Below are 144,179 nucleotides of genomic sequence, written 5' to 3' on the forward strand. Positions count from 1 at the left end.
ACAATCGCATAAGGCAATAGCGCATAAGGCAATAGCTATTAATGTAGTTTAGGTAAAAGTAAATTTGTTATTGATAGTTTTTGGGCTATATGTTTTGATAGTTCATGGTTTTCCCCATGATATTCTTCTAATGTAACATATTTAAAAGTGTGAAGATTTTAGTGTAATTTTTTTTGGGCCGGGAATATAGATCTATCTTTCCGAGTTGGTTTTCCTTCAATGATTTAAAAGGTAAAAACATTATGTCCAAGCTATTAATATTTATGTATTTATGATGTATCTATATATTTCTCTCACATTAATGTTTTATTAATAACAATTGGTATGAGAGTTGGCACACGATCCAAAAGAGGTGGAGTTTGAGAGAGGACACAATTGTGTGAATTGTAGTGTCAAAAGATTTAAGATTTGTGAGAAGCACAGTGAAATATGAGATATGCATGAAAGATCCCTTAGCTTGAGATATTTCTCATGTATCGAGTAATGTTGTATTTATTTAGATCCATTATTATTTTATTTTCTAACAACATATATTAGAGAATCCATGTGGAAAGAGATTGTAAAAAAAGGTTATGGAGGTGTTGATGAGTTGGTTGTTGTGAAGAGTACCATGTAATGAATGACTGTGTAGATATAATTGATTAGTAAAAGACATAGGATAGCAGACTATGAGGTAGGTGAAGCATGTGTTGGAGGTCACATGTGAATAGGACGAATCTCAAAGGATGCAACAATGGTGTGGATGACTGTGATCTTGTGGCACATTTTTCAAGTGGCAAAGTTAGATGATGCACTTGCCAAAATGTGTATAGATTACATCCAATGAATAATGTGTTGAATGTGCCAAGTTCAGGTAGGAGAAGGTAGTTGACAAGAGGAAGAAAATGTGACAAGGGAGAATGATCCCCATTAAATGGAATTGAGCTATGTTGATGAGAGATTATGTGGATTTGGTGACTTAAATAATGTTGGAAGGCTAGGTCAATGTATGGATCAACACAGACTAGAGATATAGTGAGAGAGGTTGCATACTTTCATGGATGAGAAAATATAGATGGATTCAATGGTGCTAAGACTTAGTGAAGGATCCAATGTGTTCTAGAGAGCCACAATCGTGTGTGAACACCCTAAAGGTGTTTGGTCCAAGTTGTAAATATTAAGCATAGGTAGGTTCTATTCCCCAAAGTTGTTGTAAGACCTAATGACCACACATACATTTAGTGCGACAGTACATGATATATTAAGTTGTTGAATGTACCACTTAAATAGGGACAAGGGTGGCTACTGTACTCATACACTAACTTGAGGTTAGTTTGTTTTAATACCTATTATTTAGGCATAAATCTAAAGTGCAGTCTTGCATGAATGATTAAGTTGTGGAGGACCACTTGAATAGGTATGACGGTGGTAGGTTTACTTGTATGGTAGCTTGAGCCAGGGGGGAAGTAATATGAAATATCAAAATGTGAGATGGTTGATGAACGATGTACAAGAAAACGTATCCTAGAAAATTGTCGAATACAATAATTTCTTGCCCATGTATTTCGATGGATGGTAACCTTTTATATGGACTTCAATAGTGAGAATGGGACTAGGTTAATCCCCCCAATTCAAGTTTGAGTTGGAGGTTATTAGTGTAGTTCATGTAAACTTGACTCAGTCATAGAGTCAATCTACCCTTAGCAATTTTTAGGCTTTAGGTTTTGATAACCCATAGTATTATTCTAATGTAGCCTATTTAAAAGCATGAAGGCTCCAGTGTAACTTTCCTTTGGGATAGGAATATAAATCTATCACTCTAAATTGGTTTTCCTGCAAGGATTTTCAAAATAAAAACCTTGCATTCATACTATTAATATTTGTGTATTTATGATGTATATGTTTATTTATCTCATATTATTTTTCTATGTCAAAAAAATCAACATTTTATGCAAAAGCTTCAAATGTATCAAAAGCACTAATTCAATCTTATGTAGAGCCACTTCTACATAAGATATTTTCCAACTTGAAAGTTGATTTGAGAATCTCTATGGATGGATATGATCCATGTCGAGCAACCCATATATTGGTTGAGTAAGTCTAATATTTTGCGGTGAAAGAGAACTTCCAAAAAATACAGCCCAGAAAATAAATTCCTCCTCATTACCCTTACATGCACCTTCTTAGCTAGAAGATCATTTCTCATTAACCTTACATGCACCTCCTTCCCATTGTCTAGAGAAAAGTGAAGTTTGTTACATCTAAGCTTGCTACCTATTTTGTCATGAAAACCAACCCTATGAAGAACTTAGCTTACCTTGTTATTAATTTATATGGATAGTTCATCCAGGTGGTATAAAAAGACTAAGAATTGTGAGGCAGAGGTCAAATGTATACACAACCCATCAAATTAAAAAAAAAAATCCGTGAGTAGATGGTCAAAAGATTTTAAATTACCTTGAGCTTATTTGTGAAAATATGTAGTGCTCCTCATAAATTACTCAATGTAATACACATTTACCATCATCTACTTTTATATTGATAAAAAATCAACATCCCAATTTTCAATGAAAGAAAGAAATTTCCTGTCAACTTTAAATGCTTCAGGAGGAAAAATTTGTAAAATTATGCAATGAGTTGAAAATTGCTTTAAGGCCATTTTCTTGGTTAGGGAGTCATCACTGTTCTTATTAATAAAAAGAATTTCAGTTGGAGGGTAAAATTCTATGTGTGAGAATCATTTCATGTGTTTTCTTTTGCTAGAAATTTCTAAGTTAAAATTCCAGTGCATTTCTTATTCAATAGATTCAGAAATTTTTTATATTTTATTTATTTATTTATTTATTTATTTATTATATATATTTATTTATTTATTTATTATTTTATTTATTTATTTATTTATTTTATTTATTTTATTTATTTTATTTTATTTATTTATTTATTTTATTTTATTTTTCTGGTTAGTAATCTAATAGGAATATTAGATTTGTAATTAGAAGTTTAACATGGTATCAACTTGTCCTGACGATGAGCCACACTGGTTGGTTCGAAACGCGTCGACAAATGTCTCTCTTTATGTGATTTACGCCGAAGTTCTACTTATAAATGGTATCAAATATTTAAACCTTGAAGAGGAAATCATAATTCTCACATGGTAGATCTAGAATTCCAACAATAAATTTTCTTTAGTAAAAGCTTGATTTGAAGATGGAAGCAACCAATGTGATTTTTGAAGACTTATTGGAAGGTGCGTCTAAATTCATTCCTTGAAAGGAGAGGGTTACATTACTCTAGAAGGGGAATGGATTATTGGATTTTTTAATACCAAAATAATCTAACTGAGTAATCTAGCAAACTTGGTTGCCTATTCACGTATGGATGTGAAAACCACGAGGATCATCTTATATGCAATGAAGGATCATTTCATTCCTCAACTATTTTGTTGGTTATGTTTTATACTCTTTAATGACTTATATGAACAATGCATAATGGGGGGTATGCAAGAAATTTTGGGCAGTTTTCTTGCATCCAATTTTGGTAATTTTTGACGTGGTTTTCACTTTTATTGGTTTTTGGATGCACGATTTTTTTTCCCATGGTTTTATAGATCTGATCAAAGGATCTACAATTGTATTATAATCCAAGGATAATGTATTAGGGGTTTATGAATGATACACCATATACATATTATGTTATAAATTTGTAAATATATATATTGAAAAAATATTGATGGTTTTCCTAGTTTTAGTTCCTAAGATAAAATATCTATGTTAATGTGTGTGTTTTCCATTCAATATTTTATATTTTATTAATATTATATTTGCAGGAATTATCTATGCATGGTTAAAGCCTACACATCAAAGAATACATCAATAAATTAAATGCATGTAGCTCTAACAAATCTTTTCTAGGACAGCAATAAAAATAGGGAGATGATGTTAAGGGACAAACTTAGAACCACAAAAATGACCAAATCAGATACAGTGACCATCTTTCTCACTAGGATCACATAGATACATGATTTATTGGTAGTAGTTAGGAAGAATGTGTTAGACAAAGAGATGGTGAGGATAACCTTGAATGGTTTCACTAAGCCCTTCTCCCCATTCATCAATGGAATTGTTGCATAAAAGACACTTCCCAATTTGACAAAATATGGGATGATTTCATTTAGGAGTACATTCAGGAGAATCTTTAACCAACCAACAGAAGGATGACAATGAAAAGTTGGCTCTTTCTAGTTAGGAATAGATAGGTAAAGGAAAGGGTTCAACTAAGAAGAATTCAAGTTAAGAAATGACTTCACGGTTTAGGAACAAGAAGGATTTGATTCACATCAAATGTTTTATGTGTTACAAGAGTGAGAATTGTGCTTGATCACAATGTCCTGAATGGAAGAAGAAGATGTCATAACAAGTAGCAACATTTGCAGATACTCAAGTTAAGGAGTTTGTTTTGAAGTTTGAGAAAGAGTTCTTATTGGTTTCTTATCTTTGTGGCATAGTTTCCACTTGTAATGTCCCTTTTCAATATAAGCCACTAAATTTTCTTTAAAAGATTTTAACAAACAATTTGCAAAGGAAACCATTGGGATATTCCGTCAAGTAGTTTGTATTCAATTAAACATTAAACCCTTATGCAACAAATAAACACATTAATTTCTCAGAATGGGTAGCTAAAATTCAACCAAATATTTTATTAATATTAAATCCCAACCAATCTTATTCCTGATGCAAAAAAAATGAAGTTGTGAAACTCCTACAATAATGGCATGCTTGATTTTATCATGTATCGAAGATTGATGTTGCCTCCAAAATGATAGGTCTTTAGCGTTAAGCCCAATTGAGAAGTTTGATTAAATCCTCCTCTCCTCCAATCTAAAGCCTGAGTGAAGGATTTGTATTATCCCTCCTTCCTCTTTCTCAAGTGGAGCACAAAAAAGAAATATGACATGATTCCTCCCTATTCCTCAACTATGGTGTATATTTTCAACACCGAATCCAATTCTGGTGGGATCAACTAAAGTGGATCTTGCACCACTGAAACTACCCTCACAACAGTGGTTTGCTATCCTTTCTTCAAGCTCCAAGAGATGTCAAACTAATTATCAAGAACAATATCCAATTCCACATGTTTAAGGGCAAGCCCTAGTCTTCCTTTTATTGAATACCATGGGTCATCCAAATAACATGTGTTGTGTTCTTTTTTTCTTCCCTTTTTTTAATAAAATGGCTCTATGAGGTTTTATTTCTTAACTAATAAAAAATTCACTTAACTATATTGTCCTTCTCGAAAAGGAACATTACACCACTAGTGTTTGGTTCATGGATAATAGATCTTCTTGTCACATGATAGGAACACATGAGTTGTTCATCGGTTTGTCATAGTGAAACTTTGATATGCATATAAAGCTTGGAAATAATTCCTTGTATGGTGTAGAGGGAGTTGGGAGTATCTTGTTTCAACAAGATTCAGGAGGTTCTATGGAGGTTAAGGATGTTTTATTTTTTCTAAGTCTTAAGAATAACTTACTCTCAATATCATCTATGGAGGACAAGGGATATGCCATCACTTTCCAAGATAGGAAAGTATGTCGAGTATTTTTTCTTAGTCGATAAAATAGGTTGAAGGATATCTTGGATTTAGTGCATATAGACATGTATTTTGATGGAAATAGCATCATTGGGAGGTGATATCTATTATGTAACATTCATTTATGATTTCTCTAGGAGGATGTGGATATTTTGTATTAGGATTAAGGATGAGATCTTTAGTCACTTCTAGGAGTTCAAGGCTCACATGGAAAATTAGACAAGAAATAAGATCATAATATTGAGGTCTAACAATGGAGGTGAGTACATCTCTTCAAAAAAATATACAAATACATAAGGATTAAAAGGAATTTGATGGTGTTTTACAACCCATAGTAAAATGGGTTTGCAAAAGTAAGAACCAATCCATAGTTGTAGCTACTAAGGAGATGATTCATGACTAGGATCTACCCATGTTCCTCTGGGTGGAGGCATGCAATATGGTAGTGTATGTGAAAAACATGAGTCCTCATAAGATCTTGGGAGACAAGATTCTAGAAAAAATTTTCTTTGGAGTGAAGATGAAGATTGGCCACTTTCATATTTTTTTTTGTCTTGTGTATGTCTAATTACCAATAGAAAAGAGGACAAAGTTGAATCCCTTAGGGGAGGACATATTTGTGGGATATAGTAAGACCTTAAAGGCATATAAGATATTCATTCTAGCACAGAGAAAGACCATAATGAATTGGGATGTCAATTTTGAGGAAGGATTCACATTTAAGAAGTCTCATGATTCCCTTCGAGAGATTAAAAATAAGGAGAAAGTGGTTCCAAAGATTAAGTAAAGTTTGTTGCCAACCACTTCAAGGACTTAGTCTTCACGTGAGGAGGAGAAGTTCGAGGCTCCTTCCAATTTTGTTAGGGAGAGGCCTTGATGGCTAGAACATACATTTAGAGATGCTAAGAAGCATGTGGAGGCTCCTAGAACTACATTCAGGGGGAGTAGGTCACTAAGGAAGTTTCATAGCTATATGGCTCTCATAAGTAGCATTATTAATTCTAAGCCTCCTTGTTTTGAGGAGAAATAGACAAACAAATTTGGAGGGATGTCATTGTTAGTGTCCAAGTGTGAAAAAATTATTCAATCCCTTTTCCTACATTAACTCATCAATCCAGTTGTGTACACTTTCCAAGGTAATGTGTAAGGTATATGCAAGAGAAAGGTTACAATCTTACATTGACCATGAGTTCGTGACTAAGAAATTAAAGCATCGTTGTAACAGTGATAGTAATTAATTTGCAGAACTAAAAAGACATTCACAAGAATCTATAGAAATTTGTAACAGCAATAAGAAAATAAACACAACAAATAAACAACATACATAAAAGGAAGACACACAGCACCTGATCTGAAGAGTGGGCCCATCTCTCTAATCAGGGTTGCGTTAGCTCACAATGAAAGATAGAAACTATACTTTATTGATCTGTAGAGGAGCTATTACAATACATATCTCTGCGAGGCTAACCTTTCACACAAGAATGAAACCTCTTTTATACAACACAAGGGTAATAACATCTTCCCCAAAACCTGGGAACTAAATGCCCAAAAATATACAACAGTTCAAAAGAGCACTAGTGCTGAGAGAGCGAGAAAAGAAATGATCCAAAATGGATTAAAACAGCTGCAAGTTGGTTATGTTGTTTCATCATTGTTGAACAACTACTATGAATTGCAGAACTGCTGCTACACGCTATGAGATCAACACTTGTTCCTTGGAGTCTGCAGACATAACAAGATTTAGGGGTTTGCATCATCAAAACCCTCGTGACTTTACTTCATTAATTAAATATTCCAAGAGACAGAGAAAGGGGGTTTACCTCATAGGTTTATCATAATAAATGTATTTTAATGAGTACAAAAAGGATAAAAGGATGGGTGGAAATGTAAGGAAAATTTAAGCAGATTTGGTACCCAACATCTCCCACCAACTAGCCTTTTGCATGCCCTCATGCAGCTCGCCGCCTCCACAGGTCGGGGTTAAATTGGTTGTGGTCCTCGTGGAGCTGGGCGAGATCATATTCCTTTGCCATATCTGTTCTTGGAACCTTGTACCCCTCTGAAAGAAGAACCTCCTTCCACCAATCGCCTAGTACATCATATGTTGGGGTATAGTGCTCTACTAGAAACCAAATGACAGGGAACCTGAACTGGATTCCCATCCACCGGACCCCGCATGTTTGGATGCATGTCACATATCTTGGCACCCTACTTAATGCCTATGGTGCTCCAAATGGTTCCTTGTTCTGGATGGATATAGGTGACATCATCCACCTTTTCTAGCAACTGTCGAGGGCCTCATCCTGAAACGTGACTATTTGTTTGACACAAATATCAATGCACCACCTTTGTGTCCTCAGCATACGTTCTCTGTTCCCCTCAATCTCTAAAAAGGTGTTGTGCTTATTGTACATAGTCATTGACCGCTCATGCTCTCCCCTCATCATAAGAGGCTTCGTGGTTTAATTTGACTCAAACATATTAGAAGCCTTCTGCCAGCTTATCTGATTGAGAGTGTAGGAGGTGAATGCGCTTAAATGTATGTCCCCCACATATGGGACCAGATTAAATTTTTTGTTAGCACGCTGGAGATATCCATGCAGATAAAACTTACACATCAAGTGCTGAGTTGTTAAATCATGGGCCCTTAATATTCGAAGGAGCTATACCACATCCTTCATATCATAGCTGATTTCCTTCCTAATGCTCTCCATACAAAAGAAAATAAATTGCTCATGCAAGAACAGAGCATAGATAGAAGCATGACAACGACATGCCATTACCTTTTGTGCCAGGCTGAACCTCTGTTCCTTGTCGGCCTTCAATTCCGTCACTTGTGCCTCCAATCGTTCCACCTTGAGTTGCTGCTTTGCACGCCTCAATCATAATATATCCACGTGCTCCACATATTTGAAGATAGCCTTCGATGCCTGTTCTTGGGCTCTCTTCACTTCATTCTGGGATCGGGTTGCGGTGGATTTCCAGGTTTGAATTTCAGCTGTCAAGGAGAACTCACAGCCCTCGAACAATTGCTCGATAGGGTCCATTTGAATGGAAACAGAAGTTGTCACCACATTGTCCACCTGTGTTTCTACTTCAAGCATCGTGGCTTTGGGCTTCTTAGCCCGCCTTCTATAATTCCTCACCTGTTTCTTTAGACAGTGCACCTGCTTTCTCAGCCTCCGAAACTTTGTTTTCAACCGCATCGTATCCTTGAATTGCAACTGGTATTTCTTTTTAATGGGTGGCCTCCATTGCTCACACAACTCTATCCACTCCTGCTTCACAACCTCCTCATCTGGCTATGCAGCTGGTTTAGTGGAAGGTGGATCAATCGGGGGAATATTTACTGGGCCTACTGTCGAGTTCTCCTCCCTTGATTCCTCCTTCTCGATTGTTTCTTGCTTGATAACAACCTCCAACGATCTTGCCAATAGTTCATTAGGTGGTGGATTACTCAAGGGAGTATCCACAAGTTCTTTTTTCAGCTCTGCAGCTGGTTCAGCGAAAGGTGGATCAATCAGGGGAATATTTATTGGGCCTACTGTCGAGTTCTCCTCCCTCGATTCCTCCTTCTCGATTGTTTCTTGCTTGAAAACCACCTCGACCGATCTTGTTGCTAGTTCATTAGGTGGTGGATTACTAGAGGGAGTATCCACAGGTTCGTTTGTCAGGACCATCCTGTTTGGTCCCTCTTCCTCGAGAGCAACTGCTTCCTTCTTGACGATTACCTTGACTAGTCCCAGAGTCGTTTCGGCTAGTGATAGACCAACTCAAGGAATATCCATTGGGATTTCAACTAGGATATCTCTTCCTGGTTCCCCTATTTCCGAAGCACCCGCTTCTTCTTCTCTTCCGGGTTTCGGGGCACCTGTTGCCTGAACAATGCCTACCTCACCCAATTGTTGTTCTTGTGACTCTGTGGTGTGTTCTTCCTCCCTCTGTCCTTAGGAATGATCTTGCTAGGAGACCACAACCAACAGACCGATGAAAACTGGACCCTTAATTTCCCCATCAAACGTTAGAATAGGGGGAACATCAATCTCCTCCTTTGTTCGTCAGGAAGAGTAGGATGTCCTCACTCCTCTCGGGATGGATGAACAAATATAAAATTGAAAAATATTTTTAGCTTGGTCTGTTCCAGCCCTCGCTATGACCTCGAGCTCCTTTCCTTCATCTTCAACAGCTCTGCTTTGAACCGAGACTTCCTCCCGCATGGTCTCCTCTCCCGCGGTTGACACTGGTTCTTATGGGACAGTGTCAACCCTATGATTTAATTCCTTTTCAATTTCTAGAGCTGGACGGGTTGGTGGTGGTTCTTGTGTGACACCATCGCCTGTATCCAACATTTCTTGAGCAGATGGTGTTGGCACTGTTTCCTCCAACATGACATTAATGAAAGTACAACCCTGTATCACTACGTCAACCCCATCCATTATGTCCATAGTTTCTTCTTTTTTCGGTCCCACGGTTTCTTTAGTCTTTGGCCTCTCTTACCCTAGTCCATCCTCCATTGGCTCCAAAATCGAGGCCGGTTCTTGTGGAACAGCCTCCACTGTGGCGCTAACGACTTCTTCCGCTCCAACTCTTTCCTCACTCGGTCTGTCCTCCTCTATCGGCCCCACGGTCGAGGCTGGTTCTTGTGGAACAACCTCGACCATAATGTTGACAATTTCTTCTATATGAACCCTTTCTCACTGGGCCACTTCTTCTTCCATCAATTCCACAGTCGAGGTTGGTTCTTGTGTAGTAGCCTCAACTGTTCTTTCTGCTTCAAGCTCCCTGTTTTGCTCCACTTCCTCGGTCTCCATTTCCATTTCCTCCAATTCTTCCTGGTCCACGTATTCATCTCCTGCTACATGTTCTTCCTCCATTGCTTCTAGCTCCTCTCCCCTAGCGGCTATAACAACTGCTATCTCTTCCTCTGTTGATTCCTAGAATGTTTCCCATGAGATTTGGAATAGGTTATTACATGCATAAACAACAGCCAAACCAGCTCATGGTTGGTGATAACTACTGCAACTTGTCGTGAGCGTTGAGAAAATTGTGCCATCAGCTGGAGGCTTTTTAACAGGAAGAAAGGCATGTTTAACGAGAAAACTTCCGACTGTGGAAACCGAAGGTGAGCCAACAATCTGAAGTGATATTTAAATATAGTGGTGTACCTCCCTTCACAAGTTATATATCTCATTAAAAAACTTGCTACGTCGCCCCATGGTTGTGGTAATGAATTACGTTCATATCCTCAGCCTTTTTGGACGACACTCTCACCAGCTTGCAAAAATGCTTCGGGGAACTCCGAGAGGTAGGTTCTTCATGAAAACCAGCTTTTTCCTTGCTTGGGTAGTCCACTGACCTCCACGATATCTTCCTCCGTGACAAGGACTTTTATCCCTCTAACCCAAGAACTCTCTTCACCTAAATTGAGTGCAAATTCTATTGCAACTCCTTCGTCAAATCCCTGCAACCTATTGATATAAATGTCCCAACCTGAATTTACAAAGATCTTCCATACTTCTCGATTGTTTCAGACCACTGTTGTATCTTCCGGCTCATGGCGCACAACCAACCCACCCATCATTGTAGAAATGGTAACAGCATAGTGGACACAGTTGGATGGTAGGGAGAGAGTAGCAACAATCCACACTAATAGTGGTGATGGTAGCATAATGGTGGCCACAAGGTAAAAGGGTAGTGAGAGTGACCAGTATCTCTCGGGAAACATAGCGAATGATGGCAAGTTATGGAAGTACCATGGAATCATTACAGCCATTGAATGCAATGCATTAGGAAAAGACCAATTAGGTATTGGTGTAAAAATTCAAATTCCAATGCATCATGGTCATTATTATGAAACCATGATATTTTTTATTACTGTTCTCATCGGATTTGGTAATGATGTATCATTAATACGGTTTAAGTACACTGTCGTTTATTTATGACGAGACCCCCCCCCAACTTAAATGTGATCGTCTGCAGCATGTACTTGACTCTTTAATGGAATATTTAAATTAAATCTGTAAGAGTCAACAAAGGCATACCTGGTGACCTACCTGGTGGTGGAGTAACAGCAAATTAACTGGCAGAGTAAAAGTAGTGGTGGAGTAACAATATCGGCGGAGTAACAACAACAACGGAGTAACAACATCGATGGAGTAACAACAATGGAAGAGTAACAGCACTGACGGAGTAACAACAATGGAAGAGTAACAACAATGGCAAAGTAACAACATCCAATAGTTAGAAAAATTTTCAGGAGTAACAGCAGTGGCGAAGTAACAGCACCGACGGAGTAACAACACAGACGAAGTAACAACATCAACTATTACTTGGAAATTTTTCTTTCATCTTCTCCTTGTCATATTTTGATTCTTATCCCTGCAAAAGACAAACGAGTAAGTAGTAACAACATATATCTATATCTATATCTATATATATATATATATTTTAATTTTTTTTAGGAAGCAGGGAGAGCCTCCCCTGCACCAACAACCATCAAACCAGATTTATCAGAGAGATGTTTGATGAAGGCATCCTTAGAAGTTGGACGGTGGTATAATTTCAAACAGTGTCCATTCACTAGGAAAGAAGTACGAGTTTCATCTATTGTAACCAATCTGACTATTCCATTGTCAAACACAGCGTCCACTTCATAGGGTCCCATCCAACAAGTGCGAAGCTTTCCTTTAAAATCCTTGAATCGGGAGTCATAGAGCAATGCCCAATCTCCTGTATGAAACACCTTGTTCTTGATAAATTTATCATGCCACTTCATTCTCTGTTGTTGAATAGCAGTAGTTTTCTGGACAGCCACTGAACGAATCTCATCTAACTCATTGAGTTGTTCCAGCCGGTGTTTCTGGGCCTCTGATAAGTCTAATCCCACTTCCAAAGCTGTTTTGAGCATGTTGATCTCAAATTCTACTGGAAACAAGGGGGATTTCCCATAGACTAACTCAAATGGTGAAAACCCGGTTGTATTCCGCCATGTTGTCCTATACGCCCAAAGAGATTCTGGAAGTTTCTGAGACCAATCCTGGCAATGACTTGCTACAGTTTTTGTCAAGATATTTTCCAATACCTTGTTTGTACTTTCTACTTGTCCATTTGCCTGGGGGTGGTAAGGAGTTGTCACTCTATGTTTAACCCCATATTTCTGCATAAGCCTTCCTATCATGTGGGATGTGAATTGTGCTCCCCCATCTGAAACAATCTCTCTTGGAGTACCATATCAGGCAAAAATCTCTTCAAAAAGAAAATCTGCAACCACCTGTTCTATTGCTTTTGCAACAGCTCTGGCTTCCACCCGCTTAGTCACATAAGCAATGCAGACCAGAATATGAACCTTTTGATGAGAAGGTGGGTTGAAAGGTCCAACGAAGTCAATTTCCTACTTCTCAAAAGGTTCAAGGACTATCTAGGGTTGTAGTGGCATCTCATCTGATATCCCAGGTTGTCCCATATGTTGAAAACTGTCACATCTTCGGACATAATCTTGGGGATCACGAAACATATAAGGCCAGTAGTATCCCATTTACAGCACCTTGTGGCCTCTTCTTTTATCTCCAAAATTTCCTCCACAAGGGCCATCATGGGCAACCTTCAGTATCTCATAGATGTCATCCTCCGATACATAGTGCCAAATCTGTTGATCGACCCCTATATGGAAGAGGTAGCTTGCCATCCATGAAAATTGGGTACTATGATGAATAATTTTTCGTTGATCCCTATATGACAAATGACAAGGTATTTTCCCTGTAGCAAGATAGTTAGCAATATCTACATACCACGGAGTGTTAGCAGAAATTGCAAAGAGATGCTCATCTGTAAAACTATCTTCAATGGGCGTACCTTCAACATTATTATCTAACCTAGACAGAAAATCAGCAACCACATTGTCCTTTCCTGGTTTATCTACTATGGTAATGTCAAATTCTTGAAGTAACAAAAGCCATCTTGTAATACGACCAGGAGTAATGGGTTTATTCATCAGATACCTGATTGTTGCGTGATCAGTATGCACGAAGGTGGGATACCCAATAATATAATGTTGGAACTTGTTGATGGCATAGATAACAACAAGGAATTATTTTTCAGTCACTGTGTAGTTTAACTCAATAGGAGCCAAGTTCTTACTAACATAGTAAATTGCATATGGTACCTTATCCACTTGGTGTCACAAAAGTGCCCCAACTGTTGTCTGAGAGGCATCAACATGAATATGGAATGGTAATGTCCAGTCTTGCCCTCGAAGGATTGAAGTGCTACAGACAAGTTCCTTGATCTTTACAAAGGTTGCATCACAGTCATCCGTCCACACAAAATCTGCATCTTTTGTCAGCAATTGAAAAAGTGGATGGGATATTTTAGCAAAGTTTTCTATAAAGTGCCTATAATAACCAACACAACAAATAAATATACGTACCTATGTGGGCGTTTTAGGTATTGGGAAGTGCAATATTACCTTTATCTTAGCTAGATCCATTCGAATTCCAGCAATGGAAAGTAAATGTCCCAAGACTATTCCTTCCTCCATCACCATGTGGCATTTTACTATGCTCAAAGAGACATGCGCTCGTTTGCATCTTTCAAGAACATTTTCCAGATTCTTCAACCCCTCCTCGAATGAATCCCCATGTGGAGTGAAATCATCCATATAAATCTCAACATTGTCATCTACCAGATTAGAGAAAATCCCTAAAATTTCCCTTTGGAATGTCGCAGACACATTACAGATACCGAATGGGAGGACCCAGTATACGAAAGTTCCCCAAGGGCATGTGAAAGTGGTTTTATCCTAATATTCAGGAGCTATCTGGATCTGGTTATATCCACTAAATCCATCTAGGAGGGAGAAGAAATTCTTCCCAGCCAAAGTATCCAAGACTTGGTCAATGAATGGTAATAAAAAATGGTCTTTCTACATTGCCTTATTTAGTTCTCTGTAATCCACGCATATCTTCCATTTACCGTTTTTCTTAGGGATAATCACCAATGGGGAGACCCATTGGCTAACCGAAATGGGGTAGATAAATCCCACATCTAGCAGCTTTTGAATTCCGTCCTTAACAATGTTTTTCAAAGCAGGGTTCATCCTTCTCTAGGGCTATCTCATAGGATGGCAATCCTCTTTCATGTATATATGATGGGTACATAGATTGGCAGGAATCCCTTTCATGTATGTGTAGTCCTAGGTGAAGGCTTCTTTGTGTTTTCGAAGAACATCCAAGAGCTGTTTTGTCTGGGATTCTAACAGATCTGGATTAATATTCAGGGTCTTCCCTAGCTCTATTTCCACAGAAATGTTGTCATGGGACGGAGTTGTAGGTATCTCATCGAACCCATCTGTTGTTCCAATATTTTCCTGCGTTTCACACCTCAAGACGGACTCTAGGATTTGCTGATTTGAATCTGAAACAGAACAGGGATCACTAATAAAAGTAGTAATTGTGTCATCTTATGTTTCTGTTTTCAACTGAAGGGCCTATCCAATAGTAAGGACTGGTCTTAATTCCTCATTTTCAGATTCAGATTCCTCCTTTGGTAAAGGTTTCTTATAGCCAACTGGTTTCACTGATGGGCTAGGTTCTGCAGGAGGGTATAACACCAGATTTTTAGTAACCTGCCCATTTGAGATAACCATATGCCCAGAACGACACCCAATGTAAGCGTCTGCGGTTGCCAGCCATGGTCTTCCCAGAATTAGGGGATGGCCACCAGCTGGGGACTGCATTTGTAGTACCAGGAAATCCACAGGGTAGTGCCATGAATCAACGGAGATTGTGATATCTTCTAACTTCCCTACTGGCTTAACTGTAGATCGATCTACCAGCTCTAACACAGTAGGTGTATGTTTCAGGTTTCGAAGACCCAATGCATGCATAGTCTCAGCAGTAATGACATTTATGGCAGCACCCAAATCTACCAGCACATTTGGAATTTCTACTCCATTAATTTGCATGGTTAAAATTGGATTCCAGAGATCCCCATATTTCACAGGCATGACCTTCCCCATCATAAAATCTAATAGCTTCCCATCACATGAATGGTGAGTGGGTCTTTTGATTTCTTTTTAGGCTTCTTAGCACAATATTCCCTGAGAGTTTTTGCATATATAGGTACGTCCCTCATAGCTTGTAACAAGGGGATCTTAACAAACAAATTTTGTAACTCCCCTAACAAGTCAAACTCAACTTGAGGGATCTACTTACTCAAAGCCAATCTTTCTGGATAGGGTGGTTCAACTTGGTGTTTTTGAGTAATTAGTGGCTGAGGAGGTGTCTGATTTTTACTAACTTGGTTCGATTCCTCTTCAACTGTTTCTGGTTCCTTTGCCTCGCTGTCAACTTGTTCAATGATAACAGGTGAGGGTTGAGCATCTACTATCTGCCCCGATCTCAAATTCATCTCATAAAGATCAGTGGTGGAGAAGCTATAAGAAGGTAGGTTGAGGGTGTCAACTTGTTGAGCCCCATTATTGTTAGGATTTGGATTGGGTTGGATCGGAAGTTGAGGACGAACAGGCTAATTACCAGGAGGCATATTAGAGGGAAACTGGAGTTGTTGTTGTGGCATTGACTAGGGAAACTGCCCAGGAGGAGAAGGTCCATGCCAGTTTGAAGCCCAGGAAGAACTCGAACTAGCTTGAGGAGCCCATTGCTGCCAGGGTGGAAGCTGGTATTGGGGCCACATAGGTGGATAAGGCATGGACTAAGGACCCATATTAAAATTACTAAAATACTGAGATGGATCCGGAAACATACCTTGATTTCCCATTGGTGGTCAAGGTTGCCATGGCTTTTTAGGTCCCATAAAGTATAGCTACTCCATTTCTTCGCCTGTCCCTTGAAAAACCGCTTTCAATCCTGGCAAGGAGGGGCATGAACTTGTTGCATGATTCAACTCACAGATTGCACATTCCTCTACAGAGTTCAATGGGCATTCCCTCTATGGATGCTTCTTCCTACACTTTGGGCAAAATATAGCCATAGTTCTTTCCAATTCCAGTTGTTTCTGTTTTACTTGTAGCATGTCCATTTGTGCAGATAGGGTACTCAGGATGTCAGTCCTCAAGTTATCCAGCAGATTTCCAATTTCTACTTTTGTGACACCTCCACCAGATACTTTCGTTGACCGAATCCCTTGTTTATTCCTTGCAACTCCCCTTGAGCACTGGATGCACAACTCACAGATGGTATCGAAGTTCTCTTTTGATATATCTCCCTTTCCTACTATGTTTAACAACTCCAAAGAGTCTTCTCGAAAGGCCCGGAGAAGGATAATTTTCATAATATCCTTATCTAGGTCGGAATGACCTGATCTCTGCAATGTGTATTTAAAATGTTCCACACAGTCTTTCATATTTTCATCCTCTTTCTATATAAACTTGAAAATTTCTTGCTTAATATCTTGTGATTTACAGTAGTCCTGATACTTCTCCAGGAAAGCAGTTTTCATCTCCTCCCATGTGGAAATAGTCTTTCCTCCAAGACCCATAAACCATCATAGGGTTGTTCCCTTTAGCGTAGCAGGGAAGATTTTCAATTTTTGAGCATCCATTATATAATCATATCCCTGAGACACAATATCAAATTCAAACAAGAATGTGTCGGGATCTTCTAAAGTAAGCCCTTGAAAGCTAGGTAGAGTTGTTAAAGGAGTGGGCTTTGTTGGTGCGCCAGTCCCAAGATCCCCAATTGGGAAGTCAATAGTGGAGGTTGTAGGTGCCATGAATATCCTCCAATAATCACTGGGGATTTCAGCAGGTTCTGCAGGAAATGATGGAAGGGATCTTATCACAGGGGTTTGAGTTGCTTTAACAACACTCCCTCTATCCCTTGGTGATAGAAGTGCCCCTACAACTTCTTCCTCTCTGTCACAGTGGCTTGACCCTTTAGACCCCTTCTCTGCAACTTCTTCTTCCCTACTGAAATGGGTTGGTCCCTCAGATGTTCTGCTTGCAACTTCTTATTCTTCTGTTACCAGCAACGGTACTCCTTCATCAGGTATACTGTTGCTTGTCCCTTCAGCTGTTGGAAGGGTCTATTGTATTGAATCAGTAGGGGGTGCTATGGATAGCACTAGCTGATCTACAGATTGTCCCTCAAATCTTGTTCGTGCACTTGGCCTCACAGTAGCACAAGAATATGCCTCTGATTTAGCTTTTGTGATGATTTGCTGCATATAAGTATTCCTTCCGAAATCCTGTCCTCCTTTCTTTGTGGCTCTTCCTCTGTCCCTTTTATTCAAATCTCTGTTCATGCAAATTGGTTTAGTGAGAATGTCGATATTTGGTCACAATGTTGAGGACCTGGAGCAGGGTGTCAAAAGACCATTCTCTCCCCAGGACGAGAGATCAATTATTTTTTTAACAACAAAAAGGAAAACAGCTAAAGAAAAAGGAACATAGGGTTCAGGGCTTGGAGCAGGGTGTCAAAGGACCCTTCCTTCCCCAGGACAAGAAACCAAATGAGAAAAGAAAAGAGTAAGCATACAAGAAAATCTAAAGCTCGGGACCTAGAGCAAGGCGTTAAAGGACCATTCCCTCCCCAAGATGAGAGATTAGGTTCTGATAATTCAGGATAATTCGAAACAACTAATTGAAACAAACCTCTTGACCCAAAAACAATAAAAGCAACAAAAATCAAAATACTACGCTCAGGACTTAGAGCAGGGTAGCACTTCCCTCCCTAAGATGAGAGATTGACCCTCTGGTCGATATAGATCGTGTCTTGCACCTTGTTAGCCTTCCCTGACAACGACGCCAAAATGTTGGTGTTCGAGTGTGAACAAATTATTCAATCCCTTTTCCTACATTAATTCATCAATCTGGGTGCGTACACTTTCCAAGGTAACACACAAGGTATATGCAGGAGCAAGGTTACAATCTTACATCGACGAAGGGTTTGTGACTAAGAAATTAAAGCATCGTTATAACAGTGATAGTAATTAATTTACAGAACTAAACAGACATTCACAGCAATCTATAGAAATTTGTAACAGCAATAAGAAAATGAACACAACAAATAAAAAACATACATAAAAGGAAGACACGCAGCACCTGATCAAAAGAGCAGACCCAGCTCTCTGATCAGGGTTGCGTTAGCTCACAACGAAAGATAGAACAGTAAAGGTACTATACTTTATTGATATGTAGAGGAGATATGACAATACATATCTTTTTTAGGCTAACCCTTCGCACAGGAATGAAACCTATTTTATACAACACAGGGGTAATAACATCTTCCCCAAAACCTGGCAACTAAATGCCCAAAAATATACAACAGTTCAGAACAACACTAGTGCCGAGAGAGCGAGAACATAAATGATCCAAAATGGATTAAAACAGCTGCGAGTTGGTTATATTGTTTCATCATTTCTGAACAACTGCTATGAATTGCGGAACTGCTGCTACACACTATGAGATCAACACATGTTCCTCAGAATTTGTGGACATAACAAGCTTTAGTGGTTCACATCGGCAAAACCCTCGTGACTTTACTTCATTAATTAAATATTCCAAGAGACAGAGAAAGGGGGCTTACCTCATAGGTTTATCATAATAAATGTATGTTAATGAGTGGAAAAAGGATAAAAGGATGGGTGGAAATGTAAGGAAAAGTTAAGCAGATTTGGTGCCCAACAGTCATGATGGAGGAGTATCAGTGCATTATGAAGAATTATGTGTGGGATATAGTTTTGAGACCAGATGGAAAGTCGGTTGTGATATCTAGGTGGATTTTCAAGATTAAGCATGTTGTGGATGAAAGCATAGAGAAATGAAAAGTGAGGTTTGTGGTGAGAGGTTTCTCCCAGAAAGAGGGAGTTAATATGAGGAGAATTTTTCTACAATCTCCAGGTATACTACCATTTGGTTTATCATATCTATTCCCTAAATCATGGGGTAGAAGATACATCAAATGCATGTGAAGATGGCACTTCTCAATGGAGTTATAGAATAAGAGGTGTACAATGAGTAGCGTCATATTTGAGATACATGATAGGGATTCTCATGTATGCAGGCATAGGAAGGCCTTGTACAGACTCAAGCAAGAACGGAGGGTATGGTACTCTAGATTTATGGGTACTTGATGAGCATGGGCTTAACCAAAAGTGTAGATCCCAACTTGTATTTGATACTTGTTGAGAGTGATCCACTTATCTTGGTATTGTATGTTGATGACCCATTTCTCATGGGCATAGAGAAGCTTATTGCTATGTGCAAACAAGATTTGGCTTTAGAGTTCAAGATGAAGGACATTAGCTTAATGGGTTACTTCTTGGGGTTGGATGTGTGGGAACAACTAGGAGAGATCTTCCTTGGACAAAGGAAGTATGTATTTGATATTTTGAGGATATTCAGGATGACGGATTGTAAGCCTATGACTACACATATGATCACCATTCAAAAAAATCTATATGCTTTGGATTTAGAGCTAGTGGATCCCATGTTGTATAAGTAGGTGCTAGGTTCCTTGATGTATCTAGTCAACTTGGCCAAATATCAACTTATTTGTAGACACTCTAAGCTAGTTCATGGTGGAATTAATATGGGTACATTGGATTGCGGTGAATCATATATTTGGATACTTGCATGGTATGATGGAGTGTGGGATGAGATAAGTTTGGAGTGATGGAGTGAAGTTGTAAGGGTATGCAGACTCACATTGAGCTAGGAGTGCAGTTGATAGGAAAAGCACCTCATGGTATTGCTTCGACTAGGGATCAATAGTGATTTCATGGTCCGATATGTTGCAAGCTTTTGCCGCACTTAGTTCAGTAAAGGAAAAGTATATGAGAGCTATTTTGGAGAGTTGTGAGGCTATTTGGCCTCATAAGTTACTTGTTGGGTGTTTGGTCAAGAGTTGGAGCTTACATTGATTTACTGTGATAATAAAAGTTGCATCCAACCTTTTGAGAATCTAGTATTTCATTATTGGCCTAAGCATATTGAGATCATGTCTCACTTCATTAGAGATAAGCTCCAAAGAGGAGCATAATACCTTCCTCGCTAAGGAGTGTCGAAGTTTATTAGTGGACAAGTGCTTCTATATGGGTTAGTTGTCAAACATGCAGGAGTCATCCCAAGTCTAGCTTAAGAAACTTTCTTAATTAGCCTCAAGTTTCTTTTTATAATTTTCCTAAGTCTAAATTAGAAAAAGTGCATTAATTAAATTCAATTAAGTAATTATGGAAATTGAGCTGGGAAAGTCTAAGGAAATGTAAGTTAATTACATTAGTGACTTAGACTTAATCTCAATTGTTGATATCAAGTGAAGTGAGATATATTCTCAATCATTAATCACTTTGATGATTATGGTTAAGGGTTTAGCTCAATAAAGAATTATAAAAGGAATTCTAAGGAGAGAAAAATACATAGATTTGAGAAAAATATTTTCTCAATGAGTGAGAGAGAACGATAAGTGAAAATGGAGTTTTTCCTAAGTATTCAAAATCAAACCAAGGGAAGAATTTGAAGCAGTATTCTAGTAAAGAGGAATTTTATGCTGGAGGAAATCAAAAGAGGCTTCGATGGTGGAGTTTCCAGCTAGCAAAAAGTCCTTGTTCTCAACAACCATATAGTCAAGCCAACCAAGCCCACTTATAGTCATATAACAAGATTTCTTAGCAGTTATAAAAGGAATTTCTAGGTTTTATCTTGTGTATTTGTAAATTTCTTAAGGGAATTTTTCCCAGTTAGGGAGCCCTTATTGTTATGATTTATAAAGTGAAGTTTAGTTGGACAGTAAATTTTTGTGTGTGAGAATTATTTCCTATGTTTGCTTCCACTAGAAATTTCTAAGTAAATATTCTAGTGTATTTCTTATTCAGTAGATTCATATTTAATTTTCTAGGTTAATAATCTACTAAGAATGTAAAATCATATATGAAATTAGAAGTTTAACATAAAACTATTTAAGACCAAGCATTATTGTAGTTTGTCCATACTTGGATTAATCATGCCAAAATGTGGTAAAAAAAAGCACCTCTAACCATTATAGATATGACAAGTTGCCATTCTAAGGAATTTAAGAGAGGTTATTAAAATCTTAAATGGAAAATTGTTCTCCATAATCTAATGCATGATGCAGAGAATCTCTGGCGTATCCCCCTATCTTGTTAATGCTTTAAAAGAGGGACATCAATGACAAGTGATTGTCATAATTGTTGAGGTGTCACATCTCTATCACCCCATCTAGGTGATAAGTTTAGAAGCTCATAAAAAAAAAAAGTTGATGGTAAGACAAAAATCTTTTATTTAAGATAAGATTGAATATTCAACCTTTAAAAGAAGTATTTTGTGCAAAGCCTTCCATGAGAAAGATCAAATCAAGGTTAACTTAATCATTAGGTGTATATCACAACTTTTGTAAACAAATTTCAATTAAAGCACTTTGTGTTCTCTAATTATTAGCATATAACTAACAATGTTTATATTTCCATATGTTTTCTATTAAACTCCAAAGACTAATATATTTAACTTATCAATTAGGTTTTCCAATGTACTTGTGAGATGTCATGCATTATAAATGTGTGCTACAATCACTTGTAGTATTTTGTCTAATATGCTTCTCCAAATAAGAAATTACATTACCACACTTCATAAATCCAAATTCCTATCATTCTTGGAAATGATCGATATATTTGAACACTTAATCATGCTAAGGGGAACCTTGTTGCCACCAAAAAAATATTCATGCATGAGTTAGATAATTTATTTTTCTATAGATCACAACTCCCATGGTTGGAAATATTGATAAAAACTAATCTACAAATAAAAAGTACCATTGAAAAAAATTAAAACACACTTGCAAGAACCGTAAATTAAGAAAAGGAAATCGTATAAAGGAAATCAAGATGCATAAATAAACACACAAAAAAAATGAAAGATTACCAAATTTTACAATGCTTTTCTCTAATGGAGTGAGCTTTGCCTTCTAGAAAAAGGGGATCAAATTGAAACTACACCAACAAAGCATATGACAACACCAAGAAACAATGAGAACTACAATTCATATTAGAGCAACATCTCATGAAATTTATATTCCATGCCATGATATCTTAAGCTGTGTGTTGCAAGGGCCCTCTCTTTGGAATAGAGATGCCACTCTCTTTTATACATGATCTTTTTGAAATAGAAATACCCTCCCATTGGAATGGAGATGCAACTCTTTTTTATACATCTCTTTTATACATGATTTTTCTTGAAATAGAAATAATTTTATCAACTTCAGGATATTATATTATTAAATGGTCACAACAAATATATTAATACAGATCCACTTGAAGATAGACTGTTTTCATATCATTACAATAATTCATAAATAATTTCAAAATATCTGTTTTCAAGCTTCTGTGATCCATAATGAATTAGGCAAAGTCTTTTGGTAGAAATCATATAAAAGAAAGTTTTGGTCCTTTCGAACCAACAAGTGTGGTTCATCTGGTCATGATGAACCACACTAATTGGTTCTAAAGGCTTTGGCCAAAAATTTCTTTGGCCAAAAATTTCTCTTATGTGATTTTTACCAAAAAAAACTTTACCTAATTTCAAAATATATTAATACAGATCCACTTGAAGATACACTGTTTTTATATCATTACAATAATTCATAAATAATTTCAAAATTTATGCTTTTTCAAACAAAAAAAACCAAATTGGAATACCACTAATTTTGAAATTTAAAATAAATCATATGAGTTATAATAACTTGTTCAAAATATATTCAAAATAGTTATTAATGATTTCTGTCTCCATAGATATGTGGGAGATATTTAAATCTATAACAAACAAACAAAAATTGCATGCAAGCACAAAAATTTTTGTCATTGGATAATTTAAACTGTAAAATATATGTTTTGTTAATGACAAAAGTTTTGAAACTTAAATATTTTCATATAAGTTACCCATGATAATCAAGGTGTTGGATGACAAACAACTACCATCCGTCTATACAGTATTATTTTTTAGAAAAAACCAGATAGATTATATTAAGAGAATATAATGAAACACATATACATAGTCAGATATTCATGCCTAGATGAACCTCAGCGTTCCTTAAAAGAAATAAGAAAGAGAGAAATGCAGATAATGGATGATGCATGCCAAACCGGCTGAAACAGATAATATGACATATGAAATAAAAAATGTCATCATCAAAACCTGTAGGAAAAAATCCCTACGAGACAGGAGTGATTGAACATTCAGTAATTTGCATCAGTATGGATGCAAGAGGGGCTCTGTGATCTTGAAAAATACAATCATGCCTCCATTTCCATAGTAGCCAGACAAGCGTTACAAACAAGGAGCGCAGAGGAATACTTTGCTCACTCTACCACCTGTAGCCCTCCTGTACAGAAGCAAAAACTCGGTAAGAGAAACAAAAAGATAAAAACAATTCATACCAGATTTGTAGAGTATTAAAAAATTTATAAAATCGCTTATTTTTATAATCCTGAATCTAAAATATCATAAAATTTCAACTCTTCCACGGAGTAAATTGAACATAGTCAACTGATAAAGTCGTATATGGCTTAACATTTTACGTAAAACCTTTCAAACATATAACTAAAGCTTAGTTTAATTTATAATTCTGAATCTAAAATATTATAAAATTTCAACTTTTACACGGAGTAATGGAACATAGTCAATTGAGGAAATCGTATAAGGTTTAACATTTTATGTAAAGGCTTTCAAATATATAAATGAAGTCTACTTCAGGAAAGAAAGGACCCCTTCATTGTTTTCTTCGATAATATTGTTTCATCCATCGATTCTATCTCGGTAAAATTCTCTGGGATATAAATCAAATCATGCAGATTTCCCATCGGATCAAATGCTATTTCCAAGAGCATTTATTGACGGGTTTCTCAGAATAATATTTGTGGATGCGGCGTTCATATCATTATAGACAATATTTTTTAATATCAAATTCATTGGAACGGTGGATTGGGCTCAAATATAAAAGCAGAGGTTATGGCACTTGCTAGTCTACTTTCCATTTGTCATTTTCTAAATATTCAATCTCTTCATATATATGGCGACTCCAAAGTCATTATTGAGCATGTCACTGGAAAACACCACATTAAAAATCAGTTCCTTGACAGCTGGATGAATAGAATCATGATTTTGTGGAAGGGCATGGAGGGCTACTTAATCCATCATATCTACAGATCTAATGTCCAGGCAGATATATTGTCCAAGAAGGGTCTACTTTCTCATCCGGTCCTCTGGAATATGAAGGTAATTTTTAATGCAGAAAGTTTTCACATTCAGGAATTCTGTCTTCCTGGTTCTTAGTTTATTTTCAGAAAGGACCCAGGTACGTTTTTCCTGTTTCTAAATTATGTTTATCTAAATATTTCTACATCATGAAGTCCTGCAGTTGGATAATTGATCTTATGATCATCTGCAATTTTGATGACATGGTACCATCTAACCTATCATCCTTATGTCGTAGATGTGTTTTCATGCTGTGTACAATTTTGTTGCCATTACTTGTCTATTTTGACACATTGGGATCATTTGGAACAGATCTGTCTGATGTCTATTCGCAGAATGATTGATTTCATTTCTCGGATATGATGTAATATTGACAGTTATATTCTTTATATAATACTATTATGCTTTTTTTTCCCTGAAAAAAAATTATAGATGAAATGGATTTTTTATGAGATTTATTTTTATTAATTTTGATCAAAATTTAATGATGATTTTTAAAAACTTGAGTTTAAATTATTTAAGTTGTATAATTTTAATGCTTCTTAAATTTTTCAAAAAGTTAAATCTATTTATGCATTCAAAAATATATTTTAAACAAAAAAAAATATTAAAATTATATTGCCAGATTTTAATAAATTCAGATGAAAAAAATAATTTCATCTGTAAATTAAACTAAACCCATAAAAAAACTAAATCAATCTCATATACAATCGCTTCCCCATAAGGAGTTTTCCAACTCGAAAGTTGATTATGTGGATGGATATATCGAGCAAACCCATATATATCGGTTGAGTAAGTCTAATTGTTTCGCTGAGAAAGAGCACTTTCAAGAAACGCAAACAAGAAAAACAGTTCTTCCTTGTTACCCGTACATGCACCTTCATAACGAGACCAGACCATGCATGAACCTCCTTCAGGTTGTCGAGAGGACGAGTCATGTTTGGTACCTCTGAGCCAGCTGCCTATTCTGCCATGAAACATTTGCCCCATAAATATCCTCTGTATAAAATCCAAGATGCTGAGAACTTAAGCTATAGGTTAAAAGCTGAGAATCTAACTTACCTTGTTATTACTTTCGATGGAGAGTTCATTCAGGTGGTATAAAACGACTAAGAATTACTCAAACCGTCAGTTTTTTATTTTATTTTGCTCTTTTTACAGCGAGGATGTGCTCGAAAGCTTTTGAATTACCTCGAACTCATTTGTGAAAATATTTAGTGCCCCTCATGAATTACTGACTGTAATGTACAGTTGCAATCATCTACTTTTATATTGACCAGCGATGGGTAGTGCAATTTTATATGAACGAAAGAAATTTCGTGTCAACTCTAAATACAGATAAATTGGAAAGATTTTCAACTTGTTCGGCCCTCTGCATTGTTTCACTATTAAATTTTCAAGAACAGGGGTATTTTGCTACAAAATGGTTAAGATTAGTGACGAGAACAGAGGACCGAAAGCAAGCCATAAGGTATCTGAAACTGCCCAAAAGTGGGGGTAGTTCCGTGAATTTATAAAGTCAAGTTTCAAAAATATGAGGCAGTCCCAGAATAAAGGGAAATTGCGATATCCATGGTACCATTTTGTAGAGTTATTTGTTTCGTTAGCCACGTTTTTTCTTGGGACAATTCTCTCTGCCTAGTGTTAAATTTTGGAGATATTTTGGTTCAAGCTAAATTATAAATTATTGGTATAAGATATATTTATTGATATAAGAGTGATCAGACAGTTGTATATAAAGTAAATATTGTACTCTGGATCTAATACAAGTTTCTAGAGGGGACCGGGCCCATTTTAATATAAGAGATAAGCTTTTTCTTATAGTGTCTTTGATATTAATATAGTGGCAACCCCTAAATTTAATATTAAGCATTTTGGAAATTAGTTATCATTCTTCAGCATGGTCAACATAACGAAATCTCCAAGCTATGCGAATGCTTTCAAGCTATTCCGAGTGAAAAAAAAAAATGTGATCATGTTCTGTACTGCAGACAGTGGGAAAATTTCAGATGACAGAGTCCAAAAAATGGCTCCATCTACGTGAGAGCACAGAACAGAAGAATGTAGTGAGGTCTTTTCAAGAAAGCCTAGAGAGATAATGGAGGCAGAGTAAGGTATCATCCAATGAACTCAAACTATCTGTTGCCATTGCCATCTATACCCTTCAATAAGGACCCAGTTTTGAAAGAGAAAGATGCAATATGCTGTTCTGAATAAAACAACACCCTAATAGCATGGTTATACCATGAGTATTATGTTCAATCAGTCCATCAATCCAATCCATTCCTAGGCAGAAAACAATAGGCGTAGTCTGCCAAAGATTTAGCCCTTTTCTGTTGCCCCGACCATCCGAATCTTATCTTAAAATTTCACTTGAACCCAAAACCTACACAAACCAGAGATCGTCCGTAGCATTAGGACAGAGGTTGATTTTTTTCATTGTAAACAACAATATATTAAGTCATGTTGAAGTCCATCCGGCCAATCACATTAAAATAGCTTAACATTCTCCTCCATAAATAGAATGATTTAGATCTTCCAGCAGATGTGTGCGATAATAGATTGAACAAAAAACCAGAGGTTGTGCTCGAAAACGAAATCCAGTGAATGCCAAATTTGTTAGTGAAAAAATTGCTCCAGCTCTCCTTCCAGCTCTCCTCCCACGTTATGCAGAGCATATATTCATTGAATCCAGCAGACCAACTAAAATCGAGAGTCAATATATCGAAATTCTTTAGGGTTTTTTCTTCGGACTTGTGGAGTATAACTACAATTTTGGGGGGTAATTTCTTATTATTTAAAATATATTATTAAATTTATAAATACATTTAATATGTTTAAAAAAATCAAAATATATGGAAAATAATAATAAAAGTTATAAAAATTTACTAAAATATATAAAAGAGAATAATGGTTTAATTTTTGTCTGGTTAAGAATTTCTTTTCTGATGAAAGGACATAGGTTAATGGTCCAAGACCCAAAGGTATTTTTTAAGAGCGAAAATCTGTTTCTTAATAAGCACTAATTATTCGTTAAAAATGACTTAGCTTTCTTTAAATAAAAGTGATAAATAAACTTGCATTTAAAATAACAAATAATAATAATTATCCCTACTACTAATTTAACTATTAAATTATAATAAAATTTCCACTTTCTTTCTTAAAAAACACTTAAAACCAAAAGCAAAAAACAAACTCCTTTGCGTACCTATAGCCCTGCGTTGGGTATAAAATCACAAGAGCTTAGAATAGGGCATCCAAATGCAACAGCGTGGGAGTGGAGATTTAAAGTTGAATGCCGAAGAAGAGCAAGTTCTAACTTGCAGCAACATTAAGCGGTACATAACAAAACGTACGTCACTTACGTCAATCAACGGGCAGAGGAACTTGACAGGTCTAAAAATCATTAACATTCTTTGTTAAAATCTATGTGGTTGAATATGGGAATGTTGGGAATTTGGATAGGAATGGCCAGAAGTTTTCACAAAATTTGCAGAAAACTGTTAATCCAAACAATAATATTATAGAATAAAAAATAAAAAAAATAAAAATAAAATATATATATTTTAATTATATAATTTATATAATAACTAAAATTAATATTTAAATAAAATATTCAAATATTAAAATTAATTTAAATATATAATATATAATTTTTCTTATATATAAATATATTTTCTGGGTGTTTCTTTTTAGTTTTTATTTTTTTATATATATAAAAGTCTTAGTCTAACTAGACTGTTTTTTGCCTTGAAAATCATGGAAATTTTGGTAAAATTTTGATAAAATCCAGGTTAGAGTGGTCAAACTTAAGGTTTTGGGTGCCCCAGTGGTGGTGTTGAATCCAGTTCCACCATCAAAAACATAATTTAAGCAAGATTTTTTGAAATTTTTTTACCCAGATTCCTGCGAATTTTGGCCATGAGGGCAATTGCTCAACCTCGCTAAACACTTCCTATATAAAATGTCTTCATTATCACTTCTCTGACATGTTTCTCTAGTTATTCTTAATAGAAAAAATAACTCTAATGTTTAATAGGCCCACACAATCTTTTACCATATATATACATAAACAACAAAAGACATACTCAAGAAATACTCATCAGCTTGACATCCCAAATATCGCTTAACCCATTGAGAGATTGCTCTTTCTCAATTAAGGATATGGGTGTTAAGAATGTTTTTGGCCTTCCTTCCTGGGAAGGTTTCAACATAGGCTCATGTTGAAGGTAGTTCAGCGTATTTCTCTACAAGCTTTGTATTCCCCAACCCCATGGAATGTGGGAACTCCAAAAAAAACCTCAAAGCTCACAAAATTTTCCCTAGCTCCCATTGCAACTCTAGAAAGCGGAAATCATTGAAACAGATTTCCCACCTCTCCAGAACAGTTCAGATGTAAAACAAATTAAAATTGATAAAATCCAACATCTATATTATAATTATCAAAACATTTAATTAAGTAACATGTTTAGTTTTTGGAATTCCAACTAGGGGAAAGTAACTAAGTGAGCCTCTTGGAATTCAGTCCCAAGAATTAAAGATGCCAAAAAAATCCAAATCATTGGCCATTTAAGTTAAACCATTTTTATTAGATTAGTTTATGATTTTGTTTTTTGGTTTTTAATTTTATTATTTCATTTTATTTTTGTTAATTTTGTTTTTGGCAAAGAAAAATTATGTAATCTTAAAAATTTTAAAAGTTTTTCGTCGCATTAAATTTAATAATTTAAATAACAAACAATTTTACTAAAAATTATATCACCTCATTTTTATTTTAAAATACATGTTATCATGATTTTTTTTATAAAAATTTCCACCTGTCTATCAAGTTTCTCTAACCACAATGATCATTTAAAATAATTGTAAATATTATAATAATTATGATAATTACCCCTATCATCCTTCACAACTTCAAAATCAACGAAACTAATGAATTAGCTAATTCCAAATTAATTTTAATAAAATAGATATAAATTATTTAAAACAAAGCCAAAAAAACAACAAAGCAGATATTAAATTATCCGAAGTCTTTTACATAGTAATTGCATCAATTGCATAATTGTCAATGGAGTTGTCTACCTAGGTTTGCTAAGAAAATATATTTTGATTGAAATCTGATTGTTTTTAGGTTACAAAACCTAAAATTTATAGTGTTTTAATTGCGATTTTGAAACTAAAAATGGATTTACTACCCTAAAATATCTTGAGACCCCAAATTTTATAATTTGACAGTGCAACGAGAATTTTCCAAAATTTCAGCCCCATTTATTCAAAATCATGAGAAAAGATCACACCTTTTCGTGGGAGTTAGACTACAGGATTAAGAATCGGATTAAATTGATATTCGATAAAATGAAAGCGATTTGGTAAATAGAAGAAAGCCTTTCCACATGGTTTTTGAAGTCATAATTCTAACTGCGCAGCGGTACATCTCCAAAACCACCGCAGCAAAACCACAAACCTGGTTGATGCATATCGGACCGCTTTTGTGTAAAAGTGGTTTCCGTATTTTTGACTCCGATGGCTCTCCCCATACGTCATCATCTCTGACATATCGGGACGTAATGTTCAGTTAAGTAATGCCTCCCGCTATTCTCCTCCACCGTGCGATACTTCATCAACCTCCACCTTCGATTGTCCGAAGATGCATACGAGCCAGCATTTAATATTTACGTGGATTTGAAGATTGGTTGACCGCGGTAAAATAATTAATGAATTAAATGTTATTGGTAGATGATTTAAATTTTAATGTTTTTATATGTATGGGAGGTATGGTGCATTTAAAGAAAGGCATGGTCTGGTCAGTGTGTTAAAAATATTTACGGCACGTAAAATGTAATTGTGTTTTTTTTTATTTTGTTTTCAAAAAAATGAAAAGGGGTCGTGTGTTGTAATATGTTTTTATGTGATGTGTTGACAAAATGTAATATGTGAGAGCTCGGGGGCAGCGAAAGAGAACAGAGAGAATTTGCACAGCAGTGCATGAAGAAAAGAACAGAGAGGAGCGCATTTGTTTTGTAAGCCTGTGTAAATTTTGTTTTTACAGCAGTATGTAAAAGAAGGTTTTACACCAGTAAGTAATATGTTTTCACAGCAATGAATGTAAATGAGAGTTTTACCCAGCAGAGTAAATTCTCATGTGGAGACAGAGTAAATGTTTTTGTTGAACATATTTTTGGTGAATCCCTCTCAATAAAAGAGGATGAATATGTATCAGTGATTTTTGTTTTAATCAATAGAAATGTTTTTATGGTGGTGAAATACTCTGTTCCTCAGTAAAAAAAAAATTGCTTCCCTGTGCAAAGAGATCATGTGGAGGTGAAACAGAGCATTGCCTCTGTGTGAGTTTTATTTCTTTGTTTTTGGGATTTTATCAGAAAAATCCCCAATAGTGGTATCGGAGCAGGTTTAGGGTCTTTGAAAGTGTTCAAGAAGCTGAAGGGAGGAGTTTGTTGCAGCAGTAAAACTTCTCAAGTAGAGTGAAGGCCCAGTCAAGAAAATACTTAGGTATTTCACAAAGTTTTTTTTGTGTTGCTGAAGAAGCAGTCAGTTGTTTTAAAATACACAGTCAAGAAATTGAAGCATAGTTGAGGCTGCAAGAATGGCTGGCACAAGAACCAGTAATAGCATGGGTATGCAGCGCCCATTATTTGATGGTAAAAACTATGACTATTTGGCAATAACAATGAAAGCCTTGTTCGCTTCCCAAGACTTATGGGAAATAGTTGAGGAAGGTTTTGAACAACCAGCAGATGAAAATGAGTTTAATGCATTAACTCAAGGAGAGAAGGATCTGCTGAAGAGCTGCAAGAAGAAGGATTCAAAATCCCTTTTCTTCTTGTATCAAGCAGTGCATGGAAGCGTGTTTCCAAGGTTAGCAGCAGCTAAGACATCCAATGAAGCATGGCAAACCCTCAAGACAGCCTATCAAGGCATGGAGAAAGTGAAGACAGCAAAACTACAATTGCTGAGGAAGGATTTTGAGAATCTGTGCATGAAGGAGTCAGACAACATTGACTCATTCTTCACACATGTAATTGGTTTGGTCACACAGATAAGGACTCATGGAGAAACCCTTGAAGATAGGAGGATTGTGGAGAAAATATTGAGGGTCTTACCCTCAAAGTTTGATGCAATTGTCACCACCATTGAAGAGACAAAGGATTTCTCAAAATTTTCAGTTGATGAGCTTCATGCATCACTGATAACACATGAGCAGAGGTTGAGTAGAAATGAAAACTCATCTCTAAAGCAAACCTTCAAGACCCAGATGTCCTTTGGAAGAGGAAGAGGTCAAGGCAGAGGAAACAAAAGAGGAAGAGGCAGAAGCCAGAACAGAGGTGGAAGGAACAGCCCAGCAAATGCACAAGGAAGAGGCAGCAATCGAAATCAGAACCAAGGCCAAGGCAGCAGCCAACAAAGAGGACAATATCATGCTCAAGGACAAAGGTATGAAAAATCCGATGTCCAATGCTATTATTGTAAAAAATATGGGCATTATGCGAGTGAATGTAGGAAGAAGCAGCATGATATGAGTAATAGACAAAATGCAAATGTCACTAGAGAAAACAACAGCCAAAATAATGTGTTGTTAGCTTGTAACATGGCTGAAACAAACAGTGAAGACATATGGTTTTTAGACTCAGGTTGCAGCAACCATATGACAGGAAACATAGCCTTCTTTTCTGCTCTAGATCAGAATGTGAAATCAGAAGTTACACTTGGTACTGATAGTAAAGTCTCTGTTATGGGAAAAGGGGAGGTAAAAATATTTACAAAGCAAGGAGAAAAGAAAACCATAGCAGATGTCTACTATGTCCCTGGAATGAGATGTAACCTCTTGAGTATTGGACAGCTTGTCCATAAGGGGTACAATGTTTTCTTTAAAAATGATGTATGCACCATCATGGATATAGCACCCAGCAAACGATGCATTGTTGAAGTAAAAATGACAAGAAACAGGATGTTCCCTCTCAGGATCAAGGCAGATTTGAAAAACAAGAATGTAATTGCAGCAGTTACCCAAGAGGCTTTCCAAAGCATGCCAAAGGATGAAAATTGGTTGTGGCACTTGAGATTTGGACATCTCAATTTTGGAGGTCTAAATTTGTTGAGTAGGAAAGGAATGGTAAGAGGACTACCATTGATAGAGAAACCGGACAGCCTATGTGAAGGTTGCATTTTAGGGAAACAACATAGAGAAAGTTTTCCATCAGGTAAGAGCATAAGGGCAAAGGCACCCTTAGAGATTGTCCACTCAGATTTATGTGGACCAATGCAAGCTCCATCATTAGCAGGCAGCCAATATTTCCTAACATTCATTGATGACTTTACAAGAAAAACTTGGGTATATTTCCTTAAAAACAAAAGTGAAGTGTTTGAGAAATTCCGAAATTTCAAAGCACTTGTGGAGAACCAAAGCGGGTTGCATATAAAAGTTTTGAGAACTGATAGAGGAGGTGAGTATATCTCCAAGGAATTTCTAAGATTTTGTAGAGAAAATGGAATTTATAAACAATTTACAGCTAGGTACACCCCACAGCAAAATGGAGTTGCTGAAAGGAAGAACAGGACCATCATGGACATGGCGAGGAGCATGTTGAAGGCAAAGCATTTGCCAAATGATTATTGGACTGAAGCTGTAAATTGTGCAGTGTATATTTTGGACAGGTGTCCTACAAAAGCAGTGTTGAACAAAGTGCCGGAAGAGGCATGGAGTGGGAGAAAGCAAGGAGTCACCCACATGAGAGTTTTTGGATGTGTGGCCTATGCACACATTCCAGATCAGCTAAGGAGGAAGTTGGACAGCAAAGGGGAGAAATGTCTTTTCATTGGATACAGTGAGGAATCCAAAGCCTACAGGTTGTATATCCCATCTACCAAGAAGTTTTTCGTCAGCAGAGATGTTCAATTCATTGAAGAGGAAGCTTGGGATGGAAGCATAGAGAAAAAAGTGAATGTTAAAAATTGTTTGTCTCATGATGAAGATGAAGAGGAAGTGGCTGAAATGCATCCCCAAACAGCAGCGCCAACACAAGGACAGCAAGGAACACCATTGAGGATAAATGAGAGTGCTTCTCCAAGCACACCACAAGGAGGAAATTCAAGTGCATCTTCAAGCACTTGCACACCAAGTGAAAGAGGTAAGAAATTTAGAAATCTAAGTGACATTTATGATGAAGGAATGAATTCTTTATTTGCCTTGTATTGTCATGTTGATGATCCTATTCATTTCGAAGATGCAATTAAAGATAGGAAATGGATAGAAGCTATGGATGAGGAGATGAATGCCATAGAGAGAAACAAAACATGGGATTTGGTTGAGCTACCAAAAGGTAAAGAAGTGATTGGAGTTAAATGGGTCTACAAGACTAAGAGCAATGTTGAAGGCAAGATAGAAAGGCACAAGGCAAGGCTGGTTGTCAAGGGGTACAAGCAGCAGTATGGGAGAGATTATGATGAGACTTTCGCCCCGGTTGCAAGAATGGAAACCGTGAGAGCAGTGTTGTCCATAGCAGCACAAAACAAATGGAAAGTCTACCAAATGGATGTGAAGTCAACATTCCTAAATGGAGTGTTAAAGGAAGAGGTTTATGTTGAACAGCCTCTAGGCTATGAAAAGAAAGGTGAAGAGCACAAAGTGTGCAAATTGAAGAAGGTTCTTTATGGGCTGAAGCAAGCGCCAAGAGCATGGTACAGCAGGATAGATTCATATCTATTGGATAATGAATTCGACAAGTGTGAAGGAGAACCCACCGTCTACATCAAAGAAAAGGATGGTAAAATTTTAATTGTTGTCTTATATGTTGATGATGTTATTTTCACAGGTAATGATGATCAGCTCATTGAGAATTTTAAATCAGTCATGAAGGAAGAATTTGAAATGACTGACATGGGTTTCTTGAGATACTTCTTAGGCATAGAAGTAGATCAAAATGAAAAAGGAATTTTTATCTCACAAGCTAGATATGTAAATCAAGTATTGAGTAGATTTAACATGCAAGAATGCAAAGCAGCGATCACTCCCACAGTAATGGGATTAAAACTCAGCAGAGAGGACAGCAGCAAAGATTTTGATCCTAGTTTGTACAAGAGTATTGTTGGCAGCCTTATGTATTTAACAGCTACTAGGCCTGACATTATGTATGCTGTTAGTTTAATTTCCAGATTTATGGAGAGGCCAAAGGAGGCACATTGACAGGCAGCAAAAAGAATTTTAAGGTATGTCAAAGGTACCAAAATGTTTGGAATTTTATATAATGTCTCAGAACATTCAAATTTAATTGGATACACTGACAGTGATTGGGCTGGAAGTGTAGATGATCGGAAAAGCACTTCCGGTTATGTTTTTCATATGGGTTCAGGAGCCATTTCATGGGCTTCTAAGAAGCAGTCCATTGTAGCATTGTCTACAGCAGAGGCTGAATATGTGGCAGCTACAGCAGCAGCATGTCAAGCAGTTTGGATGAGAAGAATGTTGAGAAGCTTAGGCCAAGAGCAGGCAAAAGCGACAGTGATTTTTTGTGACAATAGCTCAGCTATTGCATTGTCAAAGAATTCAGTGTTTCATAAGAGAACGAAACACATTGATACAAGGTTTCACTACATCATAGAATTGGTGAACAATGGAGAAATTGTCCTAGAACATTGCAGGACTCAAGAACAGGTTGCAGACATTTTGACAAAGCCTTTGGATCAGAAAAGCTTTGAATTTTTGAGGAAGTGTCTGGGTATGACCGAATGCCCAGCAGTTGAAATTAAAGGGGAGTGTTGAAGTCATAATTCCAACTGCGCAGCCGTACATCCCCAAAACCACCGCAGCAAAACCACAAACCCGGTTGATGCATATCGGACCGCTTTTGCGTAAAAGTGGTTTCCGTATTTTTGACTCCGATAAAATTTGGTGCAGACGCGTGGCTCTCCCCATACGTCATCATCTCTGACATATCGGGACGTAATGTTCAGTTAAGTAATGCCTCCCGATATTCTCCTCCACCGTCCGATTTACTTCATCAACCTCCACCGTCGATTGTCCGAAGATGCATACGAGCCAGCATTTAATATTTACGTGGATTTGAAGATTGGTTGACCGCGGTAAAATAATTAATGAATTAAATGTGCCCGTAGAAGTATTGGTAGATGATTTAAATTTTAATGTTTTTATATGTATCGGAGGTATGGTGCATTTAAAGAAAGGCATGGTCTGGTCAGTGTGTTAAAAATATTTACGGCACGTAAAATGTAATTGTGTTTTTTTAATTTTGTTTTCAAAAAAATGAAAAGGGGTCGTGTGTTGTAATATGTTTTTATGTGATGTGTTGACAAAATGTAATATGTGAGAGCTCGGGGGCAGCGAAAGAGAACAGAGAGAATTTGCACAGCAGTGCATGAAGAAAAGAACAGAGAGGAGCGCATTTGTTTTGTAAGCCTGTGTAAATTTTGTTTTTACAGCAGTATGTAAAAGAAGGCTTTACACCAGTAAGTAATATGTTTTCACAGCAGTGAATGTAAATGAGAGTTTTACCCAGCAGAGTAAATTCTCATGTGGAGACAGAGTAAATGTTTTTGTTGAACATATTTTTGGTGAATCCCTCTCAGTAAAAGAGGATGAATATGTATCAGTGATTTTTGTTTTAATCAATAGAAATGTTTTTATGGTGGTGAAATACTCTGTTCCTCAGTAAAAAAAATTTGCTTCCCTGTGCAAAGAGATCCTGTGGAGGTGAAACAGAGCATTGCCTCTGTGTGAGTTTTATTTCTTTGTTTTTGGGATTTTATCAGAAAAATCCCCAACATTTCGCTGTCTAGAAAACTCGAAACATGGTCAACTGACAAAATTGCTTCGGGTAATAGCCGTCGTTAAATTACAGAAGAAAAAAGGCTTAATATTTTATGCAAATGCTTTCAAACATATCAAAAATACTAAATCATTAGAGTAATTTTTATATAAGATTTTTTTTTTATTTTTTAGAGTTGAGAGACACGCTCATTGTTCGACCCAGGTCGAAGAGTATAGGTTCACTACTGGATGTATGCTCTTCACATTTCTCTAGTTCAGTTCAGAATAGGTACTCATAGAATTCAGGCTCAGGTGTGTCATTTACAGGAAGTAGAGATCGAAGTACACTTCATTTTTGGATGCCCTATCTATTACGAGATTAGAGGAGGGTTTCATTACTTGTTCAGAGACTTTCAAACGTCGCAAACTTTTTCAGATAACCCCGAGATGTTTGGCCCTATATATGTAGGAAGCTCTCAGGTTCCAAGGGTATATTCTTCAACGTCCCATCAGACTAGACCACCGCCCACAGATAGGATCACGACATTTTTCAGGGTACTACCTTAAAACAGGGGCACCAAGAGACTGATTAATACCGTTTCACATCCAGACTTTAGATCAGTGAGGATCTGTGAGACCTCACCCAGCCACACAAGATCTTAGTAGCAAATCCGTCTTAGATCCGTCTCAGAGAAATAGACTAGGTCCTCCAAACCTCAGCAGTGTGCATGAGACGAACTATGTCCTCCAAACCCTAGCAGTGTGCGAACTCCCCCAGAGAACGATTTAGTGGACAGTGCACACCTTCCATCGACCCTTCATCAGGCCAACAAACTTTGTGGAGTTCTCTTCAGTGTTCCTTAGTTAGCCTCGGATGTTAGGAGAGACAGGTCTGATCCTCAGAGCCATTAGTTCCTGGATCTTCTCCGTAAGGGCATTCCATACATTCTATCTTTTATGTTCATGCATTGTATCTTTTATATTCATGCTTTGTAATTTTTATAGGAGAGTGTTTGGTTCTCCCGCATTGTATGGACATCATTGTACTCAACAGTCCCTTTAACCTATTTTGTGATCATTAATTGCACATAAATATAATTATCTTACCTTATCTAAATTTGATTTGAGCAATTGTGTGGATGAAGCAACCCATATATAAAATCTAATTCTAATTGTTTTTGAGAAAAAACCCATTTCCAAAAAAACCATCTCAGAAAAGCAATTCCTCCTTGTTAACCTTCTCAACCAGAAGAGCATTCCTCATTAACCTTATATGCATCTCCTTCAGGTTGTCTAGGGCAAGAGTCAAGTTCGCTAACTCTGAGCTTGCTAACTATTCCGCCATCAAACATTTGCCTTATAACTAACCTCTGTATTAAAAACCAAGATGATGAGAAATTAACCCACGAGGTAAAAGCTGAGAACTTAACTTACCTTGTTATTACTTTCTATGGAGATATCATCCAGGTGGTACTGAAAACAACTAAGAATTGTGAGAGAGGTCAACTGAGCTTGCTAACTATTCCGCCATCAAACATTTGCCTTATAACTAACCTCTGTATTAAAAACCAAGATGATGAGAAATTAACCCACGAGGTAAAAGCTGAGAACTTAACTTACCTTGTTATTACTTTCTATGGAGATATCATCCAGGTGGTACTGAAAACAACTAAGAATTGTGAGAGAGGTCAACTGTGTACTCAGCTCGTCAGATTTAATTTTTCCCAGCAAGTTCGTGGTCGAAATCTTTTGAAGTACCTCGAGCTTCTTTGTGAAAATATTTAGTGCCCCTCGTGAATTAAGCTCCACACTTGACGTAATGTACAGTTATAATCATCTACTTTTATATTCACCAGCTGTGGGGAGTGCAATTTTCAGTGAACTTAGAAATTTCCAGTAGCTGAGCGGGAGGAAAGCTGAATCTTACCTATTCGTTTGCTGAGGACATGAAAGAGCAATTCGCCAGATTAAAAAGTCTATATACTTCAGATTAACTGCAGAAATTTTCAACTTGTTCAGCCCTCTGCATTGTTTCACAATTAAACTTTTCAGAAGAGAGGTATTTTGTTACATGACGCTCAAAATTAGTGATGAGGACAGATGATAGAAAGCAGGTTAAAAGATATCTAAAACTGCAAGAAAGGCGGGGTAATTCCGTGAATTTATAAAACTCAAGCTTCAAAAATGTCAGACAATCCTTGGGAAAAAGGGAAGTAGGAATATCCATGGTACCATTTTGTACAGTGATTTGTTTCATAGTTTTAACGATGCAGAACTGACCCATTTTCACAACATAGCGAAATCTCTAGACTTTCAAGCTATGCCGAGTAGAATAACAGAATATTATGATCTTCTGTGTAGTAGGGAGAGGAAGATTTAGATGGCAAAGTCCCAAAATGGCTACATCTTGATCTTCCTAAGAGCACAGAGCAGTGTATTGAGACTTTTCATGAAAGCTCACAGAGATAATGGAGGCAGAGTAAGTTATCATCTAATGCACTCAAACTATATATTGACATTGCCATCTATACCCTATACCAGAAAGAAAAACGCAAGATGCGGTTCTGAATGAAAAAGGCAAAAAGTTGTATATACAAAATGAAAATCCAATTAACACGGTTGTACCATAAGTATTATGTTGATTAAGTCCATCAATCAACGCCTGGACGAAATATAGGTGTGATCTAGAGGGCCAACGATTTTCTCTTTTTCTTGGGTAGCCCAGGCCATCAGAATCTTAGCTGAACCCAAAACTTACACAAATCAGAGATAAGGAGGTTATCTTTATTATAAGGAAGTTATCGTTATCTTTATTGCAGACAATATTTTAAAATCTTATAGATAAAGTCAATTATTTGATCTCATTATTATCTATCCAATTTCAAGATATTCCCAGAATCTGTAATCATAAGACTATCTTTATAGTATTGCAAATTCTTTGAATATCCTAAAATCAGACAAACAACAACAAAATATTACTACTATGGGCAGAATTCCCAAATATTGTCAAAATCTACCATCAAAATAAAAATACCCCATCTTCAATATTAATAGAGATTGATTTACACCCATCTTCAATATTAAAATAGAGATTGATTTACTCATTCGAAACCATAATATATTAAGCTATGTTCATGTCCAGCAAGCCGATTACATTAAGACAGTTTAAACGTTCTCCTTCGTACAGAGAATGACTAAGATCCTCCCGCAGAAGTTTGTGAAAATAGATTGAACAAAGAACCAAAGGTTATGTTCAAAAACAAATCCAGGGAATGCCGAATTTGTTAATGACTTCAATTGAAAAGAAAAAATCCAGTCTCTGCTGTGATATACAATAAGGGAGACTCTATCATGTGGAGATTGTGGAATTGTTGTTCCAACTCTTCTCCCACGTTATCTAGAGTACATAAATTCATTGAATCTAGCAGAAATTAAAACAGAAAACTCACCAACTTTATTAATTACTTTGCTCAATTACATCACACCTATATAGGTTAAAACACAAACTAATTCCTAACTACTCACAACCAATTCCTGTTCAACTGCTCATAACTGCTTCTATTTCAACTGCTTCATAACTAACCATTTCTGCATTATTCTCACATCCTCCCTTAATGGAGAAATGGATTTTCTACCATACCTAACTGACTTCTAAAACTTGTACTTACCATACCTAACTGACTTCTAGAACTTGTACTTTGAACATCTGTTGTATTCTCTAGATTGATCTAGTTACTGCATTAACAGAGGGTAGTTGGAATTAATACCTTTCTACCACTCCCCCTTAATTCCAACTATATAACAAATATATACTATAGCACGATATACAAGAAACTATATTCTTAATCATGACGACTGAAACTGTAACTTGCCTGCTGGTCTAAGTCTCAGCTAGGCTTACAACAAAACATTTCATTTTTGCCTTCTTATTAAAAGGTCCATGCTTGTTCCTTTTCCATTGCTGGTGCAGTTTCATCTTCACCTTTTTGGGTTTCCTTATGAAATTCCTTTGCTCCTTGCGTACATACTTAAGGTCAACAACCTCTTTTGGATTGAGAGGCAATGCAAGATCTCGAACGAGGTAATTTAATTCATGTTCTCCCCACTTTCCATGAGGAACCAACGAAGGAGTCACCAAAATGCAGTCATCTTTGAACATGAGCGGCCTTCGAAGAACATCCATGGTAGTATCCTCCAATGTAGCAGTCATCTTGAAAGTAGATCCAATAAAACTTCTAACAACCGGGCAAGTTTTAATCTCAGTGATTTCTTCAACAACGTGATCCTCAACAACATGAGTGATTTCTTCAGGGACATGATCTTCAATAACATGAAACTCTTTGTCAATGGACTCAAAGACACTGCTAATCCCAAATGGGTTCATGAGAAAATGATCATGAAAAAGATCATTGTCTAAAATAATAGACATATCAGTTAGCTTTATCACCTGTCACAAACGGTGCTCACTAACAGCACTCTCTTGAACAAGACCCACTTACACGATTTTTGCAACAAAACAAAGAAAACCGGGCCGACTGAAAAAGAATATGACCACGGTAGTAGAAACGGTGGAAGCTTGCAAAACACACCAGCAAAGTTCTGGCAGCAAGGTTTCAAGAAAATCAAAGAAACACGCGCAGGGAGTCTCCGTCTTCTTCTGGACACACCGGTTCTCACACCAGCAACTGCAAACGGTTCACAACAGCTTCTTGACAGCACCGTCTCCGTCTTGCTTCTTGACAGTTCTAATACCCGAGTTCTGGTCTCGACGGTTCTATTCTGGACAGGGCGGTTCTGGACAGGGCGTTCGACAGCACACCAGCAAACCGACACAACTGCTCACGGAGATCTCGCAGGCAGTCACTCTTTCTTCTTTCAGAAAATCGGCGGTAGTCTTCCCCTCTTCAAAATTCTGTGGCAGTCTTCAAAATTCGAGCGGGCCAACGCCTCCTCTTCAAAATTCGGCGGCAGCGTTCCCCTCTTCAAAATTCTGCGGCAGTCTTCCCCCTTCTTTTTCGAGCGGGCTCCTCTAAATAAAAAACTCAGCGGGCCAGCACCTCCTCGACGAGGGCTAACTTCATGAAATCGAAAAATGGTCTCCTCTCGGCGAGGGTTTTCAACAACGATTTTTCAACAACGGCAGAAACTCAAAAGGAAATCCACGTATGGTGACCACAACATTGGTTGTCTCTTTAAAACAGAAAATCGGTTGTCTCTTTAAAACAGAAAATGGAACACTTACGATTTGCTGTGAGAGAGTTCGTGCCTCTCTCACCCCACCAGCAACTGCTCACGGCAGACGGTTAAGCAACTTCTTTTGTCTGCGCTCTGGATTCTAGAATCAACGTCTTCAGTCTTGAATAAACGCTGACCTGTGGTTCCTTATCTAACATTTCACGTTAAATCCACTGCCTTTCTGATATAAACTGAAAATTGATTCAAAAGACAGAGGTTAGTGCTCCAAATGACTCGCTGGTACCAATCTCGACGTCCTCCACCAGGTTCCAGGTTAGTGCTCCAAATGACTCGCTGGTACCAATCTCGACGTCCTCCACCAGGTTCCAGGTTAGTGCTCCAAATGACTCGCTGGTACCAATCTCGACGTCCTCCACCAGGGTCCAACAACACAGCGTCAAACTGCACAACAACGACTACTACCCGAGCTCTTGACAGGGGTCTTGGCAGCACATACGCACAACAGCGCAGATCTGGCCTCACGCAAACACCACTCGGCCTTCCTCACCTGCGCTCTCACCTCAGCTCAAACCCTGAGCTCTGATACCAAATTAAAACAGAAAACTCACCAACTTTATTAATTACTTTGCTCAATTACATCACACCTATATAGGTTAAAACACAAACTAATTCCTAACTACTCACAACCAATTCCTGTTCAACTGCTCATAACTACTTCTATTTCAACTGCTTCATAACTAACCATTTCTGCATTATTCTCACAGCGGACCAATTGAAATCGAGAAGTAATGTATCGAAATTTTGAGCATAGCGAATATGAATGCCCATATTAGGTTTCTTGCTTAGCAGGATCAACGTGTGAAGAAGTTTAAGAAGTTACGGTCTAAGTTCTAACTATAAATTTGGGTGATCCAAAATAATTCAAACAAATTCATTACTCTTAAAAACCTGTAATAAAGTGTTAATAACTTACTAAAATATGTTAAAAGATAATAATAAAGGTAAATATGAGACATTTGAAAACAAGCTCATTTACAAAGTCCATGTGGCCTTGCTTTGGGTATGGTATCATAAGAGGTTGGAAAAGTGTATCTAAATGCAAAAGCGTGGTTATGGATTTCAGCTTAGGAATTTTAAATCTGAAATAGATGTTGAATTTGTGGATATTAACTTTAGTGTTTGTTTGGATCATTTTAATAAAAATATATTTACAGGTACAAAAAAGTGTTGACTATATTTAACGAGATAATTACCGTTTCAAAAGTAATTCGCCCGTCAAATTCCATCTTTGATAGAGGTATGACCATGGAAAACCAAGTTCCAACTTGCAGCAACATTAAAGGTTATAGTGTAAAATGTACATCCCCTAAGTCAATCAACAGGCACAGGACTTGGTGGGACTGACTGCAGAGGGTAACGGAGCTTGGAGTAGGCAGGGATGAAATTTGATAAGTTTGTTCAGGGCTAGAATCGGATGGGTAAATTATTTGTAAGAGTGATTTACTGGTCAAATATATTGAAATTTTTCACTTGTCCATTAGCATTTTTTAAATATATTGAAATTTTTCACTTGTCCATTAATATTTTTTATTGAAATAATTAAAATGAATATTAAAATTTCATATCTTCGAATTAAACTGGTCTTTCAGATTTGAAATTTGTATTCCAAGTCCATGTCCAAGTCCATTTAACACAGTAAATGTTTTTAAAACTAGCAACATTTTTTAATTAAAAATTAATAAAACCAGTATTATTGAGTTTTTTAAAACTAGCAACATTTTTTTATTAAAAATTAATAAAACCCATACTATAAGGTTATAAACACAATTAAATTAATTAAAAATGATAAAATTGGTTGTCAAAATAGTTTAAGTAAATAAGATGTTTAATTTTGAAATTCCAATTCTGGGAAAGTAACTGAGTGAGCTTGTGGGAATTCAGTCACAAGAATCCAAGGACCCTAATCATTGTTAACATAATTTGAATAATTTTTATTGGTTTAGTTTATGATTTGTTTTTCTGATTTTTTTTGGTTTTTTAAATTCATAAATTAGAATTATGTAATTTATAAAATTTGAAAAAGAAAAAATTCAATATACTAAATTTATTTACACATTCACAAACAATTTATTTATACATTTACAAACAAAATTTAAATAGCAAATAATCTCACCCAAAAATATATTTATTTTTTCAAAATACTTGTAATATTCGACTCCCTGGAAAATCTCCCCCACAGATACACCAAGCTTCTCTGACTACAGTTATCAATCATCTCTGACTACAAATATCGAGGCAATCCCTATTTGCTCAATTGCCCTCTAAAATTGCAAGAAGTGAAAGTTTTGTAAGAAGCTCGATAGACGGAGTAACGTATGTAATGCACAGTAAATTTAATAACCAGTTGGAATTTCTTTCAAACTATCTGTTTTATGTTTTAATTTCTGCTTTCTGGAATTTGAAGATATGATTATAAGGTTTTTTGGTTTTGTATTTTTTTATCATAAATTTTAATAATTCCAATTATATCCAAACCAAGCCTGAGAACTTAAAAAAAATTGAAATAGCATATAAAACTTAAACTTTCAGTTTTAATCAATTTTTTTGGGTGTGTTTTTTGGTTTTTTTTGTTTTTTTTTTTTTTTTTAAACTAAAATTAATCCAAAAAAAACTTAAAATTTGAAACATTTACAATTTTTATTTGACTGAATTTTTAAGGTTGTAGATTTTTAGAATATCTTGGAATCTGATAAACAACAACAAGATCAATTTATCTTACTGTTATTTGTTGAATTTCTGAATATTCTCAAAATCTATAATCTTAATAAAAATAACTATTCTCATTAAAATAATAATTGATTTACTCATTCAAAACAAGTTCAACCCCAACAGGCCGATCACACTAAAATAGCTTTTGAACATTCTCCTCCATAAAGAGAATGTCTGAATGTCTAAGATCTTCCAGCACATGTTTGTGATAATAGATTGAACAAAGAACCATAGGTTATGTTCCAAAACGAAATCCAGGGAATCCCAAATTTGTTAATGACTTCAATGGCCAGAAAAATCCGGTCTCTGCTATGACACACAATAAGGGAGACTATTATCTCGTGGAGATTGTGAAGACGATGCTCCGACTCTTCTTCCACGTTATCCAGAGTGCATAAATTCATTGAATCTAGCAGACTAATTGAAATCGAGACGCAATGTATCGAAATTTTGAGTAGAGCGAATATGAATACCCATATTAGGTTTCTTGCTTACTCGCAAGATCAACTTGTGAAGTAGTTTAAGAAGTTATAGTTTAACTATTTTTTTGATGATTCAAAATACCTCAAATGATTTCAACACCCTTAAAATATTCTCAGGGTTTTAATAATTTATCAAAGTATCTAATCTAAAATAGTAATAAAGGTAAATATAACACCTTTGAATACAAGCTCCTTTACAAACCCCCTTAAAATATTCTAAGGGTTTTAATAATTTACCAAAATATATTTTATGTAATCTAAAATAGTAATAAAAGTAAATATAACACCTTTGAAAACAAGCTCCTTTACAAAGTACATGTGGCCCTGCGTTGGGTGTGGAATCATAAGGTTGGAACAGGGCATCCAAATGAAAAAGCGTGGCTGTGGAGATTTTTAAAAAATTTGAATGGCCGTGGAAGAGCAAGTGCCAACTTGCAGCAACATTCAAGAGTACAGTGCAAAACTTACGTCCCGTACGTCAATCAACGGGCAGAGGACTGATGGCAAAAGTAATGGAGTTTGGTGCAGGCAGGGATGGAATTTGATATGTTATATGTTTTGGAAGGTTTTATTCATATATTTTTTGGTTTGATTTGTTTAGAATTCAGTAGAGATTGGTTGGAATAACAAATTTGAGTTGTGAACTCTACAATCTATGTAACAGAGCTTTTTCAAAGTACTAAATTCATGTATAATCAAAAACCAATTTCAAATAACAAAATTAAAATTAGAACAAAAAAATTTACTTGAATTAAATTAAAAATTTCACAACATATAATATAATATTTAGACAATGTCATTAGATAAATCCTTCAATTAAAAAAACTTAAAAATATCCCTTTTATTAAAAAATGTAAATAATTAAATAATTAATTAAAAATGATAAAATCAATACTGTAGTTATTGAAATAGTTGTTTTAAATAAATTCCCAGTCTTAAAAAAGGCAACTGAGTAAGGCAACTGAGTCTGTGTTGGAAATCAGTCACAAGAATCTGAGGAGGATGCTGAAAAGAGCCGAATCATTCCATCCAAACTAACATAGCCTAGAATTGATCTCATAACCTTTTAGAATTGATCTTCTTTTATTGGTAAAACATTCAACAAAACATTTTAGGAATGGGAACTAGGTAAATTAAACCAATCCTTTTTATTACCTTGGTTTATAATTTGGTTTTTTCTTTTCACATTTTACATAAGATAAAATTGTGTAATTTCTAATTATAGAAACCAGATTTTTTTTAATACACTGAAAAAATTTATATATTCAAAAAAAAATAACAAATAATCACACCCAAATTATGTTTATATTTTTAAAATACATTATAATCTTAACTCCACTATAAAATTTCCCCACCGATACACCAGGATTCTCTGACTACAGTTATCAATCTTCTCTGACTTACAACTATCTACGCCATCCCCTATTTGTCTCAATTCTCCTATAAACGGCATAAGGGAATGCGGTAATCAGTAAATTTTTGGGATTTGTTTCAAACTATTTTGTTTTATGTTTTGATTTTTGGAATTAAAAAACTTGATTATAAGTTTATTTAGAAATTGAAAGACCAGTGATGGAATACAGGTTACACATAATTATTTTTTTATTATACATGATGTAAATCATACGGATACATCATATAATTATGGTGAAAGACCAGTGATGGAATACAGGTTACACATAATTATTTTTTTATTATACATTATGTAAATCATATGGATACATCATATAATTATGGAATACAGTTTATATCTAATTATTTTTCTATTATACATTATGTAAATTACACAGATACATCACATATTTATGGTTCTAACTAATTCTAAAATAAAGAGATTGGTTGTTGAGAAATTATCTCAACAACTCAACCAAATCTATCTACTATAGTAAGGGTTAGTTTCAAGTGCCCCTTTAACCCTTACATTATTACATAAATCACAAATTACAATATAAAGAATACATAATATAACTGGTTTTTGTCTTACTCTGTCTTCATCAACATTCATGTCCACTCTGGAATCTTTGCGAGCATCCCTCTTTCTTCATCCACTACTTAGAGTTGTCACTTGAACTCCATTTAACACATGCTTGCCTTTGAGTATCATTGATGAACTTTGCAAGATCAACAATATTGACAACTTGGCTGGTCGAGGCTTTTGGGATAAGAGTTGTCAAATAATGAACCATCCTATGGACCAATCACCATTTCCCCGATATTTAGCTTTAGGCTATTCATCAGTTGTTAATAGTCTATCTGAATACTGAATTCAAAAATTGATCAAACAACTTACCCTGTTTCACACTCATGGATTTCATATTATAACTTGTAGTAATTGTTTCACACTCATAGATCTCATATTATAACCTGTAGTAGTTGTTCAAGAGTTTCCAAAAGCTAAAAACAACAAACCATAACAATATAAACACAATCAAACTAATAATATATTCAAGAATTTCCTGTACCAAAAACCATTAATTTAAGTTGTGTAATACAACACTGTTCATAATTAGTTCTCCACAAACAAAATAGAAAACATACAACTTAATAAAGCGGCCGACAAAACACTGATGTTAACAAAAACCAATAACCATTTTTTCATCAAACTATCCGTTATTTTTCAAGTAGAAACTAATCTCCTCGTCCATGTGGATGATTTGTTTGTTCCCGAACTTAACCTTAGCGACAAAAAAACTCACTGTAAGAATCCACAACCCCTATTACATCAACAGCTATAGCACAGTAGATAGGTCGATTTCATTTTGCTGTTTGCCACCATGAATTTAGGCTTTCGCTGCTATTCATAGAGATTCAGCCCAGAGTGGACCTACTTTACAGTGGAAGACAAACATTTTTCTACATTAGATCTGCGCTCTTTAATGAAGCCGATTTATGCTGGACATCTCGGTGGTTGACTATGGTTTCACCGTTATTCATAAGCATCCAACCATTGCTCGGCGTTCATAGGCATAGAGGAGCAGAAATACTTCACTTCTCGGATTTGGTAGTGATGCCGTAGTGGTTGCAACAATAATAACCATTTCTACAAATTGGAAAAGCAGCCATGGAATACAGCTTACACCTATTTTAAATTTGTGTCAAGTATATAATTAAAATTTTTCTTCGAATTTGACCAAAATTGAAGATGAAAATAACCAAAACTCAGAACGTTATTTTGATGAAAAAAGCCAAAACCCAGAACATTAAAATATTTTGGGGCATTTAAATGGTGTAAAGCATATAACTCAAACTTTCAATTTTAATCGATCTTTTCCTGGAGTTTGACCAAAATTAACTATTAAAAAAACCAAAACTTAGAACCTTTACAGTAAGCTGAATTGTTTGGTTTTTGCGTTAATGTCAATTTCAATCTTCTGTGGTTTTTAAGATTTGAATTATAAAAAATAAAAAATAAAAAATTGGTAATTCTGATTAAGATATTAACTATAGACACATCCTTGAAGTATTCAACTCTGATTAAGATATTAAATATAGAGACATCCTTGAAATAGGAATATTTCAGAACATAACCTATTGGAAAACCAGCTCACAATAATGGCCATTAACAAAATAAACCCACACAACAATGCACTTAAGATGCACCTGTCATCAATGGCCATTAACAAAATAAACTCACACAACAATGTAATTAAGATGCACCTGTCATCATATGGAGTAGTGGGATGCAGCTGTCATCATATGGATCAGTGGTGAAAATTAGCATTGCACATTGATTCATGGTACTAGTATCATCATGTAAATAAGGAGTGCTTATTGCTTAGCACCACTCTACGAAGAAACTCTTCCAACCGAAACCGCTTACTGCTTAGCATTCTGTGAAGAAACTCTTCCCACCGAAACCGCTTACTGCTTAGCACTGTATGAAGAAACTCTTCCAACCGAAACCGCTTACTGCTTAGCACTGGATAAAGAAACTCTTCCAACCGAAACCGCTACAATCTTTAACGCTGCCAGAAAAACGGGTATGGGGAGGACCATTGCAGAGCTCGGTGTTGTAAGCGGCAGCAATCTGCCCTTCATTCACGAACTCGTATCCTCCGCGAAATTTGTCGTTGATATTAGAACACCAACATTCGCTGTATCGAACAGTCTCGTTATTACACACTGGGGATTCCCACGCAGTGAAATAGCTGCCTTTCACAGGCTGGGCGGAGACTAAAATCAGGAATACCGAAATAAACATCATGTATGTGAAGCGGTTGGTTTCCATGGCACCTGATTCTGGAAATGCGCAGCAAATTAACGAAGACGGGAGCGAGTTGCACTTTCAGGAAACCCTAATTTACGCCACACTGGATGAAATTTGCTTTGCTTCTTCGCATAATCCCAGGGTTTAATTTGACGGGGGACTGTAAGTGGACGGATACAGCCCCGGAGGGCCATCATTCAATATACGTCTCTATGGGTTGATCTAAATTTTTGGTGAAGGAGACTAATTTGTTTATGAAATTGATGATTTTGGGAATATTTATTGTAACATCAATTTTGAACTCTTTTTACTTCACTCATAACAATATTTTCAAAATCTACAACGGAAGTAAAGTCTACGTGGACTTACTGGCTGCACGATTCTCGTGAAGTGGTAGATCAAATTCCAAAGGTAGGGTCATAATTCACTGTCATGAAACTGGCTGCACGATTCTCGTGAAGTTGTGGATCAAATTCCAAAGGTAGGGTCATAATTCACTGTCATGAAACTGGATGCACGATTCACTGTCATGGATGCTTATTGATTTGACCCTTTCTGTATTTCCGACCAGCCATGGTCTATGCTTAAATGTTTTTAAAGTTATTTTTCCATTTAATTTATTTAAAATCCAGTAAAGATTGGTCAGAAATCTATCGTTAATGTTTTGAAGGTTTTTAAAGGTATTTTTGGTTTGTTTTATTTAAAATTTGGTAAAGATTGGTTGGAATAACAAATTTCAAATGTTAGTGGTGAATTTTTCTTAAATTGAATGTCTAAAATTTTTTCATGGTTTAAGAAAAGTTTTATCTGGTTTTGATGATGCATCACAATTGTTGGTTCCAAACGCCTAGGCCAATTTTTTTTCTTATGTTATTTCTACCGAAAAACTTTTCTTAATTCATTATGGATCACACAAACCTGAATTCACATTGAATTCTTATATAGGCAAAAACATATAATAATTAAACAACTCCTTTAGAATTATTATGCCTTTCATTCCAAAAACACAATGAAAGATTATCAAAATAAAATATAAGTATGAATACTATTATTATTTTTAATTAAAGCATAAAATATAAGTATATATATATATATATATATATATATATATATATATATATATATATATTTTGTTTAATGTCCAGCTTTGTATTACTACTTTGGAACATTACATTGGATATGGTTTTGTGTTAATGGCCACGGAGCGGAAACTTGCCCAAAACCATAGATTGAGTTTTTCAAATTGCAAATGTTTTTTCTTATAAGTTCTTCAGACAAAATGAAAGAGTAGCTTATTCTATAGAGCCACTTATTACTATGATCTCAAGGTTGACCCTCCTCCCTTGGTCAGCATTGACATTGAACTCTTTACGGTGCAAGAGATATAGATGTGTATCAAGAAGTTAGGTGTTGCAAAAACAAAAGACTTTGTTGAACTCCAAGCAAAGTATCTAAAGTGGGGCTTAAAAATTCTTGCACCTCACATTATAAAAAAATTCAACAACATCATACAACAAGGGTTCCCCACAGATTGGACAACTAGTCTGCCAAAACCTCTTTTAAAGAGTGGTGACGTCAATAATCCCTCCAATTATAGGACCACAATGATAAACTCCTTGTTTGCAAACTTATTTGGAAGTATGCTAGAAAATAAAATCACCAAGTGGGCAGAAGAAAGAGATAAACGTGCTAAAGGGAAAGCAGGTTTTAAACCTAAACATTCCACAGTTGATCATGGTATAACTTTAAGGCACATCATTGAAAAAGTTTGGGAGAAAAAGGAAGAAACTTTTTGTTGCTTTGTTCATTTCAGAAAAGTATTTGACACAATTCCTAGGGATAATCTTTGGCACAGAATAGAGGAACTTGGGGTTCCTAGGCATTTGAGAACAGTTGTGCATAGGCTGTATGAAGAGGTGAAAGTCAAAATTAGAGCTTCAGCATGCATTTCTGAAAGTTTTAGAAGTGATATCGGGGTTAATCAAGGTTGCCCATTGTATATTACCCTTTTTTGGTTTATATATCAACAAGCTTGAAGAGTGGAAAAAATCGCAAGGGGATGATGATATCTGTAACACCCTCCTCCCACATCCACCCAAGTAACCATGCCAACCACGTAAACATGAAACGAGAGGCTACTATGATCAGATTCGACCTCATATGTGACTTTAAGGAAGTGGAATTGGTGGAACATCACACACAATTATCCAACATCATCAAAAAAACCCTCAGAAGGCAAGTCACCCACTCAGACAACATGTCCTTGGGTCCCACTGTTGTTCTAGATCTATTTTTCCATAATCGCTCTCATGCGATGGGCAAGGGAGCGACCAACAACCTAAATTTACTCTCACAGGCTTGCCTACCAGCGACCAGAGACCAAAATTTTTAGTTCTATGCCAACGACCAAAGACAAAAATTGTCAGTTTTGTGCCAGCGACCTTGAGATTTCCTAACTACGTGCGGTTCGTCGATAGCGATTTCCTTGCCAATGCACCTATTGATCAGCTCCTACTGTCCCTTAACAGCATTACTATCGCGGAGCAGTTTTATGTGGGTCTCCAAGAACGAGGTAATCATGGACGAGTCCATTTCTTCAGCTAGTTTCTCCTGACTCCCTGAGGTAGAGGCCTCAACGAAACTTTTCTTTGTTTCCATAAATGTTTCTTTTGCACGCTCTAGATCAAACCTGGTCTCCTTTTCTGGTGCTTTTTGGACCCACTCACCTTCTTCGTGTTGCTTCCCTTTATCCTCACCAATCATCACTCCACTCTGCAGCACAATATTTACCTTAGGGTCTTCCTCGTGAGGCTTAGCCCTCATAATCTACAGGTTCTGAGTCGATTGTTGAGGTTGTGCCCCCTTCTCGCGTATCTTAGCTAACAATATAAGGCAATCCTTTGTCGCATGGTCAAACTAAGTACAATAGCGGCATGACAGTCGCGTCGGATTCGGGAAATATCGCGCGTAGTGTCCCGGTCCTCCACAATTGTAACAAATAACATGCCCTCGACTTCTACCAGGTCCTCCTCCACCTCGGCCTCGTCCACACCCCTGATACTTGCCTCACGTTCCTCCAGTTCTTTAGTCCAGGGGTTGCGTTTCTACATGTAACCTGTATGCAGGTGTCTTGTCCATCATCAATTCGTAACTCCGAAAATTGTGCTCATCGTGACCCATAGATTGACATAAGTTGTAGAAGGGTTGTTACGGTGTCTGTACGAATTTTTGCAGCAAATGGCAATTGTCTCTCACATGTTTCCCAACTACCTGATAGATAGTGATGAGCCTCGGTATTGCAACAAGAATGTTGCAACTCCCAAGGCTACTGACTTTAATTATCAACCCGGGGTCCGTACAAACTTAAGAGGTATCGACATTATATGTGCGGCATACAATGTGTCCTTCCTTTGTTGTCATGATGTAATGGAGTGCATGTACTGAAGTCAAATCCTAAACTAATTGCATAGAATGAAATGTTCGAAATCGAACCTTAACCTATTGCAAGAAAGAAAGTACAAGGAAAGAGAATGAAATCAAATGCTAAAACCCACCATTTTCTAACTAACTACTAAGAGGTTTTGTTTCAAAAGAATGCTAAGTTAACATGTATGCAATCCTACTGTCCTAAGCATGTAGATTCAAACCATCAAACCTTCTTTTGTTGTGCATGTAAATGAATAAAATAAATGTGTTTTTCCTTTTGTCTTTTTTCATGTGAGAGTGTGAAAGCTAATCTCTTTTTGTAATGTGGCAGGTGGCTTGGAGATGATGATTGATGGTTGGAAGGCTTGGGAGACCCTTAGGTGACCTTGTGTGGCTTCCTGGAGGTTTTCCCTCAATTCAGCCCTCAAAACATGCCACTACAGGAAAACCTAGAGGATGTACTAAAAACCTACAGGATTCTCTTTATTTCTACAGGATATAGCCAAGAGAAAAACGATGGGTGTTGGAGGTGATGGAAGGCTTAGGGAAGGTGGTTGGTGGATGGAATGGAGTGAAAAAATGCCTAGGATCACTCAGAACTCAAAACCAAGGTTGGGAGATGGTTGGATTTGATCAACATGATTGGAGAAATTTCCATGTAAAATGATGAAATTGGTGAACGTCTTAGTGAAAGCAAGGAATGATTATGGATGAATGAAGTTGGAAGGAGGTTGTTTTCTATGAAATCTTTCTCTACTTCTGAAACACTTGCACTGCATCAAACAATGATATTTGCCCAAAAATCATGTAAACAAGAAGAATTTCAATGAGCTAGAAAAACAGAGTTTAATGAGCTAGTTGTCTACTTCATGCATGAGGAAAATTTGTAGAATAAGATGAATTCATTGATGAGATCTATTGTAAGACTGAAAATGGAAGAAATGGTAGTTAAATCATACACTTGCAAACTAGCAAAACGCTGACATAAATGAGGAGAATGAGGATTAAAATGGTCTTGATGGCATGGAGGTTGAGTAGAGGCCTAATCCCAGCTTCAATGATGATTTTTCTCAATTCGGGCTCAAAACAGGATTTCCTACAAGATGGTACAGTGATTTCCTACAAGATGTACAGATTTACTATAATTCATCGAATGACCAAGCAAATCAAATCCAAATTGGATGGGATAAATTTCGTATTAACTATGATGTCTTAAGTCCTCATTCCAAGTGGAATCACTCAAAAAGACCTATGTTAACCTATGTTAAAAAAATTGAAAAACATTACTAGTCGAAAATCTAGAAATCCGAGAACTAGTGAGCTAGTAAATCTAACAAATAACTAACCAAATCAATTGCAAATGCAATGGGGTAATTTTTGTTATGAACTATAATGTTTTTTTGATATAATGCAAGCGGAACCAACTCGATTGAAGCCTGTTAGCATGCTCTAAAAAATAGCATAAATTTGCTGTTATTTGCTAAAAAGGAGGTCCAACAATCTAGATTTGGGAATAAAAATATTAATCCAAGCAGCTCAATGATTACTATGAACTTCCAAAGCTTTTCCAGGGATGAAATAATGCTTGTGATCCTGCAAAAGAACTTACATCAACCATTTAACTCAATCCTACAACAAGAAATCATTAATACTAAATGCAGAAATAGAAAGAAATAAAAACAAGATATGCATGTGAATAAGAAGTGAAAAGAAGGAGGGAATGATATTATGTATATCAGGACCTGGAGCGTTGGTGCCCATGAAGACCTAGTCTTTTGTTTGCGCTTCGGCGCCTCTACGTCCTAGATCCCCCTGCCCCGTGGCCCCGGGCCCTCTGCCCTGCTGTGTTTCCTGAGCTCTTTTTTGAGAGCCTGCGCCTCTGTGTGGCTCATTTGCTTCTGGGAGGGGTTTGTAAGCTAGGGTTCGCCCCCATGGAGGGCCCGGGATCACCCCAGGTAGGCCCTCTCCCCCCTCCTTCGCCTTCATCTGCCGAAGCCTTCTCTCGACTCTTGGCCGATTTGTCATATTCCTGAAATCTCCCTGTCGCAAGAGACCCCGATCCAAGTCGCCCTGCCCTTGGCTGAGCGGGCCCTCTTTGGCCATTTCACTAGACTATGGCCTTCTCCTAAGTCCACTGAGATCTGGGTCAACAAGAACTCGGCTCCTCTGATCAAGAATAACGTCACTTCTTATTTCTTAGGACAAGGGTTTTTTCTCTTCGAATTCACCTCTAAGGACGAAAAGGATCTGATCTTCCAAAATGGCCCCTATTTCATGGGCCCCTAGGGCCTTTATCTCAACAGATGGACGCTGGACTTCGATCCTGCAGTCGACGTTCCCACGGTTGTCCTGGTGTGGGTCAGACTTCCAAACCTCCCTGTGCATTGTTGGAACTGGGACTCGTTGAAACACATCGGCAATGCCCTTGGGAAATTCATAGATCAGACAAACAGCAAAGATCAGTATGACTGTGCCCGAATCTGCATAGAAGTAGATCTACAGGTTGGACTTCTAGAAGCCATCAAAATCAAATTAGGAAGTTGGACTCACTTGCAGAAGTTAGATTATGAGCAGTTGCCTTTCAAATGTCAAAAATGCCATGTCTATGCTCACTTCGCCAGAGGATGCCCATCCAATGCTGAACCAGATAAGGGTAAAGAAGAAGGCTGGAACTAGGTCAAGCGTGCCAAGAAAACCCAAAAGCATGTTGGTCCAAATGGAAGAGGTCCCCAGTAGGCCCCTCCCCAGCAACCCCCTCCCAAAAAGGAGCAAGAAAATAAATTTTCCCCTCTAAGCTTGCAAATAGAGGAAAAACGAGAAGAAGACAACAAAAAATCAACCCCCCTTGCAAAAGGTACCCCCTCTTCTCCCAAGGGTACAAACCGTGCTGAGAGTTCCAAAGGAAACACTGTCGAAGCCAAGGAAATTGAGCAAGAATATGATGACTTGGAGGAAGAAGGCGAAATAGGAGAATCCCAAGCTTCGATAAGGAGATCCACAAGAGGCCGCAAAACAGATCAGGAAAAAAAAGAGCAGGAAACTTTCAAAGATAAGCTTCAAAGCAGCCAGCCAACCCTTGAGAAGCTATTAGCACCAAAACCAAAGATGGCGAGAAGCCAGCCCCAAGGCTCCAAGGGAGCCAACCAGAAATAAAAATGATGAAGATTGTCTCCTGGAAGTATAAAGGTATGGGGAGCAGAACCAAAGAAGAAACCATTAGAATTTTAATAAGGACAAAAGCTCCTGACATACTCCTCATCCAGGAGACCAAACTGGAGGACCTTGTCTTCCTTCAGGTAAGTAAGAAACTCTGGAATAAATGTGAGGTGAAAGCAATCTCAGCCTGAGGGGCTTCCGGTGGGTTGGGCACTCTCTGGAACGCTAGCAAATTCTCAGTGATTTTTGAGACCCTCAACACTCACTGGCTGTTCTTAAAATTGCAGCACTTAGTATCAAAAGATATTGTTAGTCTCTTCAACGTGTATGTCCCTGTGAACGCTGGGAAAAAAAGGCCTGCTGGGAATCCATAAGAAACCAAGCAGACCTCGTTAATCTTGAAAATACCATCATTGCCGGAGATCTAAATCTCACTCTCTTATCAGCAGACAAGAGAGGAGGCAGCATTGTTCGTGATCCAGCAAGGGAATGGGCAGAGGACCTTATGCAGGACTGGGATCTGTTGGACATCAAGCCAATCTCTGGTAAGTACACTTTGACAAATAAAAGAATTGGTCCTGGCCACATTGCTGCTAGGTTGGATAGATTCTTTCTTCAAAGCTCTTTTCTTCTGCTTGGATTAGAGGCTAGATTCCATATTCTCCCATGCAGCACTTTTGACCATAAACCCATCAAGCTGGAACTCATGTCCCAGCGTGATCTCAGACCAATTCCCTTCAGATTTAGCCTGCTCTAGGCTAAGGAATCGAACTTCATGCAATTAGTTAAGGGCATTTGGTTGCAGCCGGTCAAAGGCTCCCCCTTTTTCGCCTGGGAAGAGAAGATCAGAAGAGTGAAAAGGGCTTTGAAAAGCTGGGCCAAATCTTTGCCCAATCCAGCCAACGAAATAAAAAAATTCAACGCACACTGGAAATTCATCATCTCCAAGCTGAAACAGCTGACATAACAAAAGGGATTCTAGATAAAGAAGCCCAGCTCCAGCAAAACTACCACAAGGCTTGTCTAGCTGAGGAAGAATACTGGAGACTCAAGTCACGTAGTCTTTGGCTTAAAGCAGGGGACAGGAACTCTTCCTTCTTTCACAAACAAGCTCAAGTAAGGAAATGTACCAATTCCATTTCCGAAATCAAAGATGGAACTACCATTCACAAGGATAATGCAAACATAAAAAAAGCAGCCTCCCTTCACTTTAAAAGCCAGTATAGTGAAGATATAAATCTGGATCAAAATTCTAATATGATGGACGTGGTCCCCTCCTTGATTTCTGCTGAAATGAACCACCTCCTTGAAGCTAAAGTCACCAAGAATGAAGTCAAGGATTCCCTTTTTGCCATGGACCCAGACAAAGCCCATGGGCCGGATGGATTCTCAGCCAAATTCCTCTAAATATGCTGGTCGATTGTGGAAAAATATCTTTACAAAATGGTTCTAAAGTCCCAAGTTTTCCAGAAAATTGGAGGCAGCACGAACTCTGCTTTTCTTGCTCTCATCCCCAAAGAGAAGGGAGCCAACTCCTTCAACAGGTTTCGCCCGATTTCGCTTTGTATTATTGGTTACAAATTGATTACCAGAGTCATCGCTAATAGACTGAAGCTCATCCTCCCCAAAATCATACCGAAAAGCCAAGGAGGCTTCATTCAAGGTAGACAGATTGTGGACAATTTCATTCTGGTCCAAGAGGCAATCCACTCAAGCCTGAGTCGCAATGAAAAAGGCATGGTTGTCAAACTTGATTTAGCAAATGAATTTGATAGAGTTAGACATAGTTTTCTGTTGAAAGTCTTACATAAGATTGGATTTGGTGAGAAATTTATAAATTGGATTCAGGCCTGCATTTCAAAGCCTTGGATTGCCCCATTAGTAAATCGCAGAGCTGCTAATTTTTTCAAAGCCACAAGAGGGCTCAGGCAGGCGTGCCCTCTCTCACCTCTTCTATTTGTTCTTCAAGCCTCTGTCCTCAGCTTTTATTTAGACAAAAAATGATGGATCAGGATATCTTTGGACTCTGCATAGCAAGAGGTGTTAAAAACATAAATCATGCCCTCTTTGCGGATGACACCTTGTTATTGGGAGCAGCTTCTGTGCTTATGGCCTCCAGATTTAAAGGAGCTTTGGACGAGTTTTGTATGGTTTCAGGAAGCAGTCTAAATATTGGCAAATGCCATATCTATTGCTGGAACACCACTTCTAGCTTGCTCAACTCCATTTCCAGAACCTTTGGTTTCGCCGCCTCCTCAAACTGGACTTCCTTCAAGTACTTGGGCCTCCTTGTTTTTCTCAAAAGAGCCTACAGCAGAGATTGGCTCCCCCAGTTGGAGAAATTCAAGAACAAGTTGCTTGCCTAGGGCTTCTCCTGGCTTAACATTACTGGTAAGTCTGTCCTCATCAAAAATGTTCTTAATAGTCTTCCCTTGTTTCAGTTTTCTATCCTTATTGCTCCCATTGGTATTCTCAGGAAAATGGAGGAGATCATTCGAAATTTTTTTGGAAGGGGGGCAAACAGAATTAGAAAAAGATTCCGTTATTCAACTGGGAATCCATCTCCAAACCACTGTTGGAAGGAGGCTTGAATTTTAAAAATCTTGGCAACCATAATATTGCAATGGGAGCTAAATTAATTTGGAGAATTATTGTGCCTAACCTAGGCTGGGTGCAATTGGCTCTGTGGAAAAAATATTTTTTTAATGCCAGCACTCCCGCTGCCTAGACCATCCTTTGATGCACCCAAATACACCCTTCCTGAAGCTTTGTACCAAAGCCTGCCCACTCATTAAGGCCCATGCCTACTGGATTCCCGGTAATGGAAAACAGATCAACCTCTGGACAGACAGGATAATGAATAATGAGCCGTTGGGAGATTGTCACTCACTCCAAGCATTGCACAGATGGATGAACGAGGCTGGAATGCGTTCCCTGTGGGACATTTCCACCTGGCAGCATTCACGTTGGGCTGTCTGGAATATTCAAATGCCGCTAGATTTGTTTATGGAGCACGAGATCCTGCTATCCAAGCTTCACGGCTTGGCTCCAACGCTGGCACAAAGTCGGGACTCAAGAGGATGGGGTGCGCAGGCTGGTGGATACACCGTAGCTCATGGCTACGCTAAGCTGTGTGAGCGCCCTCATGTGGCCACAAACCTAGAGCCGTGGAAAGGTATATGGCATCATCCCTCCTTGCCAAAAATTGACTTCTTCAACTGGCTGCTATGCCACTCCAAAATTTTGACTGATGATAATCTTCAGAAGCGAGGTTCCCATGGCCCTTCAAGGTGCAGCCTTTGCAAGGAAAGCCAGGAAAGCATAACTCACTTGATGCTAGAATGCACTTTCACGAAGCACATTTGGACTGAGCTGTTGAGATCTTTGAGCTCCAGCATCGCTTTGCCTTCCTCCATTCATGATCTTTTTGCTAAATCTTTGAAAAGGTATCTTGGTCCCCCTCCAAGAAAACAAAATTATCAGAGCTGCTTGATCTACTCTCCCTAAAATAATTTGTTGGCAGATTTGGCTTGAGCGAAATAAAAGGATCTTCAGAAATCACGAATAGGATGCCAAGATTGTAGAAATTAAGATTAAATGCCAGTTAAAAGAATGCCTGAGAGAGCATAAAAACGATTTAAATCTAAGTCAGCAAGACATAAATTGGGGCTCTTCTCTTGATCTTCAGTTCCAAAAAATTGCAAAAAGTATCTCCCTCCTCAAAGATTGGCAAATAAGGGCTACAACAAAAGAATTCCAGGGATGGATTACAAATCATTCGAGACACTCTCTATTTTTTGATGGGGCTGAAAAGGGCAACCCTGGAAGAGCTAGCGCTGGAGGTGTCATATTAAATCCAGATGACATAAGGATCCATAGTTTCGCCTGGGGATTGGGCATCGCATCTAGCATTCAAGCTGAGGCTTTGGCTCTTTTCTAAGGTCTCAAGCTTTTGAAAGGGCTGAACGTCAGGGAGGCTAATGTAATTGGAGATTCTTAGGTTATCATTAACATTATGGTGACACACTCTAAGCCAACGGACCTACGGCTTGCAAGGCTGATCTTCAGAATAGCAGATCTTGGAGACTCATTCTAGAATTTGAATTTCTACCACGTGTTGAGAGCTAATAATAAGGAGGCGGACATTGAAGCCAACAAAGCAGCCCTTCTTATGGCTTGAGCTTTGCTCAGAAGCGGACAAGAAACATGGGAACCAATTCCTTAATTTAGAGAGTTGTCATGTTTTACTGCCTATTGTTAAATCAGTGTGTATGTATTCACAAACTTGGGAAAATCTCTGAAATTGACCACATAGTAGCAACTAAAAAGAGATGTGACTAAGCATAAATGACACGGCCTTGCAAGGTTGTGAGGCACTCGTGGAATTAGGCTCTCCTTTTGTAATCTGCTTTTTGGCTTTGAGGCCAAGTATCTAATATATCCACTATCTGTTTCTGTTAAAAAACAAATTGAAAAGAAGGAAAGAAAACGATACAAAAGGGCTCTAAAGTTCTTGGAATGGCCAAGCCCAAGGAAACTCAAAGACCTATGGAGGAGAACAAGATTTAGAAGCTGAACATGACACCAAGCTTCATTATTTTCATCAATAGAATTACATCCCTGCAAGAAATTACAATGGAACTGCAAAAATACGAGTTCTCTCCACAAGAACACTAATGAAAATCTATCTCTGGAGGCAAATTTGATTTGGTACTTATACAACATGATTATGAATCATTCCCCGTGAATGGATGAAATTTTCTCCACCAAAATCCCTTGATTAGTAGATCTGCTCCCTTGATTAGTGGAACACATTCCTAGATTTTCTCAATCATTGGAGTTCCACAATCTGTGCCATAATTCCATAATATCTTATTGATTTATTATTTATTATTGATCCTCATGTAGTAGGGAACAAGTCCCCAAATTATCTCCTCGTCCAAATCTTCATAATCTACCCAATATCTCATAATATTCCACAAAAATAAATAATATTAGGCACAAATATCCAATTATTCATAAACCTTCCTAATGAATATATTAAAGTTAAAAATAAATTATCCAATGTAGAAAGAGTGGTTTAATGTGCTGAAGGATGGTCATAGGCCTTAATTTATGTTTTAATTTAGAGGCATGGGCCTTAATTTATGTCTAATTTAGAGGCCCATCAGATAGCACACCATAGCGTGGGCCCTACATTGGGCTTTGCTGCAGTTTCCGGCCTTATAGGCATTGGTCCCCCTGGTGCAACATAATTTGTGAAAACCGGACAATGATCTTTATCATGCCCCTGACTTTTGCACTTTACGCACCATATTTCTTCGCGCACCTTTGGCCTAGTTGTTCTGTCCTTTTTCAGACTTTCCATTTCGAGGCAAAAGTTCTGCAACTGCACATGAATCTTCTGAACCCCCAGATTAGCATCTTGCATCGGTGTCTCGTGTAATCTCACCGCGATTTCCAAAGTTTCCGCCTGGGTCCCAATCTTCTGTTGTGATAGCGCAACCCTTAAACGATGTAAACTTTGAAACGAGAACTGATACTGTTACCCATTTCGTAGAAATAGCAAAAAATTGACCCGATTTTGAAAAGGGGCGATGCAAAACACACATATTTTGTTTAGAACATAGTTTTTGGCACTTTAAATAACTGATACGATTACCCGTTTCGTAGGGGTAGTAAAAACGTGACCCGATTTTGAAAAATGGTGACGCAGAATAAAGTTTTTTTTTTGAGCATATTTTTGACAATTTAAATTTTCGTATGTATCAAATATAAATATTTGTTTTTAAATGTTGGTGATTTTCATGTTGATTTTGAAACGTGTTGATACATCATACCTTTCTTTTATAGGGCTTACTTTTCACACTTTAAAATTTATTATGTCCTTTTTTTTATTAATGATTACTTAACGAATTTTCAAGTTGTTTTATTTTTCTTTTCGTAAAAAAAAAACAAAACAACAACAACAACAACAACTATCTCATAAACCATAAAAGAATTTGGAAAAATAAATAAATTTAAAATATATACATATATACATATACATATACATATATAAGTAAGTAAAAAAAAACATAATTTAAAATATATATATATATATATATATATATATATATATAAAATTAAGTAAGTCAAAAAAAAAAAGCAAAAACAAAACAAACAAACTAGATTAAATTAAAAAAAACAGAAAATTAACCAAAAAAAAACTCAAATTTAGATTCAACCCCCCAAAAAATTAAAAATATATATGACAGTTTAGATTAAAAAAAAAAAAAAAAAACATTTAAAATTTATAAATAAACTTGTATATATATATATATATATAACTTTCTTCTTCTTCTTCTTTTTCTTTTTTTTTTAAACAAAAACATATATATATATATATATATATATATATATTTAAACTCCTCCTTTTTTCTTTTTTCTTTTTCTTTTTTAACGTGCAGAGGGGCCATTCCTCGACCGTTGGGGTTTTTTTTTTGTTCCCTCTCTCTTTAAAAAAGAAATGGTTTTTTTTAATGGTTTAAAAAACAAATTTATTATATATATATATATATATATATATAATTATTTTTTTTTATTTTTAATTTTTATTTTAATTTATTTTTAAATAAAAAATGTAAGTTTAACAAAAAAATATTTGTTTGTTTGTTTGTTTTGTTTTTCTTTTTTTTTTTAATAAAAAATACACACATATATTTTTAAAATTTTCATATTTTTTGGTTTTTTTTTAATAATTTGAGTTTATTTTTGTTTTTTAAAGCTTTTTTTTAATGTTTTTAATATTAATTTTACTAGTTTTTTTTGGTGGGGTTACTTTTCATTATTTTATTTTACTTTTTTTTAATCTATTTTTTTTTCTTATTTATTTTTTTCCCAAATTCTTTTATGGTTTATGGGATAATTTTTATTTATTTATTTTTTACATTTTTTTACTTATTAATTTTTTTTATATACATATATTTTTAAGTAATCAACATTTTAATTTTAGTTTTAGTAATTTTTAATTAATTTATTTATTATTATTATTATTATTATTTTTAAAATCTAGTTTGTTTTTAATTTTCTTTTTTTAAATTTTTTTTTTTTTGGTTCATGATTTTTAAATTTTTCTGTTTTAACCTACTTAATTTCATAGTTTATTTCAATTTTCTTTTTCTTTTCCATATTTTTGTTTTTTCTTTTCTTTTGCCATTTTTTTTTTTTTTTACAAGATTTTATTTATTTATTTCCATTTTTTTAAATATGTTTTTTTTACTATTTATTTGTTTATAATTTTTAAGGTTTTTTTTTTGTTTTTTAATTTTATTTTTTCTTACATTTTTATTATATATATATATATATTATTTTATTTTATTTTATTTTACTATATACTTTAATTTATGTTTTGTTATTTTTTAACATTTTTTTTTTGTTTTGTGTTTTTTCATTACTTTATTTTTTTATTTTATTTAAGTTTTCATTATTTTTTTTGAAATTTTTATGTTTTTCAGGGTCATGATAAAATATTTTACGCCATTATTTCGAAATGTTGAAATATTACTCTTGAAAAAAAAGTTGTTATCCCAATGTTAACACTTTTCGTTTTGAAAGTGTTTTTTGCAGAAAATTTACCAAAAAAAAAAGTGTATGCAAACATGAACACTTTTCGTTTGAGGGTGTTTTTTGGAAAAATTTTGCACAAAAAATTGGTTTTCACCGCCATTTTTAAAACATGTTCAAAATTTACTCTAAAAAAAAAAAAAAAAAAAGAAAGAAAGAAAAGAAAAGAAAAGAAAGAAAGAAAGTGTTATTCCAGCATCAACACTTTTCATTTTTAGCATTGTTTTTTATGTTTTTTAGGGGTTTTTTTGGCCAGAGTTCCCGTTTCAAAGTTTACATTGTTCTTAGATGAGGCAAGAGCGAGGCCACAAACCATTCGCGGTGCTGCCCATCAGTCAGATTCACGTTGGCTTCATAGATCGTACACTTCAATCTCTGATCCAAATCCCAAGGTATTTCACCAGGCTTCATCATTATTTCTTTGAATCCCACAATTGATTGTGCCTCAAACTCAGGTCTACTAAATTCCTTATTCAATGTAGTTTGGATATCTGCAAACGCAGACTTCGGATTATCAGTGCAGTACTTAATATACCAAGTTAGTGTGCAGTCTTGCAAAGCACTGACCAATGTTCCTTTCTTCATTTGATCATTCATGATACCCTGAGCTTCCCATACAGCGTTCGCGACGAACCAAAACTGGTTCGGATCTTCATTTCCTACACCCTTGAACACATGTAACTTTACGAAGTTCGTCATGTTGAACGGTGATGCAAGTGGCGGCGGTGTGAGTGAGGGGGTAAGTGGTAGAGGTGAGGATGGAGGAGGTGTGGGTGGATGAGGTGAGGATGGAAGTGGTGTAGGTATTCGCGGGAATCCCTATCTTATCAACTGAATAGCGCTCAGCGGAGAGGCTTGTGCTGCCCCTTCGTCATCACTCAAAGGAGGTTCAATCAGCAGACTATATTCAGGTTATTTTCTTCCTCCATCCCTGAAAGTCCTTCCACTTCGCGTAGCCCCAAACATCAAGGTAACTGCATAACCCGCTTTTCATAGAAGAGCATCTTAATCCAAGTATTTAACGATTTCAAATACTTACCTCACGACCCTTTGAAGAAGCGGCACTCTACTTCGTTGTAACTAACTGAAGTATCGACCGCGAACTCTATCACAAACCCTCCTATGATACGGTCGAGCCAATGATCGACAATGCGCGCGATCTTATCTTCAGAGGCTTCCAATTTCTGCACTAACTCCGGGGTCCAGAAAATTGGATCGTTAAGCCTCCACCTCCCTTGGTCGTCTGCCAATTTCACAATCCACTCGTATAATTCAACCGGGAAGGAACAGAAAAAGATTTCGTGTATCTCTGTGTACAGATATCTATGCAACCACTGTTCTTTCGTCAATAGCGGATTCTTGTTTTCTTGCGGGCAAATTCGTGGATATTTCTATCCAACTAGTCTTCAATCTCCTTCTTGGTTGGATTCCAATGATGTGACATCACACATCCCATTATGCAGATCCCGGTCCCGAAAACGGAACCATTTGTTGGCTTGATGGGCCCTGACCCAGGTTCAGCGTTAAGCAGCGAAGCGGAGCGTGGACTGAAGTCTCACCCCAAGCAGTATGGGGGGATGCAGGAACCAAGTTTTCGCACCCTAAAATGGTTGTAACGTCGATTATTTGCCATAACCCTTCCTTCACGCAGGTCAATAAGCCCTTTAGGGCTTATCAAAGTACGTCTCTTATTTGTCCTTGAAGCCTCCGCGAAAGTCTCCGATCATCCTTCACAGACCCTAAATAGATAGATCAGGCACTTACGCACCTTTGCAATTACTCTACTTCTGTATTCACTTAGATTCGCTTAAGTATCGGTTAACTTTAACACAGATTACAATTATCTTCGCGTAAACATATATTCTTACTTGCGTTCATATGACAAAGTAAAATACATAGATTCACGCATCAATATAGCATTAATTCATAACTTCAGTATTCAACATAACATAATCGCAACATTCATAATAGAAGTAAAATAACACATATACAGATAATTCCAAAATACTTCTCTTTATTGATAATCCAAATTTCCAGTACAGACTTTGACTACTCTGCGCACTCAGCTGCAGAGCCTCTTCCTATGCTAAGACTCTTCGCTTTTAGCTCTCACAGACCCATGCATAAAACATAACAAGACTCAACTGAACTGAACTGAACTGCCTTAGACTCTTCTAAGACTCCATTTTTATACAATCCCATGGTCCGGGGGCCATGGGTAGATCTCTAATCCAACATGATTTATACAAAAGAAGGGTTGAAAACCCTTAGTAACTATTTACATCTTTGTGCTCCGCGGCTACAAAATGTGGAGACTTTACATTCTTTACACAAAACTTGGGCCTTTAGCCCCAAAACTTGGGCTTTTAACCCCAAAATTGACCCCAAGGGACTCGTTCCCAACACCTGGATCGAACTACGGATGCATAGTAAAACTTGAAAGACTAGGAGACACTCAAATTCCTCACAATGTAGGCAGATAACTCCGGTGGCATCCACATTGATTGGTGTTTTTTGATGTGTTCTATGAGTCCACATTCATGCTTGGAACATGGCACGGGAGTGATTGGCTGAAGAGGGACTTGACTCAGCCAATCTATGGTCAGGTGGAACGTGGTAGTCCCATCTCCGGTTGGTTCATTACATTGATTAATGAGAAATTCATTCCATTGATTTTCATGTGTAAATGTACTAGTGTATATATGGATTTTGATGGCTAATATGTTTATTGTAATTATGTTCCTATTATGTTGGTTATATGTTCATTTTATGGCAGAAAGTATGTTTGGCTCTCAGCATGTTTTTCTTGTATTTGAATGGATATTGTATGTATGACCTAATAAGTGATAAGGCAACAAATGACATGAGGAAACAATGGTTCATGGTGATTCTCAGATAAGTAAGAGATCCCTACACTTAACTCTGTTATTTACACCTGTAGGTTACATGTCGATGATATGTTTGATGAAATGCCTACCATGGCTAGTAGGGGTCTGGCTAAGGTCTTGATAAACTATTTACTTTTGCATCACTATTTCCATGTACTTTACTTAATTCTGAGCTTTCATTCCATTTTGGGCAATGGCCTGGGCTCTGGGCCTGAAAAAGTGGCTCAAATCCCGGAGTCGTTAGCACAAAACTGGCAAGTTTCGTCCACAGTCACTAACATGCAGGCCTATGAGAGCGACTTTAGGTCTCTGGTCACTCCCTTACCCATAGCATGAGAGTGACTTAGCCTTAAATTGTCAAGAACAACAGTAGGACCCAGGGACAGGTTGTCTGAGTGGCTGACTTGTCTCCTGAGGATTTTGTTGATGGTGTTGGATAGTTGTGTGTGATGTTCCGTCGATTCCACTTCCTTAAGGTCACCTAGGTGGTCAAATATGATCATAGTAGCCTCTCGTCTCATGTTTACCCCGGTTGGCACAGTTACTTGGGTGGATGTGGAAGGAGGGTGTTGCATTTTCAAATTTAAAATAAGTCATGTGGGTTATAATAACTTGTTCAAGATATGTTCAAAATAGTTATTAATGATTTCGAGCTCCATAGATCCATGGTGTATACATGAGAGATATTTAAATCTATAACAAAAAAAGATATTTGCACGCAAGCACAAATAAATTTGTCTTTCGATAATTTAAACTATTTAATATATGTTTTATTGTTTTCCTAAAACTGCTATATGATTAATGATGGTGGATTCCCCTTTCCAGGCATGCTAAATTTGCAACACATGGATCTATAAATGCTCTAGACCATTGACTTGAATTTTCTTCAACCTTGTAGCTTCTGAACCCATAACATGAAAATAAGTAATATCCTATAAGAACTTGTCCACTCATGTTTGAAAGAAAAAATAAAAAATACACTAATTTTCCCTATGTTAATCATATTTCTATGAAATACTAAGAAATGCAATGGAAAATACTTTGAGCCTAAATCAAGCATAAGAACATTAAAAATGGTTGATATAAAGTTACAAGTAAATGAAAAGGAATTAAAAACACAAAAAAGAGGATCTTAAAAGAGGGCAATTTTAAGTTTTATCAATAAATTCTATTTACAAAATCCTTACCATGACCTTTTTTCAAGGTTTATTGTAAAATTTTGGGCATTAGGATCTATCTATGGAATATAGTTCATCCCATTGTCTACCCCAGGAAAAAGAGTGGGAGTGTTGGTATAGTTCATCCCACTCTCTAGCCCAAAAGAGAGTGTGAGTGCTGATGTAGTCCATCTCACTCTCCCAGTGCTTGTATTTTGCCCAGGCAACACAATATACTCATTTAAGAGTTCAACATATCATTAACAACAATTGAACTTGGGTGGTATAGATAATAACCATTCATTCCAACTACCCAAATTATAACCAATTATTAAATGTTAAAATAATCAACAATTTACAATTAATTAAAATAATTTTAAATATGACAATAATTACATTGATAAACTTTTAAAACTTCACAATAAAGTAAGCCATTGAATTACCTAAAACTTAATTATTTTTAATAAAATAAACATCAAGTTTTTAAATCATTTTTAATTAAAATTAAAATTAAAAAAATATAAAGTATTTAAAGTTTGGAGAGAACAAAGCATATTTTATTAATTAAATGGCTCTCCAGGTGAGATACCTGGAGAGTGCCCAATCACTACACACAATACACAATGAGATACCTGGAGAGTGCCCAAGCACTACACACAATACACAATGATATTTAATCAGGAGAACCTAGTACATATAGGCTTTCACACTAACATGATGGTTTCAACCACTCCCTGCAATTGCAATTATCTACTTTTATATTGACTAGCGATAGGTAGTGCAATTTTCAAAAAACGAAAGAAATTTCCTCTAAATACAGATTAACTGCAAAGATTTTCAACTTGTTCACCCCTCTGCATTGTTTCACTATTAAATTTTCAAGAACAGGGGTATTTTGCTACAAAATGGTTAAGATTTAGTAATGAGGACAGATGATAGAAAGCAGCTCATAAGGTATGTGAAACTGCACAAAAGTGGGTGGTAGGTCCGTGAATTTATAAAGTCAAGCTTCAAAAATATGAGACAGTCCAAGTACAATTATTTGTTTCATTAGCCATGTTTTTCTCTTGGGATGATTCCTTCTATCTAGTTTTAAATTTTGGGGAATTTTTTGGTTCTGGTTAAATCATAAATTATTGGTATAAGTGATATTCTTGATGTTATCCTGGCAGAAGCTAGATTTAATATTAGTATAGTGGCAACCACTAAACTTGATCTTAGGCATCTTGGAAATTAGTTCCCAATTCTTCACCATGGTCAACATAACGAAATCTCGAGGCTTTCATCGATATAGCAGGCAATGGAAAATTTTCAGATCACAAAGTCCAAAAAATGACTGGCTCCATCTACGTGAGAGCACAGAACAGAACAGAACAATGCAGTGAGGTCTTTTCAAGAACGCTTGTATTCCATGCCATGATAGCTTGGTTTATATATAGTAAAGTTCCTTCCCCGGAGATAACACTCTCTTTTATACATGATTTTCTTGAATAACAATCCACTCGAGAATATGATGTTCTTAATTGGTTACACTAAATATAAATTTATTTGAAAATAGAATATTTCCAAATTATTATAAATTAATAATTTATAAGTAGTTTCAAATTTCCTATACCAAATCTCAAACAATTTTAGAATGTCATTGATTGTCAGATTTGAAATAATTCATGTTGGTTATAATAATTTGTTCAAAATATAATTAAATTGTTAGTGATGTTGTTGGGCTCCCTCAATCCATAATATATGGGAAATTTTTAAATCTATAATAAAAATGAATATGTACAAACAAGCACAGAGAAATTGTCTTCCAATAATTTAAACTATAAAATATGCGTTTTATAAGTAATTAATAATGATGAATTACTTTTTCATGGTATTCTAAATCTGCAAAACATAAATTTCCATATGCTCTAGAGTCTACACCATCAACTCGATTTTTTCTTTTATATTGTAACTTGTAGATCCATATAATAAGAAAAATCTAATATCCTTTAACAACTTGTCCACTCGTATTTAAAAACAAATACAGAATACACCTGTTTTTCCTATTGTTGCTCATATTTCAATGAAATACTAATAAACGCAATGGAAAATACTTTTAGCCTAGATCAATCAATTTTTTATTTAACAAATAAAAAAAAAATATCATCAGATATTAGTTTAAAATTTTGGACATTGGAATTTATTTATGGAATATAATTCATTCCTCTACCATAAAAGGAGAATCATAGTGGTGGTATATAGTTTATTTATCTTTAGCTTGAAAATGAGATTAAGAGTGTTTATATTTTGCTAATACCACACAATATACTTATTTAAGAGTTCCATATATTATTTGCAGGAATTGAATTTGGATAAGAAGGATAACAACCATTCCTCCTAATTCGTCAACTTATACCCAATTGCGAAACGTTAATTTACAATAAATTATTTAAAATAATTGTTAATATTATAATAATTATTATTATTACCCATATCATCCTTCACAACGTCAAAATCAAAGAGGCTAATGAATTAGCTAAATCCAAATTAAATTTAGTAAAATAAATGTAAATTATTTAGAGCTTAGCCAAAGGGACAACAAAGCATATATTAAACTAGCATTTGCACCAGATGTTGCAAAGGAAACCCGGTAAGGCATAAATGTAAATGGTCATTGAAAATAAGAATTAATAAAGGCATCTTTTGCAACATTCACAGTAAGAACCTACATTTGAATACTATGCAGAATAAGTAGTTATGTACACACCTTTGAAATGATCAAAATATATATATATATATATATATATATATATATATATTCTTCTAAGTAATACTATTCTAATTATAAAGGCAAAATTAAAAATACAGCGAGGCACTGGCCTCTGCGGTGCTGAACAGAGTTATGTCAAAATTAATCAAAAAGACTATACTCAACTGCCCATCGAGGGGAAACCAGTCCGAGTGAACCCAATGTGAAAGGCCCACGCAGGGGTCTCAGAACTTAACTTAAAAAGGCCCACACAGGGGTCCTGAATCAATACCATTCAAAACTAGCCACATGGTTTAGAAAAGGAACAGTAGAGAAAAACCCCATGAAAACAAACCCATGAAACAACCAGAGAGTGGCAAAGCGACATCTGGCGACTGGATCAGCAATCTGAATGGACCCGCTGGGTCTCATCTGGTGGAGGCTCTTCCACAATGTGACACGCGTACTCATACCAGTCATCATCCTCTGCTGACGTGTCGCACGGGAAGCCACCGACTGCTTGCGTGCCTGCTGGGCTACCCTCATCTGCATGCTTGCCTGACGTGCCACTCAGGATGCCACCAACTGCCTACATACCCCCCGAACTGCCTTCAATTGCATGCTTGCCTCCAGCCAACTCCTCACCATGCAGAATGCTGTCAAGACTAGCCTTGCTCGTTTTCTCTGTCGTCTGTTGCTTGCTATTGTTTCGTTTCTCTAGTTCACGGTCACCCTTGTTCTTCTTATCTGTCTTCTGCTGGTCCCTATTGTTCTTTTCCTCTGGTCCAAGGTCATGGGTCTGAGTATGCTGCTCATCCTGCAGACTGTTTTCCTCATTGAAGGTCACAATGACAGTGGCTATGATGTTGGGGCAATGCAACGTACTGTGGAAGTGAAATGGGTCGTGTGGTGAGAGGGGTGAGGGGGGGTAGACAGATTGGCCGTTTGGGTAGCAGCGGTCATTCTTCTGGCGCCATGAGCCTGTTCCTGACCTCTACCACTGTGAGTGTCAGGGTATCTGCCAGAGAAATGAGTAGTAGAAGGGGAAGAGGAAGGAGTAGCTAATTCAGGGCTGGGCATCAAGGGGAGGCAAATGCTTCCTCCTTGACTACCACCTCTCCTGCTACGCATTTGATGGCGAGTACGCTCCATGGCTGAATGATGGCTGTTGAGCTGGGCCAAAATGGCTGTGTTGTGTTCAATGATTGCAATTGGGGAGGCAGAGGTAACTCTAGAGTTGATGGAGCTATTCAGAGGAGAAACAGAGGAATTCTAGGCCAAATTCAGCGCACAATGAGTTGCTTGAGAGAAATGGAAGCCATTCCCCAAATCAACACAGCTGAGAATCCTACAATGCCTTCCAGTAATTGTGTGTGAGCTTGGCTCCACAACATGAGTGGGGCAAGAGCAGTTTAGTGAGGAAGGGTTGAATGAATTATGTCTTGTGGAAGCCATGGCCTTATGCCTGCTGCGAATTCCTCGACTTGAGCACCATAGTAATGGTGCCTGCAGACCGACTGTAGCTTGCCATAAATTAGAATGGAAGGGTACGCGGGTGGCCATGTGGCTTGGCCGCCTGCCGTCCTTCTGTCTAATCTGCATTAACTTCATAATAATCACCTGCATCTGGGTTCAAAAATATTCTTCAAACTCTATAAAAACAAGTGATTCCCTAGAATCTAAAGTGGTTGCCAAGTTCCCCAAGTATAGCGATAAAGTTACTTTAACAGAACCACCACCAGCAACCTATCAAGAAGACATCTTTCCCAACAAAAATTTGTATTCCAAAAACAAAATAGAGGCAGAAAGATATTGAACAAAATTGAGTTTGTGAATAAAAAAACTAAAAAATTGCAAAAGTACCATTCAGAGTCAAGGTCTACGCACTCAACTTGGTGTGATCAAAAGAGATTCCCCTAAAACCTATATGGTTACCAAGTTCTCTATGCACTAATAAGTTGCTTCAACAACACCACCAGCAGCAATTATCTATCAAGAAAGCAAGAATATCGGCTAAATAATGGAATTGCAGATAAAGGAAGAAATCAATATTTAAGAAGATAATAATTTAATCAAGCCATAAAGAAAAACTCTATAAAAGCTTATATTCCTATGTTAGATTCCATTGTCCTTATCACAATGGATAAAGGCAGTGTGCACAGAGCATTCCATCTCATCCAACATGTAATCATTAGCACACCTCATAATATTATGGAAACCTAATTTATCACACATGTGACTAGCGATCTTAGGAAATTCCAAACTACCTGATTGAATATAGTCATCACTATTTTTAAAATCTCTTTTTAGCACAACACCAGTAATGATGGACAACCCAAGAAGATAATTGTTCTTTCCATAACAAAATTACAACATTAACCAATTTTACTGCTCTCAAACTGTGTGCTCTATTGATCAAAATGACATCAATCAACAATTCACTCCTCTTCAACCTCCCCTGCATATCCAAGGAATGATGGATCAAATGTTTCACCCCATTCCATATTAGCAAGTGTAAGAACCTATCAAATCAATCCAAAAATTGGAGAGATACTCACTGCAGGGTAAGAGAATGCAATACCTAGGAGACAACATAACCATTTTTACCAACCACTGTTGAATGCTTAGCTCCTTTGATCAGAATTCATCATCATCAACAATGTGCTCCTCTACAACTCCATATGCATACCCACAAAAAGATGGATCGAATGTTTCACCACCTACCATATCAGAAAATGTAAGAACCTACAAAACCAATCCCAAAATTGGAAAAAATATTTAACAATGACTCGTGAGTAAGAGAATGCATTATCTAGGAGCATCTCCTAGGTAATATCCTTCCATAAACTATAGATATGTTGTGGGGAAATGCATTGTTATTATCATAATCTACTCTTCATAACTAATCAGAGGGATATACACGCCATATGTATGCACCATAAACTCAAGCTTTCCATCAAACCATTACTCAAAAAGAAAATTACACATTTGGAAAAATCCAGTGGAACAACAAATTCAGAATAAATGTCAAAATTTCCTTCACATCCATATTCTGGCTGCATTGCATGAATGTAGAAAAGAGTGCCAATATTGTTAATTGTTAGGAATGTTGCATTGATTTCAGACTGTAAATCATGATTTTCTGTTTTGTGACCAATACTTGAGTTCTAGTAATTATGTCCTCTTCTTCTTCTTATTTTTGATAAACTAACAGAATTAGTTGCATAATCTTAATCTAGTGCATCCCTGACTCCTTCAATATAGTTTGAGGGTCCATGAGCTTCTATGCAATAACCTGCATTCCCTTCTTCACTTTCAGGTTGTTAATTTTAGGTATATTCTATGCTTAGAGTAATTTATTTCAATTTTCACAGTTAGCTCAATATCTTTTCCAGATTAGCAATCACATCAGCATTAAAGTAAACTGCAGATAGAACATAAACATAAATTGCAGAAGACAAGCCAAGACAAGAGGACACAAGATGTGGCGCTAGCTAGGGACAAACCCCAATGTGGGGAAACCCTTAATCAATTCTTCTTATATGCTCTTCAATAGTTCAACATAGAGAGAGAGAGTATGATTACAATAGAAGTCAACACTTTGACTTATCTAGATAAGAGCATAGATCATCTCTAAGAAGATGATAGATGAGATCAGTTGAAGACATGCTGCTTCAACTGATTCTCCAAGGTGACTCCTTCACCTATCATTGTGCTGAATTTCGTCATCATGCTGTTGGCATTATGATACAAGTGTTGTCCTTGATGGCAACTCACTCAGAGGTTGATACAGGTGATGGCAACTTAATCAGAGGACAGATCTTAGTACAACAGGTCAAGAAAGAGATATATGTAGGTTCATTGTGACAAATAAGCGTATACACGCGGGTTGGACGTGCCGAAGACGCGTATGCATATACACGCACTTTCACGCAAGGAAAAGTGCGTACATGTGGGAAAACTTATGTCTTGGTCTGTGGTAGTTAGTCCTCGGTATTTGAACCTATGGTTTTGGACCATGGTGTCTCGTCAGAAGTATTGATCCCAAGTATTGGGCCCATGGTATTGATTTATTATGGTTTTGGACCGTGGTATTGAAAGAAGCCTAACATATATAAGGAGAAGATCATTAGGCAAAGAGATGCAAGGAATGGATGTCTGACGAAGTGGGAAGATCTAGTATTGCTGGTTATCTGTTTGTGACGCTTGGCTAAGGTTGGATCTGACAGCGAAGGTATAAGTAATTATCTTTAGATCTGTACGCGGGTTGTCTCTGGTGAAAGCGCATACACACACGGTTTTGATATAGTCAAGTAGCGTATGCATTATGAGATTTGGTGTTTCAGGTTGCTGTTGATTCTAGTGGTTGTTGCAGAGTTCTGGGCTCTGGTTTGTGTTCTGTGTTTTTGATGACATGGTTTCAGTGATTCAGTATTGGAGATTTATGACGCAACTATAAGTTGATGATTGTATTACAGCAATGATTGTTTTGTACTCATGGATCCAGTCTGAAAATTAATGAAACGTGGTCCCTGAAGAAAAGAAGGTTGTAGCCTTTTGTAGGTCAGCACCTACGTACTAGTATATTAGCTAGTACAAGAGCTAAGGGGGTTGTAGCTCCCTTCCAGAAGTAGCTGGAAAAACGAGAGAGGGTTGTAGCCCTCTGCAGGTTGAAGCCTGCGTGCTGGTAAAGGACTGCACCAGTACATTGTAAAAGAAGTTTCTTATTAAAGGAAGAAAGAGACGAATTGCAGCAGGTGGTTTTCACCCACATTGGGTTTCCACCTTATATCTTGTGTTCATGTGTGCTTCTTATGTGTGATGATCTGTTCTGTTTTACTGCACCTGATTATTGTTATTATGGTTAATAATGTTCTGATGAATTTACTGAAGATAAGCTAACTGATTCATAAGATTACTGCATGTACGCTAGTTGCATTTAACACAGTCGCGTATATACGCTGATATACTGAACTGAAGCCGCGTATATGAATCTGAGTATGAAATTGAAAAGTATCTGAGTTGATAATACTGATTCACCCCCCCCTCTCAGTATTATTTCCAACAATTGGTATCAGAGCAGGTCCTTCAGAGGTAGCTTGATCGCTTGAAGGAAAAGATCCATCAGAATGACTAATCCAGAAAGAGAGGCACACATCAGGCCACCAATCTTTGACGGGAACAATTTTACCCACTGGAAGATAAGAACCACTGCATATCTACAATCACTTGGAGCAGAAGTTTGGGGAATCGTAGAAGGAGGATACAAATTCCCATCAGCAACTCCTACAGATGCAGCAGAGAGAAAGCAATATGAGCTCAATGCCAAAGCTGTTACTGTCTTATTGGGAAGTTTGACACAATCAGAATTTATGAAGGTTATGCATTTCAAATTAGCTAAGGAAATATGGGACAAAATCATTCTGAGCTACGAAGGAGATGATCAGGTAAAAAGAGCAAAGCTTCAAACTCTCAGAATCCGGTATGAAAATCTTAAGATGCATAGTAATGAAAGCATAGCTAATTATTTCCTGCGTATGGATGAAATTGTAAATTGTATGAGGGATCTGGGTGAAGAATTTAAGGAAGTTGTCTTAGTTGAAAAGGTTTTGAGATCTCTGTCTGCTAAATTTGATTCCAAAGTGTCTGCCATAGAAGAAAAGGAGAATCTGCAGAAAATCACCATGTCACAGCTTCACGGAATCTTAATTGCTTTTGAAATGCGAAAAGAGGGACCATCAGAAGCCGCATTCGAAGCGTCAGGATACATGTCAGAGGAAGAAGATGAGGTAAATTTTGTCAAGAATCTTGAACGGGGAACTGGACGGTTCAAAGGTAAGCTACCTTTCAAATGTTTTTCATGTGGTAGAGTTGGTCACTATGCTGCTAGATGCCCTCATAACAAAGGAAAGATGTATGAAGAAGGTAATAGAAGCTATTATACCCATGTTAAAAGTAATGACTCATTCAATGGTAGTGAAGACATTAGAAGTCTCATGGCATATGAAAAGAAGAATGCAGAAACTGAGGAAGTTACCAAATTAAACGAACAATTGGAGACAGTAACCAGGGTAAGGGAGAAATTGCAGGATATAGTAAATGATCAGAGCATAACAATTCAGAGACTTGAATCAGAGATCCTCTCTCTAAAAGAAGATCTTGGAAAATAAAGAGAGCAGAACAGAGAAGCTCTTGAAGATCAAGAACATGAAGTGATCAAATTAAAGCAACAAGTGGAAGAAGGAAGAAAAGCTGAAGAAGAACTAAGGAATCAGTATCTGGAAAAGGAAGAACAACATCAGGTTGAAGTAAATATCTTAAAAGGTAAATTAGAAGAAAAGGATAAATTGTTGCGATTTCAAGATAGTACTAAGATTTTGGATGACATTCTTGGTAGTCAAATATCCCCTATTATCAAAACTGGTCTTGGTTTTTATGAATCCGTAAAGATGAATCTAGCTCACAAGGTGAGGCAAGAAACTCTAATGAGAAATCTGAAATTCTCAACAAGGAACAACCAAGGAAAGAAATTCCTCAAGGAAAATCCTTTACTCCTAACTATGGAAGTGATAGACGATTATTTCCTCCACTGAATAATGTTGAATGTTATGTATGTCATAATCTTGGACATGTTGTAGCCAGATGTAAAAGTAGAATGGTTCAAGATCATCACAAAACATCATCGCATCCCAGGTATTTCAGAGGATATTGCTTTGCTTGCAATGCATATGGACACAAAGCAATTGATTGCAATAGAAGGAACATGAAATATGTAAGATGTTATACATGCCACAAACTTGGACATAAAGCAAGGGAATGCAGGAGCAAATTTCAAAATTCAAAACAAGAGGACCATACATCATCACAGTTCCAGGAATTGAAGAAGACAAAATTAGAGACAGAAAGATGTGACATAACTCAGTTAGCTGACATAACAGACACAGGGAATCTGAAAGTGAAGAAATTCAGTATTCCATCTTGCATACGCTGATATAATGAAGATAAGTCGCGTATATACGCGAGTTACAGGCTGCAGAGTCGCGTATATGGAGATCAGAAGAAAGGGCAGCAGAATAGACCCAGGAAATGGTTCGGTCATGGTTGGCTCGGGCTCAGGGGGAGCATATACTTCAAATAATGCATTGTTGGCATTATGGTTAGAAGTTGTTGATAAAGCTAAATGATACAATTTGTTGTTTGATCAAAGGAATGGTATTGCAGGTTTGGATGCTGATGCTTATGGTGCAGATCATATATGATGAATGATAGTCATGGTCTTGAATGAATTGCTGGTCTTAGAACTTGCATCTTCTCAGGGGGAGCATGGATGGATTGATACAACTTGGCATATACAAAGGGGAGCTCAATCAGAAACTTCAGCATGTACTCAGGGGGAGTATGGACAGCAAAAGTTATACCAAGGAAGAGAATATCTTGGTCCGCCCTTTGCCCTTGATGTCAAAGGGGGAGAGTGACTTGGTGTGGTGGTTGCCATCAAGTCCAAAGGGGGAGATTGTTGGCATTATGATACAAGTGTTGTCCTTGATGGCAACTCACTCAGAGGTTGATACAGGGGATGGCAACTTAATCAGAGGACAGATCTTAGTACAGCGGGTCAAGAAAGAGATATACGCAGGTTCATTGTGACAAATAAGCGTATACACGCGGGTTGGACGTGTCGAAGACGCGTATGCGTATACACGCACTTTCACGCAAGGAAAAGTGTGTACATGTGGGAAAACTTATGTCTTGGTCTGTGGTAGTTAGTCCTCGATATTTGAACCTATGGTTTTGGACCATGGTGTCTCGTCAGAAGTATTGATCCCAAGTATTGGGCTCATGGTATTGATTTATTATGGTTTTGGACCGTGGTATTGAAAGAAGCCTAATATATATAAGGAGAATATCATTAGGCAAAGAGATGCAAGGAATGGATGTCTGACGAAGTGGGAAGATCTAGTATTGTTGGTTATCTTTTTGTGACGCTTGGCTAAGGTTGGATCTGACAGCGAAGGTATAAGTAATTATCTTTAGATCTGTACGCAGGTTGTCTCTGGTGAAAGCGCGTACACACGCGGTTTTGATATAGTGAAGTAGCGTATGCATTATGAGATTTGGTGTTTCAGGTTGTTGTTGATTCTAGTGGTTGTTGCAGAGTTCTGGGCTCTGGTTTGTGTTCTGTGTTTTTTATGACAGGGTTTCAGTGATTCAGTATTGGAGATTTATGATGCAAGTATAAGTTGATGATTGTATTACAGCAGTGATTGTTTTGTACTCATGGATCCAGTCTGAAAATTAATAAAACGTGGTCCCTGAAGAAAAGAAGGTTGTAGCCTTCTGTAGGTCAGCACCTACGTACTAGTATATTAGCTAGTACAAGAGCTAAGAGGGTTGTAGCTCCCTTCCAGAAGTAGCTGGAAAAACGAGAGAGGGTTGTAGCCCTCTGTAGGTTGAAGCCTGCGTGCTGGTAAAGGACTGCACCAGTACATTGTAAAAGAAGTTTCTTATTAAAGGAAGAAAGAGACGAATTGCAGCAGGTGGTTTTCACCCACATTGGGTTTCCACCTTATATCTTGTGTTCATGTGTGCTTCTTAAGTGTGATGATCTGTTCTGTTTTACTGCACCTGATTACTGTTATTATGGTTAATAATGTTCTGATGAATTTACTGAAGATAAGCTAACTGATTCATAAGATTACTGCATGTACTCTAGTTGCATTTAACACAGTCGAGAATATACGCTGATATACTGAACTGAAGCCGCGTATATGAATCTAAGTATGAAATTGAAAAGTATCTGAGTTGATAATACTGATTCACCCCCCCCCTCTCAGTATTATTTCCAACACATGCTGCACCTCACTGCGCTGCAACATGTTGCACCCATCATCACTATGTTGCATCTCATCACACTTCATTAATCATGACTGTACCCATCACAGTACTACATTATGTGCCATTTCTACACCCGGTTTCCGTACTGACCTATGCTTTGGCTGCACCTTTCTTGCTTGTTGTCCCTAGCATGCTTGTTGTCCCTTGCTTGCTTACTGTCCCTAGCATGCTTGTTGTCCTTAGCACGTTTGTTGTTGCATGCTAGCTGTCCTTGCATGCTAGATGTGACATTGCATGTTTGGTGTATATGTTACTAAGTACCATACAACTGTCCCAATGTTAGTTAGATGTCCCTTGCATGCTGCTCTCCTTCGAAGACAGATGCTCCGACAGTTCCAGCAGTTCCAGAAATTCCTGGTAGTTCCAGCAGTTCCCGACAGTTCTGGCAATTCTCGGCAGTTCCCGCAGTTCCCGCAGTTCCTACAGTTCCTACCTTTCCCGGCAATTCCAGCTATTCCTGACAGTTCCGGCTATTCCCGACAGTTCCGACAATTCTGGTAGTTCCTGACAATTCCTAGCAGTTCCGACAGTTCTGGCAGTTCTGGCTATTCCTGGCAGTTCCCGACAGTTCTGACAATTCCATCTATTCTTGGCAGTTTCGGCAGTTCCAACTTCTGTCCTCTGGATTAGGATAGCGTTATCCCTTAAGATCTCTCCTCCTACTAAAACCCAAAGTCAAGTAGAGAGGAAGAGATCCCAAGTGTGTTGAAATGACTTGAAGGCCACCTCTATTTATACTAAAACATTGAGCACAAGTGGGATTTATTTGGTTGTTGGATGACCTTGACGAATTGTCCCATAACACAAATAAATTCATATCTCCATGAATACTTATTGGAATCGGATAATATTTAGATCAATCCTACACCTCTCGATGAGAGGGATCCAAGAAAAATATCATCTTCCATTAATAAGATGACCCACATGGAGTTTTGCCCTAGTTTCCAATTTTAACACTCCTTCTCAACTAGGGAGAACTCCATCCGCTGATCCATATGTCCGACCATGCTATCTCTGCCATCAGTGCCCTGCACTTCTCTACTCTGCTGAGCTCTACTTTGCTCTTCTCTACATTGCTCTACTGAATCATGAAGAAGAATAATTGATCGAGAATGTCTCATACCATTCTCTACTGACCCGAAGTTAGTTTCATCTGAAGAAAGTGTGTCACATCACTCTTACTGACCCGAAGTCAGTTTTATTGATCCCAGATCGATATCACAAGAGAGTGTCTCAAACCACTCATACTGATCCCAGATCAATGGAGGTCATCCTAGCCTAGGGAGTACGGTAGATACATCGATGCGTCCATCGATAGTACTACTATGGTCCCTAACCCCATTTCCCCGCTCATTGATTAGATGAGAGGTACTTCCCATGCGTCCCAGACTGCATGGGTAGGATGCCTCGATAGGAGAACTAATCATCCTGTCCACAAGAGAACGAATCATCTTACCCCATAGTCACCATGGGAGAACTAATCATCCCGACACACAGGAGAACTAATCATCCTAACCCACAGGAGAACTAATCATCCTGTTCCACAGTTGCCACGGGAGAACTAATCATCCTGGCCCACAAGAGAACTAATCATGTTCCACAGTCGCCACAGTGTATCAGAGGGGAAGGTTGAACTTATCATCGTGTACATAGCGCACCACCAAGGGAGGGTGAGTCACCCTGTGGTCGTATGTTGCTCCAGTAAGTACCCCAAGCCCCCCCAAGCTCCCAGAGCCTAATGCATGCAACATGCAGGACCCTTATAAGAAGGTCTCTCAACGACTCCAAGTCATTCGGGAAAGTCACAAATTTGACCTTTCCCGAGGCTTTGACAAAATGTCTGCGACCTGTACATCAGTCTCAATGTGATGGAGCCTCCTTGCTCATCTACTTACCATATCCCAGATAAGGCAACATCTGATTTCTATCTATTGGAGCAATCATCGAATATGGGATTCCTCAATAATTGAATCCCCCCTCTGGTTGTCACAAAGAATCATAGTTCTATTCATCATGTGTACAAACAGCTCATTTAAGAGCTTATGCAACCATGCAGCTTCACACGAGATCATACTCGTAGCTATGTATTCGGTCTCGGCAATGCTTATAATAACCGACTTTTGCTTCCTACTCATCCATGATATTGAAGTAGAATCCAAAGAGAACCAACACTGAGAAGTGCTCTAATGTTCCCCCCCCACACTGCCTGCCCAGTCAGCATTTGAATAATCATGCAGTTTCATATTTCCGGCAGTGTATCTCAATCATGAGAGATTGTGCCCCGAAGATATCTTAGAAGATTCTTGGCACCAATCTAGTGAGGCTCAACCAAATATGAGCTTGCCATGCTAACTGCAAAACATATGTCTGGACAGAAGTTCACCAAGAACATCAATGTGAATGAGTTTATGAAACTCAGAGGCATTTCCCAAATCTGGCCTGACATCACTACCATATAACTTCTGAAAGTTAAGATCCTCAAGGTAGTCACAGGCTTGCAGTTTATCATTCCACATCCGGAATCCAACTCCCTCTTACTTCTGCAAATGAGAGGGTCTGCACCTGTCAGAAACAGGTCATCCTCATAAGGTGCCAGCATGAGAGGTCTATCATCCACAACCTTCGGGTAATGGTTTGGATTAGTTTCATTCCTAGTGAGTCTAAGCTTCATTAGACAACTATCAATCCTCTCATACTATGCCCGGGGTGTTTTGTTTCAAGCCATAGAGGGCTTTCTTCCACCTGTATACATGAGATTCCCAATCATGAATCTCAAACCCCTCGAGTTGTTCCAAACCTGTGGACCTGCTACATGAGGGGAATGGTCCCCTTGTAAGATTTTCCTTCGGTACATCTCAGACATGTACCTTTATGCTCTTCTAGAATTCAGGCATCCTTGTTACCATCTAACTCACATCGGGTAGGGCCCCATAATAGACCTCCGGTGCTATAGATGAGATGTGTCAACTAACATGGTCCCCAATGGACCATCCTGCAACTTTGTACAAATTGCCAATCTTGAACCCATGAGTAAAAGCATCTTTGAAAATTCTATTTTCAAACACGTACCTTTCCATTGATGAATGCCACCATGAAACCTTTGACTTTCATTGCCGAAATTGACACTAGGTTCTTCTTGTGATCAAGTACATAAAAGAGATGTTGTAAATGAATCGAGTTACCCTCATTCAATTGAGGGGTAACATTCCCTACACCCTTTCCAAGATAGGTGGCATCGGCTCCAAGTATAATCCCATGATTGTTTCCATCTCTACCAATTTAGAGAGTGCACCCTACTATCCGATGAAGTGCCTTGAAGCACTACAATCAATAAGCCAAATTCCCAAAGAATCTGAAGGAGAGGGCCAATACAAGATAACGCTTCTTTATCTTATTAAGAACAACATTTGATTCTTCATACCTAGGGTTCCTTGCTTTCTCTGAAGAGTCGGTCATTTCCTTGATGACCTGCATTACCTGTCATTCCTCTGATCATTGAAGATGTCTCTGGAATGATTGTTACCATCATCAAGTCATGTGTCCCTACCTCAAACACTCCTTCACATAATGGCTGAACTTATTGCAACCAAGGCATCTGCCTTTCCTTCCACCCTTAGATCTGGACTTCCCATTGAAGTGATCTTTAAGTAGGCCATCAGAAACTTCTGCTGCACCATTCTGATAATATTCTCTGCTTCGACTTCACCCCCAGTGAATTTGAAGAGGGATGAGGAATCCACTGATCCTTTTGTCCTTTCCCAACTGTCTTCGGTGATTGCTCTTTCACTCTTTCTTGGGCATTGTCTTCACCTCACGTCTGATAGCATGTTAATTTTAGGTATGTTCTATGCTTAGAGAAATTTATTTCAATTTTCACAGTTAGCTCAATATCTTTTCTAGATTAGCAATCACATCAGCATTAAAGTAAACTGCAGATAGAACATAAACAGAAATCGCAGAAGACAAGCCAAGACAAGAGGACACAAGGTGTGGCGCTAGCCAGGGACAAACCCCAATGTGGGGAAACCCTTGATCAATTCTTCTTATATGTTCTTCAATAGTTTAGCAAAGAGAGAGAGAGTACGATTACAACAGAAGTCAACACTTTGACTTATCTAGATAAGAGCATAGATCATCTCTAAGAAGATGATACATGAGATCAGTTGAAGACATGTTCTTTCAACTAATTCTCCAAGGTGACTGCTTCACCTATCATTGTGCTTCATTTCCTCATCATGCTACACCTCACCACGCTGCACCCATCATCACTATGTTGCATCTCATCACGCTTCATTAATCATGACTGTACCCATCACAGTACTACATTATGTGCCATTACTACACCATGTTTCTGTACTGACCTATGCTCTGGGTACACCTTGCTTGCTTGTTGTCCCTAGCATGCTTGTTGTCCCTTGCTTGCTTGTTGTCCCTAGCATGCTTGTTGTCCTTAGCATGCTTGTTGTTGCATGCTAGCTGTCCCTTGCATGCTAGATGTGACATTGCATGCTTGGTGTATATGCTGCTAAGTACCATACAACTGTCCCAATGTTAGTTAGTTGTCCCTTGCATGCTACTCTCCTTCGAAGACAGATGCTCCAACAGTTCTCGGCAGTTCTAGCAGTTCCGACAATTCCTGGCAGTTCCTGGCAATTCTCGGTAGTTCCCGCAGTTCCCGCAGTTCCTGGTAGTTCCGGCTATTCTTGGCAGTTCCAGCAGTTCCGACTTTTCCCGGTGGTTCTAGCAGTTCTCGGCAGTTCCGGCTTTTTCCGGTAGTTTCAGCTATTCCCAAAAATTCTGGTAGTTCTAGCAGTTTCGACAGTTTTGGTAGTTCCTGGTAGTTCCGATAGTTCCCGACAGTTCCGGTAGTTCTGGCTATTCCCGATAGTTCCAGCAATTCCGGCTATTCCCGGCAGTTATGGCTTTTCTCAAAGTATCGGCTTCTATCCTCTGGATTAGGATAGCATTGTCACTTAGGATCTCTCCTCCTACTGAAACCCAAAGACAAATAGAGAGGAAGAGATCCCAAGTTTGTTGAAATGACTTGAAGGCCACCTCTATTTATACTAAAACGTTGAGCACAAGTGGGGTTTATTTGGTTGCTGGCCGACCTTAACGAATTGTCCCATAACACAAATAAATTCATATCTCCATGAATACTTATCGGAATAAGATAATCTTTAGATCAATCCTACACCTCTCGATGAGAGGGATCCAAGAAAAATATCAACTTCTATTAATAAGATGACCCACATGGAGTTTGGCCCTAGTTGCCAATTTTAACACAGGTGCATCAATTATCGACCTTTCATAGCTAACTAATGCTTTTCTTCGAAGCATGTTATGCATATATAGACCAATATATTCCCCCAAAATACCTGACAAATGAAGCTCCCCTAATTAATCATCTCCAAAGCAAAAAATAAGGGCCTTCTAGCTTGAAGCAGCACTCTGGGAATAGATCTTGCAACTTTAGCATCCTATGGATATCCATGATTTATCCATTTCTCCGATATTCCTTCTCCCCTTGTTGTGCTTGATAATTTTGTGAGTTGGTACTCATATGCTGACCCTATTTTGGTGGTCAAAAGTATTGAGAATGTCTTTGCACCAAATGTTTCATTTATAAAAGTAGACCCCAACGGACTAAAATAAACATCATTAGGTGTCATATGCATAAACCACTTCCACTTTCTTTGGAATAACTGTCTCTCTAACAGCAGACCATCCTTGCTAAGGAGAAAAGTGACCCTGAACTTGCTCCAACCAAACTATGCAAAGTACAACCTCTAGATGGTACCAGAGAAATATTTTATGTTCATGATTTACCCTAAATATGTTTCTTCCATGATGGCCTTAACTTCATGTCAAATTCATACAACTCTCCAATTGTACTCACAATGCATGTTACCTATGATTGCAAGGTCCCAACATTAGCAATACCTACAACATCACCATGATGTCAACCATGGTTTATCCACTTAAGATGATGCAATTCTGAGAGCTCTAAAAGTGATCCATCCTCTGTTGCAAAGTACAATAACGTGCCATTTGCTGATGGAATTCCAGATCTCAAACACACATTTCTATTTGAGTCTTCATCTGAATTATCTATGCTTGAAGATGATGGGAATAATGGTCCACTTTCAACCCACAACGATTGTGCGTTAGCATCTACTATCATCTTATTAAAATACACCCAAGTTTCCATAGCTTTAGATGCCAAACCAGTTGCATTCACTGTGCCCCCAATATCCATAATTTAATCTATCAATTTGAATCTCTGTATTAAAAATCTTTCCTTTCTCCAAAAATTATGCTTTCCTCGGGCACTTGACATTCCTTGTTTTTTGTTCTTTGTATTGCTCAGAATTTTGGCAACTTTACTTGTTGAAATAACTTGCAAGATATAAGGATAGAGGTTGCCAAAAACTGATACTCTGAAGAAAACAAGATGATTTTGTGACCAAAATTCATAATATTCAATTGAAACTCTAACAAATCTTGGAGCCTTCACCCATAAGAACACATCAAAGTTGTTTGTTGCTTCTTCTATCTCCTCTAAAGCAAATGAGTGGTACTGTGGAAGACGAAGTGAACCCAGTTTCATTGCTTGAGATACACGCTTTCCATTGACAAGTAATTATGATGATATGTCGGTCGAAGCAGATTCTGTCACTAGTTTTCTTGATTGCTTAATTGCCTTCTTATATCGTGACTTTCTAAGCAACACCAAAACCACACAAAGCATTAAGGCTACCACTCAATCAAATTTGAATGATTGTGCCCTAGCCTAGTGTTCATCATTTGTTGACCGTTGTCTTTATTATGGTGTGAAATCCAATATAGGGCTTCCCCTGCCTCCTTGACAAGTCTCTCTTCTTCTGCTATTGAAAACAGAGAGAAGAGATTACATAGATCTCTCGTCTTTGCAAGAATCATTAATGTGTCTATAGTTAGAATTTGTAGATGAGGCTTGGATCTTGAACGCTTACCTCCTTTGATCAGAATGCATCATCATCAACAATGTGCTCCTCTACAACTCCATATGCATACCCAAAAAATGATGGATCGAATGTTTCACCACCTACCATATCAGAAAATTTAAGAACCTGCAAACCTAATCCCAAAATTGGAGAAAATATTTAACAATGACTCGTGAGCAAGAGAATATCTAGGAGCATCTCCTAGGTAATATCCTTCCATAAATTATAGATATGTTGTGGGGCAATGCATTGCTATTATCATCATCTACTGTTCATAACTAATCAGAGGGATATACATGCCATATGTATGCAGTTTGCTCCACTTTGAGTCTAAGTGGAGAAACTGCATACATATGGCATGTATATCCCTCTGATTAGTTATGAACAGTAGATGATGATAATAGCAATGCATTTCCCCACAGCATATCTATAGTTTAAAAGTAATGCTTAGTGCTTTGCAAGCAAAATGTTTATCTGCTTATGAGCAACAATTTCAAATATTTGAGAATGCAGATTTCCACAGTTCATCATATTAACCTTTTAGAGTTTAACATGTGGAGTTTTGAAATAAATTAAATTATGTTTAGAAATCCACAGTTTCAGACACATTGAAAATCCAAAAATTCCCTCACAATATGCCTCCAAGCATGCAAATATGACTGATCACTGAACTTTCCTATTCAAGCAGTATCATAGTTTTAAAAACCGTCTAGTCTAAACTAGAAATTGGCCAAACCGGTCGGTCAGATAGGCCCAAATAACAAACCGGTAGAAAAACCCTTCAGGTTCCAGTTCAAACACTGGTTAGATAGGTGACCGTTTTAAAACCCGATTCCAGTTTTTAAAACTATGAGTGGTATCCGGTGGCTCTTAAATTTTTAGGATATGACAAGTTCAAAAACTAAGAATGGCAAGTACCAACAATAATTCCAAATATTAATATATTTAGCAATGCATAATTTCAGATGAATTAGAAACCCCAAATATCCTTTGAATTTGCCTCGAAACATGCAACTATGATTAATTAACTGAATTTTTCCATTCAAGTGCTATCCAGTTGCTCTTGAATACTTAGGATATGAGTAATTCAATAACTACGAATGGAAAGTACCAAACATCCAAAGACCAAATCTTAAACAAAAGAAAATCTAGTTTGGAACATATCTAGAAATGTGCCCCAGATTCTATCAATTAGACTTCCAAGGTATGTCAAATTAAAAGATATTGTTGTGCAAAGGCACTGGGACTCTGCCAAATTATTTCCTCATTCAGCACTTCTGGACAAGCAGTATTGACGAGTTCAAAAGATGTTCTTTAAGGAAAGGATAGCACATGACAATTTCAATAAACATTTTAAGGCCTTCATTGATCCTGAAATGACAAAACAACTCAATATTGCAAATGCCTCTTTAGAACAGATTAAACATTAATCATGTGCAACAAATGGTGATATGAGACACAACGGCATCAATTTCAAACTCAAAATTAAATCAGAACTATGACAATTTCAAGACTATAACCAACAGAGACTTGAATGCTTTTATCTTTGGAGACAACTGACTGGATGGTCAAACAGGTTGGTAGAAGCATTTGGGATGCCATAAGATTGACAGGAATCTCCTTTCATGGAATGAAAATGTCATGCAACTTCTAAGCAATTGGGTAAATTCACGGGTTTCAGATTAGGACTGGCAGTTTAGAGTTCAAGCAAGGTTGGCATTTTCAAAAAAGATGTAGAGCCTCTTGAAACTGGAATGAAGACAGATACGCTAGCTCTCATTGCCAATGTAGGGAGTAGTAATATTTTTCCCAAAAAACGTTTTCGGGAGGGTCTAATTAAAATAGGCCCTTTAGAAGCAATGACATTGTTGGCTACAAGTCCTTGTTGAACAACTGATAGACCCCTAAGAAGTTCCAAGTTCTAATCAAGCATCTTAGAGAATCCAATACCAGGGTTTGTTATAATTCTCCATGCAGGTATACCAAATGATTATGCATTCTTTATATGTAACCATAACTCATTAGCAACTTCTTTACATACATCCCCATAGGTTGTATTTTCATCATTCTGTATTGTTGACGGTTCCCCCCTCATATGCATTAAGATATAAGGGACAGCGAGATCTGCAACTATAGAAAACATGTTGGGATCCAAAAGACCTCTAGATATATCATTCACAACATGAACTCCATTTCTTACTACCTCAGATGCAACTTTAGCATCGAAAGTATCTATTGATAGGATTTTACCTTCAGCTTCAGGAATCTGCACCACTGCTTCTAAAACTGGCAAAAGCCAAGACAATTCCTCCTCTGTTGAAATGTTTGATGCTCCTGGCCTGGTTGGCTGTGCTCCAATGTCAATCATATCCGCTCCTTCAGTATTATCCGTCTAACCTGATTAATTGCATTCTCTACCGACGTGTACTGTCCTCCATCACTAAAATTATATGGTGTTAAATTTAAAATTCCCATGACATGAGTTTTTCTCTACCAATCCAATAACTCATTTCCAATGGGAAAAATTCTCTTCATTCCCTCTCGTACCATAAGGTCTTCCCCTCCAAGTTTCTCCCATGCCTCAAATATGTCGCCTTTTCTTCCTGACAAGGCATGCCAACAGGAAACAATGTTGTTGTTAGCTACCAATCCAAGAAGGTCTACAAGCAGAGCAAGAACAAAGGGTCGCTCCCACAAATTCTGATGGGGTATTTTGAGCGTATCCGATGAAACCTTGAGCTTTCCATAGAATAAAATTTCCAAATCAATAGGTCGAGGCCCATACCTTATGCCCTCAGTCCGGCCTAATCCCTTTTCAATTTCTTTCAGAACTGTCAATAAAGCATGCGGACCAAGTTTTGTGATTGCCCTTATTGCAGAGTTAAGGAAGCAAGGTTGATCAGTTACATATGCAGGTGCAGTCTCGTATAAGTTTGCATGCTTTGTAATACATACACCAGCTTTCCCCATCATGCTCAAAGCTCTATTGAAATTTTCAACTCTGTTGCCAACATTGTTGCCCAAAGCAATGACCACTACCTCCACCGGGGAGTGAACTTCAATGCAAGATTCAGAGGCTGATGAGTATGCAAAGGAATCCCAAGAAGAAGAAACCCACCCCAAAGATGCAAAAGATAGATCCAGAGACAACTGTTTCAATGAAGGATTCATGAAAATGGTTTATTTTCCCATTTGCATTAGCTTAGACCAACTGCCTAACGCGCAGGTGAAATTCAATGCTAATGTCTAGCGCATACATACATACAGAAAGAGTGTGTGTGTGCCCCTACCGCAAGAGGCTCTAGCATAGAGAATGAATTTGATATAAGCCTGCATGTGGAAGAGGCTCTATTACTCAGATTCTAATTTTGAAATTTATCTTGATATTACTGTCTGGTCATTAATGAAACTTGGAAGTGGTTCCTATCTTATACATAATATACAAATTCCCAACAAAATCACATAGATGGGAAATTAATGAAAGAAATGAATTTATTACGAGGGAGAAGACTTACCAACATTCTGGGAACCCCACGGACTAATTCCTCCAAAGCCAAGTCTGAATCCTCTATAAAAGAAGCAGGGGCTAACTCCAAGCCTCATATTGAGACGAGTTTCGTCAAACCCAAATACCCCTCAGGTTGGATTCCTCCCTGTGTTAATCAGATGCCCATGACATAAACAGAGAACAAAATTAACCATCTCAACCAGAATAGCAATGGTGTGTGAACCAGAATAAACAAGAATGGGATTGGTTATTGAAGTCTCTGACTGGCTTCAAGCAACTAAGGAAACAATGCCATTTACAATTTGACAGAATCCTAGAGAATGGCAAGAAAACACTCAACAAATACTACTATCAGAACCTTATAATGCCCAAAATCTACATCAATTGTCATACCTGCCAATTGGGTTGTCCCCTTCTCAACTCTCTCAGGCAAACTCTTGCAACACCTTGTCACAGGATTACACACATAGTAATTGACAAGACCACTTCTCCATTGCTTAAACTCCGAAAAGCACCGTAAATTACCAGCAGAGGCCTCCAAGTGGATAAAACCAGGTGGAATGGACAATTTAAACCCAATCTTGAAGGGCAAATGAAGCCACTTAGTAATATTGTCTTTCGATGTTCCTTTTGCAAAACCCAATTGATTTGGCCTGCTGGTGTTTGATATTCCACCATTGCTAACCTCATGGTATCTTTGAAGTGACATTATTCCATAATGTTATCCTTTGTAAAGGGAGATTTCACAGATATCTTTAAGCGTGTGCCAGAAGGAAGATCCTGCAAATTACTTTCGGCTATTACCTGTACCGAAGGATTCAAGTCTCTTCCTCGGTGTTGGAAGCCCTTGAATTGCATAACAACCCGAGGACTTGCATAACAACCCGAGGACCTGCAGGCAGGGCAAGACAAGAAACATAGAATTAGCTAGCATTGAACAACCGAGTTGTTCCTCATGGTCTCTGGTATTGAACAAGGTTAGAGTTAGATGCAGCCACGGAACTGACTTGAAAGAATTGTAAATGGGACTATGGTTATAATAGTGAAAATCAAGATTTAGTTGATTTTAGTTAGTAGCATCTAATGGTGGAAAAATATTTAATCGTCTAACAATGGATCTGACGGTCAGGATTAAGACAAAAAGGCAATTAGGAGAGTTGATTTCAGAGGGGAACACCTTACAGCGTAATTATCTAAAGCCTTTTACATAGTAATTGCATCAATTGCATAATTGTCAATGGAGCTGTCTACCTAGGGGACAATTTTGATTGGAAAATATATTTTCATTAGAATCTGATTGTTTTAGGGTTGCAAAATTTGAAGTTTAGAGTTTTTTAGTTGTGATTTTGAAACTAGAAATGGATTTACTACCATAAAAAATCTCGGGACCCCAAATTTCATAGTTTGACAGCTGTAACCAATATTTTCCAAAATTTGGACGACATTTATTCAAAATCATGAGAGAAAACCACATCTTTTCCTGGTAGTTAGACTACTGGATTGAGAATTGGATTAAATAGATATTAGATAAAATGAAAGAGATTTGGTAAATAGAAGAAAGCCTTTCCACATGGTTTTTCGCAGTCTAGAAAACTCGAAACATGGTCAACTGAAAAAATCGCTTCAGGTAATAGCCATTAAATTACAAAAGAAAAAAAGGCTTAACATTTTATGCAAAAGCTTCCAAACATATCAAAAATACTAAATCAATCTTATGTAAAGTCACTTCTACATAAGATCTTTTTCTACTTGAAATTTGATTTGAGCAATTGTGTAGATGGATATATAGAGAAACCCATACATACCAGTGAAACATGAATTTCTGATCACTCGCGATTAATCACGAGTCAAACTATGCTCTTCCCTCAAATGCTCTGATTCAACTATGGGCGAGTCAAACTCACGCTGACCAAGTTTGACTCATGGTCAATGCAAGTTTGACTTGTGACTCACCGATTAAATGCAATTTAGGTCATTGAGGCGATTTTCAGCCCTCAACTCGGCAAGCACGGGTTTTAACTTTTAGGATTCCCGCATTTTTCACTGAGTGGTTTAGTTAGGGTAAAAATTAAACGTCAGTTTGTAACTGACTTCTCACTGCTTAGGCTCGCAACTCATACGCCGAGAAGGTAATAGAGGCACGGTTTCAGTTTTATTTTACTCTGCATAATGCAATTATAGTGTAATAGAGGCATAATGTGCATTGTGCTCCAATGTAGCTTCAACGTGTGCATGTTTGCTCTGTCATAGATTTCAGTAGCAAACCATTATCGTATCATTTCAACAACAATCAAGAGATTTCATCTACTGATTTTTCACTGTTTAGTATGCAGTATTTGATAAACATTTAGAAGCAGATGCTTTTGGTTCTATGTAGTCATTGGTTACGAGTTAGCACTCAGTACTTTGGATCATGTTTCGACTCGTAATATATATGAGATATGGTAATTTACAGGGTAAGTTCCTTAGACAGAACACCAAAGGACACTGCTCACAAACAGATCATAGATCAATACACCAATACTTTTGACGTGGTTAAAACCCATAAAGAGGGAAACAGTCCACGGCCTGAGCCAACGCGGCCACTTCAGGCAATTTATTAATAAAAGAATGAAAATTTACATAAGCTTCTCTCATGGACGGTTAACCTACAAATGACCCTCCATGCTCTTTAAATAGAGATCATGGACCAATCGGGTGTTAAGCCACGGATCAAGTGTTGGTAATACCGAGGAGAGAATGAACTGTCGGATCACTACATATCGTGACCGTCGGATTGTAAGTTACAAAATGTACATAGTAAAGAAACACACTTTACCTAACTCTATACTAGACCAAGTTATACTTAACTATTTCCTATGTGTCGAAATATCCTAACATCCCCCCTTAAGAACAACTTGTGATAGGATTGAAGGATTTACAAATATGACACAACAGGAGAAGGAAGGAGGCACTAGAGCCTATCCCCCCTTAGTGACAACTTCTTGAACTCCAACCATAAATCGAAGTTTAGTGAACTTCGCCTCTGTGAGAGCCTTTGTAAAGATGTCTGCAACTTGATCATCTGTTGAACAATATTGCACTTCAAGAACATGGTCGTGAATGAGCTTTCTGATGAAGTGCATGTGCAGTTCAATATGTTTGTTGTGCTGATGTTGGACTGGATCTTTGCATAGTTGAATGGCACTTTGATTATCACACCAAAGTGTAGTCGGATGTTGCTGCTGAAAGCCAAACTCTGACAAGATCTGACGAAGCCACAAGGCTTCCTTACTAGCTTCTACGGCACCACAATACTCTGCTTCTGCTGAAGAAAGAGAAATGGCACCTTGTTTCTTGCAAGCCCATGTAATAGGTCCTGAACCAAGAGTGAACACATAACCTGCAGTAGACTTCCGATCATCAGGGTCACCAGCCCAATCGGAATCAGTGAAACCAACCAATAGAGGAGATGCTTCGGCACTGTAGTGAATCCCAAACCGAACTGTACCTTGAACATAATGAAGTATTCTTTTAGCTGCTTTCCAATGACTTTCACATGGGTTTTGCATAAACCGAGCAACAAGGCCAACAGCAAAGGAAAGGTCAGGACGAGTATGGGTTAGATACAAAAGTTTTCCTACAAGTTGACGGTATAAGGTAGCATCAACTTCAGGAGAAGTACAAGTGACTGAAAGTTTGACTCCAGACTGAAAGGGAGAAGGGGCTGCCCTACAGTCTTCCATGTGAAAATGGTGTAGAATATCACAAGCATACTTGGACTGGGAAAGGGAAATGCCTTCCTTGGATTGCAAGACTTGAAGACCAAGAAAATAATGTAAGTGTCCTAAGTCTGTCATTTCAAACTTCCTTTTAAGGCTAGACTTCACATGGTTAAAAAGGTTGGGATCACTACCAGTCAGGATAAGATCATCAACATAAAGAACAAGAATGATAAGAGACTTTCCCACTTTCTTGGTGTAGACAGTATTGTCAGAATGACACCTAGAAAAGCCATTTTCTAAAAGAAAGTTATCCATTTTGGCATACCAAGCTCGAGGAGCTTGCTTGAGACCATAAAGGGATTTCTTAAGCCGACATACAAGGCTGGAGTCTGTTTGTATAGAGCCAATAGGTTGTTCCATATATATTTCTTCATGTCCCCATGCAAGAAGGCAGATTTAACATCCATCTAATGGACTTCCCATTTGAAAGAGGTAGCAAGGGAAAGAACAAGGCGGATAGAGTTCATTTTGGCAACAGGGGAGAAGGTTTCAGTGTAGTCAATGCCTTCAACTTGTGAAAAACCCTTAGCAACAAGGCGAGCTTTATGTTTATCAACTTTCCCATCTGGTCCATACTTAGTTCTGTAAAGCCATTTGCATCTAACAAGTTTTCGTCCCTTTGGTAGAGGAACAAGATCCCATGTATCATTTTCCAATAATGAATGATATTCTTCATTCATAGCTGCTTCCCAATCTGGATGGCCTGAAGCTTCTGCAAAGGTGTCAGGATCATAATTCACTGAAGCTTGAGCCAATAAAGAAGAGGCTCTATCAAACTGAGAATGTGTACGTCGTTGATCTGTAGGATCACCGCCAAGATCACCTGCTACATCCCGAGTAGCACGGACCCATTTTGGAAGCTGAGGAGCTGAAGGAGGATCCTGAGAAGGTGGGGGAGGATTTTCATCCCCGCTTTCATCATCTGAAGAAGAAATATTTTCAAAAGTAGAAGAGATAGGGAGAGGTGGCACATCCGCCGAACTAGGCTCGTAGGCCGATATATTTTCAACAAACTTTACATCTCTTCTAATGATAACATTTTTGGACTTAAGTGGAATAAATCTATATCCTTTGACATCTTCAGAATATCCAACAAAAATACATTTTTCACTCTTAGGTTCTAAGGCTTTATGTTTCTCATCTGGAATATGGGCCCATGCTTCACTTCCAAAAACACGAAAGTGAATTACATCTAGTTTAATTGAGCTCCATGCTTCTTCTGGAGTGATATTCTTTAAAACCTTAGTAGGAGTGCGATTTATTATGTAATTTGCACAATTAGTTGCTTATGCCCAATAGTTAAGACTAAGTCCTTTAGATTGAAGCATACAATTAGCCATTTCCTTTAAGGTGCGATTCTTCCTTTCAGCTACACCATTTTGTTGTGGAGTATATGGAACAGTATGTTGCATTTGAATTCCATTCTCAGTGCAAAAGTTGATGAATTTGTTGTTAACATATTCTCCGCCATTATCAGATCTTAGCTTAAGAATTTGATGTCTATATTGTTTTTCAACAAAGGCCTTAAAGGCCAAGAACATGTTAAATACTTCACTCTTGAGTTTTAATAAGTATACCCAAGTGCGTCTGGAGAAATCATCAATGAAAGTTAAGAAATACTTTCAGCCAAAGAATGAAACAACTGGAAGTGGACCACATAAATCACTATGCACGAGCTGTAAAGGGGCTGAGGCGTGCCGAGAGGCACGTTTTTCAAAACTGTCCCGATGATGTTTTCCGAGTACACATCCGGAACAAACACCATCTCTACAAGATACCATTGGAAGACCTGTCACCATATTTTCTTTACATAGATTCTGAAGAGAGCGATAGTTTAAGTGACCAAATCACTCATGCCAAAGTTTGCTCACTTCATCGTTATGAGCAACAAATACTGAGGGAAGATTTGTTGACCCAATGTTGTGAAACTTATACAACTTTGTAGAATCATCAGCAATGCCAGTAGCTAAAATCTGTCTAGGATCTCTTAGGTCCTTAATTACAACATCGTGAGGTGAAAATTCAACGATTTTACCTTCACTTGAATGAGTTATCTGATATACAGATAGAAGGTTGCAGGATAAGGTTGGAACACATAATACATCATTAAACTGACCATTGTCTATATGAACAGTTCCAGTCCCTACAACACTAAGAGATCTATCATCACCAACATATATATTTTTGGTGTTACAATCATTTAAAGAAGAAAACATGGCTTTGTTTTTGGCCATGTGATAAGAAGCTCCAGAATCAATGAGCCACTCATGAGAATGAGAAGAAGAAGATACATTTAGTGCATAGCCAGACCGAGATGCTTGACAACCACATGCAGAAAGTGCTATTCCTGAAGATGAAGTTGAAGTTGAAGAGTGCTCCAAATGGATATTATGCTTCTTCATTGCTGCTTCCAAGGCTTCCATCTTCTTAAAGCATTTTGATTCTAGGTGGCCATCTCGATTACAAAAATTGCAATGTCTATCAATCTTCTTCCCTTTGTTTTTATTTGTCTTATCATTTTGTTGAAATGATTTTCATTTTGAGGCTGAAATTGCTTAGGACCCTTGTTTGGTTTAAGACCATTCCTTTTAGGATACAACTTCTTAGGATTCTTTGGATTTGGTTGCTGCTAGGCGGCTAACACTTTCTTAGAAGAGTTTCCAAGATTAAGAAGACCAAGGTGTAAGAGATTTTCTTGTTCTCTTATTAAAGAATCACAAAAAGAATCAAAGAAAGGGGACTTGTAGTCTTGTCCGGAAACTAAATATTTTCCTCAATGTTTATGATTTTCCGAGATCACACTAAGGCGCAGCGGAAAAGAGCATACGCATGAGAAAAATCCTTCCTTTCTGTTTCTGATTTGCCCAGATCGCACAGAGTCGCGGGGCAAAGAGCATACGTAGAAATGAAAGGTATAGATCCGATAATAAAAAAGGTTAAATAAATCGAAACCGAAATAAACAGAGAGAAAATAACTGTAAACTGCAAATAAACATTGTATACCTCCAGATCTTAAAAATGACGTAGCTAGGGCTACCAGAAACCTTTTCGTATGAAACGAAAGGGTTCCTCACTAGAACAGATGCTCCCCACACAATAGAGCAGTCCTCTCGGCCCGAAAGTAGTCAGAAACAGTAGATCTAGGAAACGACAGTCGGATGCAGTTCTACCGGCTTCAGATTTGGATCACCAACGGACGCGGCCCTCAAAGAGCTCCGATACCATGTAGGAATTTACAGGGTAAGTTCCTCAGACAGAACACCAAAGGACACCGCTCACAAATAGATCACAGATCAATACACCAATACTTTTGACGTGGTTAAAACCCTCAAAGAGGGAAACAGTCCACGGCCTGAGCCAACGCGGCCACTTCAGGAAATTTATTAATAAAAGAATGAAAATTTACATAAGCTTCTCTCATGGACGGTTAACCTACAAATGACCCTCCATGCTCTTTAAATAGAGATCATGGACCAATCGGGGGTTAAGCCACGGATCAAGTGTCGGTAATACCGAGGAAAGAATGAACCGTCGGATCACTACATATCGTGACCGTCGGATTGTAAGTTACAAAATGTACATAGTAAAGAAACACACTTTACCTAACTCTATATTAGACCAAGTTATACTTAAATATTTCCTATGTGTCGAAATATCCTAACAGTCAAACTATGCTCTTCCCTCAAATGCTCTGATTCAATTATGGGCGAGTCAAACTCACGTTGACCAAGTTTGACTCATGGTCAATGCAAGTTTGACCTGTGACTCACCGATTAAATGCAATTTAGGCCATTGAGGCGATTTTCAGCCCTCAACTCGGCAAGCACGGGTTTTAACTTTTAAGATTCCCGCATTTTTCACTGCGTGGTTTAGTTAGGGTAAAAATTAAATGTCAGTTTGTAACTAACTTCTCACTGCTTAGGCTCGCAACTCATACGCCGAGAAGGTAATAGAGGCATGGTTTCAGTTTTAGTTTACACTGCATAATGCAGTTGTAGTGTAATAGAGGCATAATGTGCATTGTGCTCCAATGTAGCTTCAACGTGTGCATGTTTGCTCTGTCATAGATTTAAGTAGCAAACCATTATCGTATCATTTCAACAATAATCAAAAGATTTCATCTACTGATTTTTCACTGATTAGTATGCAGTATTTTATAAACATTTAGAAGCAGATGCTTTTGGTTCTATGTAGTCACTGGTTACGAGTTAGCACTCAGTACTTTGGATCATGTTTCGACTCGTAACATATATGAGATACTTATTCATTCATAATATTTTGGACATTTATCGATATTATGCACTGTTTGGACATGGCTTTATTGAATATCAATGAAAAATGCTTTTTTTTCAACATATGTGTAGATCTTTATTTATTGAATTCACCATTTTTTCCATGATTCGATTAAAACTCTTCACTCTTTTGCTTTCCCGATTTATTGTTGATTCCAAGTCTAGTAACATTGATATATAGTGGCTGAGAAAGTCTAATTATTTTTGGGAGAAAGCCCATTTCCAAGAAAGGCAACCCAGAAAAGCAATTCCTCCTTGTTAACCTTCTCAACCAGAAGAGCATTCGTTAGTAACCTTATATGCATCTCCTTCAGGTTGTCTAGGGCAAGAGTCAAGTTTGCTACCTCTAAGCTTGCTACCTATTCCGCCATCAAACATTTGCCTTATAACTAACCTCTATAGTAAAAATCAAGATGCAGAGAAACTAACCCATGATGTAAAAGCTGAGAACTTAACTTACCTTGTTATTACTTTCTATGGAGATATCATCCAAGTGGCACTGAAAACAACTAAGAATTGTGAGAGAGGTCAATTGTGTACTTAACTCGTCAAATTTATTTTTTCTCAACAAGTTCATGGTTGAAATCTTTTGAAGTACCTCGAGCTTCTTTGTGAAAATATTTAGTGCCCCTCGTGAATTAAGCTCCACACACTATGTAATGTACAGTTATAATCATCTACTTTTATATTCACGGGCTCTGTGGAGTGCAATTTTCAATGAACTTAGAAAGAAATTTCCGATAGTTGAGTGGAAGGAAAGTTGAATCTTACCTATTCATTTGCTGAGGACATGAAAGAGAAATTCGCCCGAGTAAAAAGTCTATATACTTCAGATTAACTGCAGAAATTTTCAACTTGTTCAACCCTCTGCATTGTTTCACAATTAAATTTTTCAGAAGAGAGGTATTTTGTTACATGATGCTCAAAATTAGTGATGAGGACAGATGATAGAAAGCAGGTTAAAAGATATCTAAAACTGCAAGAAAGGTGAGGTAATTTCGTGAATTTATAAAACTCAAGCTTCAAAAATGTGAGATAGTCGTTGGGATAAAGGGAAGTTGGAATATCCATGGTACCATTTTGTAGATAAGATAAGATATAATAATTATATTTATGTCCAACTAATGACCACAAAGTAGGCCAAAGGGACTTTTGAGTACAATGATGTCCATACGAAGCGGGAGAACCAAACGATCTCCTATAAGAGATACAATGCATGAAGTAAATCAACATCTAGCCATAGTGGAGAAGATCCATGAGCTAATAGGTTTGAGGATCAAACCCATCTCTCCTAACATCTGAGGCTGAATGAATAACACTGAAGAAACTCAACAAAGGTTGTTGGCCCGATGAAGAGCAGGTCGCAAGTGCGCACTGTCCACTATATCATTGCTTGGGGGGTTCGCATGTTGCTGAATGTTGGAGGACCTTGTCCGTCTCCTAGGGACGGATCTGCTACTAAGATCTCGTGCGGCGAGGTAAGGTCCCACGAATCCTCAGTGAACTAGTGTTCGGATATGCACCAGTATCAATCGATCTCTTGGTGCCCTTGTCTGAAGGTATTACCGTGAAAAATGTCGAGATCCTTTGTGTGGGGTCTAGTTTGATGGGAGGCTGAAGAATATGCACTCGGAACCTGAGAGCCTCCTGGATATATAGGGCCAAATATCTTTGATCAAGATACCTGAAAAAGTCAGCGAGGGTCCGAGAATATTTGAACAAGCAATGAAACCTTCCTCTAATCTCGTAGTAGACAAGACATCCAAGAATGAAGTGCACCTCGGTCTCCACTTCCTGTATATGACATACTTGGCAGAGTCTATCTGGTCTATCCACCTGGTGGTCCATCTCTACCTGAAGTCTATGAGAACCTACTCTGAACTGGCCTAGAGGAATGCGAAGAGCATGCATCCAGTGGTGAAACGTATACTGGGGTCAAACAATGAGCCCGTCTCTCAACTCCAAGAAGTGATCACCATAGAAGGCCATCTTTGGGCACAACCCTCTTAGGGGATTGACCCAAGTGATCTAGACGAACGACTTGTAGATGTCCTCCCAGATGATCTTGTTTAGCTCATGTCTAGTAGGTAAAAGTTGACTAGGAGAATCTAAGGAATATTAGAAAGGAGGGAGACAATCCAACTGAATTCCCACTGACTCTAAGAGATCTGAAACTCCTGTAAACCAACATCTGGCTCAGCCTGAGGGAGTAGAACGAACAATAGTCTCAGAAGAGAAATATGCCAAGTAAGGATATCGGTCCCTACTCTTTATCGAGTCTGCAAAGCCCTCGACACGATGCAAGAATGAAACCAATTTGAAGACTGTCTCGAGCTGAAAGGGCTGAGATCCAAAATCTGCAAGGATGATGTGTTGCGGCACTGTCAGTTTGCATCTAATGATTCGACGAAGAAGAAGAATCTAGACTCTCTCAGCTGAAGCCCAATCTGACTAAAGTAAAGACAGTCCCCAATTCCCTAAGCCATATAGACACTAGGGGATTTTTGATGTCTAAAATGGGCCTCCTAAGGAAATTATAAAATAATAGTGGAAATAATAAAATAAGATTAGATTACATCATCAAATTTTAGAGGGAAAAAAGACAAAACTATTTTTTCAACTCGTATTTTCAATTTATCTTCGCATGGGTTTACTTAAATTTCAAGTGGGAGTACTCATTGGATGCAAAATTTAATTCCTCATCCAAGGAGTCCCCATGTTCCATACTTTCGATGAACCCTACCACATGAACAAAAAAAAAAATACATGAAAAAACGTGATTGCAACATGGGTACTCCTTGGATGAGGAATCAAATTATTCATCCAACAAGTGTTTCCACTCAAAATTTGAGTAAAAACTTAAGGATATAAGTTGAAAATACGAGTTGAAAAAGTAGTTTTATTATTCTATTATTTTTTAATCTTTGTACTTTTTTACCTCAAAAATGGTGAATCATCCCCCATGGTTGACATCATCATCTTGAATCCTACTAGTTCTTATAAATTTTATTTTGGTTGTACATTTTTCTTAGGAGGCCAAAATTAGACCTCAAAAATCCCCTAATGACAGTGGGACGAATCAAGGCGTCCATGAGGCTCATCTTTGACGAGATGTCCTAGAAGTGATGTCGAAAGAATTGCCTCTCGAGAAAGGATATAGATCCATATCCTTTGTTAATGCGAGGCTGAAGTGTTGGTCACAAACTGAAGCGGGGACCTGAGAATCGCACTCCGAAGTAAGTATACGTGCTGGTGATCTCTATCTCCTCCCCTCTGAATAGGAAGTGAAGGTCTGAGGTTTTGTTCACCCCATTGAAAATCATGACCTTGGTTTTACCCAGGTTGACCGTCAATTGTCGATGATCACAAAACAAAGCTAAGGTATCCAATTTCCTCTGTGATCCTTCTGGAGATGAGGAGAGGAGGACCATGTCGTCATCAGAGAGTAGAATAAATATCCAAACGTGGTGAAGAAGGCAACGATCGGTGTCCTAGATATGCTCGTGTAGAAATGTGTCCAACTCATCAATATAGATCCCAAACAGGGTAGGGAATAGTGGACAACATTGTTTAATGTTAATAGTGCTTCGGATGAAATAAGACATCCTATGGGCCACGTGAAGACGACCAAGAACAGACTCATATAGGCACATAATAACGGTCAATAGGGTTGCAGAGATGCCAATATCTATAGGTCTCTGGAGTAAGGCCTCCCTCGAAACAGAGTCAAAAGCTTTCCGAAAATCTAAGAAACAACAGTAGAATTTCGAAGAGCGATGTCATGCCTCCTCAATCACAACGCGAAGGGTGAATATGTGGTAAATGGTCTGATGAGCCGATCGAAAACCTGCATGTCCCCTAACTCTGAGTTGTCTCTACTCAAGGTCACCAGAGAGCTTTCTATGTAGAACAATAGCATACAACTTCGAGAACGTGTGGCCCACCATGATCGTTCTGTAGTTATTGGGATTTGAGCTAGGACCTGATTTGTGGATCGGATGAATGATTTGGTATGACCATGTCGGTGGAAAACCTTCTTGAACTACATGGTTGAAGAGATATACCGAGTAACTAACAAAAGCACGTAAATCATGCTTAAAGAACTCTGCATGGTAGCCTTCCTCATTGGTTGTTTTGCTAATGTTCATCGCCCAAATGGCCTCTCTAATATCTCTGTCTGAGAATAGGTAACAAGAAGAGGGTGGGGAGGTAACATGAATTTGGACCTACCCGAGAATATCATAAAGGTTGGAAGTGGGAAAGATAATGGATGTAGGGTTGAGGTTAGGTGGAAAAGGGGAGCGTTGGGGAAGGATGGCATGCTAGAATTGTTTAGGGGAGTGGGCAAGGAGAGCAAAAAGTTCCCATCTTCTATGAGAGACAGAGTCGTTTCTTGTGACGAAGGAGACGAAAATAAGAAGCTTGGAGGTTGGAGTAGAAGGGTTGATAGTGGGGGAAATCATATTGAAGTTCTTAATGTAGGGTCTTGCATTCTTCATCATACCATTTGTTCATGGGGTAAGATCCAACTTTAGGGGAGATGGAAGTGGAACGAGTGGAGCGGGGGAAGGATTTGAGTGTTGCTTCCCAAATGGGAGATGAAAGACAGGTGTAATTAGTGGAAGCAAAATCAAGCAAGGAGAATTGGGTCTCCGCTGAGAGCATCTTGCGTAGGGTAGAGGAGAAGATGTCAAGGTTTCCTTTGTCAAATCGAAAGGTAGTTTGAGGTGGGTCCTGAGGGGAGGGATGGGGTGGAAGGGGAGGGTCAAATTTGAGAGAGAAGGAAAGAAGTGAATGATCGACAAGGGGGATGGGGGAGACTAAGAAATGGCGAATAAAAGGGAGCAAGTTATGGCTAGCGAGTATATAATCAACTACATCCGCACCCCCGCCATATGGCCGGCATGTGAAAAAACAAAAGTATAGGAAACAAGGGAGACCATTTTGAATCAACAACCCCTGGGATTCCCCCAACTGCAATAGATGTTTACCATAAACTGTAGTGGACCCCAAAGCATCATCCAACATCCAATGAAGCCCTATTGAATCTGGATCTATCCCCTGGGTACAAAACACATCCTTTAATATGTCGTGGAGAGGGATCTGGAGATCTATAATGCGAGTATTGAAGTCACCTAGGAGGATGACTTCCCCAATAGCAGAGTACTGGGTGATGTCGGCATACAAGTCTATTAAGAGGTCCCCATTTGAGCCGTTATGGATGGAAAATGGTGAAGAGGTTGGGGGAAAGTAACAAGCTGCAATGTAGCTGTGCCTCGGAGGAGAGACTCCGAGGGACCTCATCTTCGGCTACCAAAGATACCTTGTTCCGGAGTGAGTCACTAGCCAAACAAGCAACTCCACCTGATCCTCTGACCCCTATCAATCTCCTCGTCTCCTGCTTGCAAACTAAGATCCAATGGTAACCTGCAATATCTGGGAGGGGTCGAATAGTGCTCGCATGAGTCTCAGTCACGAAGAGGATGTCTGTTGATTCGAGAGCATCATACAAGAGCCTTGACGATGACCAGAAAGATTCGTTACCATTCCAACAACAGATAGAAATTTTTGTACCCTATCGCCTCCCCAAACGGGCCCGTCATTTGGAACCTCCAGTTTGGGGTTCCCACCCAAGTGGGAAAGAGTCCCAAATGACTGCCCGAAGATTCCAGATAACTACCCATTTCCCTGCCTGTCGCACTGCCATAACCTGTTTTCAGGATTGTTTAAGTTCCATAACCTGTGCTCAAGTGAGGTCCTTATCCAAGAAAATCTTGTTGGGAAGAAAAAACAACTTATGCTTAGCCATGAGGGTGCGGATTCAATCAAATGCAGTATGAAACCTAAGGAATAGTGTGGAGTCGTAGCCCAGCCAGGGTCTGTCCAGAGGTATATCGGGGAGGCTAAGGGTGACCCGAAGGAACCTAGCCCCCACTTCCATAGGATCCGATGAGAGGTGGGGTAAAGGGAGGCCTCTCACCTTGAGATTTAATTCTCTTGCCCATCTGTTGCGTTCTTCCACATGTTTTGCTTGCATCACCTCCTCGACTGCTGCAAGAGGGGTAGGAGTTTTATCCTTCCCTCGAACCACTTGTACCCAAGAATTGATGTGTGTCTTAGTTTCTTGTTTGAAAGTGGCTTGTTGGGATCAGATTTCTTCCTACTTGCTTTTAAGGTCAATAATTTCTGCATGCAATGCACCATTTGGAGGATGGAGAATTTCTTGCTCATTAGTTTCATGTAACCTCTTCTTAAGGGATAAATTACCCACTTTCACCTCTGAAACTATGGTAGGAGAGGGTTTGTATTTCTGAATGGAACTACTTGTTTTCAGTTTCAAGAAATCCCATTTTCCACAGCATTTGTTTTACCTGGGCTGTCCAGAATGAGAAATCCGACTCCATGGCTCTATCAGATGGGCTGACTACCACTTGCTTTCGCTGGTCTTCAACCACTGATAATTCAGCAAAGGCTAAGCATGTCATCTTGGCACAACTCGTCTTGTTGCATGGATCCAATCCCTAAATTGAAATCCATTCTTTTGTCTTTGTTTGTTCTTCAACAGTAAAATTCATCAAAAGATTTAGAGAAGTCCCATCTACCACCATCTTGGTATCATAGTGAATGTCAAATCTGGTGGACAGATTCCATCAAACACTTGACATGCATCCTCCACATACCACAAACACCCGATTAATTCAAAACATTGCGCTGGTGTTCGCGAGCCGGTCTGAGATTTAACTGCGTGCTGGATTTTAGGCATGAGGAGATTGCAGAAATCGAGGTGGGTGTTGCGGAGAGCCTGCAATTGAAATGGCTCCGTAGTCGATTTCCAGCAAAGCCTGCCACTAAGAAGCAAAGCAGAGGAATCCACAACCTGAAGATGTTACCACTGTCTTTAACGCTAGCCTGTAATTATTTTAAACCCACGCATTTCTTGCTTTTACATCCGCCATAAAAACCCTAAGTCTCTGGAGCAATATTTAAACAACTGATTCTCCCTGAAGCTTTTTGTCCCGCATCGATTCGGGTTTCCTTTTTGCCCTTCCAACAGCTAATCGCTTAAACTTTACAGAACTTTAACGATTTGTTTCACTAGTTTTAACGATGCAGAACTGACCCATTTTCACAACATAGCGAAATCTCTAGACTTTCAAGCTATGCCGAGAAGAAAAAAAGAATATGATGATCTTCTGTGTCGTAGGCAGAGGAAGTCCCAAAATGGCTACATCTTGATCTGCCTAAGAGCACAGAGCAGTGTATTGAGTCTTTTCATGAAAGCTTACAGAGTTGGTGGAGGCAGAGTAAGTTATCATCTAATGCACTCAAACTATCTATTGCCATTGCCAATGATCTATACCCTAGACCAGGACCCAGTTTTGAAAGAAAAATCCAAGATGCTGTTCTGAATGAAAAAAGCAAAAAGTTGCATATACAAAATGAAAATCCAATTAACACGGTTGTACCATGAGTATTATGTTGATTCAGTCCATCAGTCAACGCCTGGACAAAAGATAGGTGTGATCTAAAGGGTCAACGATGTGCTCTTTTTTAGCGCCGACTATTAGAATCTTTAGTTGAAACCCAAAACTTACACAAACCAGAAATAAGAAGGTCATCCTTAACCCTAGGGTAGGTTTTGGGAATATTTCAAAATTTTATGGGGAGTAGTAAGGTTAATTATTTGAACTCACTGCTATCCATCTAAATTCAAGATATTTCCAGAAATCTGCAATTATAAGGTTATTTTTATAGTGTTCAAGATTTCTAGGATATCTTAGAATTTGACAAATATTATTACTCGATATTATTACGGTCTGTTATTACTATTGTCTGTTAAATTCCCAGATATTTGCAAAATCTACAATCAAAATAAAAATATCTTCAGTTACTCATGAGAAACAATAATATATTAAACCATATTCATGTCCAGCAAGCCGATCATATTAAGACAGTTTAAACATTCTCCTTCATACAGAGAATGACTAAGATCCTCCCGCAGAAGTTTGTGAAAATAGATTGAACAAAGAACCATAGGTTATGTTCGAAAACGAAATCCAGGGAATGCCGGACTTGTTACTGACTTCAAATGAACAGAAAAAATTTAGTCTGTGCTGTGACATACAATAAGGGAGACCCTATCTTGTGCAGATTGTGAAGTTGTTGTTCCAACTCCTCTCGCACGTTATCCAGAGTACATAAATTCACTGAATCCATCAGACCAATTGAAATCGAAAGTAATGTGTCGAAATTTTGAGCAGAGCGAATATGAATGCCCATATTAGGTTTCTTGCTTAGCAGGATCAAGTTGTGAAGTAGTTTAAGAAGTTACAGTCTAAGTTCTAACTATAAATTTGGGTGATCCAAAATAATTCAAACAAACTCAATACTCTCAAAAACCTGTAATAAAGTTTGAATAACTTACTAAAATAGGTAAAAATTAATAATAAAGGTAAATATGAGACATTGCAAAACAAGATCATTTACAAAGTATATGTGGCCTTGCTTTGGGTATGGAATCATAAGAGGTTGGAACAGGATATCCGAATGCAAAAGAGTGGTTATGGAGTTCGGGAGAGGAATTTCAAATCTGAAATTCATATTGAATTTCTTTACCGATGTAAAAAGGTTTTGATTATATTTAACGAGATAATCACCCGTGCAAAGACAATTCGCCCGTCAAATTTCATCCCTGATGGAAGTATGACCATGAAAAAGCAAGTTCCAACTTGCAGCAACATTAAAGGTTGCAGTGTGTAAGGTACATCCCCAAAGTCAATCAACAGGCACAGGACTTGTTGGGACTGACTGCAGAAGGTAACGGAGCTTGGAGCAGGCAGGGATGGAATTTGATAAGTCCGTTCAGGGATGGAATTGGATGGAAAAAATGTTTGTCAAGGGTTGACTTACTGATTAAATATAGTGAATTTTTTTTATTTTTTTTTTTCTTCTCGTTTATTAACATTTATGTTAAAGTAATTAAGATAGACAACATTTTTGCTAAAGTAATTAAAAGGGAAATTAGAGTTTCATATCTTCAAATTCGACTGGTCTTTCAGTAATTAATAAGTAAATTTTTTAAAACTAGCAACAATTTTTTATTAAAAATTAATAAAATCCGTACTATAGAGTTATAAACATAGTTAAATTAATTAAAAATGATAAAATTGGCTGTAAAAATAGTTTAATTAATAAGATGTTTAATTTTGAAATCCCATTTCTCTGGGAAGGTAACTGAGTGAGCTTGTGGGAATTCAGTCACAAGAATCCGAGGAGGATGCCTGATAAGAGACCAATCCTGGTTGACTTAAGTTGAATTATTTTTATTTTGTTTAATTTATAATTTGTGGTTTTTTTGATTTTTTTTTTTTTTTATTTATTAAAGTTATGTAATTTGCACCCAAAAAAATAAAAAATCAATACACTAAATTTATTTATAAGTCACAAATAAATTTTATATAACAAATAATCTTACTCAAAAATATATTTATTTTTTCAAAATATCTATAATTTTTTATTCCCTATAAAATCTCCCTTACAGATACACCAAGTTTCTCTTACTATAGTTATCAATTATGTTACACAGGAACCACTCCCAAGAGTTGGGAAACTCTTTCCAATGGTTCCCACGCTTCCGGGAGCTTTGGAACTGTATGTAAATGTTCCATTTTCAGCAGGAGCTGCAATGGAAGATTGGGAAACTTCTGGGAGCTTTGAAAGCTATTTTTTTTTGGAGTTCCCATGTTCCCTGGGGTTGGGGAATGCAAAGTCTGTAGAGAAATATGTTGAACTGCCCACAAAACATGAGCCTAAGTTGAAACCTTCACAGGAAGAAAGGCCAAAGACATCCTTAACACCTATATCCTTAATTGAAAAACTGGAGCAATCTCTTGATGGATACATGAGCCTTGAGTTGAAACCATCCCAGGAAGAAAGACAAAAAACATCTTTAACACCAATATTCTTAATTGAGAAACTAGAGCAATCTCTTGATGGATTAAGGAAGGGTGTGGCACCTCGATGTAAGGGCGATATCTGGGATGTCATGCCGACGAGTATTTCTTTTGTTGTTTATGTATATATATAGAAGAAAATTGTGAGCATATTGTAAGTGGTAGTCAATGCAATGCTTAAACAGTAGAGTTGCTTTATTTTTTCTCTTAAGAATAATTAGCTAAACATATGTAAAACTGTCCCTTTGTATTTTTAAGCGAGATTGTTTCAAAGACTCGTCATGTGTCATAATGATATTGATATTTTAATATTTGAGACTCAGAGAGAAAGACATCCAAAAAATATATTTATATATAAGAAAGATTATATATTTATTATTTATATATTTAAATTAATTTTAATATTTGAATATTTTGATTCAATATTAATTTTGATTATTATATAAATTATATAATTAAAAAAATATCTTTTATTTTTTATTATATAATATTACCGCTCGGGATTAGCCGTTTCTTGTAAATTTTGAAGAAAACGTCAAACCCTTTTAGATAACCTTACTCAAATTCCCACTATTCCCACATGCCAAAAACTCATACAACATAAATTATCAATCATCTTTAACTACAACTATCGAGGCCATCCCTATTTGCTCAATTGCTCTCTAAAATTGCAAGAAGCGAAAGTTTTGTAAGAAGCTCGATAGACGGAGTAACGTAGGTTTATTTAATAACCAGTAAATTTCTTTCAAACTACTTGTTTTATGTTTTAGTTTCTGCTTTTTGGAATTTGAAGATATGATTATAGGTTTTTTTGGTCTTGTATTTTTTATTATAATTTTTAATCATTCCAATTATATATCCTTATGAACAAATAGATTGAGTAGTTTAATTTTTTTTAAAGATATTTAGATTATATATTAATTTCTTTTTAAAGATATTTAGATTATATAAATATATAATTTTATTTTTTAATTAATTTTTTTAATGATACAAATTAATTAGGAAAAAACCAGGCCTGAGAATTTTACAAATTTTTGAAACAGTATATAAAACTCAAACATTCAGTTTTAATCAATCTTTTCCTGGATTTTTGACTAAACTTAATCTCCAAAAAAACTTAAAATTTGAAATATTAACAATTTTTATTTAGTTAAATTCATAGAGCTATAGATTTCTGGAATATTAACTGTCCGCCGCCTCTATTTTGCTCTCTCATCTGCCATCCCTTCCCCCCCTCCTCTTCCCCATCAAGTTTTGGAAAGCCCCCTGCCCTCTCAAATCTATCCTTTTCTCCTGGCTTCTCTTCTACAACAGGAACCTGTCTTAGGATGTTCTCCAGCACAAGGGATGGCACGGGCCTGGTAGATGCCCTCTCTGCCGTGCCGATATTGAATCAAACATCCACATGTTCCTTCACTGCGCTGCCTCTGTTGCAATCTGGTCCGAGCTATCCTCTCTATATGGCTTTCCTCTTAGCATGTTTCCCTCTGTGGCGGATGCTTTCTTCTGGTGGTCCTCTCAGAGCCCCACCTTGCGTGGCTTATTCATCCTCTCCGTTTGGCACATCTGGAAATGGAGATGCCGCTGCATCTTCCAGGAATGCTCCCTGCCTTTGGATTCCATCATCCCCTTGATCGTCGGCTCTCTGCCTCCAGAATAATTTTCCAGTTTTATGCTTCTTTATACAGCAGCACATAATGTCAAAATCGGGCGTCTTTTTGCTTTTTTGCTCACAGTCCCTGCATCCATTTCTCTTGCAGGCTATCTGATCTTCTTGGTTTCTCTTCATGCTTTCGGTTGGCTGCAGATTTGCGCCACCCTATGATGATCTTTGGCTCATCGTGCTCGTCTTCCTATAGACATTCAGTCCATCAATTCTCGGGGACTTTTTCCCCAGGCGCACGTCTATCTGAAACTTTTTCGAGTTTCTTTTATCTCATATGTATTCCGAACTATTATATGCTCTCAATATAAATTTATCCAGCTTTTTTCCTCTGAAAAAAATAATAAGATCAATTTACTTTGCTGTTATTTATTGAATTTCCAAATATTCTCGAAATCTGTAATCATTAAAATAAAGATTAATTTACTCATTCAAAACAATAATATATGAAACCGAGTTCAAGCCCAACAGGCCGATCACATTAAAATAGCTTTTAAACATTCTCCTCCATAAAGAGAATGACTAAGATCTTCCACCATATGTTTGTGATAATAGATTGAACAAAGAACCACACGTTATGTTCGAAAGCGAAATCCAGGGAATCCCCAATTTGTTAATTTCTTCAAATGACCAGAAAAATCCGGTCTCTGCAATGACACACAATAAGGGAGACTATATCTTGTGGAGATTGAGAAGAAGATGCTCCAACTCTTCTCCCACGTTATCCAAAGCGCTTAAATTCATTGAATCTAGCACTCATTGAAATTGAGACGCAACGTATCGAAATTTTGAGTGGAGCGAATATAAACACCCATATTAGGTTTCTTGCTAACTAGCAAGATCAACTTGTGAAGTAGTTATTTCTTTGGAGATTCAAAATACCTCAAATGAATTCAACACCCTTGAAATATTCGAAGGGTTTTAATAATTTACCAAAATATGTAATCTAAAATAGTAGTAAAAGTAAAAAAAGAAAATATAACACCTTTGAAAACAAGCTCCTTTACAAAGTACATGTGGCCCTCCGTTGGGTATGGAACCATAATGTTGGAACAGGGCATCCAAATGAAAAAGCGTGACTGTGGAGATTTAAAAAAAAAAAAAAAATGGCCGTGGAAGAGCAAGTTCCAAGAGTATAGTGCAAAACTTACGTCCCGTACGTCAATCAATAGGCAGAGGATGGATTGATTGCATAAAGTAATAAAGTAACCTAGTTTGGTAGTAAAGATTATGAAAAAGGGTTCATATCCATTGAATGATAGAGGAAGCTAAAGGGAAGAGGTAGTAACAGATCCCCATTATGAGTGAAATGGCATCCCTCTCAAATGGGTATTATCAGAAGTCCTTGTAAATATGACCATGGTAAGAAGATGCATCATGGAATCAAGAGCTTGTATAGAAAGGACATAGCTCTTGGGAATCTTTTTGGACATTAAAGGAAAAGAAAAAGTCATCTAGGTCAAAGGGAACATTTGTCAGATGGGGATACACTAGATCCTGAAAAGTCTCTCAGCAGAGGATGCCCTTGTCTGGAAAGGCAGCAAGAGTTTCATCAGGATTTTCCAACTTAAGGAAGTCATGAGATGAAGGGTTGATGACATGATGACGCAAATCAAGGGATTGAAAATCCGTTCAAAAAGTTGTTGAAAGGAGTGTGAAGGAAAAATGAGGTATGTATGCTTGTATTTATATTTGATGTTGTAATGTCGTGATATATGGTTGCAGGTAAAATGAATCAAGCATGATCAAAAGGGAAAGGATATCCTCCTTTGAAAGGATGCAAAAAGACATAACTCTAACTAGATGAAATCAACATAATATGTCCTCATATGAAGTATGAGGCGGTTGACTACAATTGAAGAACTCTGAGAGCTCATAGGAATGAAAGATGTGAGGATGGAAGAGATTGTGAAGTATGCAACCTTGATGAAGGCAATCAACATCAGAAGCTCAGGAAGACTTGACCAGAAAATGTTGCGGAGAGATGTGAAGGCTCTGATGGAAATCTGAAAAGATGAAGACCCTTAACAACAAATATCTTTGGGAGATATGTCAACATGTATACAGAATGTTGATACCTACAAGAAGATGTCATTGGTAGAAGACCATCACCAAAAAGGTAATATGTGATTTGTTTTTGGTTTCTGACCTCTTGGAGAAACTCTGGGTATGTGTGCAGAGCCAAGGTAAGGAGAGTTGTGAAGGATGTCACAACTATGTACCTTGTGATCCAGAGAAATCGCTGTTGAAGGAAAGTGAAGACAGATGAGCTTATGAAGCAAGCCCCAGATGTAAAGCCAAGGAGGATACTTTCCGGGAAAGAAGGAATGACATGATGGAAGAAAGTGATGGATGGTTGAACCTTACATGTGAAGAAATTGATGACATCGAAGCCTTGTGTTATCACAAAATCTAACCCTGATAGGCTGTTGATCAAGTAGACTCTGAGTAACTTTTTCAAACCAATCTTTCGGTTGAGGCTTAGCCTCCTCAACCTGAGAGGGCTCTCTCAATAGGTTTAAGATTTTTGATTAATGATTAGATGGCTAACTCTAGAAATAAAAATGGACAAAAATGTATAACTGGTTGAATCTGTTGACACCTAATCTTCATGATTGGGTGAATTTATGTAAATAATTAAATTAGGAATGTGAACAGTCATCGGGAGATGAACTGAACAGTCACTCCCTATTGTATATAACAAAGACCTACCTAATGGAATAATACACGAATCAGTTTTTGTTTTGTGGAGTTACTGCCTGGCCTGACATGGTATCAGAGCCAGCTCCTTTTTTTAGCTCCTGTGCCTTGTAACTCCCTTATCTGACTGAGTGCCTGTACTATCTGCGTTCTGTCTGCCATTACCTGCGCTCTACTCCATACAAAGCCTGCTCCATGCAATACGCTGCCCATATATTCGTTGGTGCCAGATTCTGACATTTTCTGTCAAGCCTGCTACTGTTACGCTGCTCGCCTTGAATGCTGCTGCCATTTTCCTAAACAAACCCTACGCTGCAACGTTCCTCTGCGTATGGAATCCTTTTCACAGCAAATCCTATAGTTTTCATTGTTTAACGCATCTACATCATCTCTGAACCCTGCCTGCGTGCCCTCCATTGTGAACAAAAACTGCGCATGAGATCTTCGTTCAAACCGTCGGCCTCCTGAGATACACGCTCAGTGCACCAGCGTTCTAACCATACAAGGAAACATTGTTTCTTGGCTTCTATAATCGAGGAGTTCGGCTTCGCTCACCAGGGAGGCCTCACCATACCCTGCGAGGTCGTGAACTGTCAAATCTGGAGGCAGAGACTGCTTGAGTTTGTCAGCCTTCTCAGAGTCAAAGACGCACAGAGTGTAAAGATACTTATTACACCTGACCTTGAACTTCACTACATTTTTACTTCTCTTGATATTCACTGACCGTGCATCTTTGCGACGGGCAGTCAGAAGAAAATCTTTGATCTCGCTTATTTGTTTAGGCATGGCTTCTGATAATGGTGCTCTTCCGCCTTGGCGCTGCTTGTAAATGTTTTCAAGCAAGTCTTGAGGGATCTGGAAGAAATGACCCCGCCGGCCAGTCTCTGAGCCTCGAGGACTTTTACCCCAAGGAACGCGAGTGTGGATCGGAGTCTTTGGATCCAAGCGACGGCAGGTGAGAATAGCAAATACTTGAAAAAGAAAAAAAATTCGTTATATGATGGGACTGTCCGCCAGCTAGTTCCGCTTGCATTGCTGGAGAGCCGGGGATAGCTTTAGCTCTCCTCTCCAAATCTTAGGATGGCAGATTAAATATGTTTGTTGGGTGTTGGTTTCACAGTTATGCAAATACTTCTGTTTCCCAATATAATATATATATATATATATATATATATATATATATATATATATATATATATTGAAATGAGGTCGTCTCTGATGGGTAACTGGTAGTGGTGGAAAAACATCTATTTCCCTACTAAAAATATAGCTTCGTGCGTTTATTCATATTGATGTGAAGTCTGCATATATATATTTGTCATGGCTTATAAGATTCAATAATCGGTAATCTGTATCAAGGAAGCTACTGTTATGTTTTATGTTTAATACACAGTCTTGGTGTATTACATTAATTGCTGCCACACCAACACTGGTTTGCTGAGTCTCAATAATGCCCTTTTGAGTACAATTTTACTGTATATTGGCAGAAGTATTTTTCTATCAGGAAAAGTAAACTTTTTTACAGAATGCATTTAATCATATCCATGGTGGGAATAGTTCTCACTGGCAAGGAGAACTATCCTGAATGGTCCCGGATGATAAAACACACCCTCATCTTCAATGCGTTGTGGAAAGGAGTGTGTGTCAGAGAAGGAGACAATGACCCAGTACAGTGTACCTCAGACAAAGAGCTCGTCATTTGGGAAAACAAGAACAGCAAAGCTTATGCACTAATCACAGCATCTGTAAATGAAGAGGTGAGTCGCCATATTTCGTCATATTCAACTGCCTTTGAAGCTTTACAAAAGCTGAAAGAACTCTATGACTCACATTCTGCACTTGAAGTTGTTCAACTTATGATTAAACTCTTCACTCTTGAACTGCAAAATAATGATCCTCTTGCTCTTGTATCTGAAGTAAAGTCTATAATACATGATATCAATTCCACTAAGGTTGAGCTGGATATTCTTCTTATTGCTTTTGTCAAGGCACTTTATCCTATTTATTCCAATTATCTTGAGTCATTGCAAGCAAATGGAAATCTCAAAGATATAACCTTTGAATCTCTTGTGAAAAAGTTTGCTGGAAGAGAGAAAGCTTTTAGAAAGAAGACAGCCCCTGAATCTTCTGAAGACATTGTGTGCCTTGCTCATAAAGAAAAGTATTCTGCTCAAGATTCTACAAGAGGAAGAGGTGGATGAAGAGGAAGAGGAAGATATTTCATAGGCAGGGGGGCAGACATTCTCAAGGAGAAAAGGCAGATCTGCACTGCATTCGCTGCAAAAGAAATGGATCACATGATGCCTCTACATGCAAGCTACCATGGGACAAAATTGAGCAGAAAAGAAATCAACAGAAAGGTAAAACTGATGATACAGACAAAGGTAAAGCACCTGAATCCGCTCATTATGTTGAGGCACAATGTAACATTGGAGTAAAAGAAGATTTGTTTAATGCTTCACTTGTTTCATGGAAAAATGATTGGTTGCTTGATTCAGGAGCAACCTGTCACATGACTCATAGAAAAGATTTTTTTGAAGATTTCACTGACAATGTTGATGGAGCAGTATACTTTGCAGATCAATCAACAATCAAGCCATCAGGGCTTGGCACAATCAGGCTTAAACTATCTAGTCTTCCAGACTTTCTTCTGGATCATGTTCTATATCTCCCACAGCTCAAGAGAAACTTGTTGTCCTTGGTCCACATCCGCCAGCAAGGTCACTCCATTCATATGTTTGATGGAAATCTTGAGGTAAGAAAAGCATCTGACCACTCACTTGTCATGAGGGGAATAGAAGAAGAAAGGCTTCTCAAATTGCAAGGAACATCTGCTCATGCACAACATTTCTCATACAATTGTCATCATGAAGAAGGTATACTTCCATCAAGTTTATTATGGCATGCTAGATTTGGACATTTGAACTATGACAGTCTCCGCTTATTGAAGAAAAATGGTGTTGCTGGTTTGCCTACAATTCCTAGGAAACTTAAGCAATGTGATGCTTGCATTCTAGGAAAGCATAGCAAACAGAGTTTTCATGATTCACATTCAAGAGCACATAGGAAGCTTGAACTCATTCATTCAGATTTATGTGGTCGAATGCTTGTTCCTTCTGCAAATGGAAATAAATATATCATGACATTTATTGATGACTACACTAGAATGTGTTGTGTTTATTTATTGAAGAAAAAATCTGATGCTTTTCAAACATTCAAGAATTTTCATAAATGGATTGAAAATGATGCACAATCTCATATTGGGTCTATTCGCACCGATAATGGAAAAGAATACAGATCAAATGAATTTGAAAACTATCTTCGCCAACATGGGATCAAACATCAAACAACTGTGCCTTATAATCCCCAACAGAATGGTGTAGCTGAAAGAATGAATAGAACAATCTTGAATACGGTACGATCCATGCTTTTCTTCAAAAATGTAAAGATAATGTTTTGGGCTGATGCTGTTCTATGTGCTGCATATATAAAGAATAGATGTCCATCTAATGCTATAAGAAACAAGACTCCTTATGAATTATGGTATGGACATGTTCCTTCGGTAAAACATCTCAGGGTCTTTGGTTCCACCTATTATGCTTTGATACCAAAGGTACATAGAAACAAACTTGGTGCTAGAAGTCGTAAGTGTATCTTCCTAGGGTATTCAAACACCTCCAAAGCATACCACCTCTATGATGAAGTAAATAAAAAGTTCGTTGTATCTAGAGATGTAATTTTTCTTGAATCATCCAAAACTGACAATGTTATTAAGTGGCAACTTGATCGCTTGGATAGATTCGCAAAAACAAAATCATTTCAAGAATTTGATAATCAAATTCCACATCTTGAAGGGGGATTCCTATACTAGATCAACATGTGGAATCTTCTTCTGAAGAACACTCTCCCCCGCATGAAACTCCAATAACAGATGATGCTTTAAGTGATGTAATTGATAGAATTGGGAGACTCAATCTTGATTCAGTCCCAACTCAATCAACAGAGTAGCCTGGACCATCTCAGAAAGGTCCCCCAAAGTGGCTGACGAAGACACTTGAAAGTGTTCATCCTGATGAAATTGGAAAAAGAGGAACCAGAAATTCAAACCGACAAAATGGAGGTGATGTAGATGACTCTAATTCACCTGTTGATATGGATGTTTCTTATGATTGTGAATTGAACTTGTCTACAGATTTTGAACTAACTTCCTTCAAAGAAGCTGCTTCTCATGATGAATGCAAAGAAGCGATGCAAAAGGAGTATGATGCCCTCATAAAGAACGACACTTGGAAGCTGGTTGATCCTCCATTTGGAACCAAACCAATTGGCTGCAAGTGGGTCTACAAGAACAAGTATAAAGCTGATGGCTCACTTGACAAGCACAAATCTAGGCTTGTGGCAAAAGGTTTTGCACAGCAGTAAGGGGTCGATTATGAGGATACCTTTGCCCCCACAGCAAAATGGGCCTCCATCCGGACACTCTTTGCACTAGCAGCGCAGAACGGTTGGAAAGTCCATCAAATGGATGTAAAAATTGCTTTCTTGAATGGAGATCTAAAAGAGAATGTTTTATGTCCCAGCCTGAAGGATTTGCTGTGAAAGGACATGAACATAAAGTATGCAAACTTGTGAAGTCCTTGTATGGCCTCAAGCAAGCACCGCGAGCCTGGTATGAAAAACTAACTAAGCATCTTCTGCAACTCAATTTCAATCATTTTGACCTTGATGATGCAACTTTATTTGTCAAAAAAGTTGGCAAAACAGTTGTATATCTTGTGGTATATGTAGATGATCTTTTAATGACAGGGAACAATGAAAGCTACATAGCATCCATAAAGAAGGAATTGAGGAAAAGTTTTGAAATCACTGATTTGGGCTATGTTCATTACTATCTTGGCATTGAAGTAACCCAACATCCAAAGTCCATATTTCTTTCTCAAAAGAAATACATTGGAGATTTGTTGAACAGGTTTGGCATGACAGAGTGCAATGCTCTTACTACTCCAATGGAACAAAACTTAAAGCTCACATCTATTGAAGGAAAGGAATTTGAGGATGCAACAAAGTATAGACAGCTTGTAGGAAGTCTCAACTACCTCACTACTACCAGACCAGACATTTCATTTGCTGTTGGAATCCTCTCCAGGTTTATGCAAAAGCCTTGTGAGAGACATTGGTCTGCTGCAAAAAGAGTTCTAAAGTACATGAAAGGAACTCAAGACTTTGGAATCAAGTATACACAGGTGGACGACTTCAGTTTGATTGGATACTCTGATTCAGACTTCGATGGAGACAAAGAAACTGGGGTATCTACTTCAGGATATGCTATAAGTCTTGGATCAGGAGTTGTCTCCTGGAGATCACACAAACAATCAGTTCCAGCAGATTCCACAACAGAAGCAGAATACGTGGCAGCAGCTGAAGCAACAAAAGAAATTGTGTGGCTCAGGAAAATTCTTGAAGATTTGCAGGTAAAACAAGTACAATCAACTCCACTCATGATTGACAATACCTCTACAATAAAGTTGGTCAAGAACCCAAAGTTCTATGATCGAACGAAGCACATCAATACTAAATATCATCTGATTCGACATCATGTTGAGGCCAAAAAAATCCATCTCCGTCATTGTTCCACAAATAAGCAAATTGCAGACATCTTCACCAAAGCGCTTGGAAGAGAAAAGCTTGAACGATTCAGAACGATGCTTGGACTCACCAACATCCCTTCAGATTAAGGGGGGAATGTTGACACCTAATCTTCATGATTGGGTGAATTTATGTAAATAATTAAATTAGGAATGTGAACAGTCATCGGGAGATGAACTGAACAATCACTCCCTATTGTATATAAAAAAGACCTACCTAATAGAATAATACACGAATCAGTTTTTGTTTTGTGGAGTTACTGCCTGGCCTGACAGAATCAAATATTAACAAACATCTATTGGGCTATGGAATCAAGATAGTCTTCAACAAAACATCATAATCAACTAAACATGGAAGTCAAGGCACTTGGAGTTTAGGTTTATAAGTGAAACAGTAACACAGTAAATAAACATAGTTTACAAGCATGTGAAGGAAGTTAGAGCATTTTCCAATGAATTTTAAGTAACACATGCTCATACCACTGCAAATAAGTAATTGAAAAAGGCCATAGAAATATCAAACACATAAACCCTTTGTGAATCTTGAGTCGTAAAACTGATCTCTATATTAAGTTTGAAAAACACACAGCCTGCTACAATAACACAGCTTCTTTTGCTAATAAAATTGCCAACCCTGAGGAATTCGACCTCCTACTTCATATAGAGTTTTTACAACCTTGGATTCTATGATCCATCCTTAGGAGAATTCGAATTTCTAAAATTGACACCTATCTACTCATAAAACAAACTTCTTAATTACAAACTGACAACTAACTGTCTTTTAGGAGACCTAATACAAATAGGAGTGAAACTCCTAAAACATGTTTCAACAACCTTATCTATGACTTAAATACATTCTTTGGCAGATGCTAATCCATGTCTTCGACCTTTATGATCCCTCCAGCGTTGTTATAAACCCTGCTGATTCATGACCTAACTGTCCTAAAAACAAGGAGACAGAGTTCCCCCTTTTTAGCCCTTAATCCTTCATGCTTATCTTCAAACAATTTTGTTGGCATTGATGATTGTTTCATATATGTGACATGTGTTGGCAGTCCATTAAAACTTCAGTTTTCCACCTGTGCAAAAAGAGAACCTCGAACAAATGGAGAAGAAGATGAAACATGACTGCGCTACGACAATAGCCTGTTTTCTTAGCGCAACTTTTATATCACTGTAAAATACTTCTTTGAACCATTCTTTCTGCATCTCTGCAATCTGAAACTTCATCTATGATCTTCATATGTCTACCAGCAACATCAAAACTTGAAATTTATCAGACCTTACCTCCAAAATACATATATAAAGTGCTAAAAGTTCACCTTCAGCAGTTTCATAGCGCAAAACAGAGCTTTTACACTGTCTGTGCTACAAAAACGTGGTTTCGGGGCTAATTCCAAAAAAAAATTTAAAATGGTTTAAGATATGAGTTCTAAACAGAATGTGAGACTTCTAAGACATGGAATAAGGTTGTTAAACTTTATTTGGATATGAAAATGAGACTTTTGAGACTCTTAACCTATCACCTATCCATTAGAACATAAAATGACTTAACACCTATCTAAGACCATGACTAGGAACAATGTAAACTGTTCAGGTTTAGAAAAAAACTTTTATGGTGATAACACCTTGGATTGTCAATCAACTAGAAGACCCTATAAAGTACTGATGATAGAGTCCCTGGGTAAGAGGGAGCTCAGGAGGTTCCTATAAGTAAAAGGAACTCGAGTAAGTTTCTGAGCAAAGAGAAACTTGGAACTCATCCCTGATTGAGAAGGAGAATTAAACACGACATTCTTGTCTTCAGTTTGGAAGAAAGAATGGAGGATTGTGTAATCATCTGGCATCCGACACTCTTTGAGGATGTGGTAGGGCATCCAAGATAAGAGTAGGCAAGAGGACCGATATTCTTGAGGGCTAGGAACCCAAGATGAGAATAGCCCTAGTAGGGCATACTCGGAGAACACCCGTGTGGGTATGACCCTAAGGGAGACAATGATGATGTGTGTCTATCAGTGATTGGTCTCGCCAACATTGTGCTCTAATCTAAGTGAGAGATGGAGCAGTTAATCAAGGCCTTCCTATATGGAAACAATGTTGGTTGAAATGATGTTATAACAGATGGATTGCAAATCTGATTCTTCTTAAGAGAAATTCTTCATATTGAGAATGACGAAGTACCATTATGAATGCCTCCTCAGTTAAGAGGGAGTATTGAAGAAAGTGTAACTAGGTTCGGTCTTCATAATGACATGATCTTTGTAAACAATGTAATAAAAGGAAATAAATTATTTTTGTAATCTTGCTACATGAGTTTCATTGGCAAGAAAGTGTCACTAGGTGAAAGACTTCTTCTTGATGTCTTTAGAATATATATATATATATATATATATATATATATATATATATATGTCAAAGAGTCATATCATGTGTATAGAAACTCTTCATGAGTTTATGTAAATGTGTACAAGTCTTCAAAGTTGTGTAACAACCCTCCAAGACCAAGATCAATACCTCAAAAGCAAAGTCTGCAAGCTATGCAACGAAGAAATCCTCATGTCGGCTCCAAAAATGAATTAAAAGGAAATTATTGAATAAATGGAAGTCATGTCGGCTTGGTTAAAATGACATGTCGGTTCATGGTTCACGTCGGCTCAAATAAATGACACTAACCACTATAAATACCCATGAAGGGTCAACGCAAAAGAAACAAGGAAAAATCTTGTATATTTCTCTCTAAATTTTTTGGGTGACTAAGGAGCAGAAGATCCACATTTTCGGTGGGATAGATCTAGGGTTCAGCTGCCTCCTCGGATGGGTATAAGGAGCAACAGAAACTAGATTAATCTGATCTCAGCATACCTGTGAGGATCTTTGATGAATGAGTAGTGAAGAGCTCGGTCGAAGGTGCAATGTGGATGGATCTTGCATAGCAGTCCTCGCATGTAGATTTTGGATCCATGGAGGAGCAAACAGGACCTCGGTTGGATGGTTATCCTCGGCATAAGAATATCTCCATAGTCCTAGTAAGCTGCAGTATTAACATGATCAGTGTCGGATCCATAACCATCTCGGCATTCTCATGATGAAGATAATCCAAGTGATGTCTCTATTATAGTCTCAGCATAATGCGAAGCAGTGACAAGGGTTACAAGCTATGATAAGGGTTTCAACGGTCTAAGATCCTATAGGTCACGATGACATCACAACAACATATAGTTTTTATCCTACTTGACATTCTCATGATCACAGGTGTAAAACTTCTTGTTAACATTCCAGATAAGCGAAGTATTTGTTGACATATATCTCAGTAGTATACTTGTGTGAAGGTCTTGCAGTGTTGCAACAATAATGACCTTAACTTATGGTACATCAATGATGGTCTTAGTAAAGGAGCAAGGATGATCTCAGTGAAGTTGCAGCAGTAGTAAGTACAACAACAGTAATAAGGATGACCTCAACAGTGAACAAAGGAAGGGATTGATGATCTTGGTCTTGGAGAGGCAGAGTGTGTCAAGGGTCATGGTCTTCGTATTCGTCAATGGAATCTCTATAAGAAGAATTTTGCGTGGGATTTCCTCTCCAAGAGTGGGAGGTTTTGGCCCTGGTAGTAAGCCAAATATTTGTGTTCTTGTCTCTTTTGTTTTTAGTAGCAGTTTGATGAAGTAAACAAACACACTAATAATGAATGGAATATCAAGCTAAGATAGATTGTTTAAGTACTTCACAAATTGTTATCATGTAAAGAAGAATCACCTGTAATTTTGTATGCCCTAGATTTTTCAACATGGGAAACAGGGGAGACCATTTAGAATCAACAACTTCTGGGATTCCCCCAACTACAATAGATGCTTACCATAAACTGTAGTGGCTGCCAAAGCATCATCTGACATCCGGTGAAGCCCTACTGAATCTGGATCTATCCCTTGGGTACAAAACACAACCTCTGATCGGTCGTGGAGAGGGATCTAGAGATCTCTAGTGCGAGCACTGAAGTCACCTAGGAGGATTAATTCCCCAACAACAGAGTACTAGGTGATGTCGATGTACAAGTCTATAAAGTGGTCCCAATTTGAGCCATTATGGATGGCAAATGGTGAAGCGGTTGGGGGAAGTAACAACTTGCAATGTAGATGTCCCTCAGAGGAGAGACTCTGACGTTATTCTGAATCCACATAGACCTGGAAAACTCATCTTCGGCTACCAAAGATACCCTGTTCTAGAGTGAGTCACTAGCCAAACAAGCAACTCCACCTGATCCTCTGACCCATCCCGAGCTCCTCGTCTCCTGCCTGCAAACTAAGATCCAATGGTAACCTGCAATATCTGGGAGGGGTCGAACATGGCTCGCATGAGTCTCAGTCACGAAGAGGATGTCCGTTGATTCGAGAGTGTCATACAAGACTCCCGACGATGACCAGAAAGATCCATTTCCATTCCAACAACGGATAGAAATGCCTGTACCTTGTCGCCTCCCCAAGCAGGCCCGTCATTTGGAATGTCCAATTCGGGGTTCCCACCCAAGTGGGAAGGAATCCCGAATGGCTGCCTAGAGATTCCTAATAACTGCCCATTTCCTTGCATATCGTGCTACCATAACCTATTCTCTAGATTGTTTAAGTTCCACAACCTGTGCTTGAGTGAGGTCTTCGTCCAAGAAAATCTTGTTGGGAAGAGAAAACAACTTTCGCTTAGCCTTGAGGTTGCGGAGTCGATCAGATGCAATCCGAAACCTGAGGAAGAGAGTGGAGTCGTAGCCCAACCAGGCTCTGTCCAAAGCTATATCGGGGAGGCTAAGGCTGTCCCGAAGGAACCTAGCCCCCACTTCCACAGGATCCGAAGAGGGGTGGGGTAAGGGGAGACCTCTCACCTTGAGATTCAATTCTCTTGCCTGCCTGTTGCATTCTTCCACAAGTTTTGCTTGCATCACCTCTTCAACCGCTGCAAGAGGGGTAGGAGTTTTATCCTTCCCTCAAACCACCTGTACCCAAGAATTGATGTGTGTCTCAGTTTCTTGTTTGAAAGTGGCTTGTTGGGATCGTATTTCTTCCTGCTTGCTTTTAAGGTCAAGAATTTCTGCACGCAGTGCACCATTTGGAGGATGGAGAATTTCCTACCCTTTGGTTTCATATAACATCTTCTTAAGGGATAAATTATCCCCCTCCACCTCTGAAACTCTGGCAAGAGAGGGTATGTATTTCTGAATCGAGTTGCTTGTTTTCAGTTTCAAGAAATTCCATTTTCCGCAGCATTTGTTTTCCTGGGCTGTCCAGAATGAGAAATCCGACTCCATGGCTCTATCAGATGGGTTGACTACCACTTGCTCTCGCTGGTCTTCAACCACTGATAATTCAGCAAAGGCTAAGTATGTCATCTTGGCACAACTCGTCTTGTTGCACGGATCCAATCCCGGGATTTGAAATCCATTCTTTTGTCTCTGTTTGTTCTTCAGCAGTAAAATTCTTCAAAAGATTTAGAGAAGTCCTGTCTACCGCCATCTTGGTATCAAAGTGAATGTCAAATCTGGTGGACAGATTCCGTCAAACACTTGACATGCATCCTCCACATACCACAAATACCCGATCAATTCAAAAACATTGCGCTGGTGTTCGCGAGCCGGTCTGAGATTGAACTGCGTGCTGGATTTTAGGCGTGAGGAGATTGCAGAAATCAAGGTGGGTGTTGCAGGCACTGAGAGCCTACAAGTGAAATGGCTCCGTAGTCGATTTCCAGCAAACTCTGCAGCTGAGAACCAGACAGTCTTTAACGCTAGCCACTAATCATTTTAAACTCACGCATTTCTTGCTTTTACGTCCGCCATAAAAACCCCTAAGCCTCTGGAGTAACCTTTAACCGACTGATTCTCCCTGAAGCTTTCTGTCCCGCATCGGTTCGGTTCTCCTTTTTGCCCTTCAAACGGCTAGTCGCTTAAACTTTACAGAACTTTAACGATTTGTTTCACTAGTTTTAACGATGCAGAACTGACCCATTTTCACAACATAGTGAAATCTCTAGACTTTCAAGCTATGCCGAGTAGAAAAAAGAATATGATGATCTTCTATGTAATAGGCAGAGGAAGATTTAGATGGCAAAGTTCCAAAATGGCTACATCTTGATCTGCCTAAGAGCACAGAGCAGTGTATCGAGTCTTTTCATAAAAGTTTACAGAGATAATGGAGGCATAGTAAGTTATCATCTAATGCACTCAAACTATCCATTGCCATTGCCATCTACCCTAGACCAGGACCTAGTTTTGAAAGAAAATGCAAGATGTTGTTCTGAATGAGAAAGCAAAAAATTGTATCTACAAAATGAAAATCCAATTAACACGGTTGTACCATGAGTATTATGTTGATTCAATCCATCAATGAAGAAAACGGGTATGGGGAGGACCATTGCAGAGCTCGGTGCCGTAAGCGGCAGCAATCTGCCCTTGACTCACAAACTCGTATCCTCCGCGAAATTTGTCGTTGATATTAGAACACCAACATTCGCTGTATCGAACAGTCGCGTTATTACACCCTCCCGATTCCCAGGCAGTGAAATAGCTGCCGCCTTTCGCAGGCTGGGCGGAGGCTAAAATGAGGCATACCGAAACACACATCATGTATGTGAAGGGCTTGGTCTCCATGGCAGCTGATTCTGGAAATACGCAGCAAATTAAAGAAGCCGGGGGTGAATTGTGCTTTCAGGGAACCCTAATTTACAACATAGTAGCGTTCACTGGATGAAATTTGTTTTCCTCCTTCGCATAATCCATGGATGGGTTTAATTTGATGGGGGGCTGAAAGCGGACAGTTACAGCCGCTCAGGACGAACATTCAACAGACGCCTCTGTGTAGAACCCCCAAATTTCTCATGTAGGTTTAATTGTGGACAAAGTCTATGTGGGTTTGCTGGCTGGAATTTGTCCGGTCGCGCGTTTGACGTTTTCTGCACGACCTTTAAATTTCTCGTGGAGTGAACTAAATTCTACGCAAGTTGTGTACCTGGCTCGGGTTTGTGCTGTTTACGCGTTTGACGTTTCTTGGTAGGGACGTATCTAGTCCATCTCCCAGCGATGGATATAATAATTTTTCTAATAAAATAAATATTATGTAAATTTTAAATAAACTAATTTAAAATGTAATTTAGCGTAGAAGAATCTGTAAAATAAATACATTACAATAATTTTCAATGAACATTAATAAGTTATCATCAATATTAGAAATTATTATGCAAGCACATTTACTAACAATAATTTATATATTTTTAAACAATGGTTTTGAAAAAGGTTAGCCTTTTTAATAGAAAACAATGTTAATTTTTCTAACAAACTAAATTTATTATATAAATTTTGAATACAATAATTTAATTTACAAAAAGTTATTTGATAAATACATTAATGATGAATTTTAATAGTTAGAGATTATTATTCAAGTACATTTAGTAACAACAACCATCATATGTTTCTAGAGATATTCAAATATGATATTTTAGAAAAGGTGGATAGATAATCATGTCCTTTTATACCTATGAGAATAGGAGAATAGTGTAAAAGGGAGATTAATAAGGTGTGTAATCCAATTTTAAAATTGATGGGGTATGATGTAATTAAGATACCTAAAAAATGATCCAAAAGGAATCATTATATAATTTGTCATCTATTTCTGTACTTTTTTGGTAGAAAAAATGGAGTCATTGGCTCATATGGTCCATTTTAGGGGGCGGGTTATTTTAGCAATTTGTGGTCTAGAATCTTGTTAAGCCTATTTGAGGTTGTAAATGTTTGTTTTTAGATAAAAACTTTTCAAACATTGTTCTCATCCTATCATCATTGTTCTACACATTCATTGCTTTCCAATGATGTGAAGATCACCTCAATAGAGTCATTTTGTGGATGTTATGCATCCCACAAGTTGACCAATCATGTGACCACCATAATACAAAGTGGATGTTAAATCAACTAAGATTACTCAAAATTGTGGAGCTAGTGATTTGTGGACTTTCAAGAATATTATAATGGTCCCAAAACCCTAACATTAATTAGGGGTTGATGCATGCAAAAATCAAACCAAACTCTACACAATTATAAGGATATTTTAAATATTGGGTTGGTGGATAGGAAGGAGTTCCATTCTTATTGTATTATGTATTGAACCATAGTTGAATGGAGCATATGGGAGTGGGATGTTGTAACAAAATATAGGAAGTACAAGATCTTGTAGTAGCCATATTGGTTGCAATCTCCATGGAAACTCTATGGTGAGTGCCCCTTTCTTTGCATTTGCATTTCATAACTAAGAAGAAAAGAGTGAAACATAAGCTTCACTTTCTAACTAGGTTTTTCATGTATGGGGTTTCCTGAGGTACAATTTGTGTTCATTGTGTGGATGGTGTGTTATTTGCTCAGCTTATTTTATTAGTTTTGGGTATTTTCAATATTTTCATGCATTGAGCGAGTAACATTTAATTTGAAATTTAAGTTACAAAGCACTACATAGTAGTGGAGTGTAAAAACTTGTAAGGTATGTTGTGACAATTTGCTCTAGTGGAATATCCACGATAGTTTATAGATCATATTGGCATAAGAGCAACTTTCTTTGGGGATTTTGGTAGAAGATGCAAGATCTAGGAATTTGTATAAAGTCTAAAAACCTTAGCCATGGAAAATGAGTACAATAACAATTCATTGGGTGTGTTAGAAAATATATTTTTAAAGCTAGAAGCAGGGGTCACTAACATCTCTCACAACATGGCCATCCTTGTGGTAGATCTAAAGAACAAGTTTCGACCTTTCAAAGATTTCCATGGCTCTAACTCAGAAGCAATGTAAGACAAGAAATTTGGAGATATAAAAGAAAAAGAAAAAAGAGTTGAAAAAAGGGTGAAAGGGAAAAAATACCAAGTTCTAGTGCCTTTGTTTCTTCATAATATTTATTTAAATTTGAAGCGAAAGTGGACATCAAGCCCCATCATGATTGGTTCTTGTAAGTTGAATTAATGGTTGCAATAGTAGAATTTACTTCAATGTTCATTACACAACATAAGAACAAAAAAATAATTTGCTCGACTATGGAAGGTCATGCCCAAACTTGCTAGGAAAGTTACATGGAGACACTTAAGCTAGAGGTTGATCTCCTATTAACTAAGTTGGGGATGTTTAAAACCCTTATTAATTCTCAGTTCTACTCTATTAGTAAAGAGAGGTCCAATGGATCCTTTGGAATTACTTCTGACAAAAGAAAGGGAAAAATATGTAAGATTACACTATCGAGTTTAAAAGAATAGCCATTGTGTTGGGTAAATCTCCTAGTAACTTGAATATAATCATCAAATATTTGGGTGGTTTGCATAGTCATTTATAAAGGTGTGTGATGATCTTTACAACTAGGCTAGTTTATCATGCCTATGTGTAAGCATGGTATGTGGAGAAAATGTGTAAGAATAAAGGGCATCCAAGTGGTTTCATGCATATTACCAAGATGCTTCTAAGGAGAGAAAGAATAAGTGGAAACAAAATGAAAAGAAATCAACAACCATTGCATTAGTGTAAGGATCAAAACAACTATTATAATTGTTGTCATATCAATGGTTACACCAAATACAAATGTTGGGGGCTACATCCAAAGCTAAATCTAAAGAACCATAAGAAGGATGCCAATAAGAAGAACATTTTAGCCATGGATTCATACAACTATGTAGAGAGAAATGTAGATGTAGATGAAATGACGATTTCGGCTATAATGCAAAAGGAGGTGAATCTCAATAGATTTCATCCCAAGGTAAAAAATAAGATGGATAACCTATTCCATATTATGGTTCAAGTAAAATATACATAGGTTGATGCTCTATTTGATTTTGGTTCATTGGCCAACCTCATAATAGAAGACTTGGTCAACAATATTGGATATGAATTCCATGGTCGTCCTCACCTATATCCATTGGGATTAGTAAACAAGGATGCAGAGCTAAGTGTAACCAAGCAATGTATGATTAAAATTTTTATAAGTTCAAATCATATCAATGAATTGGAGGTAGAAGAAGTACCACTTGATGTGTGTGGTGTAGTGTTTGGAAGCCCCGTACATGTTCATGTTCATGGGTAAGAACTCCTTCATTGGTACTAATGATGTACTTGAATTTTTGGTCTGAAATTTTTAAACAAGAAAAATTGGATGCGGTGCTTCCAAAAATCTCCCTTCATATCAATGACATTTATTGCATAAATATCAAATGTGAATGTCCTTCATCATTAATGAACAAAGCTAAATCCAAGATATATACAATAAGCTCTAGCCAAGTAAAGGAATTAATCAATTCAAATAGAAAGCTTGTATTACATTTCTTTAGAGATAACCAACTAGGATATTAATCAATAAAAGTAAAGGCATCTCTAGAGGGATGTACTAAAAAGCATAAATGTTACTTGAGATTTTGTAAGTGTACATAGAAGTATTATAGGAGCATCAAGTGTTATCGCCGAAGAGGGAATTTCAACATGATAAATGGATGTTTCTTGAATCCCCATTATGAAACATTAGATATTAGATACTAGTTGTCTTAGAAGTAGATGGAGTGAGAAAATTTGTAGAAATGATTGGTGTTATAGGCCATTTTGTCACATCTGGTCAATAGGCCTACAAATTGGATCAATCACCATCCGCGAACATGTTGTCATCATCCCTACACAAATCCCTAAGCATGAACTTTCCAATTAAGTGAGTTTATGGGTTTAACTACTTCAAATCAGAGCTTTTAAGACCCAGTGCACTCTGCCCCTTTAGAGACATGCGTTCAACAACAGGTTGCTCCTTTATGCACCAACGATGATCAACAAAAACTTACTCCTTGTTGGGGGTGCGCTGATTCTAGATATTCAGGAAAATTAAAAAGGATCCCAAAGCTTCCTCTTCTAGAAGCTTCCAGGGGTTGTTTTAACCATTTACCTTGGATAAGAAGTTTGAATCCTATCTAATCCTACCTTGGATATTTCACCTCTTATCCCTTGAGCTCATTTTCCCATATTAAGTGGATCTCAATCCTATATTGATAAATGGATAAGAATTCCTAAACTACCATCCCTCTCCTATAAATTTACTTCCATCTAGAACATCAGGGTTGGATTTTGGAGACTGACCATGCCCTCGTGTTGCTGAATTGAATATAAGAGAATCATCATCTTCATGCGTTAGGGTGACATTGAGGTGTGCTTTATGACAAGGAAGGACAAGTCAACTTGGGGAGATCTCTACAAGATCAATTATTATTCTTGGTTGTAAACTCTCTCCTATTTATATTAATACAAATAGTATATTCTTTTCAAATATGTTTTGTGTTACATTTACATTCATGTATTTCAATGCCTCACTAATTAATTGAATTATGCTACATAGATGTTGTGGATTTTTGTCTTGTTGTGATTGTATGTGTGGGTTCTAAATAGCAATCAAAGCTACGATTGGATCTTACAAGCTAGGAGGAACGTGAAGGTTATGACAAATCCCAAGTAAGCCTCTTTCCCATTATTCAATTTTTATGAGGGAAACTTTATATTATTTTCTTTCTATTGTTCTAAACGAATCCACTAGGTCTAGGGAAGATACTTTTGTTCGCAATTGTAAATTCTGCATAAAAAATTGGCAACCATACTTGGGATTATTTCTTTCCATTAGTGGTTTTCTTGACCTTAGCCCTTGTTTCACCTCTTGAACATACCTCCATTTCCTCACTTAGTTTTGGATTGACCCTAGGAAGACCTTTCTCTGAGCTTGGATTGATTTTTTATGTTATAATTTGGCCGGATCCACATCAGCGTTGCCCCTGGTTTGGAGACAGAGCATTGCAACGCACCCTAGCCTTCTTTTCACTTGTGTTGCAGAGCTCTGGTGTCATTTCTACACGTGTTGCAGAGTATTGGTGCCCTTTCTACACCTGTGCTAGCCCATGTTAGATGCAAAAAATTATGTTTTGTGCCTCGCTTTCTGATTTTCTTGGTTCCAGCTAGTTTCCCTTCTTTCCCTGAATGTGTCTTGGTCTTTGAAAAACCTTCATTTTCTTTTCTTTTGGTTTTTATAGCCTTTGATAAGGTTTTCTTTGGATTTTTCTTTGTTCTTGTCAGTTAGATCGTTACAAAACTATTTCTTGATCATTGATTGTTTGAAAGAATTGTTATTACAATCATCATTCTGTATAGTTTCTTTTATCAGTGATTTAGTAAGCCTTAGTTTTCATTTCATTTAAAAATTAAGTGGATCGAACATAAAAATCTTGTGCATTTGCATTGCATTTAGGGTTTTGTGTCTAAAATTGGAAATTTGAACAATTTCATTAAGCGAATATATTTAGAAAATCTTGTTTGTTGCATCATGTATGTTGCATTACTCTTTGTTCTCTTCCCTCCCATACATAGATTTTGATTTAAAAGAAGATTTCATTTTTCATGCTAGACTGCATCTTTAGGATATTCAAGTGAAATTCATGGTGAGCCTTGAAAATTGAAACATAATTCAAGATAAACTTTAAAATTTATTGAATCAATCTTAAAGAGAATTTGAAACGTTAACGCAAACATCTAGAGGTCTAGGCTAGAGATGTGTTCTAACGTCTATAAACATAGGAGTTGTTGTTTTTTTCCAGTGTTGCATTTTGGAGGTGATATCTTGTTCCATGTACGTAAGTGTATCAAACTATTCTCCATGTACCTTTAGGTATATTGGATGGTGCTCCACGCATGAAAATTATATGGGAACACTCTCATCATACAGTTACACATTAGACAATACTAACACAAACTACACTTCCATGTACCGTCGAGTATATTTTGGAAGGCCACCATAAGTTTCTATCTTCACCTTGGGTAACTAAGTTTTCCACCCTGTATATTGTGAAACACCGAAAACAACATTCGGGGAGATTTCCTGCCAGTACATAAATCCTTGGTTCTCCAAGGTGCTATATTGCAATTCACAGTTGCTTGGTAAGCCTTTATGCCTAGATTACCTTGTTTGATTAATTTTTTTTGTTACTTTTTAAAATTTATCGAATCAAAGTGAAATAATAACACCCTACACTATTGTTTGCATAGAATGCAAAATAAGCCTCCTCTTCCACTTGAGGAAACTCCTGGCCGTCGTTAGGAACAGAAAAGATGCAGACTACTGAATGTTGGAAAATGTAACTATGATCGGTCTTCAATAATGTACTTGAGTAATTATGTAATGTACTTGTCAAAAGAATAAAGAAAATAATTTGTACTATTATTATTGTGACTTATTAAAGCAAGGGTTTCATGCTTGGGTCAACATGTTTTAGGTCGAATTCCCCATTGAGGACTTCTAGGATTTATTACGAGTCTATAGAGTTATTGTACATTTAAAGAGACCCTTCTTGATCTAGGTGGATATTAGTGGCCACCCGCCTGTTCCACCTAAACCCCCTAGTCAGTTTCATCTGTTTCCTTAATTGTAGCACAATTTACTATTTTTGGTAGTTTTTCAAGTCTTGAACTTCCAGAGCCATTTTGAGGCCCTAAACAATGTTTTTGGCAAAATAGCAATCGTTGATTACTATGGTAATCACATCAGAAACTTTATTTCTTGGAGAGATATTTCCAACGAGGTATCATATGCGTCAAAAGGAGATAATATGACTAAGTTACTTCCCCGAGAAGTTGGCTACCCAACTAACCCCAACAGGGCCCATAAACTCTTGGTGTTACATCTCCTCGGGTTAGGGTTTTATCTTATTGTTTAATAATAAAAAGGCCCTTGAACCTCATTGTAACTTAGTTCAAAGGCATGTAGCCGCCACATCCCTTCTCAAAGATAAGCTACCATCGCCCAAACTATCTTAATTCCATTTTGTTTGTAAGCATAGTTCAATATTTTTCTATTAATGCAATGAAGTGTTTTTCTGCTGCATCTCTGTGTTTATGATTATATCTGTAAGTTGTTGTGTTCATGTTTAAGTCTGGATCAATGGTATCAGAGTGGCCTGCTCTTTCTTTGTTTTTCTTTGCATGTCCCCAACGAGGTCAGGGTATAAAGAGTTAGGGCTCGATCTGGTTGAACCGTTACAGGATCATCCTCTCAAAACCCGATGACCTCCCATGGTGGAAGAAAAGAAAGACAAGGGGCAGGAGATCCTTTCAAAATTTTGCTCAAGGAAGCCCTCGAGTGACAGAGGGGGAAATGATGGATAAATTTTCCCATATCCTTCGACGACTACACACAGGCGATGCATCTTCATCCAGAAACCACTCTGGAGGTGCCACTCCTTTTAAGGTACAAGTTAACTTCGATATTCCCATATTCGAAGGCCTGCTAGATGCAGATGCAATAGATAAATGGTTAAATCTATTGGAAGGATATTTTTTAGTTCATGACTTTTCCAATTGGGAAAAGATTACGTTTGCACTTCTCAAAGCCACCCCACACATCAAGGACTAGTGGGAAACCTATTGTGAACAAAAGGATGAGAGTGAACCCTCGTTTTCTTCAGCTACACCCACTTGGAATTCTTTCTGAGATGCCATCAAGGAACAATATTACCCTATTAGGAGCTATGAAGATAAATACATAAAGTGGACCACGCTATGACAGGGAAGGGACCAAGATGTGCCAGAGTTCACAAATACTTTCCATACCCTTCGCATGAAGTTAGGTATCAAGGATAATGAGCAGCATTTGGTGCTCAAGTATCGCGACTATCTACACAAGTACATCCAGGACAAGATGGAGTTCCTGGACATTTCCTCTCTCGACATGGCGTATCAGTACTCTCTAAAGATTGATTAAAAGTTTAAACAAAAGAAGTGGGACTTTAGATCTGCGAATCCAAAGCAAGGAAAAGGCGCCCCCAAACCACAGAATAATGGACCAAGCCAACGTGGGGCTACCCAAGATAGCCCACCAAAGAGCAAGCAAAGAACAACACCACGAAGACGAAGAAGGACACAAGAAAGTCATGTGAGTACCATAATATCTCCACTCACAATACAAGTGAGGATTGGGCCAAGCAGTCACTAGTTGTCGAGACGAAGGCTTCCAAATCAGATGTAAGTTTTGACTCTAAATCAGAACCTGATAAGGGGTCTAAAAAAGGGAAGTAGATCATTCATGTGGAGCCCAGTGCCACCGTGGCCACCACAGAGATCCAGAAAATTGAGCCTGAAGATCCACAGGAGGGGGAACGCCTCTTCCACTCACAGATGTGGGTGAAGGGTTCTCTACTGTTGTTCATTGTCGATAGTGGAAGCCAAAAGAACCTCATTTCAGCAGAAGTCATGAAGCAGCTGGGCCTAAATACTACAACACATCCACAGTCATACACCATCAGGTGGCTTAACCAAGGATGAGATCTCGCGTGAGCCAACAGTGTCGCCTTCCCTACAACATCAAGCCCTTCATAGATGAGGTATTGTGTGACGTTGCTCCTCTTGAATTTTCTGATGTATTATTAGGAAATTCATACTTGTGGAAGCAACATGTTGTATATGATTCTAAACCTCGCTCTCTGATTATTACTTTGGCTAATAAGTTGTACATGATACCGGAGGTAGCCCCTCCTATTGCCGTCCCTTTTATCATTGCAAAGCAATGCAGTAAGATCATTTCCTAGACCAAGAAATTTGTTTTCCTTAATATTCACCCCCAAGGCAAGAAGAAAGTTGTGGCCATGACTTCTAAGCAGGGCTCCTCTACACAACAACAACAAATGGACAAGGTCGTGGAGGAGTACAGGGATATTTTCGCCTCACCCATAGGGGTACCTCTGCACTATCAGGTCAAGCACTCCATCGATCTTACCCTGGGCGCGTCGCTGCCCAATGGACCAGTCTATCGACGTTATGTTATGGAGAATTATGAGATCAAGAGGCAGATTCAGGAGCTATCGCATAAAGGCCACATCAGGCCAAGCTCATCACCCTGTGGGAGCATGATTGTATTGGTACAAAAGAAGGATGGGACCTAGAGGCTCTAACTATCAGGCACTGAACAAGATCCTTGTTTGGAATAGGTACCCAATCCCACAGATTAATGAGCTTCTGGACCAGCTCAAGGGGGTCAAATATTTCAGCAAGATTGACTTGAAGTCAAGTTATCACCAGGTGCCTATCAAACCCTATGATGTGTGAAAGATTGCCTTCAAATCTAAGGAGGGCCTTTTTGAATGGTTGTTCATGCCGTTTGGATTGACGAACGCCCCTGTAATCTTCATGATACTGATGGATAAAATATTGTGGCCCTTGACCAATGCATTCGTGGTGTTGTATTTAGATGACATCTTGATCTTTAGCCAGAGTTGGGAAGAGCGCCTCCATCATATTCGAAAGGTCCTTCAAACCCTTCAACAACACAATTTGTGTGCTAACTTGGAGAAATGCACCTTTGGCCTAACCCAGGTTCAATATCTGGGGTACATCATTGATGAGTAGGGTGTATATGTGGATCCATCCAAGATAGAAGTCATTCGGGGTTGGCCAGCCTCAACCACCCTAACAGAGCTCCGCAACTTTTTGGGACTTGCCACTTTCTACCATAGGTTCGTGTTGGGGTTCTCTCATTTCACTTGGCCTTTAATTCAAGTCACCAAGGGAGGAGAAAAAGAAAAGTTATTTTGGTCGGAAACCCAACAACGAGAATTCTCTAAGTTCAAGAATCACCTCTATTCTACACCAGTTCTCACATTACCATACCGGAAACAACCATTTGAGATTGAGACAAATGCCTCTGGCTATGCTATTGGTGTGGTTATTACTCAACATCGGCATCCAATGGCTTACCACAGTGAGACAATTTCAGACACAGTCTAAAAGTACCCCAATTACGACAAAGAAATGTATTCCATTGTGTAGGCTTGCCGTCAATGGAAGCATTAGATTATGGGGAAGGAAACAATCATCCACACAGACCACCGGCCTCTATAGTTCATACATACACAAGGGAAGTTGCAGAACGATCACCATCATAAATGGTCCACCTATCTGCAACAGTTCCATTTGAACATTAATTATAAGAAGGGAAACACCAATATTGTTGTTGATTGCCTCAACCAACCACTAGTCATGGCGTTAATCACTGTGCTCGACTACTGTGGGCACGAGACATTGAGGTGGCCGCATATTTACAAGAGCGATCCAGAATTCGGAAACATATACCAAACACTCCTGGAAGGGAAGCAAGTTCCAAATTTTCACCTTCAAGATACACTGTTATGCCACTTGGGACACATATGTGTTCCTTCAAGTGAGCGTGCTAATATGATTTGGGAGGCGCACTACAGTTAGGTCGCTGGATATTTCAGAGTAGAGAAAACAGTGGTGGTATTGTAGAAGTATTTTTATTGGCCAAAACCTCGTTAGGATGTTGGGAAGTACATTAGATCCTGCTCCGCCTGTGCCATTGCCAAACCAACTATCAAGAAGCAAGGCCTGTATATTCCTCTACCTAGTCCTAGTCAGCCTTGGGAATCTGTCTCCATGGATTATATGTTGGTCCTTCCTTCTAGTAAGCACGACAACGATTGTGTTTTCGTGGTCGTCGACATATTTTCTAAGATGACTATCATTGCGACCTACAAGAATAATACCACAGTAGAGGCCACTGCTAAGCTCTTCTTTGAGCGAGTGTGGGTACACTTTGGGATCCCACATTCCATTATCTCAGATCAAGACAACATATTCCTAAGTCATTTTGGTCAAGTCTCTGGTCGATGCTAGATACAAAACTTCCTAATTCCACGACTTTCCTTCCCCAAACTGATGGCCAAACAGAGGTTGTCAACACGATGATCATACACATTCTGTTCATGTACAACTCGAAGCATCCATGAACATGGGATGAAAGTCTCCCCTATGTCCAACACAGCTACAACAGAGCTCTCCATAGCTCAACAAGCCACAACCCCTTTCAGGTAGGGTTGGGATTTCATCCATTATGCCCAATTGATGTGGCCATACCATTTGCAACCACTCAAGTACATTCGGCTCACGTGCAGTCCGAAGCTGAAAGGAATAATAAATTCATTGAGCGCATTCAACACATCTGCCAACAGGTCCATGATATATTGGACAGAGCCAATGCTAAGTACAAGTAGCGCCATGATCAACATCGAGTGTCACACAAGTTCCAGGTGGGCGACAAATTTTGGCTTCATTTGCAGAAGAAGCTTCGATATGGGCCATAAACCATCACCAAGGCCATCAATGACAATGCCTTCGAGCTCAACATCAAATCGTTCCTTTGTCTGCACCCAGTGTTCAATGTAGAGTGCCTTCGGCCATACTTTCCACCATTGTTGAACACATCTGACATTATAGAACAGCTCACACCAACATAGCTCAACCTGGATTGCATGGAACATGCTAGAACTGATGAGATCTTGGGCACACGGATCAATAAAACCTAGCAACAGAGGATACAACTATATCGAGTTGTCAAAGCAGGCCAACTCCTTCATGAGGGCAAGTGGTTCACGAGGGACCAGGTTTAACAAAAATTTCCTCACCTCATGGAGGCTCTGTACGCAATGGGGACCATTGCTTCCTAAGGGGGGAGGAATGATCTAGGTGGATATTGGTGGCCACCTGCCTATTCCACCTAGACTCCCCAACCAGTTTCATTTGTTTCCTCAATTGTAGCACAGTTTACTATTTTTGGCAGTTTTGGGTCCTGAACTACTGGAGCTGTTTTGAGGCCCTAAACGACGTTTTTTTGTCAAAATAGAAATAAATGATTTCCATATAAATGGCATCAAAAATTGTAGTCCTCGGAGAGATATTTTCAACAAGGTATCATACGCATCAAACGGAGATAATATGACCAAGTTACGACCCCGGGAAGTTGGCTGCCTAACTAACCCCAACAAGGACCATAAACTCTTGGTGTTACATCTCCTCGAGTTAGGGTTTTGGTTGTTTAGGGTTTTTTTTATTATTGTTCAATAATAAAAAGGCCCTTGAACCTCATTGTAACACAGTTTAGAGGCATGTAGCCACCACACCTCTTCTGAGAGATAAGCTAACATCGCCCGAGCTATCTTATTTCCATTCTATTTGTAAGCATAGTTCAGTATTTTTCTATTAATGAAATGAAGTGTTTTTCTATTGCATCTTTGTGTTTATGATTATATCTGTAAGTTGTTGCATTCCTTTTTAATTTCGGATCACTTCTTGGGCTTTTTAATCATGTAAAAATGTTAAGTATTCAGTCAAATATGAATTGTGTAACCTCCACACCATGTCGGCCTAGAAGAAGATCAAGTCAGCCTAAGGACCCTATTCAACCCCATAAGAAGCCTGTAAAAGGAATCTTGTTGAATTCATTTGGAGCATCAATCTCTCACACAAGTTTGAATTATCTTGTAGTTGGGAAGAAGTGCGAAAATATCTTGTAGCTGGGAAGAAGTGCGAAGTTCTCTTGTAGCTAAGAAAAGGTGTGAAGTCTGTTGCTGGGAAGCCAAAGTGAATGCGAGTTTGGGAAAGTCTAAGGAGACAAGGAAAATCAAAATTTTGGTATCTCTCTCTCTCTCTCTGTTTCATATCTTGGTTGGAAGATCAAAGTCTTCCAAGTTTCACTATTGCCAAAAGCTTCAAATTGTCGTAAGTTGCTACATAGTCGAATTTGCTGGGAAGAGGTTGAAATTCTGAGAGGCTAACTTGGTGTGGAGGGAAGGTCTAGTCTTGGTCTAGGGTGAAGAGTCTCAAAGAATACTATTGAAAGGAAAAAGACTACACACCACTTATTTTTTTGTTTTGCTTTGTAGGAGCTCGATTTTGAATCTGATGTATCTCTCAAATTTTGGACCTCAAAGGTCTGAAATTTCATCCTTTCGTATACTTCTAAGTCCTCTTTCCAACACCATAGGTCTGATCAAGATTGGATTTTCCAAGAAAGAGTTATGCCCCCTCTCCCACAATGACTTGATTGTACACTAGTTCAATAGAGGGAACTTGTACGAAGTGCCACGTGTCACTGTTTTGACCTTTGTCCCTAAAAACAATAACAAACAAACTAAATTTTGTCCTATTTATGTATATTTTTATGAAATTTAAATCCGATGCTTAGAGAGAACGTTATGACGATTTTCCCAAGGTCACCTGTTTGGGATGGAATTCGGGAGCCTGCAAAAACCCTAACTTCCTCGGTTCATATCTCCGGAAATTTTGCGAGAAACAATATGAAATTCAGAAACCAAGTTTTTCACGATGTCATCTCAAATGGGTTTGTTTTTTCAGCTTCTTAAGCTTCGTATAAAAAACTTTATATCGAAACTTCCACGATGACCTGTTTGAAGCAACAAAACCCTAAAATCCAAAGCTCTGATACCAAATGTTATGCAACCAACTCACAATATAGAAGAAAAGATAGATCAACGACTTCAAAATCAATCTCTTCGAGGGGGAAACCTCCTTTACATTACATAAATGAACCATTCTCGGATGATTCAAATGACAAAGCCTCCTTTCTATATATAGGAGTCTAAGGGGTCACAATATAATCAGAGCTGACATAACAATAATAATGTAAGGGCACAACAATAACAATAGTGGGCCTCTATGGGTCACAACAATAACAATAAGGGGCTACACTAATAACAATGAGGGAATACACTAGTATTATATGGACCTAACATGTACTATGTTATATTTTTTGACGACTTTTCTCGTAAATGCTGGGTATCTTTCATGTAGAAGAAGGATTAAACTTTCACAAAGTTTTGTGAATTTAAAGCATTGGTTAAGAAAGAGTCTGGAAAGAAGGTTAAAGCTCTGAGAAATGATAATGGTGGTGATTATGTCTCAAATGAGTTTAAGAACTTCTGTGCAGTAGAAGCGATTAAATGGGAGTTGACGACGCCCCATAACCCACAACAGAATGGGGTGGTCGAGAGGAAGAACAGAAGCATTTTAGGGGAAACATGGGCGATGTTGCATGATTAGGGCCTACCAATACACTTGTGGGCTAAGCCATGCAACACAATGGTTTATGTGCAGAACCGTAGCCCGCATCAGATACTTGGGATGAAGACACCACATGAGGCTTATTCCGGTAAGAGACCAGATGTTGGTCACTTCAGGAGTTTTGGGTCATCGGTATATATTTCCATATTACCAAAGATGCACGGAAGAAGCTTGAGCCAACATCAGAGTCAGGGATTTGTGGGGTACACTGATACACCTCACAACTATTATGTGTACTTAACGGCCAACAGGATGACAATGGTTCGCAGGGATGTTAGATTCCATGAGAAGAAGGCCATGTGAGTTTCCCTTGAGGGGGAGCTTGAGCTACATGCAGTTGAGGATATTTTAGCTCCTAAGGTTGAGGAGCCTCAGATTGTAGTGGAGCAACCACATGTAGAGGATCCGAGAGTGGAAACATCCACTCAGGCAGAGTCTTCCAGAGATGGGAGAAAGCACACCAGAGAGGCTGATAGGTTATTCCATGATGCATGGGAGAATGTGGGAGCACCCACATCTCAGCGCAGGCAAAGGAGGTCACCTGAGAGGTACACTGGATACATGGCTCTTATGAGCAGATGTGTTGAGACAGAGCCATCTTCCTTTGAGGAGGCAGTGCAACAGTCACGGGGGATTCACTAGGGAAGCAATACCATAGCACGTGGGTTCATATTGGGGGATATTTATTAAGGAAAAAATGACATAATATATTGGGGGATATATAGGGGGTAAAGGGCTTTTATATTGGCAAGTATAAAAAATGGAGTTCGAAGTTAATGAAAATTTATAAACGGGTATAAAAAATGTTAATGAAAATATGGATACCTACAATATCTAGTGAAAGTGGGGGGTTTTTAAATTGGGAAGATGTATTGGGTTTGTATTGGTAGGGGGTTAAATAATGTGATTTTTAGAGGTATTTTCCAATATGTATTCAAATAAGGGGTATTTCGTAGTATGCCACAAATGTGCGCGATATGACATAGGTTCATTGAGTGAAGCCCCCGTGGCAACAGTTGGTTTGGGTTGATGCCATGGTGGAGGAATATGACTCCATATTTCGTAACAGTGTTTGGAATATGGTTCCGAGACCAGAGGACAAGTCAATGGTGAGCTCTTGGTGGATTTACAAGGTAAAGCAAGTTGCATATGGTAGTGTGGGGAAGCATAAGGCCAGGTTTGTGGACCGTGGCTTTTCATAGGTAGATGGGATTGACGATGATGAGACCTTTTCTCTTGTTGAAAGGTACTCATTGATAAGATCTATATTGGCACTATCAGTGCAGATGGGTTGGAAGATACATCAGATGGATGTAAAGACAACCTTCCTTAATGGCACAATTGAGGAAGAGGTGTACATAGAGCAACATGAAGGTTTTGAGACCTTGGACCGTGAGTCACATGTGTGCCGACTCAAGAGGGCGTTGTATGGGCTGAAGCAAGCACCCTGTGCTTGGTACACCAGGATCGATAGTTACTTCATTGGGTTGGGCGTCACCAAGAGTGAAGCGGATACGAACCTGTACCACATAGTGGTGGAAGGTAAATTGTTGATCATGGTTTTGTATGTTGACGATTTGATTATGACAGGTGATGATTAGCTAATCAAGTATTGCAAGGAGGACCTTGCAAGAGAGTTTGAGATGAAGTACATGAGGCTCATGCATTACTTTATGGGCATGTAAGTATGGAAGGGTGATGGGGAATTGTTTGTGTCTCAGGGAAAGTATGCCAACAAGATACTCAGGAGGTTCTACATGGAGAGCAACAAACCCATGGAGACTCTGCTAGCAGGTAACTAGAGGAAGGAGGATGCTACTTCGGGGGAAGTAGTGGAAGCTACTATTTATAGATAGCTTGTGGGTTCACTCATGTATTTGGTGAACACACGACCATATATGTGCTATGCAGTTAATGAACTTAGTCAAGCGATGGTTAGGCTTAACAACATGTATTGGGAGGCGACAAAGCATGTGTTGAGATACGTCAAGGGCACTACTCAATATGGATTGTGGTGTAGACGGACAGAGGGAGTGAAGCTTCAAGGCTTCACCGATGCAGATGGGGTAGGGAGTCCATTCGATAGGAAGAGCACATCAGGAGGGATATTCGGTATTGGGTCAATGAGAATTTCTTGGTACAACAGGAAACAAAGATCAGTTGCACTCAGTTCGACAGAGGCAGAGTACATGGCTGCAAGTCACGTAGCATGTGAGGCCACCTAGATGAGGAAGATTCTGGTTGGTTCGTTTGGTCAACAGATGGATCCAACTGCGATTTACTACGATAATTAGAGTTGTATCAAACTCTCCGAAAATCTAGTTTTTCATGATCGGTCCAAGCATATTGATATCTAATATCATCATCTCAAAGGTGGTGTATTGAGGCGGATTATGTTGTTGGAGTATGTTCCCACAGAGGAGCAAGATGCTGACATTTTGACAAAGGCATTGTCAATATGTAAATTCGAGTTTCACAGAGACATGATTGGGGTAGCTGATAATCCCTTTCTTGTTGAGAGGGAGTGTTGAGAAATGGCAACAAGAAATTCCAGTTTAATTTGTTCTTGAATTAAACTGTGAATTAAAATCGAATTCTATTCTCATATAAACTTGTAAATAGTTAATTAAGTTTAATTGACTTAATTAGCCTAGGAATTTCGAGTTGGAAATATTTCTATGGTCATGTATATGTTCTCCCTAAATTTTAGGGGTCCAAGATGAGTTTATTTGAGTTGTAATTAGATAACTCAGTTTGACTGAGTTATGTTTAGTTAAACTTGTTCTAATTGTTTGTGGAACTAGTAGAGGTCTAGTAGTGAGTTGGTGCACTGGTGCATCCTCAAGTGCTACTCAAGCTAACTGAAGATTCGCTCATGAGAAACTCATGCATGTTAATTCAGAGAAAGACCCAGTTGAGATTAGAGTGTGGGGACAATGTACTATCAGTTGTAGAGTGATCCAAGTTGTACAGATCATGCATGCAATCAGCAAGGGGGCCTAGATTGGATTGCGTAGTTTTGCAAGCACTGGATTCCCATTAATATGGGTTATTCAACCTAGGAATTGTGCAAGGAAATAGGGGCTCAGCAGGTAATAAAAATTGGCTAAGTGTTGGTCAATGCGAGCTTGTGAGGCAGAGAGTTGATCATACTTGTGCGGAATTATTCTTATGAGAATGAGATTTGTATTATCAATCAGATTTTTGATTATTGCAATAGATAATGAGGGTTTTGAGAATTGGCTTTCCCCATAGAAACAATTATGTTATGTGTCTTTGATTATCTTCCTCTTGTCGATTATTTTTTTCATCGATTCTTGGTTTCCACTATTTAAAGATTGGAGTAGATTCTTGTCTTGTGTTTTAGTACATTACATGAGTTGTGAATCTACAGGGAAATCTACAAAGATAACTAGAGAAGATGATAGATTGGTGCAAGAGGCTATGGATAATGTGGGAGCCCCTACATCATAGCGCATGCAGAGGAGGTCACCTAATAGGTACATTAGTTACATGGCTCTCATGACAGATCTCATTGAGACAAAGCCTTCTTCTTTTTAGGAATAAACATATCAACTTGTTTGGGTTGATGCCATGGTGGAAGAATATGAATCCAACATGAAGAACAATGTATGGGAGGTGGTGCCCAGACCATAAGAGAAATTAGTGGTTGGTTCCAAATGGATCTACAAAGTGAAGCATGCAATGGATGGGAACATCGAGAACTTTAAGACCAGATTTGTGGCCAAAGGATTCTCTCAGGTAGAGGGAGTCGACTATGAGGAAACTTTTGCACCAGTTGCAAGATATTCCTCAATTGGATCCATTTTAGCATTAGCTGTGCAGATGGGGTGGAAAATACACCAGATGGATGTGACGATCTCTTTTCTCAACAAAGTTGTTGAGGAGGAAATTTACATAGAGCAACTAGAAGGATTTGAGACATATGATCGGGATTCACATGTTTGCAGACTCAGGAGAGCATTGTATGGTATCAAACATGCGCCCCAAGCATGGTACACTTGGATCGATAGTTATCTCAATGGATTGGGCTTCACCAAAAGTGAAGAAAATGTGAACCTCTATTACATTGTGGTAGATGGTAAGTTACTTATTCTTGTTTTATGTGTTGATGATTTAATATTGATAGGTGATGAGAAGTTGTTCCACTCTTGTAAAGAGGAACTTTCAAGGGAATTTGAGATGAAAGACATGGGTTTAATGCATTACTTCCTTGAGCTGCAAGTATGGCAAGGTGATGGTGAATTGTTTGTGTCTCAAGGGAAGTATTCCTCTGAAATACTTCAAAGATTTCACATGGAAAGTTGTAAGCCCATAGACACACCTCTAGCTACAAACTAGATGAAGGAGAATGCCACTTCAGGTGAAGAGGTTGATGCTACCATTTACAGATAACTTGTGGGGTCTTTGATGTATCTTGTGATAGCTTAGGATTGTGCCTCAATAAACGTAGACTAGGGCTTGTGGGTGGCTCACTAGAATTGCGGCTATGGATGTGTCTCACATTACCTTCTCCATATAACAACAGTGGAGGCTCACAGGGGTGGCTTTCCTTCTATAAATATTAAAGTGGAATTCCTCAATGATGGTTGTTCAAAATGTTGTGAACAATGGATGTGTAATGATGCAACAGGTACGTCGTTATAGGTTGTGTGGTTTTGATATCAGACATGATAAATAGAGGAAGAAACCACACAATAACAAAATATGAGATGTCATTAAATAAATCAAATTGATTCAATTACTTGAAGCTACATGTTTAATTTGACTCAAAAACGCAAGTAATAGATGTGCTAACCTTAGCTCACACATGTAATGATTGATACTTCCTAAATTTAGACTAAAAGTTACAAACTAATTGATATTTACCGGGAATAATTATCTCTAACACTTATTTATAACATAGGGGTGGTTCTCTCATCATTATAGCTTTTGGTCCTTGAGGATGAGGATGGGTGAAGAGTTCACCCAAAATGTATGTTTCTTAAAGATTCTTAAATTTCAACAATATTAAGAACTTAATCTTTCACAATACAATATCAAATTCTCCACTTTTACTTATATGCACTTGTATAGATCCATCTTACTTTTACTTATATGTACTTGTATAGATCCATCTTAATCATGGATCTACCAAGTGCTAAGGGATCAAATAACTTCATATGCAAACCTCTTTTAGAGTGAAAAACACGAAAACAGGTTTTCACCTCAAGATATTTAATCCTTGATGTTAACTCTGTGGATAGGATGGATTTGTAGTGGTTCTATATACACCACTTATAATACCAAGCATAAAATTATACCACATATAACTTTTCATTTTTTAAATTGCATTTTTAGATGCATAAATTGGTAGACACCTTGAAAATCCCATCTTTATACCACACATAATTTTTCATTTTTTTAATTGCATTTTTAGATGCATAAATTGATAGACACTTTGAAAATCTCATTTTTTAAATTGCATTTTTAGATACATCAATTGATAGACACCTTGAAAATCCTCTAGAACATTTGGATTGTATAGATAACATAGCTTCAACTTGCACTTCCAACAATTTTTTACTAATTATACCTGGAAATACCCCAAAATGCAAATAAGAAAACTACTTCAAATGA

General features: G+C 37.9%; 3 pseudogenes across 4 annotated transcripts; all 3 read right to left on the minus strand.

Moving 5' to 3' along the window:
- Window positions 1–23,902: 23,902 nt before the first annotated feature.
- On the minus strand, window positions 23,903–49,482 carry LOC149159552 (antimicrobial peptide 1 pseudogene; annotated as a pseudogene). 4 transcript variants are annotated; one of them, XR_016261134.1, is made up of 2 exons: window positions 48,677–49,482; window positions 23,903–23,921 (listed from the first exon to the last, which is right to left on the minus strand). The product of XR_016261134.1 is annotated as an antimicrobial peptide 1 pseudogene, transcript variant X4 (transcript). The 4 variants fall into 4 exon arrangements; XR_016261131.1 differs by lacking the exon at window positions 23,903–23,921 and adding an exon at window positions 25,476–25,755; XR_016261133.1 differs by lacking the exon at window positions 23,903–23,921 and adding an exon at window positions 25,476–25,760.
- A 38,284-nt stretch (window positions 49,483–87,766) lies between these two features.
- On the minus strand, window positions 87,767–89,673 carry LOC149159553 (folate synthesis bifunctional protein, mitochondrial pseudogene; annotated as a pseudogene).
- Window positions 89,674–112,427: 22,754 nt separating this feature from the next.
- Window positions 112,428–112,770, minus strand: LOC149159554 (large ribosomal subunit protein eL38z/eL38y pseudogene; annotated as a pseudogene).
- Window positions 112,771–144,179: the final 31,409 nt, after the last annotated feature.

The sequence above is a fragment of the Pinus tabuliformis genome, chromosome 5_2 (assembly GCF_031772625.1).
Source record: "Pinus tabuliformis cultivar Carrire ecotype Pingquan chromosome 5_2, CPIR1, whole genome shotgun sequence".
Classification (NCBI taxonomy): domain Eukaryota; kingdom Viridiplantae; phylum Streptophyta; class Pinopsida; order Pinales; family Pinaceae; genus Pinus; species Pinus tabuliformis.